The 144179-nt window shown below is 39.4% G+C and overlaps 1 protein-coding gene and 1 long non-coding RNA gene across 4 annotated transcripts; one reads left to right on the top strand and one right to left on the bottom strand.

Annotated features, from left to right (window-relative positions):
* Nucleotides 1-1300: 1300 nt before the first annotated feature.
* Nucleotides 1301-46999, bottom strand: LOC129133011 (uncharacterized). The gene is made up of 3 exons (XR_008535893.2): nt 46699-46999; nt 41508-41688; nt 1301-2264 (listed from the first exon to the last, which is right to left on the bottom strand). It is a non-coding gene; the product is annotated as an uncharacterized LOC129133011 (long non-coding RNA).
* PIK3C3 (phosphatidylinositol 3-kinase catalytic subunit type 3) lies at nt 46996-117064 on the top strand. Of its 3 annotated transcripts, XM_054652246.2 has the most exons (25): nt 46997-47165; nt 49206-49394; nt 49905-50048; nt 52300-52429; nt 56331-56417; nt 58403-58498; nt 64342-64413; nt 65504-65608; nt 66070-66162; nt 66338-66523; nt 67806-67960; nt 69206-69293; nt 70483-70550; nt 73636-73741; nt 74638-74754; nt 76285-76416; nt 77279-77407; nt 77733-77802; nt 78402-78466; nt 80653-80737; nt 86075-86149; nt 94007-94175; nt 99678-99768; nt 112381-112506; nt 116356-117064. In XM_054652246.2, exons 1-25 carry the CDS (start codon nt 47098-47100, stop codon nt 116368-116370), a joined length of 2661 nt encoding a protein of 886 aa, XP_054508221.2. In that variant the 5' UTR covers nt 46997-47097; the 3' UTR covers nt 116371-117064. The 3 variants fall into 3 exon arrangements, 1 of the variants encoding a protein (XP_054508221.2); XR_013179744.1 differs by lacking the exon at nt 99678-99768; XR_013179745.1 differs by lacking the exons at nt 99678-99768; nt 112381-112506; nt 116356-117064 and adding an exon at nt 86561-86732 and having other exon boundaries at nt 46996-47165; nt 94007-94132.
* The last annotated feature ends 27115 nt before the right edge of the window (nt 117065-144179 follow it).

Consider the following 144179-nt stretch of genomic DNA (forward strand, 5'->3'; position numbering starts at 1 on the left):
TTTTTTAAGTGAGAAACTGAGGTATAGAGAAATCAGCTGTGGGTACCAACTACCTGAAAGTGGCCTCTCCAGTTAATTTAAAGAGTTCCACAAAATTCATCTGGAAAATATGCTGCAAAACAGAATTCTACCTTGATTTGCAGAGTCCTAGATTGCTAACTCAAGAAAAAATAATCCAATTTTCTTAAATGCAAAAACAAAACTAAGAGTTAGGACATTTTTACTGCCAATGTAAATACTTGTATAAATATGATATCATCTAGATTATTAAATATAACTCTGTCTAGATATGTTGGATAAAATCATGACACTATGATTCAAAAATGCAGCAGAAGAAGATGGCAGATGTTTGTGCTATTCACCCTATTGGATGCTCTTTCTGAGAACATTTTCTGGGCCATTTACAAAATTTTTACCCAGTGGGTTTTGTGACACTGATCTGGAAACTCTTCACATGTGGGTGTTTTGTCATGGTAAGCTGTGTCTCATGATGGCTTGCTGTTTGAGAAGGTAAGACTTTGAAACAAATCACAAAAACAGACCTAAAACTGAAAATAAAAGCCCAAGAGCATAGTACTGTCTCCATTTAGTGGAGCTGGACTTTTTCAGGTGATATACCTAACCTGTGGATCAGAATTTGTCTGCAGAGGAGAAGGGATACAGGCAGTGCTGGACTGCATCAAGTCAGTGGTCAGTCTGATTCAGTATGTCACCTGGAAGGGACCAAGGAGGCATCAGAAGAAGGTTCAAGACATTTCTCTCATGAGAGAACTTTCCTGCTTTCCCACAGAAGGTTAAGGTCTTCTCAATCCTGGATGTATAAGGATTTATTTCCTTTCTCTTGCTCCTGTTGAAAGAAAACTGTTCTTTACTGTTTAGAGTATTCTGCAGACTATCTGGTGAGTAAGGAGCTTTCATCACATAGACACAAAAATAGAGAGAGTTTTATGGGGTGTGTTTCATTCCCGTTGGGTGCCCACCAGCCATGACTACTGCCCTTTGGGCCACACAATCAACCTCCTCACTCATGAAGATAAATGTCGTATCAGCCCTGCAGTAAGCCATCATCTATTCTTGAGAAACAAAGAGAGTATATAGCATGACCTTCCTTGAAATATTGGATCTATTTACACGGGTTTGCGTGGACCACATTACTTATGAGTCACCAAGGGGAAACTGAGCTCCTTGTAGATAAAGCGATCAGTGCAAACCACTGTAAATAAATCTGAAATTTCTATGAAGGTCGCACTGTGTCTGATTTATACTTCAGCACCCGATGAAATAATGTTGACCAGGTAAGTGGTTTTCAATTATTTTTTTTTATTCACATAAGAAAAGGAAAAAAAGAAAAAAACCCAAAACAATCCCTTTTTTGTAGACTAAGGGACTGCTCTATTTTAAAGTGCCTCTGGTTAGAGAGATGACACATGCCCAGGAAGTAAGTTATTGTCTGGCATAAGGCTAAATGTTCCTGGATCTGATTCTGCCACCCTAACTAACTGGGATGACTTGAATGGGCATACAGGGCAGAGAAACTCAGCAGTAGCCACAGATGATCCTTAGACAGATTGAAACTCCATTTTTTCCTGATTAATTTATACCTTTGTTTTCTTTGTTAACCCCAGTATAGGTCAAGCCTGAGTGAAACTTTTGTATCATTAAAGCAGGAGCTATCATAAGCACAGGCGTTTGGTCTTTCAAGGTAAGAAATTCTCCAGGGGCCATACTATTGGAGTGGAAGTCAGGAATGCTGCTTTTATCATTAATCTGCTTTGTGACCAGTTTCACGCTCCCTTCCAGCTTTCAACTGATCTGTCTGTTAAAGCAGGTGAGCCCTTGGTATTGGAGGAGTCTAATTAATGCAATTAGGAGCAATAATATGAGAACTCCATTTTAGGTTCAGGGATATTGATAGGTTTTCTATTTGCTGTCCATAATGTCACTGAAAGGTAAAAATGGTACTAGTAAGTGAACTTGATCTCCTTGTATGTCCTTCTGAGCTCCAAAATGCACATTTTAGTGTTCTAAGAAGGGTGAAATAAAAACTATTTTAGAGCACCTAAGCTTAGCACGGGAGGAAAAATATTTTGAGAAGTACAGCAAGGTTGAACTTGCTGGGACTGTTATTCATTCTCACAGAAATAAGTTTTACTTAACACAGTAGAAAGTCAAGATTCAGGAAGACTGAGGATTTTCAGAGACACTAAGCAGCCTTGGTGATCACAGCAGATGAACTTCAAATTTGGCAAGGACAATGATGCTCTCTGGAAAAAGAGAAAAGTTGGAGTTACTTCATGACTCTCCTACAATCTCAGGGAAACATGCCTTCATTAAAATTTCCTGGAAAATATACCCAGCACTCAAACTTCAGCTCAGTTTTTAAAGTTCTTAATAAAATGGTCTGAGTTAGAAGCTGATCTGAAGAACAGTCTTCCAGGGAGTTTGGCTACAATAAGGTTTTTATAAACCAGACTGAGATTTTAAAAATAAATTGGTTAATTTAAATCTGACTGGGACCAGCCTTTTGCCAGCCTCAGCAGTTCTGCCACACCTCAGGACCTTTTATCAAATCTATGCCTCAGCAAATTTAAATGCTAGTTTAACTGCTGTTGTTAGTTAAATGACAGTTAATTACATCCTTGTAGCTCAGATTAATTGCTTTAGCATATGAGTAGCTTACACATTGGACAGGATGTATCTGAAATGTCTCTGGGAAAGCTGAGTCAGAGCAGCAGCATTCTCTTCACTGTGAAACCACCTTTCTGCCCCACCAAGGGCAAACCTGAGCACCCGTCAGCCCTCCAGTGCCATCCTCAGGTACAGGAGGTGCCAGCTGGGCTGGTCACTGCCTTCTCAGGGAAAGGATTGAGAAGAGCCTCATGGCACACTGAACTAGCAAAAGCACTGGAACAAGTTCCCTGAAGAGGTGGTGGATGCCACATCCCTTGAAATGCTCAAGGTTAGGTTGGATGGGGCTCTGAGTGCCTGGTCTAGATGAAGATGTCTCTGATCATTGCAGAGGTGTTGGACTAGATGACCTCTAAAGGGCCCTTCCGACCCAAATTATGCTGTGATTCTATAGGATTGCAGACTAAAAAATTCTTAAAGTAGAATGCTCACATTGAACAGGTGGGGGTTTTTTTGCTGCTATAATTAACACCATTATGATTGTGTTAGTTCTTCTCACAAGTACCAGACAGGAAGAAACCCCAAGTTGTCCCAGTCTCTGTGTAAATTCCAATCCACATCCTAGAAAACTGCCACTTAAACTTTACAGTTAAATTACATCGAGTGATTGCTATTTAATTTGAGAGTAATGGCTTTAAAGTAATTGCACTGCAAAACCATCTATGCAAAATATTAATTCATATTCTTATTTATTTCATGTTTCAGTTGGTTTTGCTGCCTTCTCTTCATCCTGTTTATCAATAGTCTGGCGACCCTCAAAGACCATTTGAGGAGTGGTACAACCTTGGCAAGGGCTAAATCCTAGCAGAAGACTCTCTGAAACTCACTGTAAAGCTCTCCCATTCTGTTGCTCCACAGAACCTGCTTCACCATCTGCCTCGCGAATTAGATTTTTTTGTTGCTGTATTTCACAGATTTAAAAATATGGTTATTATGATCCATAAACCAGCTTTCACAGAGATTATTAATTAAGTCCCAAATATTGTACTGACGTGCTTTGTGAAATATATCTCCAACGTCAGAGCACTGCTGCTGTTATGACCCATCTGCATAATATTATCTCAGAGTGCTTAAAGGCCCCAAGTTTTGCGTTTGCTGCAGGGGAAGGGGGAGTTTTGTTTTGTTATCCCTTGTAGCAGTTCAAGAAGTAAAACCTGGAGCCTTAAAGTCAGGTGGGTGAGATAAATTGAAACGGATCTTATTGCTCCCAAACACTCTCCTGGAAACAATGGCATCTTGACATTTTATCAGTCACTCATGCGGTCATTCTCAGCGGTATCAGCCAGAGCTTGAAGGATAGAGCCGTAAAGAAAGGATTGTCAGCCATAAACATTCCTCAAAACCATGAAAGCCACAAATGAAAGCTTAAGTAATGGAGGACGGAATACCCTTGATATTTCAACAATTACCTGCAACAACAGGCTTTGTTCAGAGCCCAGGCCATTTTTTTAAAAGCCTTTAGTTGTCATGGCCAGAATAGGATAGGGAGGGGGAAACAAAAAAAAAAAAAAAAAAAAAAGAGAGAAAAAAAAAAAAGAAAAAAAGAAAAAGAAAGAACAAGAAGGAGAAAAAGAGAAGGATTAAAAGCTCTGCTGTGAAAAGATAAACTTGAGTGGCTGCAAATATAAGGAAGTTTATGGAAATTTTTCAGGTTTTAAAAAATCAAGACTTATTGCTAGATATTAGAATTATTAGGCTGGGAGCAAGATACTTATTTTTTTTGGTAGTTTTTTTTTTTTCTGAGAGATCATTAGAAAAACATTCATGCTGCTGAGCTGTTACCTCTCTGGTCATTTCTGATGTCAAATTACAGAAGAAAAAAAATTACACTTGCAAGCACATGGCAAATTGAAGGAGCTTCAGTAACAGGCAGAAGCGAGCAAGTGGAAAAACAAAAGTGAATTCAACTTCATTACACTTCAAGAAGAATACCATATTTATGTGCAGGATTAAAAAAAAAGGAATAAAATCCAGTTTTAAATAGTCTTTGTCCCAATATTTTAGCAATTTAGAGCTCATCGAAAGAAAGCAAAATGTAGTGCTTGGTATCTAAGTCAACCCAAACTCTGGAGGCAGTAAACATGAAAGGTTAAATGCTCTAGAAATTGCATTTGTAGAGTTTCTCAACTTAGGAGATTAATAGTTACTCAAAGCAATGGATAAATATTAGTAAAGGACCATTAGCAGGGAAAAACACATCAGTGAATCAGAGCTCCCCAGCTTATCAGATCAATTTTAAACAGGTTTATCTTGGACTTTTCCAGCACCTTAATGAGGAACAAATTGGTTTTTTACCACTTTTTGTTTCCTGAGATTTTGTTGATTTTTTTGTTGTTTGGTACTTCCAACCATTAATACAACTGGGTCAGTGGCATAAGAGTGTTAATTCCCTCTCCTTGCAGGTTCCTGAATGCCATAATTTAACGAAAGTTCCCTTTTATTACTCTGCTTATGGTCACCAAAAATTTAAGAACAAATATCTATTGTTTAATGTTTCCTACAGAGGAAGAAGAGATCAAGTAACAAATGTAAACAAACCCAGAAGCAGGAGACTAGCTATTTTTTCCTTTTATACATATACATATATATCCATAGACAACAATAGGAACAGCTAAGCCGAAACTTGTAAACTAGCATGACTAAGCCGGTGGCCAGAAAAAAAAAAAGAATCGTACCCTCTGTTTACAAACAAATATTGAACCAGGCACTTGAATAGGAAAGCTCTGTTTTACCTTTTTAAGATCTCTGTGAGGTTTTAAAAAACAAAAAAACAAAGAAAAAACAAGCCAGCCAAACAAAAACCACAAAAACAAATTTTTACAAAAAAGAGAGTGATGGAGAGTGATATTTAAAATACAGTCCTTGCTAAAGCAACAGAATGCACTCATTATACTTTATTAATGGCAGAGCAGAGAGCACAGCAAGCACTCTCTGTTTAACTGCTCACTTGCTCATGCAGAAACCTGAGTTCATTCAAAATGCTCCAGGACATGCCTGTGGCCCCTCACTGTCATTCTAAAAAAAAAAAAAAAATACAGGTCCCCATAAATCCCAGAACATTTCTGACATGGTGATGTGGATCTCTTAAACACCCAAGATTGTCTCAGATGATTCAAAACACCCAGGGGAAAGAAAGTGGAATTAACTTAGAGAGCTAAACCATCTAAGACACAGAGACATCTGCCTCTGGGCCAAGCATCTCGTTGACTATTGACTTCTGTGGGCTTCAAATGACATTTGGCACCTAAGTGCTTCTGCAGAGCTGACTACAGGATCTTTTTCCCTAGGGTACCTCTGTCTGGAGTTCATAACATTGCTCTGCAACCTGAGGGCTGGGTTTCGTTCCTGACCAGTTGAGTAAATCTTGATGATCCAATACCCACCTCTGCTTTCATTTGGCATTGTATGAGCTTGGGGTATTTAAATTGCTGCCTGCAAGGCTGAATTTCTCTGTGCCTCTGTAAACAGAGCCCAAACTCCTTTGGACACTGTCAAAGGCTGAGGTATCAGATTAGTGTCCACAGCCTTTGAATACAGTTTGTCATTTTAGAAGGGTGCTGGAAGCTGCTTATGCCCTGAGGTGTCTATGAGATGGAAAGTAGTTACCTTGTGGACCTGTAAAACTTCCCCTCACCTCCACTTGGGACATTTGTATGTCTCCTGGAGGAGGAACATCATGTAATCCACTTCTACCCATGGACTTCACAGACCAGGAACAGCTGCTCATTCTCCTCCTTGGCCATATAAACCTGTCAGGATCCTGCAAAAGTCTTAGTTTACATAAAGCATAACTTTTCACAAAAAAATCCTAAAAGGTTTCCACATCAGCAGTTTGTTTTATGCACAATTTTGATGTAGAAGGTCTAACAGGATAATTCAGAAATCTGTTTATACCAATTGCAGCTGGCAAACAGATGAAGGTGCCCTTATACATTTTTCTTATAATCAGCATTGTCTGAGTTCTGCAAAGAATGATGTTAGGAAGTTTAGAAGTTTTCTAAACTGGATTCCTTTTGGATTCATATATTCATCCCATTTTCATGACAAAAAACATTTTTTTCTGTGAATACTTCATGTTTTTATAGGGGAAAAAGCAGAGTTATCATGAGGTTAAATGTTGCAGTAGAGGTCTGAGCAAGTTGAAATACAAAGCAACACTTCTACTTCCTCCAATGAAATATGCATTTCATCTTCCATGAAGACTTGTTTCTTGCTAGTCTCTGTCAGCAGGAGCCATCAACATAACAGTGTTTTGCTGACCTGTGAAAGAGCTTCTAGTAACCACTACTCAAGAGCTCCATTAGGATGGAATCATTTAAGCTGATTCTGTAACAATGCGAAACTTTTGTAAAATGAGGTTAGGAGGTTGATGCATTTTATATAACCAAATGCAACCATTTTGGGCCTGAACTTGTGAGCTGCTGAATAGTCTCAGCTTCCATTAACGTCACAGACATGCTCAGCATTTTATGAGATCAATATCAATGAAATCTAAAATCTTAAGATAATGTTTTAGTTACAGTAATAGCAGTGAAAGTGCATAGGAATTTGAAGGCATTTCCAAAATAAAAGAAACAAAACCCATAGCATGTTTACTTGTTACTGATGACAGTTTTTAGTTAAATCTTTGTTTTGTATCTCCCTGCCTTACCTTTGTTCCTCTTTAATGTGGACTATCTCCTAGAATACATAGTAAAGCTAACATAATTCATGACTTAATATATTTTTGCCACTGTTCCTCAACCAATCACCAAGTACATGAATTTATTAATAATTACTTGGGCAGTTCTAGTTTTTAATGAGTACAACATAACACAGTCAGCCCATTAAACGTAAATGAAAGGGCCAATAACCAGTGTAGATGAATCAGATTAGAAGTCTAGCCTGAAAAGAATCAAGTCCAGTTCCCTGGGGTTTTTCTCAGGAAAGTTTATAATTTAGTCACACATATAAATGTACTAAACACTGTTCAAACCTTGTTGAGTTCAGTTGCCTCTAACTGGAGGCAAGTTCCACAGCCATATTCCTCTAATAGATACATATTTTATCACATTTTTCAGGCTAAATATATTAATTTCTAGTTTATCCCTATAAAAAAAGATTGTGGTGATACCATTAATGTTTATGGCATCTGAACCCATAAAGTTTTCAAGTTTTTTCTGGAAGATGCTTAGGATTGCTCATTCCTATTGACTGCAGTGGGCCTGAACAGAGTCCATCAGGAAGATCAGAGCTAGGATACTTCCAAAAATTTCATCAGTGCAAGTAGAAACAGCACTGCTGAGAAGCAGGTAAAATTATAGTTTGTGGGAAGTTATAAACCATTTCCCAAAAATATCCTTTCATCTTGAAACTTCTAGTACTTGAACACAGAGATCCCTCCTCTTTCTCAGGCTATTTATCATTTTTAGAGGCTATAAATTATACACACCGAGCACCAATTTTATACACCAACAACCATAACAATGCAGTTGCAAAACAGAACACTCTGAAGGGTATGTTCCCCTTTCAAAAAGGGTAAGGAAGAATAATAATGCAACGCCTAGGTCTGCAGTAATGCTTTCTGTTCAAGGATCTCAAACTGTTATAAGGGAGCCATTAACCTCATTAAACACCTGTGAGACAGGAATCTAGCCATTATCTTCACTGCTTTCCATGAAGAGGAAGAGTGGGGAGGGTATCCTAACATTTGTGCACCTTAAGGGCAAGTTTTGCAAATGCTTTCCACTTTTGCTATGACTGGTTCAACTCCGTCAGTTTTAAGCAAATTCAGGAGCAATATATTGATTGTTCTGAGCCAAGACAGATTACATGATATATAACATGCTGACAACAATGCTGGATAGATCAGGCTCCTAACACCAACTGACTGACTGTTGTTAGTATTGACATTAAGTTAATTCATTGGGAGGAAAAGTTGTACTACAGAAATCAAAAGTGCACATCACCACCTTCTCTCAAGCCAGGGATTAACTCATGGAGTTTGGGCTCTTCCATCACCTGGAAAGGAGCATGTATGTCTCTTAGGAGAGCTTGCCACAGATTGGAAGTGGGGAGTCACCTCCCTGCCAAGGGGGATGTCCTGAGTGAGGAGGGCTGAGTGGCAGAGCCAGGGCTGGCAGGATGCTGCACCTCTTTTCCTCCTGGATAGCTCTTAGCAATCACCATTTAGCTGAGTTCTGGATCACAGATCAGAGCTAACTTCCCTCTAGTCACTGGAGAGTGACTGTGAAAGATCAGGCTTTCAGTCTTGTCTATCTGGAGAAGCCTAGAGCTGAGCTTGGCAGCCTGAGCTGTTATTATATTCAGCAGCAATTCAGCAGCATATGGAGTACTATTCAACCCACCCAGAAATGGGTACTGCAGTCTGAATGTGGAGCTGAATCCCACCCTGTTTAACATTGCTGCTGTCAGGCATCCTATTTTTCAGATACTGAGATGCCAGAGCTGGCTGTCTTAGTCTTTCCCCTGTGTGTTTATAGCCTGTGTGACACTTTGACTCCTGCTTTTGTTTTATTAACAGTATTTTTTACAAAGTTTCCTGGAAAAACAGGCCCAGAGAGGCTCAACTGCTTACCTGGGGTCATCAGCACAGAAACAGAATCCATATAATCTGTATCCTTTGCCCCCAGATGACCAGGCATCAATCCCACACATGGAAGAGCAGTTTTCCACCAACAGTTAGCTTATTTTCCAGATACAGCCTTCTCTGAAATGTCTCCATGGCTGTCACCAGAGTCACATTGTCTCAATTTGAAAATCACTCAGCTCCATTCTGACACAGCCACTGGCACAGGGAGGTCCTGTTATATTGCTGTATTGCTTATCTTCCAACTTTGCTGCCTTTTCTCTTTTTAATATTACATCTAGATTCTTAGGAGATTACAGATGTAATTACAGATGTACATATTCACATAGAATTTCTTAGATACCTGAACAATTAAGAAATTTCAGACAGTACTCAGGAGGAAATTTCCAATTTTTGCTTCGCTTCTTAATCATTATGAAGGTCAGGCTTTGTTCACCCTTGTTATCAAGTATATTTAATGAAAAATGCCGAAATTGAAGCTTACACAAAATGTCCTTTACTTTACTTTTTTCACCAGCTTTTAGTTCACCAGCTTTTTTCACCAGCTTTTAGTGAGGACACTTAGGGAGTCTGAGGTTGACATCAGTTCCTCAAACTCCAGCACAGCCAGTGTGGTAAGAGCTGAACATGCCATGAGTCAGAGCATCCCTGAAGCGTGGAACAGCCAAGTGAGACATGAGATGAGTAAGGAAATGTCCACAGAGGCACCTGGCCAAAGTTAAAGGAGAGGTCAAGGGGAGAATGAAACATGGATCACAAAACTCTTGTCTTCTATGGAGTGCTCTTCCCACAAGGTGAAAAGGACTTGTTAATTTAGCCTTTCTATTCCAGTACCTGTCACCACATGAGACTGTCCTACCTGTTTTCCAGACTAATTAAATAGTTTTTTAATTCTTGAGGTTTCATCTGGACTCTCAGAAGTCAGATGTAATACAAAATGAGTCATGAGAAGAAAAACCCAATTGCTATACCCTTTCTGCAATGATGTTCACAGGAAACACGTCATCTGATTATTTTCTGGGGAAGGCTAAATCATAGTTTTGCACTGTGCTTTTAGAAAAAAATCCTTCTCTCCTTCCCACCCTCCAAGTGCATATACAACTCAGAAGTGCGTAGTCTTTGCTCTTTGTAAATATGCCTACCTGGAATATGAATTCAAGTTTGAGCATGTGCTTTGCTTGATCTGGAACTCACTTTGCCAAGAGGATGCAAACAAGAACATATAAGTGCTGACAGTTCTCCAATGCCATTTCCACAAATCCTCCTCCAGGGACAGATAAATAATGAAAAGACTGAATGGGAAACAACACTAAAGCATCTCAGCCTACAGAACCACAGGATATGCACCAGACACACATGGGTGAATGCTGAAATGCTGAGAACATTTAGTAACACAGATAGGACTTTGGGAATCCTCATGCTTGTCTAGGCTAACCGAAGCATAAATCTGGAGTAAATGGAGCAACAGTGATGTAAACTGTCATAACAGATTGAGAAACAGACACAAAGTTCCTACCATCTACCTATATGATAGGAAAAATCTTCATCATCTCTATATCAAGGCAAATTTCTTGAAATTCCTCTTTTGAATGCCTACTCTGCTGTTATAGCAGTGCTAAAATGCAAAATATTCATCTTACATTTTCCACAGCTGACTCCCATTCTGTTAATTCAGGCTTGACCCAAATGATCCCTCTCTTGTTTGTTTGTGTTTTTTATTACTTTGCTGATATTGGTAGGCAGTCTTTATGTCCAAGGCTGTCAGTGAACTGAGTTTGATCAGGCAAATCTTTACTCCCAAGACCGTGCTGCTGAACTAGAATGGTGGAGTGTATTCTCCATTAAGTGCATTAAGCAAAACAGCATAACAGCATGCAGCATTTTAGACTTGTAGCCTACAATTTCCCCTCCTGCCCATATCAGGGAGATCTATTAACCTGCAAGCACAGGATTTTTCCATTCAGTGATCACTTCCTTTCCTATTCATTGCTAACATGCTATTAACCATTTCAGCCACTGCTAAGTATTGAGCTGATGTTTGCAGAGGAGTATCTAAAATGATTTGAAGACTTTCTTCCTGATACCGTTAAATATTTCCTAAATTTCTTTATGGTGTAGAATGTTTTTTCCCTTATTTAGCAGGTAGATTTAGATCCCTCTAACTGTAAGGGGACCATATACAACTAGAAATCAATATATGAACTCTGGGACTTTTCAGATACATCAGGGTCTCCAAGTCTGAGAAATTAATGCTTGTTATTGAAAAGATTTACTTCAGCTTTCCCTAAGCAAAATCAGCCGAAGGACCTACAGTCTTGTGCTGCAGTCATTAGGCTGTGTCATCCTCCTGTCCCCACTTAAAAGGTGCTTGGTGTCTCTTCTCAGCCAGAGTTCAAGACAATGGCATCAGTGGCCCTGTTTTCTACTGTGGGCTTTAGACATAACACATCTCTTTTAGTAACCCAATACCATCTTTTTGATATCAAGCAATCCAAAAGTTTCTTTCTTATATGATACATGTTGTTCTATGAGAATTTTTCTGATTTTTATGAGAGACTGCCCACTTGGACCCATCTTTAACAACAAGAGGCAAGAAAGGGTGTTAAGCCCCTTAAAACCAGCTTAAAAGGGAAATGCTTTTCAAACAGCAGCTCTTTGGTTTTCAAATGATTCTTGTTCATTGTGCTTTGATTCTATTGACACTGAATGCTCTCTTGCTATACCTCAGTGTGATATAATGGAAGGAACACCATGTGGTAGTCTGCAGAAAAGTTGATTAAACTAGCAGACATAAAACTGCAAACAGCTTTTACGCGTCACTAATGGACTGGGACCGCTTGGCTTTCATGATAGCTCAGAAAACCTTACACACCTGAGGTGCTGTAAAAATGAGTAACAGTTAAAAACAGGAAGAAATGTAAAGGACAAGGTGCAAAGATAGATGGCTTTTGGCATGAGCTGTTCAACAGTGTCAGACCATGGTCTGTTTACAGGTACAAACAAAATAAGCTCTTCTTCTCACAGGAGAGCTGCCTTTATCCCAAATGTACCCTGGAAACTTGGTGATCAAAATTTTGACTATTAGCAGTCCCTTTCCATCTGTTAAAAAGAGGCAATGGCTTTGGTCAACAGGGACATTTAAATTGTAGGTCCAATATTTGGCTAACTAAGGATGAGACTTGGGACTTCTCTCAGACTTCACAGAACAATGGTCATAAAATATGTCCCCACATCATGTTTAGCTCTGGCCAGTGCTGCCTCTTTTTCACTTTCAGACCCTCAAAGCTTTTTGCCTTGTCACTCTCTTTGCCTGCCACATGTAATGGTGTTGTCTCTCCTTTTAGATCTCAGGACTCAGAAGGACAGAAGTTCCGCATAATCCTTTTCTCCTCTCCTCATTTGGTAGACACATGGGCTAATTCTCCAAGACAAACTTAACAAAGCAGTATCAGTGCAATGACAAATTTCTATAAATAATGCTGAATACTGCAAATGATATGCACTTGATAAATCACTTGATCATTAAACAAGAGAAGATGCCTTCTGTAAAATAAATAAACCATGAAAAGAGAAGGCAAACTTGCAATTTAATATTCATAAGGTCTGAACTGCTCAGGAAGATCTTGGCCAAATGTGAAGACACTCTGTGTGTCATGCACTTTTGACAGATGCTGTCCCCAAAGAAAAGCTGAAGCCAAGTCTGACACCTGACTCATACCAACAGGGAAGAGAGAGAAATCTTCAATGCTGGCTCAACTAGGCAGGAGACAGCAGGGTTTTTTATGGCAAAATCTTTTGACTGTCATAAATTTTCATGCTCTGTACCTCGATAACATGATGAAAGGCGATGGATTAGATCCATTTGTCATTATTAAGAATCTTGCTCATAGTTGGAGGAAAAAAGTTAACTTGCAGATAGTATAGCTCAATTAAGTGGAAACCACGCATCCTAAAGAAAACCAACCTTAATTGCAGAGCTTTGACCTAAAATGAATCAGGTTTGGTCTTAACTGGCTGAGCACCAAAATGTATATTCTATTATTTTTTATCTTGCCATAGTAATTAATGTAAGAAATGTTTCATGCCGAGTTAACTTTGCCTATAATGTCCTCAGATTAAAGAAATTGGAAATAGCATCTCTTTCAGAGTAGCTGCACAGTGTTCTCATCCCCTGAAGGAAACCCAAGCTCTGCTGATTAAGAAAACTTCAGCTTTTGATCATGAGTTATTGGATATCGACCATCATTCAGTCAGGGCTGCAGACTGACTGTCCTGAACTGAAAGGCTTGGAATCAGATCACATCCAGGGGGAACAGCTCTCCACGCAAAACTTCCTTCTCATCTAAATCAAGTCTACAAATAGCAACTCACGTTTGTCAGACATTCATCAAATGTGACATGCTTCATGGAGCCAGGCCACAAAAACACAGGAACCTGTCATAATAACCTCATGCAAGACAGTAGATGGTCCTGATGCTGGATGACATGCCAGGGAGCAGATATCGTGCTTCCTGACCAGGTGAAAGTAAAACTCAATCCTGTAGAAAGAGAAATTGTCATTCATTAATGGGCGGGTGGGGTGGGGAGGGGGGGAAGGAGGCTATCTGATCCAATTAAAGTGTACATTGATTACTGTCAGGTTGCAGAAATGCCAACACACAAGCATTGATCCTGCTTGAGGATGGTGCATGAAGCAGCAAGCCCCAAAACTGGGGGCTATTGGACTTTCCAAACCCACAAGAAGTAGCCATGAAACCCAGGCACAAAAGTTCCCCAGAGTTGGGTATCTCAGCCTATCTCTTAAAGCCACTACAGGTTTGGGCAACAATTATCACTGTTTTTGTTACTGTTCAGTACAGAATGCTGCAATTTACTGCTCATCCTGCAGCAAAAAGCTGCCTGCAAGTCTCCAGGCTGTGCAAGGACTAGCTCCACAAAAACACAGCAAAAAAGATATGATGAGAAAGACCAGTCAGTGTCTATCCAAGTCCAGATGACTTCAACAGGGCGGCAGGACTGCATCAAGAGGTAGCACAAAGGGAATGTTTTGAAAAACAGCTGAAATCAACAGTGAAAGAAAGTAAAGTAAAACAAAAATCTTAAAAAAAAAAAAAAAGAGGAGAAACTTTTTAACAAAACTGCATCCTTGTCAAAATGAGGGAGTGAGAGAAAGTAGGTTTAGACTGAAAGAAGTTCCTGTCTGTGAGGGTGGTGAAACTCTGGCTGCTCCATCCCTGGAAGCATCCAAGGCCAGGTTGGACAGGACTTGGAGCAACCTGGGATGGTGGAACCCCCATGGCAGGGAGCTGGAACAAGATGAGCTTTAACATTCACTCCAACCCAAGGCATTTTGTGAAAAACTCCATTCTATGAAAACTCTTTTAACTGCTAATGATTTTTTCGTTATGAAAATTTTCCCTTTTTTAAGAGGACATTTCCTCCCTTTACCATTCTTCCTTTATATCCCTTCCTTTCTATTTTCAACCTCCTACTATCACATTTTTCCATAATGAAAGCAGATATAAAATTAGGAAAATAAAATTAGAGATTAACACTTTCAACAAAATTTTTCACAACAAAAATCCCAAATAAGCAAATATTAATCTGTTTTGGAAAGACAAATTAAAATTAAAGCAAAACAAAACAAAACAAAACTTAAATAGATTTACTGGAAAAATCCTACTAGTAACAGATTTATGTATTTTCTTGTCCTAAAAGAAAAGAAAGATGGATGGGTTTGGTTCACCCAGTGAGTGGTTCAAGGGCCCATTGTGTCCAGTTGTGTCACATCCAGACACATCTACAACACTTACATGTGGAAATTTCTGTGCCATAGACAGTATATTATGATACCTACATTTATACTACTGAAAGTGTATCCTCTTAGGTTAAATTACATCAATTTTGCTTGTGTCAGTTCATTCGCCTTCAAAAAGGAAACTAATATGTCTTGTGAACACTTCAAAAATTCTATTTAATCCATTGATGAAATTATAGACAGAAAATATTAAAATACATGGACCTATCTATCTAATGTATTGATACATTTTCGATCAGTAGATGAAGTGATGCTATCACCAGAGAAATATTTCAATTGAGTGGCCAGAAGGAATGTAAAATTCAGCCTTCCCATGGAAGAAATCATGACTGCTCAATTTTGAATTATGTCCTTTAGCAAAATAGGTAATTGATGAAGTAGATAATAGCTTATAGCTGACTTTTTCGTGCAAAGCAATAGATGTCTGTAGGTTGCAGATAGAAATTCTTTCCCTTTTGATGGTCAAGTTCTAAATTAATATGACAGACATTTCATTGACAGCCTGTGATGGTCAGAGCTGGGTAACAGTACCCATCCAGTTTATGTACTGGATGTTGATGTCCGTGAGTTTGAACTAACAAAAACCTCCAAAAGTGCAAGGCACCTTGGAAAAATCTGCACATAGCACTTCAAACAGGCACATGTCTCTTCCTAACACAAGACATAAGAGATCTTTTATACCATGACAAAAAAGTGATAATAACGCCCCGTTGGATGGCTGAGAATTTGCAGCTGGAATGAGGTACTTCATGATTAATGCCCTGTGAGGATGATGCTGTAAACAAAACATTATTTTGTATTGCAAATAAATGGGTCTGCTAAGTGCTGTCTAAATTCCCTCAGGTACCAGTGGCCCACAGCTCTGAGAAAAATGCATTTGCAGAGCACTTAGTGTCAAGAAAGCCCATCTCTTGCTGCCAAAGGGTTAAGAGTCTCTCCAAATCAGAGGATAAACTCATTAAAATGGGACATTACTGGAGAAAGAAGAAGCCCTAAGACTCCTTCCCCATTTCTATGCCAGGTTAGCAGGAGGAACCAAAGGGCATAATACAGGTTTGAGTGCACATAAAACAATAGTAAGCTCCATAAGGAATGAGGATTCCAAAGTAAATAGAATAGTGAAAGTCAGCAGAGGCAAAAGTTAACTTAATATAAAATACTTGACTCTCAGGTAAGGCATTAAGAGGCTGTTTTGGCAGCCAGAACTAATAGCAGGCTTGCTGAAAGGGTATTGGCTTCAGAAAGAAGACAAATACAATCCTAATCCCTTTTGCCTGCCACACACTGGAGATGAGTGAAACCCAAGGGGGAAATTCTTATTACAGCAAATAGGTGCAAGTCCACAGGAAAAGTTAAGTCAACTTGACAATTTACAAATTTCCTTTCAAGCATGAAAGGTGGATGAAAACAGAAGGTTATTTTTAAAACCAAACAACAGTATTTTGTATCTGTTAATATCATTGCTGAAGAATAAGGGACATAGGAAAAAAGTCTATAATAAACCCAAGCTTCATTTCACTGGCACAAAGCCAGGACAAAATAACTTTTGTTAGACAAGCAGTATTAGAAAATCTAATACCAGGAAGAAATATTTTTCCTTCTTCCCGTCAGGGGCAGTGAGACCTGGCAGTTTATCCACAGCTTTCTGGGTGAAGATGCAAACCAAGGTAAAATCTGCTTATCCCTGACTTTGCTGGCTAAGGAATATACAGCACAATGTTCCTCAGTTAAAAAAAAAAAAAGAAAAAATTCCTTTACTGTGAGCTTCACGTTCCTTCTGATTTATTCCCCTGCAGACAAAAGAGGATTAGGGATAATCAAAGTTTGCCATCAGCATACCTGTACCATTTCACAAATGAAAGACCTTGAGCTTTGTGGAAAATACCCACACTATTAGGTGGGCATCTGCTTAACTCTTATGGACCTTTAACACATGTTTTGAAATGCTCACGCATGCCAGGACCTAGCAGTATTAAATCTTGCTTTTGTAGGTGGAAAAAATTGCAATCCATGCTCTGTTACAGTGAATTGACCGTACAGATCAAATTATATCCTACCCACTACATGGAGACAGATACACTGCAGAATCTTGTGCTCAATGCTCCCAACTCCCTTCTGACACCCAGCAAGCTGCACTTCCACTATTAATTTTGGGGATGGAAAATAAATACCTCCTTCTCCAAACGCATTGTGGTTTGGGTGTACAGCAACACAAGCATGAGAGAGCCAGTGAAGATTGCACCTGGGGCAAAAATAGCTAGTTTGGGGGTGAAATCCTAAATGTTAAAATCACATCTTTATTTGATGTTCCAAAACGTGGTGGCTTGGGTTTTTTTTCCCTCCTCTGTAGATCCAGATGTCTCTTCCTGTTGAGTGAGGAAATCAAAGAAGGCCACTCTTCTTTGTCCAAGTTGCTGTATGAGCTCTAAGCACATGTGGCTGCTATGAAAGCAGGATGGACAAGGAGAAAGGATCTGATGCTGAGGAGTAGACACAGATGCTGGGGGAACAGAAGCTGCATCTCAGATAGTGGAAGAAAGAATTTTACCCTTATAGACCATAAAGGAATCAAAGGGATGTGGTAGATGACATTAGAGAATTGGTTTGGAAATTTGCTCTGCTGCTTCTCACAGAGGTCACATGGGTGGAGAAACATGTCCAGTCCTAGGGGCAGTCTGTGAACTTAAGGCAGAAGCTGTGCAGAGATAACTCCCTGGAGGGAAGAACATAATTAAAACTCTGAAATGGAAAACATCACAGAAGTTCATAAACAGACAATGTTTAAATGTGTCTGTCAGCAGATACTCTGTATTATCATGAGCTACCTCAGATAGCAAAAAAAATTTCCAGCCAATAAATACAACAAAAATGCTCAATCGCAGCAAAATGCTACAGGAAATTTCCACACCAAGAGAGGAGTCTAGCAGTATTTTTTTATTATTTTGCTCTTACAACTTTTAATATAACATATATGTACCTTAGCTAGCATGACTGGGTCTAGTGTGATATAAAATAAGTTAATTACATAATTGCTACCATGCATTGCACTGTAATGCTATTTATATACAAAAAGTGTTTGCAGGATTGGGACCTAAGATGTTACCCCATGAAACTTGCCCCAAATCCCTAGTTAATTCTTTTTGTAATACTGCTCCTCTTTCACAGCACCTAATCAGAGGATTGTTTGGTGAGAGATCTATGTGATTATCTGTACGCATATATAAATATTCAGATAAATAAACATATAAGTATCTATAGATGTATATATAGAAATATTTTTACATGGAGGCATTTGAGCCAACATAAAAATATATCTTCTTTCCATCAGTGTCAACAAACAAGACGGGGACTTCTGAAGATTTCAGTTGGTTTGGGTTTCAAGATTCTTAAGATTCTTCAGATTCTCCCTCACTAATTTTATCTATTGAGTAATTTGTTGTAATTTAGGTCTTGGTCACCCTTGTATTTCTCTATAGTTGAAAGAGAGAAGGAGATGAAGATGTTCTTTGAGAAGGCGACTCTGCTCTTCTTTGGGTTGAATCACCCTCTGGAGATGCCTATTTCATCCCTGCCTAAGCAGCCAATATAGGATTGCTTCTTACTTAGCATGATGAGTTAAAAAATTGAAGATGGATTTGGTGCCTAGTTCCAAATTCCTTGATCAGCCAAATAAAACAATGTTTCCCCTTATTAGGGGCAGATCAGTAGAAAGGTGTTTGAAGGCAGTGAATTAATCCTGGTTGGTTCAGTGGTTGACCTCATCTTGGAACAGGCATCTGGAACTGGTGGCATCAATTCTAGAGGTGTCAGCCCAACATGACTGACCTCACATGGTTATGTTACAACTTTTTGACAGCTGAAGTCATATGAGGTCCTACTCTTGCTCTTCTTTTTATAAATATAAGCATGTTTCCTCTCATCAGGGTGAATCTCAGATCTCTTAAAATTCAAGCACAGCAAGGATGAAACATTGTGGTTGGGTTTTTTTTTTCAATCTCCCTCAAGACTGTACCTATCATTTAGGACAGAAAATTATTAAAGTCTGAGCTACATACCCAGGCTCCATCACAGATAATAGAAAGAGGCAACCAGGTTCAGAGAACAATTAATGCCCAGGGCCAGTCTTGATTTTGGTAAAGTGAAAGTCATTTTGGGGTGGGTATGAAATGTAGGAATGTCCTTCAACAGTGATAAATAGGAGAGGTGTTATGAGACAAGAAGAATGAAGGCAACAGTACAGCTGCTAAATGTCTGAGCTAGAGGTGTACATGCTGGAATTCAGTTCATCCAACTTCATCCACTTAAAAGATTGTCAGGTTCAAGTTAATCTAGGCTCTTTTCTAGTTGATGCAGAGAGCATGACCAGAGGGCCACCAGGTATCTCCACTATTGGCAGCCAAAACACTCATGGCATGTGCCAGCACTTGTCATCAGCTTCAGCAAAACCTCGATAACTAGTTGCTGGGTGGCTTGCTTTTAGTCAACTTAAATGAGGTGAGATGGATTCCGTACCAGGTATTTCCTGTGGAGGAAAATTCTCTTTATTTAAATGTTGACTTGAGAATGGGACACAGTCCTTCAAAAACTCTTCAGTGCTAATGACTCGGGAAGTGTAAAGCCTGGAAAAAGAATATCAGCTCACCTAGTATAACCACTTGGATATCATCAGCTATTTACTGCCACACAACCATAACTGCACTAAACCCAGTCAATTATTTTGCTTAAACTTAATCTGTACTTGGCTAAATTTACTTTTCAGTGTTGGACTGAAGACATCAAAAGCAAGAGAATTTTCCTCATCTCTGTAGTTTGTTTTGAGAGTTAATTCCCTTCTCCACTATAAATGTGCACCTTTTTTCCCCATTTGAATTTGCCTGGCTTCCAGCCACTGTCTCTTGTTAAGACTTTATCTTGATGATTCAAGATCCTTTTACAACCCAGCATATTTCCCTTAGGAGGCAACTTACACATGGTCACAGAGGAAATATATAACAGAGCAAGGAACCAAACCTTACACTCTGAAATCTCAGGATAATGCCGAGATCATCATCTCATCCACGCTGCTGACAGCACTTTGGAGAATGGGGATGGATAATGGTTATTAATGCAGCATGCAGAAAGGGTTTTTACAGGTGAGACTGTGAGAAAGAACAGTGTTACCCCTGTCTTGTCCAGTGATACACACTGCATGTGGCAGCTGGGACACCACAGAGGAGGCCTGGTTATACAGGACACAAAGGTCTCAGGAAGTCAGCAATGTATGGCTCTAGCCTCTCATGAGACAGACTGTTTCCCACATGTCTGCTTCAACCTGTTTCTAACCTAATAAAAAATGTCTGCCTTGACTGTACTCTGACTTTCATGAACCAGACAATGCTCTGTGCAACACTGCAAGTAGCAGGTGCCCCTGAGCCTGACATCCCTCATCCTCTTCCTCTAGCTTCCCCTCCTGGCAACCTGAGGTTATTGTGGCCAAGGAACATGAAAGGGCACACAAGTTTTATGGGAATTGGCAAAATTCATATATGAGAAAGCACCTTCTCCCTCCCTGGAGCTTCACCTTGACGTTGTGAACTGAAGCTCTGCTGTCTGTCTGCTGCAGCCCCATATAAAAAGAAAATTGTTTCTCATAAATTACTTCAGAAATGCACATTGCATGTTAATTGTAAAATAAACAGTTTAAATTCATTTCATTGAGCACAACATCAGAAAGAAAATGAGACAACTGCAGTAGATTATTTTTGTTGGATAGGTTTCAATCATCTTTACTGATGCCCTTCATTCTTCTGATTACCATCACTAAAAACCCCCATAGCAAATTTCATCTGAGTATCTAAAAATAGAGATATTTATAACTTAGCTGTTTTTGTGTCACAGTTCTCCTCCCCCTTTCCTCCTTGCATTTCTGATCAGACTTATTTCAGAAATATGTAAAACATCCAGGCAACAACTATGTACGGAGAGGAATCTGGAAACATCAGCACCTTCTTTTTTATCCGTACCAGAGCTGGCCAAAGGGGTAGGTTCAGCTTATTCCCATTTGCTCTGCCCAGTGTTGTCCCTGGAGACTTTTTTCTTTCAGCTGCTTATATGAACACTGCCTACTGATAGTTAGATCCAGCCAGGTTAGCAAAGAGTTCCTAATTAGACTGGTTAAACAAACCTAGTTTGCTTTCACACACACACACAAACATAAAAAAAAAAAAAAAGTGAAACAAACAACACAAATAGTCCATTCCTCAGGCCAGCAGGAGCAAAGAGAAAGATGGGGCAAGACAGAAAGCAACATCTTCGTCAGCGAGAGAGCCATAGCTCTACTTATTCACACTGAAGAGAAGGCACCTAATAAGCTGGATGCAAAACCAGCAAGTTCTACAAGTCTCAGAGATGGGTGTAAGCCACACCTCTGTGTTTGATCTTTTGTTTGACATCTCAAAAATTAAGCAATTCATATTGAAGTCAGAAGTCTACATGCTGAGCCTACATGATCACTCTGTAGGTTGCAAGTCATACCTTAAGGCACAAGATAACTTGAAACTTAGCCCAGGCTTGTTTAAAATTCATCTCAGGTTCATAGAACTACAAACCTCAGTTAACCCTGTGAACTTGGCTCAGTTTTAGGGTTTGAACAGTCTAGGTCTAAACACATTTAAAATAGTTTTTCTTTTTTTCAAAAGCAGCCTGGGCAACAACCGAAAGCCTTGGGAAAAGTTCCTGTGCATAGGAAAATAGCTAATGCATCAAGTTATGGTTTCTTAATGGCATTCAATTAACACATCACCGTTGTTAGTTGATTAAAAATTAACTGTGAATACACATTTAACATTTAGTACTTACAAATGTTCCTTGATTTATTAAAATTGTCAGGAGTTAAGGAGTCTTGGGATAAGCAGAGAATATTTTCTTTGCCTATTTTGGTAACTCTGTAATGAAGCAAGCAGCTTTTAATAGAGAATTCAGACTTGTTGAAAACTTTTCTGTAAAGCACCTTATAAATCATTCTTCAGATATTAAACACTCACTTTCCTCAATTCATGCTGTTTGTGAAAGTGTGTATTGACTAGCTGCTGTTGCACTGCAAGAAACCCCCTACTTTAGAATTGCAAAAGAAGGGACTGTTTTTGGGAAAAGTGCAGATGAGTTTCCTCTCATCTCGCATTTGCCAATGAGAAATCTCCATGCTCACTTTTTGGGTTGCAGGATGGGAAGAAATGCCACCACGGGCCTTTTGGCGCATGGCATCCCAGTGCCACTTCTACATTAACAAGGCAAGAGGTGACACTTCCAGTCAGGAATGGTGGCTAGAAGCAAGCAGATGGAAAGCCGTGCTCAGGACATGATGTGCATCCTCCACACAGAGCGTTTCCAGTGACTGCCAATCCCACCCCACCTCTGATGTGATTTACAGGACCACTTCTGGCAGACCCATCGATGCAGCCAGACTGTGTTCCCTGTCATCTCACACCGGTGTAGCTCCTCCTATGTGGGATCTCCCTAAATTTGGACATGTCAATACTGATAATGTATACTGGGCTGGCTCTGACTGCACGTGCAGTTGCTGCAATCACATGTTCAAACAGACATTTAAGCCTCTGAAGAAATATTTGTACTCTCAGATGTGGCTTATGTGTTTATTGAACCAGGTCCAGGCAATGACAGGCATGAGGACACTGCGGAAATAGAAACAGTCCAACCACGAAGCAGCTACAGTAGTGCAAAGAGCTCAACATTTCAGCTAAAAAAATTCAGGGAGAAGAGGGCTTTCCTCCTACCTGAGCACTGACATTTCAGGTCTGCTTGCTTTAGTCCAGGATCATGCCTCTCTGATAAAGTGACATATGGATGCAGATCACGAAAACAAGACCCCTACAATGTCAGCATTTGGTCACCCTGCTTGTGAGATGCTGACAAAAATATCTTAAACACAGAAGCTTACTTCAAACACTAATTTTCTGTCTTTGCTCTTCCACATTGATCTACTCCCAGTATAAAACAAATGAGAAAAAAAAAAAGAAAAGAAAGAAATGAAAAAAAAATGAAAAAAGCAAGCTTGGGAGCACTTTTTATCACGTTCCCCTCTGACTTGCTCCCGGGTAACACAGCAGTGTTTTTCCCTAGTTCTGAACCTAATGAAACTCTTGTCATGATGCAGGGATTAATCTGATTATTTATTATTTGCATTAGGATGATACCATCTGCCCTTCTTTCCCCTCTCTTCTCTTCCTCCCAGAATGATTAGGGATCTGTGGTGTTGAGCAAGATGGGCACTGTTAAGCCTGTTTCAAGGAAGGGAAGTGAGGTGGGAAGAATTTAGTGATTTAACTGGGGTTTGCTGAAGCACAGTCAAAAGCATCCTATCCATTTCTGTGAGCTGTTTAGCAGGCCCTAAGCACAAGCCTGCTCTGCACAGAACATCACTGTGAGACAGAGATTTAAACTGGCTCCAAAACAGTCAAATGTCTGCATTGCAGCATCACCACCTGAGGAGAGGCTAGTTCTGGCTGCTCAAGCAGACTGGTCATCCCAGCTTGGTGCTGGTAAACTGAGGTCCTGCAGCCTCCTCACTCAGAGCTGGCTCAATGTACAGCACTCCAGGCTGTATCAAACACAACACTAGCACAGGAAGCAGTAAAATGAGAAAATAATGTTTTCAATCATATGAAGTACTTTACCATCATCCTGTATCAAAGTGTATCTGCCATGCTGACAAAACAGGGTTCAGGATGAATGGTAAATAAAAACATTGTTTTCAGATTTTTCTGCTCTCAAGTATTCTGCTATATTTAGTCTCTTACCAGGTCTAATATTCTAGTTTATGAGAGACACCTGAGAGGGGACCTCATCAATGTCATTCAGTGAATGGAGGGAGGTGTCAGAGGATGGACCAGGCTTTGCTTAGTGGAGTTCAGCAACAGGACAAGGAACAATGGGCAGAAACTGACGCACAGGAAGTTCCACTTGAACATAAGGAAGATCTTTAAGCATACTTGAAAATCTGTGTCTTGTGTGCACTTAAAAATGAAGTGTCTGCGCATATCTGACACCCTTAACTGTTGAATTTACCTCTTGGGGTATTATTTATAGACAGCGATGCCCCAGTAAAAATCTAGCACTAATAACCCTTTTTGCCCAATGGGGATGCTTTGACATGGTAAGAAATCCATGAGCTGAGACTAGTTTCTACAGACACACCCTCCTCTACATAGTAGACTGGTCTTGTTTTGCCACTTGCTTACATGAACCACATGCTGCTGTTACCAGCATTTACTGCTTAAGTCTGAACCTGACATTCTTCAAGGAAATTAAGGGAAAGGGCTTACTCACCCCAATGCTCTTCATGTAACAAGTATGACAGAGCTTATATGCCTCAGAGACAAAGAAGGATCTACCCAGACAACAAGAAAATTCTGTCAGAAAGCAGGTATTTGTCAGCCTGTGAAATAAAAGGCTAATCTCCACACACACAGAGAAGCCCAGAGCATAATAATGGTAAAGGAGGGGCACCCAAATAACTTCAGGGAAGAAATAAGCCCCTGCCATGTCCATAAGAGAAATAAGCCCCTGCCATGTCCATGTCCATCACCCCACCTTGATGAATCACAGGAGCTGCTCTCTGGAGCACCTCAGGGACAGAGAAGGGTCAGTACCCAAGGGCACATTATGAGGTGCACCAAAAGAGGGTTTTGGAATAGGATGGAATCATTGAAAACTTGGGAGGAGTAAGAAAACTAAAAACACGGGAAATGGAGGATCGAAGTGGTTTGGGACAGCCAAATATGGGGAAACTGAAGGAAAAGGGAATAAACCAGTCAGCTGTGTGTAAATAGTTACATAGCATAACTACAGCTAGTGCTCTTGTCTGGGTCCTCTGGGGGGCAGGGGGGGTGTTGGTGATGGTTTGTGCAAGGTCTGTTCCACCCTGGGCTGCAGCCTCCTATGTCCAGGTGCCAGCAACATGAGGGAGATTGGGATTCACAGGTAGCTACTGGTCAGACTGAGTGTCTGAGCCCAGCTGCTGGTGGATCCACATTTTATCCATGTGGATATATATCCATATATATCACACAGACTTTCACCCTGACCAGTCACAGAGGGGACCTGATGGGGTTTGGGTGCTGACTGTGTGTGTGCAGAGGCTCTTTGAGGAGTGTGGATCTGGATGCATCTCTATATAAATACATATATGTTTGCATGCCTGTGTGCCTGCAGGGCATACACACTATGTCTTCGTACTCATGGGACCTCTGGTGTGGATCTGTAGCAGTCTCAGCTCTCCCAGGCTGCTCAGTTTGGTGTTTCCCTAGCAATATTTTCAAGCCACCAGAAATGTAGGTGTGCCCTATGCAACAAATTCAGCTATCTCAGTATTCAGAGTCATACTTTGGAGGCTTGGAGAGGCTACTATATCGTAATGCTCTGTTTGATAAGCTTTGCCAGCCAGATCTGAGGAAAGGAAGGAGAAAAGGAGGTACCTTTGGACAGTCCTGCCAGGCAGATGGACAGGGGAGCTTTTCTTTTCAGTTGAAAGATCCCAAGCACAATTGCAGGGAACAGTTTATGGTGCAAAAGGAAAGATAATAAGAATATAATGTGGAGGAAATTTTCAGATTAACAACTGTCTTCTCACTCTCTCCGCAGGCTGATATTGCTTGGTGCTTTCATTTTCTGTTACGCTTTACATCCAAGCAGACTGTGATCTCTCTTGATGAAGGCACTGAGACAAAGAGCAGTTGGGTGCCTAAATATCTCTGAATATCTCTATGGACATAGCTCTGAAGACCCTGAGCATTCAAAATTCAAAATGGGGTTAGATTCCTCCAGCTGCAGAACAATAACTTTTATAGCCCTTTTCCCCAGACAGTCTCAAAGCCTAGAGTTTGAGACTATAATGAGAAGTTTAGAGCAATTGAAGTCTCTTATTTCATATTCATCTGAATGAGGACAGCCTGGAACCTGGGATATCTCACTTTTTCGTTTAAATAGCTAGACCTTTTTTATCTATGAAAGGGGCCTTGAGTAAAGTAAGGCCTTGTGCTGAACTTGAAGACATCAGGGATGGCCCAAGTTATACCTATCAGATTTAGAGCCTTATCTTTGCCTAATTCCTGGATCTCACTGGGATCTAGGCAGGAGTTAGCCAACCCACTGCTCAAATTCAGGGGTGCCCAGGGTATGTTTCCAGGGTAAAAGCATAGAGACCAAGAGATTTATTATTCCCATGGATTAAACAGCTGAAAAGTGGTATGGTTTAGATGACAATTTGAGAGCATCTTTGGCACCAAATTCCTTGTTTAAGAGTATTCCTGAAATGAATTTATGAGCAATGGAGCAATGGGCCTTGCAGGCAATGTTTGCAATTGGAAAAGGTTTCATCTCACCTAGTTTTTCCCATTCCATCAGGAAGTACTGAACCTGGGGTCCTTCCAGTGACATAGGTAAGCAGAAAGGACTCCTTCTGCAAGCTAGGCAGCATGAATTACCTTCTCCATGGATCTGTCTCTCCCTTTCTCCTATAATAAGGAAATTGGATATTCATCTTAAAATAAGAACAGGAAAGAAAAGATGGACCTTTCCTGGCACCACACCCTTTCTTCCCAAAGCTCTGCCCTAACTGTCACTGAGTTTAAACCATAGAAAACTCTGGGAAATGACCACTCATTCCAAAATCTTATTCAATAATTGGAAGATGTTCACTAGCATGATGCAGCTTGTTAATTATGAAGCATTAAACATACCAGGCCAGATTTTGACATCTTGACAATGATGGCAATCTTGTATACAAATAGTCCTGCTGTAATAAATTGGACCATTTGTGTAATGGGATCTACCCAAGGCTACAAGTGACTCTGTGAATCCAAACCTGACACCTAATATTTATAACAGGGGGTTGGATGACTCAGGGCTTCGTAACAAAACGCAGAGTTTTTTCAGCCTCCGGCTACCTGCTTTAATCTCACCGCTGTCAACCGAGACAAAAAGTCAGCACCACATGACAGCTGTTCAGAGACATCCTAATGAGCGGGTGATGTTGGAGGTCCCGGCGGACATCACCCCGGGAAGCAGAGCTGCGCCCCGGGCCCGGCGCTGGCGGCCGCAGCGGAGGAGCGCCGGCCTCTGGGTCAGGGTCGGAGCATGTCGGGGGGCACACAGAAACCGGCGCCGCCGCCATCCTGCGGCATCTGCTCCAGGAGAAAGGCATGTCCCGGAGCTCCAGGCACGGCACCCCATCAGCACGCACGACCAAAAATAATCCCTCCCTGCCGCCCCCGACAGCTTTGGCTCACCAGTGAGGCCTAAACCATGTATTCTTCAGGGAGTGCAGCAAACCCGGAGACCATAATTAAAATATGTTAATCTACATTGGGCACTTACCCATGGATAAACACTTCCATTTGGCACAGTTTTCTGCAATCTTCTGAGATTTGTGACTGATCTCAGAACCCTACTCCTTTCCTTTTTGGCATTTTTGGTGTTACTTTTGAGCCAAAATTAAAGAAATATATAAAAATAAATAAAATTTGAAGTGAAGGAGAGAGAGGGGGGGAAATGACATTTTTTCCTCATAAGCTTTGTAATTCCAGCTCATTTTTACTGGGGGTGGGGGAATGCTGTCTCTAAGCTATGTGTTCATTACAGCCAGGGGGAAAAAATGAGGTTGGCTCCCAGTTTTGCTTATGTTGTTAAAAAGAGCCTCTGAAGCTGCAGTTCTGGAACAGGTCTCCTCTTTCTTTGAAAGCATGCTGTTTGATAGACTGTCATTTGTCCCCTCCTTTCAGAAGAGCCAGCTGGCAGCTAAGTGCTAAAGCCAGTGACTTGCATGTGTTTTTCTGACATTTAACAAATGGGAACAGCTTGCAAATCTGCATTAACTCACTCTGTCTCACAAATAATCATCGGCTACGCGGTGTAGACATTCGAACATTAGCGCAAACACAAAAGGGAGCAGGAGTCTGTGGGAAAAACAAATTGGCAAATAAAAGATGTTGCACTAAGGGACAGATAAAGCTTTTTGGTTCAGATGGAGGGTTCGGGTATCGTTCCTGAAGATGGGGGGTGGGTGGAGGTATGAGAAGAGCGTGGTGAAGGGAAGTAATCCTCTCCCTAGATCCACAGGGTAAGTTATCGGATTTGCACCTGGAATTATAGTGTCTTTCCCCACCATTCATAAGTGCTTATCACTGGAGCATTTTCATTCTGCAGCTTCCACCTGATACAGTCTGAGGAAAATACAGAAAGTGTACCCAACGCCAAGCTGTTTCCTCATCAGTGTTTCTGTGTGGGAGCTATGGATGCCCCCAGTTGTTTCTCTTTGTAAATTAACATAAGAGTCTGCTACTAGCATAAGAAATGCTATCAGATTGTTCATGTAACACAGGATAAACTCAAAACATGATCAGTTCCAAGGCTAAAATATAACAAGCAAAACATTTACTTTCTAGGCTTATGTCAGAGATTTGGACTTTTCACTTGAAAAAGAAATACATACGGGTAATTCCTTTAGCCTCTCTGAAAACTATAGCCACAGCTTTCAGGGAGTGAAAGACAAATCCAACTGTTACTTCATCTTAACTTCTCTTTATTTCTGCCTCCTGGAGGTTGAATAGGCTTCATGCCCAAGTGACAACGTGGGCATTTTCCTCTGGTGTAGGAATACCCTTTTTTCTTTGTTGGTAAACACTCTTACAGGCAATGGGGACAAATGAAGCTCACGTAAAATTATGGGAGAACCTCACATATAGACCACATACAATCATATAAGTTTGTGGTGATCATCTTCCTTTGAGATAACACTCCAGCCAGGACTCCAGCATTTGGACCAAAACGCTTCTCTTACTTAACCAAAGTCCTGTTCCTGGGAGTCATCACAGACTCGTGGCACCTGCAGGTACATCTCTCAAGGCTGTGAGTAGTGGGTTGCACTGCAGAACTGATCCCCTTCTTGGGTGAAAGAAAACCCCCACAGCAATGGCTCAGTTATGATTCCCAGAAAGCACCTGGTATTTTTGAGTACAATTATAAATTGTTTTCCCAGTGGAGTCAAAATAATTTACATTACTGGTAGCTGGGAAGGAAACATGCCTTGGCTGCTTCATCTAGCACACCAACATTACAGAAAATGTTGGTGTTCTTAAAAAGGGTGACTGCACCTGTATTTCTGATATAATTTAACCAACATGGTATAAACTATATACTGTACTACTTTGTCCCTGAATTCTCCTACCTCATACTGGTTGCAATTTACAATATAGTTTATATACAAATCTTTCACTAATCTCACTAATGCCAAGAAAAAGAAGCCCAGAATCAAATCTTGTGCCAGCTTTTCCACTAGGCAAAAGTCAGGCCTGTGAGCACAGCCCTTCTGGACCCTGCCTTGTCTATAGGTAAAGCCTTAGTGTGTCCAGGACATTGTAGACAACTGAACCCCTCTCCCACTGGGAGCAAAAGCAGCTCCATACTTTCCTGGGTGTGCAAAGCCTCTCCCAGAAAGAGCAGCAGAATTGAAGGTTCTGGATGGCTGTATCTCCCTCACCTGAACATCTGCAGGCAAGTTTTCTTGTGAGTTAAAGATTCAGGTTTCATTAAATCAGCAACCAGATCTAGTGTGTATTATCCTTGCTTATGGCAGGGAATTGAGACTAGATACTCTCTGAGGTCCTTTTCAACCCAAACCATTCAATGAGTCTAGGCAAATAAAGAGTCATTATTTGTGCTCAGCTGTGTTCCTCCGTTTCCCCCATCCCCCCAAATATATGATCTACTAGTAAGAAATCATCTGGTCATTCCAATCAGCTACAGGAAGTCAAGACTGTGACTGATAAATTATAAAAACCATCTCTAATTATTCTGTCATCTGTTTTCTCTCAAGTACTGGGCAATTTCAATGAAGCCTTAAATAGGGAAATCAAGTCATACTTCCTTGTCACAGATGCACTGTATTTTGTTTGCCTCTCTGAAATATAACTACTGTTATTTTTCCTGTAGCATCCATATTTCTTTTCACTACTTCCCTCTACATCCTTCTCTCTCTTGTTTCTTCTCTCTCTCACAACACTTGGCAAGTTTATTCCTGAAAAAATGTCCATCTGTAAAAAATAAGCAGAACAATAACACCTTGTAGGCATGATGTAAGTGTTGCTTGGGTTTTATTTTTGTACTGATACTTACATATTTAATTAAAGACAGTCCTGGCAGCTTTGTAATTGCTTAAGAGTATTCTAACAAAAGCTTAACTGCTGAAGTGAGCAGAATTGCATATTCCTTCATTTTTCTTGCTCTCCTTTAGTGCCTTCTGTGCAGTGCAGCAGTGAGTGTATGATTTACTATTGTCCTAGAACAATCTCTGCAAAACCTTACTTCTGATTCCCCTCCCAGCCTCTGCCTGTTCATACACATATCTACACATTTTTTCTCTGGAGTGGTCCCAAGGGAAGATCTGATTCACCTTGTACAACTACATGAAGTCAGTGAAGTTTCACCATCACAGATGAGGTTGGCCCCTTCAAGCAAAGCTCTGTAGTGGTTGCAAAATATATATGAAACAACCCAAAAGGTATTCTCTTCCAGATTATGAAGCAGCAGATCAGGCAGACAGATGGAGCAGAAGGCAGACAGGAACAGATAGTATTTTCTCTCAGAAAAAGAAACAGCAAATACTTCCATGGCTGAGCTCAGCGCGGTGTAGCTTTGGAACAAATATTTGAAAGGAATTTCAGGGGCTTGGAGGCAAGTTGCAACTACAAAAACAGATGTTGCCAACTGCAAGAAAGAGGAAAGTGCTCTTAGGTATTCTTGTGCCAGGTTCAGCTCCTTGACCCTTTTGATGCTATAGGGCACAACTAGCCAAGAGATACAACCACTGTGTGACTTCTAAAGATGCTGGGGTGTATTTATAAAAAACACCACGGAACAAAATAAAAACTAACCAGACATTTACCTCTGAGCAACCTTCATGCTAGAAAATAATAGGATGGACAAAATCAGGAACTGTAGAGTAAAGCTCACATCCAAAAGTTTTACACATGGTCTCATTACCAAAGTCAAACCTTTCGGTGCAAAGCTATTATGAAAGAGCAAATCTCAGTGACGAGACCAATTCTAGAGTTGCTCCAAAAACTTTGTTTTTGTGAAAAATGTTCCTGCTCACAGCAGCTGCCATGAAACTAATGAATGGATTTTGTCCTCCAGGAGAACTTGTACTGTGCTCAAGGAGTTTTAGATCAGGCCCAAAGCTGCTGGTTTTCTGTGATGAAGCTTGCCATGGAAAAGCAAAGAAATATGAAGCAGCAGAGACTGACCTTTCCTAAGGAAAATTTAGACCTAGGTAACAAAGTAATTTCCTACTAACTCTCTGGATCATTTAACACTTTATAACATTTTTAGATGCACATTTCCAACCTTAATGTCATTCACAGTTGTTTGTAAAAAGATATCACAGAAGTGTTTGGGTTTGCTTTGGTTGTTGTTGGGATGGGGTTTTTTTGTTTGTTTGGGATGGTTTTTGTTTTTGTTGTTGGATAATCAGAGACACCAAACAAATATTTGGAGGGTTTAGAGCTCAATGACACAGAATACCTTAGAAACAAATAATTTTAGTTACTTTTAGAAGAAACCTAGTGGCATTTTTTTTTTTTTTTTAGAGAATAAAAATCAGCCTAACCTTTTAATGTACATTGAGCAACAGTATCGATCCACAAACCTCCAGGGACAGCTTATAGGTAGAAGAGGTCAGGAAGAAATGCTCCCCTTTGCACAGCAGGGTGTTCATCGGGAGGAACCACCGAGAGACATTTGTTATTCACAATTTCCTGGAAAATCTCTCTGACCTCTCCTGTGCTACTCTTTGCTGTAAAAAATTTATGTGGGGAATGAAGCCAAACCAAAGCACCAGATTAAACTACGAATGGGAGAGGCTACCCAGAACAAATAGAACAACGTGTTGCTAAAAAGTCAGAGTGAAAGTCCAAAATCTGCAGACAAATGCACCCTTAAATTTCCAGGTAGCCCCTGCAATTCTTATAATTGGAAATTCCTCTACTAGTTACTTTTGGAAATAGACTGTTGTTTCTGGAAACTAGAATGGGGAAAAGAGAGCTGCTGCAATTGAGCTATCGCTTCTTTAGACCTGCTCCCTATCTCTTCCAGCCTTTCCTCCAGAAAACATAAAAATTGCAAAAAAAAAATCAAAAGTAACATGCAGACATTTATGGCTGTGCAGGCATGTGTTTGCATGTATGTGAAAGAGACAGATGGGAAGAGGATTCCTGACCCAGGAGTGTGATTAAATCCAAAGCAGGTTGATAAAGGATCTACTGTAGTAGGGTGTATTAAAAAAGAGAGTTATTGTATCTTCTGAACTGATCAAGGTGATAAAGTAACTGATCACAGAGAAGAACTGCTGGAACTGCACCCAATTCTACTCTATGAGTAAACAGAGTCCTGTGGCTCATTCAAGAGGCTATAAATTTAAGCTTAGTATTTCAGGTCTATATCTAAAGAGTGACAGAACCTCATATCTCCTGATTCATCCAGAAAGAATGCATCATCTTTTTGTACCAATCTAATCAGAAACACTTTTGCCACGTCCATTTTTCTTTTTTTAAGTCAAAAAAAGGCACAGAAGAGATTTAGTTTTGGGTTTTCTTTCCCCCCCCCCCGCCTTCCTCCTGGATATGGAAAAAATAAAACCAACCTCGACTTTGCTAAGCCTCTGACACAGATACTCTCACTACACATCTCAAAACAGAGCAACTCATTCCAATCCTGTGCTTTAAGTACCATCTAGTGGTTACAAAGATATTTGCATTTCTGTTGTTGGAGGGTCTTTGGATTCAGATTTCCACATCTTTTAAGGGATTAACTAGCCTTATCATTTTCTGAAATAAAATAAAAACCCCACTCTTCTATTTATTATTTCCCTTTTTGAAAGAAAATCTTTATGTCTTTTTACTTAGATCATCTCAATTCTACTGTAATATTTAGCAACTTTGGAGTAAAGAGGGCTCAAGAAAAATGTAAATGTGGGGTTTTTTCTTTTCCAGAGAGAAAATAAATGTCAACACATGATCCTGCATTATCTTTTATTTTTTTTAACGATTTTTCCATTAAGAGTTCAACACATATGTCTCTGAATATGCATTTGAGAACTGGCCTTCAATTTGAGCCATTTATTATTTTTGAAAGTACTGCTCCATCGATCTGCCTATCTTATATTAATATCTCTCTTTGTGTGCTCTCCTTTCCATATTGCCTGCCATCTGCTACATGATCACTGAGAGATAAGCCTGGTTCGCTTGTTTGATTAGTTATCTTGCTTTCTATGTCAGTGGACATTGGTTAAATGTACCCATTGTGTTGCTCTCCTGATATCAGCAAACTTACACCGTAAACAGGGAGAGGTGACCTCCTCTTTTTCACCAAATCTATGTGATTTTCTTCCAGCACAAGGCTCCAAATATCAGTAATCACATTCAGCTCCCTTTAAACAATGGTTTGGAAGAAATTAGATTTTGTCTCATTCCAAAATAGACATTTATGACAGATTAAATAAAAATGTTTAGGACACCTGTCTTCCTCCTGATTACAAAGGCTGCTTATCGATACAGGTCAGGTTCCTTGCTGTTGACCTCTAGTGATAATCAAGCTCCTCAAAACAGAGCCTTCAGGAGACTCCTCTGCCCAACTGGCAGTCCAGGGCAGGAGGGTGCCACAGCAGCTCAAAGGGCCTGAAATCAGGAAGGATGAGCTGAGTCCACACATGCTTCATCTCTGCTGATGTGCTGAGAGAGCCATCAGTCAGTGCAGCTCGTGGAGTGAGGGGATGATGCTGTTCCAGGCTCCAGCACTGCTCCAATAGCTTCCCAGGAGCCACAGGCAGTGCTGTAAGGACAGCCTAAACACCAACCTGGGCATAAACATCTATAGGTGTCTAAATTCAAGTGTTTTATTTACAGACAACATCCCACTCAATACTTCAGTCAGCTAAAATTTGGCAAGACAAACTCCACCACAGAAGGTTACTAATTTCACCTTGTAAGTCTAACTGGCAAGTGATGTGAGAAAAATAAAGACGATAAAACATTTATCATTCTCACACTGCCTCAGCACGGGTTATTACCCTCTCTGAGTTTGTCCCCACAAACATTCAATTTGGTGTTTGTCACAAGTGATGGAGCAGGATCCCATAAAGAAGGTCCTGCTGCTGATGGAAAATGTTTCTGTCCCTGGTTCTCAGTCCCAGCTGCTTATGCCCTCTCCCCCACAATGCATATTTCCAGCCATATTTGCATATAGCCATAGTCTAACTGGAGCTACCAAGAATATGTGCACAGGGAGAATTCTTATATGACAGTTTAAAAAGTCAGTTAAGTTCCTAACTGAGAAAAGCACCATTTAACTACTTTCCATTTGACAAAATTTAGAGATTCCCCCCTTCTCCTGATAGAATACTGCTCATGCTGCTTGTACCATACATCATAAATTGCTGCCTAATGTTGAGCTGTGAATTTTCATCCTAGAAGTTCTGGTGGAGACATTTTGACACGAGCACAAGATTTATTCCTGGGCAGCCAGTAGATCTGACATCTGTGATGACAGATATTCTTTTTTCAAATGAGTATAATGACACTGGAAAGAACAGGATCAAACTTAATGTCCCTGAAGTATTTTTCTGTGAGTTGCAGATGTACCTGCATGCAGATTTCTGAGGAATCCCCATCAGAAGCAGGGGCATCACGTAGGGTTATGGGAGCAAGACGAATGTGCACGTTTGTTTTATCAGACAAATGCATTTTGCCTGCAGGGGTGGGGAGGGCAGGAGGGTGGAATGTGGAGACCTGGACTGCAGCTAGTGGAGAAATCTTGCTTTTACAGGGGAAGATATGGCACATCTGTGGGCTACAGCACATTTCTGTTACGTTATCCAGAGCGAATAGTTTATTACGTATCATTACCTCTGAACAACAGATAATCAATTTGGATGTGTCCTTATTTACCTGGACAAACACTGAAAGGCTTTGCAATTTAATGGCCTAACTGTTTGTTAGAACAAATAGACCTATTCAATTCTGAGATCACAGTCAATCTGACGGTTTATAGCTGGTTGGTTTCTGCTTTCGAACTGTGAAACCCTGATTTGTTTTCAAGGTGTAAAATTAGCAGTAACATTTTCACATGCTAACGGATAAGTCCCTTATTGAAACATATGACTGCACTTGCTCGCTGCAGAGTGAAAATAACCTTGTTCAAACACCCAGCACAAAGCCCGTGGCCTGCCTGAATTTCATACAAGCCCTGAAGTGACACCAGGTGTGAACCAGCCCAGACATCAGCTGTCTGCTTGAGAGTAAATTTCAACTATTAATTTACAGGTTGGAGCAGGAGGTTTCCCACTCATTATCAAATTTTATTATTTGTATACGGTGTTGCCGAGTAGCAGTGGAGTGCTTGAAGCAAGCATGGGCATTTAAAACAGTGATTCTCTGAAATTATTAGCCTTGGTAAACACCCTGAATCTTCCATTGGTTTAGTAAGACACCTTGTAATCACACAGTAGTGTAAATAATTACAAGGTTAAAAAATAAAGGAATACCTGAACTCTAACATCTGCCTGGAGATCTTTGAAGCCAAAGGAGTGAGAACAGCATACAAGGAAAGGAAAAGCAGCAAGAAGCAAAAATGCATTTTACCATCTTAAAGCATCAGTTATTTTCTTCTGTTTAGTTGGGTAGGCCAAACTAAATTCTCCAAATCAGAGAGCCAATAAAAATTTTGATAATACCAAACCAGACTTCAGTGAGAGAGTTGAAGATGGAGAGAGAAATAGTCTGGCAACTTAAGCATCCTGTAAATCTGGCAAGTGTGGAATGAGTTGCTGTTTCCAGTACAAACACCAAGTTATCCAGCAATATCTCAGCATTAATCTACTTGAGAGACCTGCTGGAGATCAGACTTATAAAAGAGACATCTATTAGGATGCACTGAAAAATATACATGGAGTGTAACACATGTAAAATATACATGTGATAAAGGAGACACTGTAAATACAGTGATGCTCAAAGAGGATGCTTCAAAGTGACAAGTGGGTGCTCCCAGCACTCTCTGTCCAGAGGACAGCTGCACACAGATATACAGTTTATCTGCACCTATCTGCATTTTTCATTGTTTTTCTTTAACTGGAATATCATTTGTTCCCATTAGGAAAGGTAATAATACAGTATTAATATTACTCCCCTGCCTTCTTCTTGCCCCTTTTATTTTCAAGTCCAATCTCTTTTTGAAGTCTACATATAAAATAGGTTCTATATTCCCCTGTTAATTTTTATACTCCTTCTCTGTAGCCATTCCATCTTGGATTTGTCTTTTTGTAACTATTAGTGCCTATAAGTTCCTGTTGTATTTTTTTTTGTACTTTCCTTTCCTCTAGTTGCATCACTGAAATGACTCACAGACATCACACAACTTCTGTGAATAATAACTGATTATCTCTCTTTTTAAGTCAGATATGGCTAAGTTACAATTCCCCCTAAGCTCACAAATGATAGCACTGGTATCAACTGGCTCAAAAGGAATCCTACCAGCATCCTGAAGGAAAGTCCACATCTGACACATTTTTATTAAGTCCATTTACATTTTGGCTATCTCACTCTTGGCCATGCTGAGATGGATTATTTTTTATTTAATAAATATTCCCCTAAATCCCACTTAAGTCCTAGAAATTGCATATAACAATCTTCTGAATTTTGTGTTACTTAATCACCAACCTACAAAGTGCAGATGCCTTACTGGATATATCAGAAGCACCTAAAGGAGGTGAGGTTTGTGAAAAGTGAAACCACACACAACACACAGAACACAGCTGCCCCAGTAGCTCTAACTCTTGGGGGGTATCCATGGACACGGGGTGCTTCACTGCCATATTCAATTCTCAGTGATACCACTAACATCTCTCTTTAAGGACTAGATCACCTAATAGTAAAGCTAACACAACCATCACTTAGGTTTTCCCATCAAAGGGCTTCTAACATTTTTTTTGTTTCCAATTCTTCACATAAGTGGCATTTTTCCATATTTTACTGCATTTACAATTGAAGGTTCTCATAAAATGGAAGGAAAAAAAGACACTGTGAATCCTTTTCCTTATTACCATTAGGTCTAATATTATCATTGTCATTATCTTATACAAAAGTGAGTTCTTTAGCTTTTTACTAAGGCTTCTTGCCTCTGTATGTCTGTGAATGACATAGGACAGGCTTTTACTGCAGGTCCTGAATAAACTTAGAGAAACATTTTTGGACCAGGGTGCAAGGAGCATATATTCAGTGATTTCTAGGAATCCATCTTTAAATTAACCGTGCCTTTATAGTACTAAAATTCTGCTTTTTCATTACTGACATTGCTTAATTGCTTTACAATCAGAGGAAAAAATTAGAAATAAGAAGAAGAAAGAAAAAAGAAAAGCAGAAAATACCTGCCTGACTTAACCACATTAAGCAGCATGGTGCAAAATATAACTTAACAGTCCAGTGAACTGTCAGTGGCAGAAGTAATTGGAAATTGGTGGGATAGTTCTCTATGTGATGGGGATAGGAGTTTTTCATGCCTGTTTTTAATGGGCAAATAGCTCTCAGGGCAGCTTCATATTCTGTCATTAATTTGTAAAGATCCTTTATAACGTAGAAAAGTTAAGATAGCAAAAAAAAAAAAAAATCCAATTACATGTTTAATGACTTGGCATTTGTGGTAATGCTATCTAGCACTAATTCACCTGTTAGAAAACAGTCTATCTTTTAGTCCCTGGGGTTAATAGAGTGCAAAAGCCTAGTCTTATCTGAGGGTGGGAGAAAAGTGAGTAATTTTTTCCTACCAATAAGAAAGAAAGGCAATGACAAAATTGATTATGAATTTTCAACTTGCTTTTTTGAGCTTAGCACTTCTATTTTTTATTAATTACCTTTTAAAAGAAAATAACAGGTTTCTAATTGCTGGTGTCTCTCTGACTGCTCCCCAGGATTTTTCAGAGGCATGTGGGGCTTTTTTCCCTGTGTAGCCAACATGAGCACCTACTGGAGTGAGGCTTATACCCATATCATGTCACAGGCTGTGGAGACGATGCTGCAGAGCCTGCCCTTGAGATCAAGGCCTGTTTCACTTCCACATTGAAATGGGATCCATAATAAATATGGTTTGATCATTCAATAGATGGACGGAAGGATTTATCCTGGCCTCAGCTGCATGCTCATAACTACACTGAAATCAGCAGAGAATGCTTAAATGGGACTAAGAGCAGAATTTGTTCCACAGCAGCAGAGAAATACAGCTTATGCAAACATACATATTCATTTTCATGTCTCCCTTTATCAGTCACTGCTTTATTTGCATCTCACCCTGAATAAAAGGTTAGAGAAGGCATTTGTAATGAATGTTCCCATTTTAAAACATTTAAATAGTCTGCAGTATAAATTGAATATTCTAACTGACTGCTCTGGTGTGAATTTCTGAGTCCACTGAAAGGAAGAGAGGCAGCATTTTCTGTGTTTGTGCAACAACTTCTTTGCTTAATACCAGATTTGTCTGTGTCACAGCTAAACCGGGATTAGCCGCAGAAATGCTAAATTATGTTAGAATTCATACACTTCGTCTAGCCCATGTAAAACATGAAAATACTGTAATGTCAAACAAACAAACAAACCAACCAACAAAAACCCCAACTGTCATCAGTCCAGTGTCAGAAACTAGTTTAAAGATAATTTCTGTCTAATGCTGGAACATAAGCCCTGAAATGAAAACTTATCACCCCTGTTCCTAGCTCAGCTTGTGGTTCATCTGGCTGTAGATCGCTAATGAAGGCTGAATACTGAGCATCCAGTGAATTCTGTAACCTGGGGTTTTCTGAGCAGGGATCCCCACAACTTGCATCTGAACACTTCAGGGTCAATTATGGTTTTGTCCTTAATGTTGGTTGGAGAAGAAAACATTGAGCTTCATGTTCCCAGTTCCTGAACACCTTTCCTCTGCAGCACAGAAGATACAAAATCCAACACACCCTGAAAAATTTGCATGTCTGGTGCTTGGAGAATTAACACTTCCAGTGTGCCCTTTAGTGATGTGGAAGTTACAGAGAAAATACATAAACCTCAGCTAAAGGAGGGGATTCACCCTGTTTAATATTAGCTTATAAACACTGGGTTTAATACAAGTAGGTCATCTAGGCTCTCTTTACAACCTCTCTGAGAAAAAAAGGACTGCAAATAGTGGAGCATGCTGACCTCATGCAATTACTGAGGGTGAGCATGACTGTACTGCTCTTGAGTATTATTGTCTCCTTCCTTGACTCTAATCCAAGGGGAGACTAGCCCAGACTAGGGAAAGTCATGTATCCCAACACAACAATTTAATTTTAAAGAAATAATAATCTTTTGTTTATGGCCTGAATCCTTATTTGGATTTGGATGCTGTGAAAATGGGAGTCGTCTGCAACTGGATGGATGGATGGATGGATGGACGGACTTAATTTTTCTTTACTGTATGGTCAAAACCTATATTTGTGGGATTCTATGTTTGTTATTTTTTTTTAAGTTGTTATTATTGTTGCTTCTTATTTGGAACAACCTAAAAGAGATGTTCAGCTACTTTGGGGAAGCATGGGGTGCAGAGTCAAACTTGCTTTCCCTAAGTTAGTTGAAAGTGATGTGCTCTCATTCCCATGGCAAAGAACATTTCCTTTAGCAGCTGACAAGTTTTTCAAGGTGTTTCTGCACATCCTGTAGGGAAAGCAAATTGTCATCAAAATTGAAAATTCAGAATATGTTTTTTTTTTTTTTCCCCTGAAGGTCCTTAGGGCTCTTGAAATGCTAAGTAGAAAACTGAGCTCAATGCATATGGAGGAGATTTTCATATTTTAAAAGTCAGACAGAGTGTCAGCCGGCAGATGCAGCAACTCCAAGAATCTTCAAAAAGGCAGAAGCAGAAAAGTTTACTGCTTGTTCGATGGACACATTATTTCAGGCTGTGTTCTGCAGATTGAGAGGCAGATTGCCTAGGGTCAGAGGGTGACCCTGCCCTACAGCATGAGTATTATTCCTTCTTTTTTTTTTTTTAAGTGCAGATTTACATTTGGCTGCAACCTGCCTCCTTAATGATGGATCAGCCTTTTGTGCAGGTATAAGCTCTGATTGATGGGGCACGGGGATAGGAGAGGAGAATGGAGAAAACAAGTTTATAAATTTGACATAAGATTTGAATCGCAGCAGGAACTCTGCCAGTCTTCTTAGGCATAAAATTGGACTGGCTGGAGATATGTACTGCATGTGTGATGTTTCAGCACTTATTGCTTTCATTATATCTTTACTTACTCAGTTAACAGACTACTGAACTTGCAAAATCTAGCAGACTGGGGATTTTTTTTTTTTAATAAATTTTATGATGGGGGCAGGGGAGAAAGAACTGAAAACCCCAAAATTATGTAACTACATGACAGGACTTGATCTGAGGTAACTGAATATAATTTACTTGATTTCACTGAACTTAACTTACACTGATTTTCTCTAACTGATGACCTGACACAGTATTCTGGTTTGGGTTTAGCTTGCTTTTTTTTTTCCCCCTTCTGAATTGGCAGTGTTGACATTTCATGTTTCCCATTATTATTATTCCTTCCCCTTCCTTGTTTTGGGAATTAAATGGCTTATTGACTAAACAGCATTAGAAAACTAAAGTTAATGGGCCAAACTCTTCCCTAGTGCAACTTAATATATTGAGTTCAAGTTATATAGAGATGAATGAGTTCAGGGACTCCCTCCAAAGAGAGTTATTTCAGAGGCTTATTCTGAAAGTCCAGAGCTTTGTTGTCATTTCAATGGAAATTAAATGTTTAAAGAAGCCCAGTGCTTCACATTCCGCTGATATGATGAAACCTGAGGGTACTGACAACAAAAAGGCAAATCCATAACTTTTTTAATGGATTAGAACAAATCTTTCATTATAATCAAAAATTAATTTAATAATACTCTAGTTTATGTCTACCTATTCCCTGGAGAACTCAAATTGTAAGTGTAACTCACGTGCCCATCTTCTCCATCATTTCATCATTTCATCATTTGTGGTGAGATTTTAAAAGACATGGGGATGTGGAACATGGGGACATAGGTTAGGAGAAAGTTTGGCAGTGCTGGGGTCATGGCTGGACTTGATGATCTCAAAGATCTTTTTCAACCTGAATGATTCTATGATTTTTTAATTCCATCAATGGCAACTGAGGACAGGGCTGACTTACTGATATGACAAATGTCTGAGGAGCAAGGTAAGAATTGGGAGGATTGGGCTCCTAAAATTCCCTAAAATGCACTGATCTGGATTGGGCTGAGAGAAAACAGACCCCTATGGCTGCGTCAAAATTAAAATGTTGTTTCTTACCAGGAATTAGCACACCCATCTCATGGTCTTAGTGGAGCTTGTAAAGTGGAGCTTGCTGAGACAGACTGAATAGCTGGTGCTGCTGGTAACAGGAAAGGATGAGACTGAGTGGGTGAAGAGGTAATAGATGCTGGCCAGTCCTGGGTTCATTTGAGCACACAGAAGGATTTTGGACAGAAGGCTGGGGAAACAAGAGACTTTGTTCACTCACAGGGTCACTTAATGAGAACAGGCTGGGCATATACTAGACAGTACTACTCAGCCATGGAATAATAGAAACATATAAAATCAGGTGGAAAGTGAAACTTACTAGGTAAAACTCCATAAATCAATGGAAGGCAAGGTGTGCTCTCTTCTATAACTCCATTCTTATCCATTTTTAAAGAAAATACAATGCGCTAACCACCCCTCCACTGTGGTTCTGAAAACCTGATCACCGCTGTGGTATTTGAATAGCAGAAACTCTCTCTGCTGTACACCCAGCATGTAAAGTCTTTCTCAGGATATTCCTAGAGGGAAAAAGGCAGTTGCCAAGTCAGTTTTGTTCCAGTTCATTAGTGAGCGAAAGTGATTATCGTCTGACAGATGCACTAAGGGTTGGGTTATGTATAGCTCCTAGATGTCTGAGTCCAGTTTTTAGCAGACAGATGTCCACATTCAGGAAAGATAAAACAAGTCTGACAACATAGCTACTTCCAACAACTTTGCTGAAAATCTTTACAAGCAATGTGGGGCATGGCTGGATATCTGATCAGTCCTCTTCCGTATCGTGGTAGTCCCACCAGCAGAAAATAGATGGTGTGTGAGGAATCAGTGCTGTCCTCTGGAAGATGGGATATATTTCTTGGTGGGATGGAAAGGTTACGTATTTCTCTGTGGCTATCAGTCTAATGTGAACTGCAAGTGACACTTCTGCTTCAAAACAAGAAAAATAGCTCCATTCCCTCCAAAGAGAATTGTGTCAGCAGCAGACCTCTCTATTGCTCCCACTATTTTCTCAATGCTTCACCTCATCAGACTTCTGGGAGCTGACAACTATCAGACTGAAAAACAGAACAGGGGTAGGGGAGATTCTAATGCATGAGCAGAGCAATGAAGAGTGTCAATCCCATGCTTGCTATATTTTTTCCAACGACAAGAATGGCATAATATCAGCAAATAACTAAATCTAGTTACATCTAGCCAGTTACTTACAGTTTTCATGAGAAAAAAATAGACTCCTCTTGGTGTACTTTTTTCCAAAGAAATTTTAGAAACTTACATATGCTGAGTAAAATTGGTGTTTCAAGACCAAACACCCAGGTATATGTTAGAGCACTACAAGAATATGTTTCTGGAAAGCCAGGGGCTTTCCCACTGCATCCACCAGAAAGAAAGGAAGACTTGCAGTGCTGCCAGAGCAGGTCCAGACCAGGTCATCAGGCATCTCTGTGGGGACCTTAGTCTAAGACTGGGAACTGCCTCAGTGAAATCCATGGCTGGGTCAGGCAGGGCTGTGATAGAGCAGGAGACTGATTTCTATGGCATTGCTTGGGCACACAACTCCCTGAAATGAGGCTGTGGGCCATAAGCCTGAGGGACTGGCCACCAGTAACTCCTAACAGTCCCTCATGTCATTCTCAGCTTCACCCCAAGCTAGAAGGGACATGTCACTCTAGGACACGAAACAAAATCTTCAAGGTAAAAAGAGAGAAAGTTTAATTCTGACTCCAACATTAACAGATTTCCAAAAGTGACAGTGGATTGGAGGATGACAGTGACACCTCTCCAATGACACTGAACAAACCAACAGTCCCTCAAAGTTTTTGTCCTCCAGAAAAGAATGAAAAACAGTAAGCATTTAGAGGAAAGTGTGTGAGGAAGTTTGTTACAGAATGTAAACATCAGAAGGTTTAGAAGAACTTAAAAAACCAGGGCGACAGGACAGATGCTCCTTTTTCTGTTGGCACAATGAAGGTCAGAATTTGCTTCACAATGCACTTGGAGCATCATGAATTTTGACACTTGTTTGCTTCTAGAACGTGTTCCGGCTATCAACATCTATGTAGTTGCATACTAGGTCACTCCTGGGCTCTGTTGTGGCATATATTTATTAGTCCCCTTAAGGAAGAAACCTAAGCAGAGTTGCCAGGAGAGTTTGCTTATGGGTGTGCTGCAGATCAGCAACAGGTGAAAAGATGTGCTTCATTTGAAATGCAACACTTGGAATAATCCTGCCCTACTTCAAGAGGCCAAAACCAGAAACACACCACCACCACAAAGCACTTTTTCATGATGTGCCCTAGGTGTCACACCACAAAACCTTCCTACAGGCAGTAAAGCAATCCTTATATCACAGGATCATAGAACCACAGAATGGTTTGGATTGGAGGGGATCTTAAGGATCCTCTAGTTCCAGCCTCCTCCTCTGCCATGGACAGGGACACCTTCCACTGCACCATATTGCTTCAAGCTCCATCCAACCTGGCCGTGAACATTTCCAGAGATAGGGCAACCAAGACTTCTCTGGGAAACCTGAGCCAGCACAGTCTGATACTAAATCCAGCATTTAGAGCTGGAAAACACACACATAAATAATCATATCTTTTGGCCACAGGAGGGGTCACTGACGCTCAGAAGTCAGAAGAGATCACCCAGTTGGGATATGGATAGACCACTCTGCAGGGGCCAGATCAAGAGAGGGTAGCTGTGAGTCATATGAACTACTTGACTCAGGGCAACAGCCCATGGTGCTTGCTTTTATCATTTAGCACAGGTGTTGCCACAAATGGCAAGTGAAGGACACACAGAAGTGGCAGCAGAGAGTAACACAGCAAAATGTCCTTATCCAGCTCTGTATCTGCTCCACAGGGAAAGGCCCCATTCAGCTTTACTGGCTGCAGGTGTGTGGCAGTGCAGATGCCCATCACCTCCAGCCAGAGCTGTGTCAGAGCACAAGCAATGGCCCTGGATGTTCATCACTGCCTCTTGCAAGTGCTTCGGGACCCTTCAAGGTGAAAAATACTCTTCCTATCTGCCTCCGTGGCAGTATATGAGAACCTAGAAACGTTAGGTTATTAATATCAGAAAGTGGTATAAAGTGACATTTCTGATTGAAATAGCATCTTTCTTCAATTTTATTGTCAAAAATGTCTCTCCTAAACATTTTTCTGTTCTTTTGCCTCACCTAATTTAGTTATCTAGTTAGACATACTGGAATCTGAAAAAAAAAAAAAATTAATGCCTTTTTCAGAAGCCTTCTGTAATTTTTTTCCCTTAGCTTTTTCCTTTTTTTTTTTCTCTTTAAACAAATCTTCGATAATTATCTGAAAATGCCTATAGTGGTGCAATAGAGAGTGAGATTATTAAACTGATACCACTAATTTCATTAATTAAAAAAGAATCTTATTTTTCCTGACAAAAAAATCATACCAAAACAGGTACACGTATATGAATGTAATTATTGCTTGTGCACAGAGACATACATTGCTTAGCTTTAAAACAGTGAGATTTATTTGTCTTTTAATTTTTGCAAGTTTATGTTTTACTTTTTCTTCACACCCAAGGAGAAAAATATGTTTGTTTATTCCTGTTACGAAAAATAGAGATTTTACGTAAAAAAAAACAGGGATGAAACCAAAGTAACAAACAAACAGAAGTCATCAAAAATTATGAGGCAGGCAACAAATGAATGGCAGCTGCCAGGACTGCTGAAACTGTAAATATGAACAGAAAGTGAAGAATTAAGATAGCAAAGATGGATTTAAAAAATCACCTTTACTGAGCAGAGGAATTTGTTAATTTAATTATACTTAAATTATGTTTTGTACTCATGATACATGCCAGCGTGGTAGTGCTGGAAAGCAATGACTTCATTTTAGTAGTACAGGTTATGGTATGGGTTGTGGACTTCTCTAGTTTCCTATTTGTTTTAGAGAAAAAGGAAGGAAAGACTTTCTGGTCATAGTACCTGATGGGGGAAAAAAGTGTTGAGGTGGAAAAGTCCTTCACTTAAAAGAAGCATCCCTCCTCTGCTTTGGCCTCTTCACCTGTAAACCCTGTCCTGCTATGAAAATGGAAAACACTGTTTCCAGGTGACAGTATATATATATATATATATATATATATATATATATATATATATATATATATATGTATATATATATATATATATATGTATATATATATATATATATATATTTTTTTTTTTTTTTTTTTTAGTCTGAGCTTTGCTGTGAGAGAGCACCTGTTTGGATGCTTCCACAGGACCAAGAGTGTTTTAAGTACAGTGAGCTAGAGCAAAATAGCACATTTTACACTTTTGTTCAGCAGTCCTGAGAAGTTCAGCAGTTGTGGAGTATCATAAAATACAAAAATTTCTGTTTGTTAGTGCTGGCTGTTTTCCCTACATACAGAGAGTAAGTGTAGGATAATAATGACTATATGCATAGGATCTGTACATGTCACTTAAAGGTGCTCACAAGCTGTATTAATTCTCAAAACACTAATCATATTTTTAAATCACACATTAATTTATAACATTTTAGTTGTAGTTTCTGCAGCTTTTTAGGTAGTTTCTGGCTGTCTGTGCCAGATGTAGAACCCTTGTGTGGCCCCAGCCCTGGTAAAGACCCTTTCCTTGAGCTGAGATTAAACTTGTATGAAAACTACTTAATTAATCATAATGGAGGGCTTTGCTTGAAAAGTTATTAACTCTGAACTTCTATATATAAATAATGGCATAGTGGGATGGAGCTCTGAGGCAAGCCCTGGTCTAGAGGAAGGTGTCCCTGCCCATGGCAGGAGGTTGGAAATAAAGAAGCTTTAAGTTCCCCTCCAAGCCAAACTATTTTATGAGGGTCCAAAGGAGGCCACGAAGATGGAGAAAGGTCTGGAAGTGAAGCCTTAAGAGCTCACTTGGTTTGTTAGATCTGGAGGAGACTGAGGGGACACCTCACTGTGGTTTTCGAGATGCTCATGAGAGGAAGAGGAAGGGCCGGTACTGATCTCTTAATTCTTGCCACAGCAATAGGATCTGAAGGAACGGCGTGAGGCTGAGTCAGGGGAGGTTTAGGCTGGATTTCAGGAAAAAGTTTTTCTCCCAGAGGGTGGCTGGGCACTGGAACAGGCTGCCCAGGGATGTGGTCACAACACCAAGCCTGTTTGAGTTTAAGAAGCATTTGGGCAATGCTCTCAGACACAGGTCTCCTACCATGTAGTTGGAGCATTCTGTGCAGGGCCAGGAGCTAGACTCGACGATCCTTCTGGGTCCCTTCAAACTCAGGACACTCTGTGATGCTCTTGCGAGGCTCCATCCCTCTCCGCCCTCAGGCGGCACAGGACGCCATCCCGCGGGCAGCCGGGCCGGAGCCATCTCGCCGCTGGGCGCTGCCGCCGCCATGTCGCGCACCGCGCACCCAGGCGCTGCGGGCAGGGGGGGGAGCAGGGGCGGCCGCGGGCAGGCGGCCATTTTGGTCAAGGGCCGGCACCGCTCCTTCCTCCCTTACTCAAGATGGCGGCGGCGGCGCATGCTCGGAGCGCGGCCGGGGAGGCCGGCACTGCTGCCCGCGGGCGCTGAGGGGGCGGGGAGGGAGCAGCAGCGGCGGCGGCCATGGGCGAGACCGAGAGGCTTTATTATGTGTACAGCTGCGACCTGGACATCAACGTGCAGCTGAAGATGTGAGTGAGCGGCGTCAGGGCTCAAAGGGGAGCGGTCGCTGCCGCCCTGGGAGGGGGTAGCGGGCCGCTCGCCCCTCGGCGGGGTGCGCTGGTGCCGCAGCCCGGCGGTGCCCGGGGACAGGCGGTGCTGGCTCATCTCCGGTGCCGCGTCCTGGCCCGTGGGGAGGCGGCGGGCGAGGGGCTGGGCTGGAGCTGTGCTGCGAACGCGTGTCAGGTGTGCCGTGTCCTCAGGTGCTCCAAGGCAGCGATTGTCAGTGCTGGCTCCCAGAGCCTTTCACCTGTCAGAGAATCACAGATTGGTTTGCGTTACAAACACCTTTAAAGCCCATCCTGTTACACACCCTGACATGGACAGGGACACGTTCCATTATCCCAGGCTGGTCCCAGCCCCGTCCAGCCTGGCCTTTAACGCTCCGAGGGACGGGGCAGCCACAGCTTCTCTGAGCAGCCTGTGCCAGGGCATCACCTCCCTCACAGTAAAGAATTCTTTCCTAATTAATCTGAATCTACTCTGTCTGAAGCCATCTCCCGCTGCCCTGTCACTACATGTTTCTGTAAATAGTCTTGCCTATTCTTTCCTGTAAGTTCCCTCCAGGAATTGGAGGGCCACCGCTGTGTCACAGCTCACTCCTGAGTGTTACGGGAAGGAGATAAACTGATGACACTCTTGCTGCTTGTTTCCATGCTCCTCTGAAAACAAGGTGGTCTTACTGGGGTGTTTTACTGTAGCAAGATCCAGGTGCTGCAGCGTGTAAATCTGTTCCTACCTGAGCGTGTGGAAGCACTTTTGTTGAAGCTGGATTTACCCTACAGTGTTGTAATTTTTCGTTTGTTTTTTTAAGTTACTTTACTTCATCACAGCAATGAGAAGTTTGAAAAGTAGGAGGGATCTGGCTGACTCTTAAATGTTGTGCGCCCAGTGGTGGTGCATTATTAAAGTATCTTGCACTTTTCTGGCAAACTAACTTGGAGAAGCTTGTTAAGGGTTGTTTAATTTCTGAAAAAGTGATGGTAGTGGAAGGTGGCCCTGCTCATGACAAGGGTTGAAACTGGATGATTTTTAAGTTCCCTGCCAGCCCACACTGTTCTGTGCCATCAGGAGTCAGATTCATGTGATCTCTTTGATAGTTCATTCCACCAAACAAAATTAAAACTAGCAGTTTTTTTTTTTGTTTTAACACATAGAAGTGTATGTCATCCTTAGAATGTGCAGTGTCAGTTCTGTGCAAGTAACTTGTTAATTTACTCTGAAATGGTTTTGTGGAAACAAATAGATTTTTGTTTGGTGGAGGATTGATCTTACATGTGTTCCCATCACCTCAATTTTTTTTTTTGTTTGTTTGTTTTGTTTTAACTTGTGCATCCACAGACAGATATCTAATGTGCATGTCTGTTTTCATCGTGGTATAGCTGAAGCCTGAGAAATTCCAACAATTTCTCTTAATAGTAACATTGTGCAAAGTGCTGCAGGGTTTTGACTAAATTTTATTTGATCAGTCTGCTTAAGCGAATTTTATTTTGTTGTGGATTTGAGAGATGATTGACTTCCAAAACCAGTCATACATTTCATAGATCTTAAAAATTTACTTACAGTAGTTGTTCTGTGTTTTATTTTTCCAAATAGTATTTGGAGCATGTGTAATCTGATGTTTTCTTTGTCTATTTTAATAATAGCAGCCTATGTCTTCTCATTTATTGTTGCCCTACTTAAGCTCTGTCTGAGAATCCACAGGTTGTACTAGAAAAAGTTGCCTCCATTTAAAAGACAAACAAGTAATTCCTGCCTTCCCTGCTCTTCCCCTCACCCCCGCCTAAATCAGTACAGCAGTATGTTCATGTTTTCTGAGCTTTTCACGTCCTGAGTTCTTCTCTGGTGTTTGGATTTCACTAGAAGCGGTAGCGCAAAGTGAGAATAGCCTCAGTTCTGGGTAATCTAAGTATAAGCTATGGAAATACAATAGGATTTCTACTACAGATAGAATAAATTCTGGCTTACTTATGTTTTCTTCTTTTCCTCCTCCCCTGCCCTCTCCCCTATAGAGGAAGTCTGGAAGGGAAAAGAGAGCAGAAAAGCTACAAAGCTCTCTTAGAAGATCCGATGCTGAAGTTCTCGGGACTGTACCAAGAGACTTGCTCTGACTTGTATGTAACTTGTCAGGTGTTTGCCGAGGGGAAGCCGCTTGCTCTTCCAGTTAGAACTTCCTACAAGGCTTTTAGCACTAGATGGAAGTAAGTGGCTTGCCTTTTATTTCATGTTCTTCATAATTAGTGGGGCACCAAGTATTTGTTTCTGTCAGAAAGATTTGTTTTCCGTTGTCTTCTGTATAATGGCTTATGCTTCTTCAAGTGTCTGTATAGTTAGTGTTATCCAGCCAGCACAAAAACCACCTTTTTGTGTAAAGGGTAAGTGATAAAATGGCTACTTGTGATCTTGGGCATGGCCTGCTACTTCAGGTGACTTCTGGGGCCAGGAGTGATATATATTCATGCTGTTCACTGACAGCCTGATCCTTGCTACTCAGTTATCAAGCCAGAATATTTTTCTTTTGGTGTGTAGCCTTTAGTCATGGTGTTTGAATAGTTAAAGCCCACAGGAAAATAGTCCATTTGCCCTAAGAAATTTTTATTTAAACTAACAGAGAGTAATTTGAATTGTAAAGCTTTTATTTATTATTTAAACTTATAGAGAGTAACTTGAATTGTAAAGCTTTATGACTAATAAATGGTGTTTCTCTGCAGCTGGAATGAATGGCTGAAACTGCCTGTGAAGTATCCAGACTTGCCTCGAAATGCTCAGGTGGCTCTGACCATCTGGGATGTGTATGGACCTGGTAAAGCTGTTCCTGTGGGAGGAACAACGGTCTCGCTCTTTGGAAAATATGGGTATACTGCTTTTTCTTCTCATTTAAACCACATTTAAAGCTCACCTGTGAATAGTAATGTGGCACGGGTTATGAGAGATAAGTTTTTAAATATTTTCTAAACTAGGTTAACAGTTCTGTGTTTGAAAAATCAGATACATACATACATACAGGTGATTTTCTCCTGATTATTCCCGAGTGTAATTTCACACTTGCTGCAGTGCTGTATAAAAGAAGTGTTCTGTATAACACCTTTTTTCTTTTTCTTTTTTTGATGATCTACTAGCTTGGATTTTAAGATGGCAAGTGCTGAAATCACTTCATATCTACGCCCTTGTACTGCATGGATGCCAGTACTGATTACTTTAAAAAATAGTTTAATTGGCTTGCAATTAGGTTGTGAATGCACTGTTATTTATAGGGGGTAAAATGTCACTCAGTAAATCAGCACTTTTCAAAGTTAATGTGCTGTGATCCAATAGAGGGTGTGTTCAGTAAATTGGTGGATGGTAATACTAAAGTGGGAAGGATTACAGTAATAATCTGTGAGGTGAACAATACCTCGAAAGAATTTTACCTAAGTGCAAAGGAGACTGAGAAAACAGGTTGTGGTCTCAGGAAGATTAAGAGGCACAGGTACTTTTTTTGCAATTATTGTTATCACATACAGAATGGGGAGCAGCTGCCCAGGAAAAGAGAGGGAGTTGTAGTTTAGAGTGAATCTTAAGTTTTGTGTAGTTCAGCATCATGGTGCTCTTGTATAATTGTGTGAACAACATTGACTACATAAACGGTTTACAACTATGTGCATCAGAGACACTTCTGTACCCTTTTCTTTTCTTATCCTTTTCTTCTCCACTCAGATGGGGTATATTCTGTTCTTTCTAATCAACTTCAGTCAAATTTCTGACTACTGGGAGTCTGTATCATTGAATGTCTAGCAAGTAGGTGTGATGGAGGAAGTGTTATACCTAGTCAGGCTGAAAAGAAAGAATGTAGAAACATTTTTCTAGTGTGTATATACTGCTGGAAAATGGGAAGAAATAGCCTGTTTTGTCTAGGCAGTGGATAAGAAGTAAGACTTCACTTAGACTGAAGTGCAGGAAAAGTTTAGATTATCATTAGGAAAGCTGCTCTAATGATGCTTGAATGCAGAAAGTGACTGTAGAGAAAGGTTGTATCTCTCTCATTGAGGATGCTGCTTGAACAAAAAAGGATGAGATTGCCTTAAGGCAAAACATTGAACCTGATCAATTGGACTGTGCCCCAAAGACTGCTGGTAGCTGTTAAAGCATTAAAGCACAGTACCTGGAAAAAGATAAAAATAAATTTCAGTTATAAGTCTTACTTCCAGCATGTGGAACTCAGATGAAGTTGATGGAGAGAAACCAACAAAAAAATTTTGAATTTTGTAGTTTTTAAAAGAAAACCCTTGTAGTAATGCTCCATGAAATGGTGTGTAAATTCAAGGTCAGATGGTCTTTTCTAATTGTTATTTCTCACTTTTAATGTTCACTTTTTAAAATACTCCTGTCAATTGTATTTACCTGAAGTTTTTAGAGTAAAGCGATGAGCTCTTATTGGCAAAAGTAATGAATGAACTTGATTTCTTGGGGCATCTTTTATGAGTGGATCAGCACAAATGTGCAAGGTAAGCAGAGTTTTGCAGAGAAAAGATGTGGTCAGTTACCCTGTAAAGTTCTGTTCACTGCACACTTTCAATTATCAATTCAATTTCAAGCATTGGTGGAGAAAGCGGTGTGTGGAGAGTTTTGGCATTTTTTTCTTGGTATGTTTTTATTATTATTTGGCAGCTCAGAAGGCTGCTTTATGGCTGTTGACCTTTCAATGCAACTTCGGTAGCTTTTAAGTTCATTTTTTTCATACTGGCAGACCTGGGGTTACTGTTACAATTTGCAAGTCAAGAGGAATACTTTCTGCTTCATTACAAATAATAAAACTATGAAGGTCGAGCCTTCTCCTCAGTTCTTGTTTGTACCACCCCACTGGCTTTGGGAATTACCCATTTTTCTTCTACTTGCCCAATAAGTTATCTCTGACTTCACAATTTTCTTCTAACTCCATGTGCCAGTAAAATAAAGGTTGTAGAGAACACAAGGTGCGAGACACTTGTGCAGTAGAGTTCAATTATGCAATTTTGTAGTTTTGACAAAGGAAGCAACTTCATTTTCTTGCAGCTGCTGCTCAACTTTGATTCCTGACAGCTGTATTATTTTGAGTTTACTGATGTGATTCTGCATTTTTCCCTGCAGTATGTTTCGACAAGGAATGCATGACTTGAAAGTCTGGCCCAATGTAGAAGCTGATGGCTCCGAGCCCACCAAAACTCCTGGGAGAACCAGCAGTACAGTCTCTGAAGATCAAATGAGCCGCCTGGCAAAGGTAATGGAAGAGCAAGTAACCTTTAAATGTATGTGACAAGCATGCACTTCACTGGAGAGAAATGAAGACAGCTTCCAGTGCTGTTTTCTCACGTGATAGCTCTCTTGCTTTGGTTATTTAGGTGTTTCACAGGATTTATACAAAGGAGTAAAGCAGATCATATTTAATTGCTTCTGAAGTATTTTTTTAAAAAACCTTGTATTACACATAGCAGTTTGTTGGAACAACTTAAGATCTAAATTCTTTGTAAAGAATTAAAACATGAAAATGCCTTGAAGATGCCTGAAGACAAAATTCCATCAGGTTTAATAAGAGCCTCTCCTAACAGTGACTTGTGAGGACAGTTGAGTTTCTTTCAGAGACCATCTGTTATCTTTGAGGCTGTGTGGCATAGTGTTCCAAAGTGGTGTCATACCTGTACATTAGAAAGAACTTGAGTAGAACTGCAGAAATTAACCTAAGTTCCATTCATTTAAGCTCACGAATATGTACATTAGTATTTTTGCCTCCAAGCTTTTGTGGGCAGAGTATATTCTTGCCATCAAAACTACTGAAATTGGTCTGAGTGTGTTAGTTACTGGGCTGTTTTACTAGATGATCTCTGATTATTCAGGTGAGCTTACCCCAGGCTTTCCAAACTGCTCAGTCTGCCTATTCAGTGAGCTTTCTTCTTAATCTTTGTCTCCCAGATTTTATGCAGACCTTTGTGGGACTCCCAATGAAAGATAGAACCATTTTCTCATTAGAGATTTATGACAGTGATTAACTGTCTTTCAAGGGTGTCTGTTTTATTAGTGTAGTTTGCACTGAATTTATAATGGAAAGCTCATTAAAGCCAGTGGTGCCCCATTTCTTGATCATAGTAAAATAAATGCCCTCTGGCCTAAGGAGTCTTTGTAAAAAGACACTAAATATCAAGTCTTATTTCCAGTTCATCACATGGTTATATGATAGATACTGCGGGTTTCTGAGAAAGGCTTTGAGAGGGTAGGCCATGCCTTTCATGTTAGTTCTGTTTTGCAGACATTACCACTCACTCTCTCTAGCTCAAAAAGCACAAATAGAGTACTTCAGTCTTAAAATAGCTCGTTCTGTTTTAGCCTATTTTGGCATTTGGAAGATGATGGCCCAAGGCCTCTGAGGAATAGGAGGAAATTCTTTCACATCCTATCTCTCCATGTGAGAGTTGTAGTTAATGGCTAACAGAAAGCTAATAACATCACTACCCCCATTCTTTTCTTCTGAAAGATGTTTTGGGAGATGCTAATTTCTGAAGGAGGAGAGTTTTCACTGATATTTTGTTGTGGTCTTTTTTATAAAACCATTTTACCATCAGATGCTAGGGAATTTAGGGTTTCTGGGAAGTGTGTCTATGGGAGGTTTCATTTGCACAGCTGTTTACATAGCAGAGGAGATTCTTGTGATGTGTCACTCTGAAATAGCCATTGCTCAAACACAATCAGCTTCAGTTCTTCTGTGACTTATTGACCAGTTTCTGAATGCCTTCTCATGCTACTCTAGGTGAAGGTATATTTAAATATAGGTAAAAGGACTAGCACTTAGGTACATACATGGCAAGTTTGCATGGGCTTTGTTGTTCTTGGTTTGGGTTTTTTTTCTGTTTATTGAACAGACTTGTCCAGTGTTGTGCTATTGATTGGTATTGGTACCAGAGCCCAAACTAGAGTCTTCCAGATAAGAGGTAACTTTGGAGAAGAGCTTGGGAAGAATCTTTTCTCCATCTGAAAGATAACTCCTTTCTTTACATGCTTCTGAGTTTATGTCTGGACGTTTTTCTTATTGTTACATGGAATTTGTATAAAACCAGTGAGTAGGTGGTCAAAGAGTTTTACCTTGCCTTAAATAATTGATACTGTGGCAAGTCTCCCCTTTCATGTTGAGGTGCCATATGGTTGTGCTCTCACAAAACACATGAATGTTGCTAGTAAAACTGCTACTGATGGAAAAACCATGGCTTTGCATTCTGGAGGCATTGTGAATGCAGATTTTTTGTGTACTAAGGAATATTAATGGGAAGAGTATTTTAGCATTCTCAAACATGAGTGACATTAAGAGGTTTCTCCCATGAGTGGTGTGTTAATTTATTCTACTTAAACTTAAAGTATTCTTAAGTTCTTTTTGATCCATTCATTTCCATCATACCTTCTGCTGGCTAAATGAAATTAGGTAATAGTAATGTTGAGATACTATCTAAAGGGATGCATCTTACTTAGTAGCAAATGATGAATGCTTCTTTCCCTGAAGGGGACGCTAGCTTCTCTCTTATTTTAAACTGTAAATATTAATTCAAGACAACAGTTTTTCATGTGTATCTATATGCTTACAGATCTTCCAGGTCTTGTATGCAGACCTAATTAATTGCTGTATTACAACTTTTTTCCTCTATAAGGGAGGTTTAAAGGTTTAAATTATTAATAATTTTCTTCTGAAACACACAAAATAACTTTCATTTGTTTTATTCTCTAGTGCAGTGAACGAGAAAATGAACTAAGAATTTGTGACCAAGTTTTTTTCTCCAAGACTTTGATTACACAAACTTTAGCCCAACATACTTGTGCCTGTACTGTTAAGACATCAGTTTAGTGAGGATTTGAGAGCAAATAATGAGACAGTAAAATTGGTGCAAACTCTTCAATTCTCTATCTTCATAATGACTTTTATTTTTAGTGTACCTCTAGTGTTGAGCTATGGAAGGTCTAGTGCACATATCTGACAGATTGTGCAACCTGGACATCTCCCAGTGTATCCCAAGTCTTAAATCTTCTGTGTTGTTTTTTTTTGTACTAATTCCATCTCCAGTTCTGTGTGGAAGCAGCAGGCTGCTATTGTGTTCTCCTGCATCCAGTACCTTCATTCCTGCTGTCCTAGGTCTCTGTATTGCCTGTCCTTTAGCTGGGCAAGAAGTGACAGTGTCACTGTATGGCCTGTTCACATTCAGATGCTCATGGGTGGGCAGGCTGACCACAGAACAAAGTGAATGAAATAATGGTTGTAACCTTTCCTCTAATAAGAATAATTTTGAGGGGTCTCTTTGCTAGACATTTTCTAGACAGATACTAATTTCTTTGAGAGATGAAGGAACTTCATGTCCTCTAGTCCTTCTGCATCTCTTGCATTCTGCAATAATTACTGATTTTTTTTGAAGAATATGTCATTTCTTAGCAGCCAAAAAAGTGATCTTCATATTTGTGTGGTCCTCTGCTGGATAAAAAATTATCGTAAAAAATTTCATTAAAAATACTGTTAGTGTATCTGAAACTACAAATCGTATGTTCTTAATGAGTCCTTAAAACAACTTTCTTGCTATTGCTACAGTAGTTTGTAAGCATAGGAATAAGGCTTGAGCTACTAATCAGATGACTAAAGGAGAAAGCAAGCTGTCTGTGACTTGCTGTAAGATCTTCAGTTGACCCAGTTATCGTCTCAGTCTGGAAACAGCCTTTCCTGCTTAGGAAAGGCTGACACAGGCAGAAATATTCAGTATAGATAGTTTATGAAATACTTTATTTTTGTTTGGCTTGGTGAGCTTTAATATATGAAACATAGTAATACAAAAATGGGATGTCTTTTGTGACTTTAGTTAAGAAAAAGGTTCCTGTTTTTGCTATGTTAAAAATGCCAAGGTGATGTGCATGGATAATTGTTATGGTCTTTGCTGGGATTGGTATTTTAGATTGTAGACTTATTTTTATGGCATGGTTTGGCTGTTGACAAGGTGTGTACTATGTCACTATGTGTCTCCTATACAAGGTGAGTACAGTTTTTTCAATTCCTTTATTTTTTTTGTCTGATTTCATATTAGTATCTTGGTTAGAACTTTGGTGTTCTTTTTCTTGCTCTGAGCAGTTTAAATGTTATCATTGTGTTTTTTGTCATGCAGCTCACCAAGTCTCATCGGCAAGGTCACATGGTGAAAGTGGATTGGCTGGACAGACTCACCTTTAGAGAAATAGAAATGATCAATGAGGTAAGTCACTGTAGGGTCAGGTTTGGAATTTTGGGGAGTTTTATCATGCTAGTATGAACCTTCACTTCTTTAGGAGACTTAACTGCTTGGTTTTATTTCCTTCAACTGCCAGTGGAAATGGTGAAGGAAAAAGTAATTCTTCAGAAGCTTAAAGTTGATTTTACTTAAGCAATAATGAGAAGCACAGAATAGATTGGTTTGGAAGTGATCTTTAAAGGCCATCTAGTCCAACCCCTCTGCAATGAGCAGGAACATCTTCAACTGGATCAGGATACTCTGGGACCTGTTTAGGATGACCTTGAATGTTTTTGGGGATGAGGTTTCTACTGTCTCTCTGGACAACCTGTGCCAGGGCCTCAGCACTCTCACAGTTAAGTCCTCTCACTCCATGCCCTTGTCTGAAGTCCCTCTCCAGCTCTTCTGCAGGTCCCCTTTAGGCCCTGGAGCCTCTCCTTCTCCAGGCTGAAAACCCCAGATCTCCCAGCCTGTCTCAAAAGCAAAAGTACTCCAGCCCTTGGGGCATCTTAGTGGCCTCCTGGACTCCCTCCATCAGGGCCACATCTTTTTCACGTTGAGGTCCCAGAGGTGGGTGCAGCTCTGCAGGTGGGCTGTCACAGCACAGAGGGGCAGAGATCCCTCCCTTGAGCTGCTGCCCACCCTGCTGAGGAGCAGCTCAGCTCAGAGCTGGTTTTGGGGCAGCCAGTGCACGTGGCCAGCTTATGTCCAGCATTTCATCCACCATGTGCACAGCTGTCTTAGCTGTTTTCAGCTTCAAGTGAACTTGATCATGGAACATAGACTTTATTAATAATTTGGAACAGCTTGGAACAAACACTGTTAGGCATGATTAGCTTATCTCTAGTGTTTTAGGTTGTGATGGGGAGCTTTTTAGACATTTTACCTGTTCCTTGGCTTCAGAGTTGTTCAACTTTATTTTTTTAACTTTGGGTGTGGAGAAAAGACATTTGTAGTTTTGACCAAATATTTTTTAAAAATAAAATAATCTGGTAGTTTAATTCCTAAATGAGGTTTTAACCCTCATTGATCAAAATCAGCTCAAACTGTCTAATTTCTTATACTCATCTTGCATGACAGAACTCTGTTTTTTCCTGTGCCCTGAGATCTTTGTTGTCTTACTGATAACTGGAGGTTTGGAAGTCAGATTCTTTTTTCAACTAAAATCTGTGGTTTTATAAGCCTCTATAAATATTTTGATGTTTTTAGAAATTAGCCTATCATCTTTCTTATCTCATTTTTCCCTTTAGATTTTTCTTCTCCACTGACAGTAAAAATACAGTGAAATAAAATTTTTAGACCTGTGCTTTAAACAGAGAGCCACTTTATCTATGGTGGAAAGTCAAGCCATTATGAATGCATTAAATGAACTGAATTTACATTACTCATTGTTAAACTTCTTGCTTGTTTCTCACCCAGATTTTAAAGTTCTAGGCACTTTTTCTAGGTAGAGCATTTAAAAAATGCATATATGAGCAAATCTTCCTCTGAAGATGAATAAGCTGCAAATCTAATCCTGTAGTCCGAGTTTATTCAGTCTCTTTTATGGTGTTGGTTCAAAAAGATGATTTGTTTTTTCTATATCTTCTGTTTTTTACTTTGATGTGCATAATTATAGGTAATGATTTAGACAAAAACAAACACCAACTACCCACTGGTCATCTGATTATTCTGCGTTGCATTTTTTATACCTTTAGCCCACAGCTGGAAGCTGCTGATGAAAACAGGTTTTCATCTTTTTAAGTGTGAATATGTGTCACAAAGTAGGAATGTGAGGTAAGAATGTCAGGAAAGAGGTGATACGGTCTCAAGTAGTTCTATAAAATGATTAACTAAATAATTGCTGCAACAGCTGATAACCTAATTAATCAGTTACAGCACAAAGGAAGTAGGGTAATTGCTGTACTGAGAATGCTGAAGATTGATGCCCTGCAAAAAATGATACACATCTGTGGTGGCTCTTTCCTCAGAGGGAAAAACGAAGCTCCAATTTTATGTACCTGATGATTGAATTCCGTTGCGTCAAGTGCGATGATAAAGAATATGGAATAGTTTACTACGAAAAGGTATGTGCCCTGCAGGCTTTATGGTTGTCTTTAAAAAGCAGCATATGCACCTAAAATGAATGGGTTTTTCTGCTGACATGAAATATTCTGCTGCAGTAGAGCAGCAGACAGCTGTCAGTGGCAACTGTTTATGTACATACAAATCAGATAGTATAGATGCAACATGATTGCAGATGTCAGTCATTTGTGTAATAGAGTTCAAGATTACAGAATTTAACAAGTGTGAGTGATTAAAAACTTTCTGATTTATAGTTCTTTCAGTCACCCAGCAGTACTTTCCAAGTAGCTGTATGTAAAATTATGACTTAGATCTGGAGGATATGTACCTGTGTTGAGTGTTAACTTTATAGAAGATGAGTTATTAAAACTTTGCACAGGAGCTCTGCTGGTGAACATTTTCTGTAAAATGAACAAATACAGAAGTTTAGTCTTTCATACTGAAAATGCTGTGGAATAATTAAGTAAAAGACTTCTAGATTGGAATGTCTCGCATCTTTCCTTGCTGTTTATGAAACAGATCTATCTGCAAAGCAACACCTTCAGTATTTTTCTATTAAAATTTAATGGGATGGAGGATGGACAGTGAGCTTAATAGACACCAGTGTGGTATTGGAAGGTATTACCACTCTATGTACTGTGGAAAGACCTATGGACATAGAAAAAGCAGTGCATCTATAATCTGATTTCAAATAAAATTGTTTCTTAGATATTTCATTGTGTTTAGATTCTTAAGAAGTCAGAAAGTTACTGAATAATGCAGCTTTATTGGAAATAGATAGAAGGTAGGAAAAGAAACTGAAGCGCTCTTGAGACCAGAGGCACTAAGTTTAAGCAGCATTTATTCTGAGAATTTTAAAAAGCTTAATCATTACACAAAATGTTGACATAATGCAACATGGATTACGAGTATTTCTGTGTATATGGCTATTACTGGTTGGCATGGCCCGAAAGAGCTGTGATCTAACTTAAAACTTTTGAAGAAGGCAGTGAAACATACAGCAATAAATAGCAAAAAAGCAGGATTAAAAAAATTAAAGAGAAAACAGGTCAGAATCTGCTTCAACTGTTTGATGTATTGCAAGACTTGGAGTTTTTTGGCTTTCAGAGTGTTTTTTGAGGGCAGTGTTTGGTTGGAGTTTTTTGGTTGGTTTTGTGGGGAGGACAGTTGATTTTTTTCTTTTTGTGCCTTTGTTTTTCTTTTAATTTAGTTTCTTGGTGAATTTTGGTAATATGGATGAAAGTGGGTCTTATGCAGCTGTCTAGGTTAGCTGCTTAGCATTTCTTTTTTGGGGACTGGAGTTGACAGTGAGACCTCTCCACAAGTTTCAAATCTTTTTGCATTTAGAATAGCTGTTTTGCAGTACATCTGTACGCTTATCCTAGAACTAGCAATTATGGAGGACTGTGCTGTTGCAAAACTATCTTGTGTTACAAATCACAACAAAACCTACAATCTGTCAGATTTCCCCATGAACAAAATAATGTTATTTTCTTCTGTGGAAATAAAGGAAATACTTGTCTGGAGAGCAAGAATATATAACATAACAGAAAATGATCATAACAGAATATGATGAAAATATTGAAACTTTTAACTAACAGCTAACTCTTTCATAAGAACATGCTATACCTTTCACAGGTGCAAACATATGTGGCTCTGTGTCCTCTTAGCTCTTTTCTTTTTATAAATGAACATGGCATTCCTAAAAATGACTTCTCTCTGTTACCTCCAGCAACCTGCCATTATAGACGAATTATTCCCAATTTACACACATGACTTCTTTTTTTTCCATCATTGTGGTTTTATAGATGTGCACGATACAGGAAAGAAGATTCAGACTCCAAGCATGCATCTTTCTTTTAACAGATGTTTCTGAAGCATATTAAAAGTGCATGGAGCAGAATAACTATGAATTGGCTGCTCTTGCAGAAATAAAGTAATTGAATGTGTAATAGTACCATGTTAGAGCTGTAACTAACTGCAGTTTGAAGGATTTGTTGTTACAAAGTAGCTTTCCAACAACCTCTTGACCCTTTTCTGACAGCAGTGGGAAATGGTACATAAATTAGTGCCCGTTTTCTCAGTTTTGTCATGCTTCCAATTACAGTCTGCAGTCTGTGTATTGGCCATCGCCAGTCCAGTGCACCGAGCATAATGAAAGCAGGTTCTGTTGTCACCTGCTTGTGACCGATAGTCAAAGTGGAGATTACTTGTCACAGTTTTGTTGATATATTTGTTTTCAAGTGTTTAGGAAGAACTAGCCTGTTAAACAGCGACTGATAGGATTTGGGGTTCTTTGACTCGACATTCAATTACAATGATGTGAGGTGGCAGTGTCTCCTTCCATGTTCTGTGTTAACTTCATTTAAATACAGTGATCAAGACGTGAGGGATAGGGCCTGCTAGTAATGACAGCATCACTTTTGATTCTCCATTTACGCAGAAATTCTGAGTGACTTACCAAGTACAAATAACACCAGCATTTACCACTAATGTATTTTTGTGCAGGTTTCAAGTGAAACATGTCTTTGGGTAAATGATTGCACTGCTGCATCCAGTTCATTAAAAAAGATAAATAAATTCGATTATCAGAGACCTTTGATGGATTTAAAGGAAGAAGTACTGTCTACACCAGTGCTTCTCTGCTTTTTTTTTTTTTTTGGGGAGAGGTTGGTTCGCATTGGTGTTACTCTAAATGGTGTTTTGGTTAAAAAATAAGTTAAATAGAACCTCCTTATTTATTTGTGCTCTGAAACTGGTTTTCAGTAAGTACAGAGGAGTGTTGCTGGTTTGGAAAATTTCTGCAAATGTTGTGGACTGTCTTAAATGAACTCTAATATTTGTATAAAGTCACCCACACTGACCTTACTGTAGTAAAATATCTGCAGAGCTCTGTTACACAGCAGTTTAAAGCAACTTAGTACTGTTTAGTATTGATGTTGCTTTTGTTTCATGCTGGCAATGCAGCAGGTCACCTCAGGTTCTGCCTGTGCTGGGAAGTGTTGCAGCCAAGAGGAGCAGATTCACTGAGGGAAGAGGCTGCTGAAGTCCCAGTGTCTGCACCGTGTTCTTGTGCTCTGGTCTGTCTTTCATCACATCCCCAGTTAGAGGATGTCAGGGATTTCTGAGATTTCCATGACGTGGACTAAAGCTGTCTATATGGGCATGATCAGGAAAGACACTTCAAAAGTATGCACTTGGCCAAATTCAAGTGCTAATTTAGGCACTGGTTTGGTTTAGTAACTATGGTCAGGGTTGTGGTACTGCATGTGTTGCTCTCAAGGTATAATGGAGAATTACAGAAGGGTAGTTAAACAGCTGACATCCTCCACAGGACAGCTATTGTCATTCTGCCTTCTTGAGTATTCATTAAGCAGTCTGTTTCAAAATGTTTGCTCCTGGCACTGTTACTTGTCCCATGAATGCTTGGAAAAACTTGATTTCATGGCAAGTTTTGGTTGGGCTTAAAGCTTTCTTCTGTCATGCAGTGAAACACTGGGAATGGTTTTTCTGGTGGTTGAACTGAATAACTAGAACTTGTCAGCTTCACTCTACAGCATGATCTGACTACATTCAAAGAGTTTTAAATAAACAGTCATTATCATGATTCTTTTCAAAGATTCCAAAAGGGGTTGCCAGCAATGAGTGTACAAATCATTCTTTTAACATTAGTCTTGGGGGGAAAAACTCCATAACTTCATTTATAAACATTTTGACATGACACACTGGAAGGCTTTTTTGTTGTTGTTGTTTTGTAAGTAAGCAAAATTTAGACAATAGTGCTTTTGTCATTCTCATCCTGAGGAATTTTGAATTTTTAATGTCTGCCAGAGACTTCTAACTGTGGGGTACGTGCTCCGCTTGACCAGGCTGAAACCTTTCCTTTTTCAGTTAATGTATGTGATTTTATCATTTTTTCACTGAGGAAAAAATACAGCAATGGGTGTTCCTACTGCTTATCCCTAGAGAATCCTCATGGGACCTGGATACTCTGAAGAGTTTGAATGCTTGTTAGTAGCAGGATAGTAGCTTGTTGCTACTGAGTCCCCTCCAGTGTCAAGTTTTTCATACAGGGTTTTTGTGTGAAGGTTCTAAACAGAGTGGAGAGTTGTCACTGGGAGATAGGAATCTTGTGTTTCTATAAAGGCAAAGTAAGATTGCAGCCTTAGAGTTTAGAATTGGAAGATAAGAAATATCTTATAGGTATATAGAAGTCAGTCTGTCATCAGATGTGTTTATGAGAAGGATTCCACCAACCTGCAACAATTTCATTGTTTTTTATATAATTTGACTTTATGACATGATCTGAGCATTCTGCCTGGTGAGATGGCAGAGGCTTAGTTCAATGTGAATGCTGATCTGTCACTGCGACTCCAGCCCAGTTCAGTCTACTGTTAGTGATGCAGCATATTTTGTTATTATGGAAATACTTTGATGCTGCTATTTCTGTGCAGCGAGGTCAGAGCTAAGTTCATTATTTAGGCAATATGCTTTTAGAGCAGAGATACTGTAAGCAAATGTCATCTTTGCCTCTTCAGTGTTTGTGTGTGTGTTTTTGTTTTTTTTTCAAAGACTAATGAGAAAAGCAACCTGGGACCATCATCAGCCGCAGGCAGACTGTGCGTTTATTTCCCTTAACTAGGAAGGATATGTGTATTCTTACTGCTTTTGCTTTGACTTTTGTCAAAAGTGTTAATTCAGAAAGGCATAAGACACTAGTAAATGCAATTAAAAATGTCTTTCTAAGGAAGCATTTTAATAATAAGAGATATTTTACTGTAGCCAGCAACACAAAATTTATGTCGTAGGAAAAAAAATGTTTCTCCTGGGTGGTTAATGGCAATTTTAAACTCATATATCTTGTTACTGACAGATGATACTCCCCCTTGAAACAACCTCTCCTTTGAAAGTTACCTCTGAAAAGTATAAAAGTAAAGCTATCCCAAAGGGCATATATGATTGGAAAAGTAGGGAAAAAAAGAGGATGGCAGCAGAAAGAAACCTGAGCAGGTTACCTCAAAACTTAGTTACTGTGGGAAATGTTGGTATGTCAGAAAATTTTTTTCTGATCTCAAATGTACAGCAAAATAAACGAGAACAGACTCAGTAGAAATATGGCAGAGCACATGTTATGCTGAGTTTGTTTTGTTCTGAGTTTGACTGTTTTATTGTGTATTTTAAATGAAATGTCTTTTTATAGCATTTATTAATGTTAGTTACCCTCCAGAAACCCTTGTATTATGAAGTACAAAACCACATTGCTGTGTGTCTAGAAGACAGAGTTGCTACTTTTGTAATGCGGTGGCAGGCTTTTAATTTTTTTCTTTGTGTCTGGTTCAAACAGGAATCTTGTAGCTTCTCCCTTCCTTATTTAGACAGCATACATTAGACTCTAAGAGCATGGAATCTCTGAGAGATAAGGTTGCATACATCTTTCTGTTGAACTTTTAAAGTGTTGAACTTTAAGGAGATATTTTCTGCAATGTGGTGGTTTTTTCTAGAAAACTGTGTGGGTTTGGTGTAAATACAGAGCCTGGTTTTGTTTCTCTTCATGCTTCCAGAGGACAATGGTGGCAAATTTCTCCACTCACCTGTGTGGCATCACAGTAGTGAGCTGTCAAGCTGTGTCTCCTCTGGTGAACTTCATCTGTCTTGCCAAGTCGTTTGTCATCTGGGAAAAAGACAGAGAAGAAAAATAATCTGTTTATTATTTTATTTTTCCCCTTAAAACTATCAGCAGTTGAATCATTCTTCTACTGTGGTAGAGTTCACAATGCATTAATATGATACATTTTCTCCCTAAAACTTGAAATGTTTAATATGCCTTCAACTTTTCGTCATTCAGGATGGTGATGAGTCATCTCCAATTTTAACAAGTCCTGAAATTGTTAAGATTCCAGATCCCCAGATGTCTATGGTAAGCATGCTACATATGGTGCCATCTGTATTACAGAGTTACTGTTGAACTTTTCATAAATGTAGATGAAAGTGTGCCTTCTTAAATATTTTAAAATTCCAGTGGCAAGATATATTTAACCAGTTGAGAAATATCAGTGGGTTTGAATTTTGTATTTTTTTTCTATTTCTGCTGCTGCTAGATTAAAATGCAAGGATTGGTTTAATGCTTATGTTCACCTCCTTCTTTCCATGCATAATGTGCCTGCTTCTGAGGTGTAAGAAAGCAGAGAAGGGGGATTGTTGGCAAAGGAGATTAGAGGGTGGGAAGAGGGAGCTGAAGAAGAGGAATGTAGAATTTAGGGACTGGTGCAATAACTCTTGATCATTTCCTCTGTTAAAATATTTTCTCCCTACACTCTCTTGTATGTTGTCTTTCATGTAGACAGTGCCTAAGTACAGTTCTAGAAAAGATTTCCATTATTGTGGATGCCAATTCAGTGGGACTGGTATTGGCAGCTTTGGGAACCTTAATGTAAGTGGGCTTGTACTGGCAACACTGTTTGAGCACCATGTAATCTAACACTGCAATAGCAAGTCTGACAATGCTGGAAACTGCCTTGGCTGCTGAAAACTTGTTGGCACTGTGGCTCCTATTGTGGCTCCTACTGTTGCTAACATGGTATTAACAGTGGGACAAGTTTTTGAGATGTTTTTTCTTGCATACAAAGCTTTATGCTGCAAACATCATCCTAAAGAAAATGTTTATGAAGTGTTTAGCACGTTTGAGTGCTGTCAATCATGGATGTGTTGACTGAAACGCTTACATTTTGCAGCAATTCACCGAAAGGCAAGGTAGGGTTTGTTAATGCTAAGTCAGAAGCTGAAACAGACTCTCAAAACTCCCAACAATCCTCCAGGTATTATTAAAGGAGTTTTTTTGTAAAATAAACAAAAAAAAAAGCCAGAAGATGCTGTACTTTCAGATTTGAATTTTCATTTTCATGCATTTTTTCAAGAGACTGGTGAGTCCTCTCTAGATGGTTTTGCTTCAATAGAAATATTCTCTGAAATTTAGTATTTATAAATGTTGACTTACCCTCTGCGTTTAGGAGAACTTAGTAGAAAGCAAACATCACAAACTTGCTCGAAGTTTAAGAAGTGGACCTTCTGATCATGACCTGAAGCCTAATGCAACTACACGAGACCAGCTTAATGTAAGTCAGTCATATGATGGCTAAGTTCAATTTTATTAGGTAGATTGGTAATAATATATGGTGACAGTTTAAGGAAAGTACAGTTAATTTCAGTTTATAGAAAATAATGAATTAAATGTTTCAGAGTGCTTAGATAGAAGAGTCCAACTCAGAAAGGAACACAAGGTGCTTGTTCTTTTTTTTTTTAACCATTTAGGGGGGTTAAGAATGTGTGTTTTGTGCATGTCATGTAGGTGTGAGTGGTACACTTAAAGCAACTGTGTTTGCCTGCACTGTCAGTTCAATCAACCATGTAACTGAGAAACATTACCACGATACCATAGCTTTGTGTTGTTGGAAAGCTTTTTTTTTTCCCCCTAGCTATTTTTGTGTTGTCAGTGTTGTGCTTTCTCACAGTATACTTTGTTAACTTGTTGATTTTGCCTGTTTTTAAACTCACTTTCTGACTGTGTATCAAATAGATCATAGTGAGTTATCCACCAACAAAGCAACTAACGTATGAGGAACAGGATTTGGTGTGGAAATTCAGATATTACCTTACTCATCAGGAGAAGGTGAGTTGTTGAATGGTTTGGGCTGGAAGGGACCTTGTCCCTTATCAGTAAGCTTTTCCAGGTCTGTGCTTATGTAAATAAAATCTGAATCTAGTTCTTTGTGTGAGACATTAGTTTTTGAAATAATTTCCTTTGGCTAGCTTTCTGCTGATGAATTGTCCACGCTCCTGTTTAGGCCTTGACAAAGTTCCTGAAGTGTGTCAACTGGGATCTACCACAAGAGGCAAAGCAAGCACTGGAGCTGCTGGGCAAGTGGAAGCCCATGGATGTGGAAGACTCTCTGGAGCTTCTGTCATCTCACTTCACCAACCCAACGGTGCGGCGCTATGCTGTCGCCAGGCTTCAGCAGGCTGATGATGAGGTATTCACTGGTCTGTTGGTACATGGAAAAGTCAGCTGGTCCCAGGATTTTTGATCTCATTGAGTCCTTGAAATGTTTGCTACTTTTCACGACATTTTCATGAATATTGGTAAAGGAAAACAAAAGATGATTCACTGTGTTGCTATGTATTGTAAGGTTTTTGGGGAGCAGTCTTTACATAATTAGGTGTCACACATTTATATTGTCTTAGCATAAGCTGCCAATAGTAGCTGGTTTTGTTAAACAAGGTAAAACAGCTCTCACCAAAAACCAGTGATAAATTTGGAGTCTTAACCTGCAGAAGTGCTCTGAACTTAAATAGTAAATGGAAGGATTTTCAGCAGATCCATCTGGTGAATTCAGTATATCGTCATACTCTTTTGCTAAAGAAAATGAGTAGAAGATTATCTGTGGAAATGAGGCCTTTCTAATTGTATACTGATTAGAATGTGATGAGCTGTGATTATAAATAGAGCCCACTAAATAGACTCTAATATGTTAAATATCAATGATTTATATATTTTATTTTGACCATTAAAAAAAAAAGCAAACCCAGGTTTGAATGTATTACCATAACTCTTGATTCTTTGGAAATCAATGGAGTTTAAAATAGGGAGGATAAATAAATGATATTTTTTCAAGCCTACTTCAATAGCCTAGGTCATACTGCTGTGACATTAAAAATGTACCTTCTACAAAGTTTTGGAAGGTAAGTAAACAGAAGTTGAACAGTAAAGGCAACAAGCTGATTTTAGACAGCAAGTGGTTAAAAAACTGTTCTTTAGTATAAAACAGATTAGATATGTGTTTTTTCTCTTAGATCCCCAGCTACACAAAGGATAAAAAGAATAGTCCATAAGAGAAGAGAGAATTTCCATTCTTGATACCATAGTCCGATGTATGCTTGAATTTTCAGTTTTCTTCTTTTGAGACATAAATTGAAAGCTTTATTCTGTGGATGCTGGAAGCAATTAGGGCAGTTTAACTGAAGAGAATTTGAACATAGTAATTGCACCTGAATATTCACTAAATTAGTACTTATTGTCTATGAGTAACAAAGAATAGTAGAATGATAATGCAGTATCTTTTGGGAGTAAAACTGCATCGAGCACCAGTGTTGCTATGGTACATTGCTTGTTTAGGGAGACTTCCATTTCTGTGTTATTAGAGGTCACTAAATCCTGACTAAGTTTATCTGTAAATTACAATTTTGTAAACAGAAGGAGTTCTAGTTTTCTTTGACTGACACCCTTCTTTCACTTGGATTTTTTTCTTCCCTAAGGATTTGCTGATGTACCTGCTACAGTTAGTCCAGGCATTGAAATACGAAAACTTTGATGACATAAAGAATGGCCTGGAGCCTAGCAAGAGGGACAGTCAAGGTTCCATGTCAGAAACTATGACAACATCTGGATCTAATGCTTCAGAAATAGACAGGTAAGAAGCTTAGACTTCCAGCAGAAAAGTAGAAACATGTAATATTCTAAGACATCAAATTGTTTCTTCTTTTTAGGGGAGCTTTACATATTCATCATGTTATTTTATAATCTGAACATTAAAAAAAAAAACCAAGAAGAAAATAAAACCTAACAAATCCAGAGCATTCATGAAATGTGTTTCCTGATTATACATAGTTTACAGAGCAAACGGTGTTAAAGTTGTGGCCTTTGCTCTTACTACACAAAAGGAAGAAAACTTCTGTAGAGCAGGAAAACCACTGCTCTTACTTCCTTCTGTATTTGCAAAAGTTAAGGTGTCTTCACTGAAGTTATATGAGGTTCCACTCCCCGCTTTCATCACAGAATGTGGATCTAAAAATCCAGTCAGTTTGAAGTGAAAAGAAATTTCATTCTGCTTCTGCAAAAGACAGTGTAGGGGAAGACTTGTGGAAGCATACTTCTTATACTTGCAGGAATCCAAAAGAAAGACTGAGGTAGCTAATAAAGTATTAAGCAAAGTGCAAATGAACTTGGTAACCAAAGCCTTCTGTGAATATTTGGTACAGATTTTTAGGATTTTCAGTCTTAAGCTTCTAATGACTTGTAACACAAGGGTGTATTTTTTGTGTTACAGTTCTACAGCTTTTCATTGATCATTCTGCAACGCTGTAAAAGTGGGTGTTGTGGGAAGGGTGGTGTATTTTGAGGCTCAGATGATACTTAGATCTTAGAACAGCTATTTAATTACTTCTTTTCAGGTAAATTTACCATCTGAAGACTTTGCCTTGCAAATAAGCATTTGTCTGCTCTGTGTGGTTTCATTCCAAAGACTAGTGCTTGCAGGTGTTGTGTATCAGCAGTTTCATCTTAGAGCATTTGAGAAAGCTCCTGAAAATGCAGACTTGTTGAATTCCTATCTATGTCTGCTTATTTTGAATGGAAGATGTAATAAAATGCAAAGTTTGTTTAAGTGAATGTCCTTCACAGGCATAAACTGTAATAATTCTCCATGCACAGATTTTTGCTGTTTTCAGGAACTGCAGCTGTCAAATTTGCTGTTCATGCAGTTTGTTCTAAAACAGAGTTGGGATGCTACCTTCAAAGAAAGGTAGCAAAGGAGCTTCTCCAGTTTTCTGAATTTATTATGCTGTGGAAGTGAAATTTATTGTGATTTCCATGCATGCTCCCTGGCCCCTAAGCAACAGCCTTGAATCATACCAGTTACGTACTTTCCTTTGTGTAGTTCCCAGATTATGAGTCCTATTCCACCTGTTTCCTCTCCACCTCTTACTTCTAAGACAAAAGAGCTTGCAGAAAATGAAAACCTTGATGTAAGTCACATGATTTACTTTCTATTTATTGTACTTTTCTAGTGACCTGGTACTGTTTCTTCTTTTGTGTGTGAATATTTGAATCCTTTGGGTAAATCTCACTGAATATTTAAAGTGCCCAAAGAATATAGATTTAAAGTAAATGCTAAGAAAATAGCAGTGGCTTAACTGAATTTTTTTACAGGGTGTCTCTTTATGTCCATGATCACAGTATGCAAAGCTGGGGGACTGGAAATTGAAATTTAAGTATTCTTCTGTAAAGGAGAAAATTTTTATGTGATAGCAAACGCTATCACATACTGATTAGACACTGAAAACTGCATGTGTTAGGGTGTTCTAAAACAGTCTTTTAATAGAAAAAATTATCCAGATATTTCAGACTCTGCAGTCTGTTCTTTCGTATTCTTTGACATGTCATCTTTTTTGAACCTAAGTGAGACACTGTCTTGATTTACTCCTGCCAAGGACTATATTCAGTTTATGCCAGAAGTAGACAAGTAATAGGAAAGGGACTGGAAGAAGGGAAAGATAGAAGGTAAAGACACTTTGAAAGAATCTGATTTTAATCTGATATGCGGATTAATTGGTCTTTGAACTAATGATCCATTCCCTGTTGCAAATTGTCCTGTTTGAGTCTTAATACTGCATAGAAAATAAACCTCAAATTGAGCATATCAGTGAAGATACACAGATTTCTTGCTACCTGGACTACTAAACCTGAAGGAAGCAGCTAAATGTTGTGTATCCTATATAAATTTGTTTTCTTGACACGTAGAACATCTTCAAGATTGTTAGATGCTCTGGATACAAAACCGAGTGGGAAATCTCTTTGTGAGTTGATTGTTATGGCATTTACAGCAAGATGCAATTGCATAGAAGGAAAGAGTAACATATTATAAGTATAAATTACATTAAAGGTTTCTTTTTGGAGAACATGATGTGCTTTTTATATACTGGTAACGGGAGTAGCAGACCTTCTGCTTCTAGTAGTGCTATTGGATTTAAAGGAATATGTAAATTACTGTGATTTAAATATTAGGTAGGATTGGATTCAGATTTTAGAAGGAAATATATCTCTCACAACCCTTACATTTACTTGATGTTTTTCCTTAATGTTGTCTTTCTCTCTCAGATGCTTAGATTTCTTTGTAACTTAATTTTTTTTTTGCTCTTCTTAAATCCCTTCCAGCAAGACCTTTGCACTTTCTTGATATCACGGGCATGCAAAAATTCCACATTGGCAAACTACTTGTACTGGTATGTTAGAAAATGTTTATTTATACTGTATCAAGATGTAATTGAAATCACAGCTATAATGCCCAGAAGGATGCTCATCAAAAGATGACCTGTCTTGAGAGCTTCAGAATCTCAGTTTTTCTCAGGGTAAAGTAGTAGATTTAAAACAATATGCATTTAAACATAGTAATCTATAAATGGAGGCTAATGAAATGTAGAAATATGCATTACTGTTAGACTAAAGAAAGTGATGTCTAGAACATTATGTAAAATGTCACAAAAAGCAGCCTAACTGTTAAAAGTTGTGATTCAAGTTATTTATGGTGTTGGGGAGGAGATTAAGTTCACCTTCACTCTGCTTTGCTGTTTGTGTGGTTGTAATTTTTGTGCTTACAGTGTTTGACAGTGTTGGCTAGAATACTGAAGTTACGCACTTAGATAGTAATCAAAGGTGTATGTTAGGAAGTTTCATAAAGCAGATTTTTTTTTTTGTTGTAACCTAATTTTAGTTTTATTCCATTTATGGTTATGAGCACAAACAAAATGTCATTGCAGATATGTGCGATGTTAAGGGGGAAATTTAGTTGTAAATATTAGTTCATCTATACTCCAGAGAGGAAGGATTGCTTAGTTCAGGATCTTGTCTCAGCTCAGTGTATTAAGAGTAAAATTAGACGTCTAAAATAGTAATCTGCCAGCCTTCTGAACAAGTATTTGCATGTAGGAATTTTCTCACTTGAAACAAGCTGAAATGAATAGAGCTGTACTGTGTGAAGGTATGAGTCTATATGTGTATTAGTGTACAAACATCTGCATGTGCACAACACTCACAGCTATTTACTTGCATATATTCATGTATTTTAAAAGGAAGACCTTAGGTGCCTTTTATGTGTCTAAACCTAAGTCATATGATTCTCATTTGTAACCTTTGTACCTGCATCAAATAACTAAAAATAAAATAAATCAAATAACTAAAATCATAATGCATATGATCATATTTTAGTGTGCTAAGAGCATTAGCCACAGATAAGTTGTGAACTGGGAGCTGTGTGATATATGATGTAAATGTAATCAACAGTTTTTATAAAATTCTTGCAAGAAACCTATAAACTATGCTGAGAGATTCCATTTATAACTTCCTAAGTTTCATTGTGTAATTGTTTTTAGTAGGTTGAATTTTAAGATACTTAACTGAATGACTTATGTACATTTGCGAGCAATAGTTACTTCTGTTGCAGTGGCCAAAGACAATGTTCAGCTTCATTAAAAATTACTATTAAATATAAATTATTAAAATAATTGCAGTCTGAACTGGTGGGAGTAGAAACCAAGTGCTTCACCTAATCAAATATTCTTCATTAAGATGTTGGTAGTTTAACTTACTTCTATCAGCTTCATAGAAACTGTTCTCTTACATTTCAGCAACATCTCAGACACTCTGTCTACAGAAAGCTCAAACGTCCATAACTCTGGAATTTTTTGACTTACGACTTTAAAAAAAAAAATTCAACAAAATGAATAAGAAAAGTCCACCAAACCAAAAACCCTAGTCAATTTATTCTTTGTTTTCTTTCCAGACATCTCAATTTCTCAGTGACAAAATACAAATGTTGCAGCCACTGTATGAGCTGACGTAGCCATAAATCCTCATGGCTGCTGATCATTTGTATGTTTCAGCTATCCAGACACAGCATGCAACTAAAATAATCAATGGAAAAAGTACAATAACCCTTGAAAATGGAACCTTCTGCTCAGTCACTTGTCACTGTAAAGCTATCCTGTCCTTAAACAGTGGCCTCAGAAGTCAGTGCTACTGCTTTTTCTGTCTCCTCTTTGGATGTACAAGACACCTACCCAAGTATGAAGCATTACTCTTATTCCTTGCTTCAAAATAGCTTTGAGAAACTGTCCAGGGCTTTTTAACAAATGAAGATGAAAATTTCAATTCATTACTCGTGCTTTTCCTTCCAGTTTACATGCAGACTTTGGACTTACTTTTATACAGACATTTGTGAGAGAACAGTCTATAACATGCATTAGCAAGGCCCTAGGAAGAATCTTTAGTTACAGATTTTATCGGGGTTGTACACATGGAATAAGTTACATATGCCTTATTCTAGTAGATGGAATTTGTTGTGTACTTATAAATAAGACTACTCAAATCTGATCAGCTGCAAATGACAGACCTCTAATCTTGTCTCACAGTTATTCTGTCATGAAGAGATTATGCACAAGTACATAGGGAAGGTGTAATTCTTGCTGACATGAAATGTCCAAGAGACTGTCTTGAATTAGTCACTTTTGAATCCAAATGCAGTATTTGAAAATTTACTAAGATGCTAAAATTTACTGAGACGCTAATTTCTTTCTTTTTTTAATAGTATTTATCATGCTTTTACTTTGTTATATTTTTATTGAATGTTTTTGCTGGGTAGTACTAGGAGATACATTGACCAACAGAAAGAAGATACGTACATAGCTTTCAGTTAATAGCTACTTTTTACATGTCAGTGCTGCAAGTAGAACTTTAGACAAAAGCATTCCAAATGACTGCTTAACATGAAAATAAATTTTCAGTGTAGGTGTTCCAGATTGTACTATTAAGTTTTGTATCCAATTAATAATTTAGAAATGGAAACTCTGGCATGTAGACTCTGCAGAGCTGCTTTAGGACCAATACTTTTCCTTGTACCATTTCTAATGGTAAAACAGGGACCAGGTAGCGTGAGATTCTCCTTGTATTGTAGGTGCTCTTGAATAACAAGTCTGCAGCCACTAAATTATGTAGCAGGTCGTATTATAGTGGAAAACATGCTCGGTTGTACTTCTTGGCTGGAGTGTTCATATGATTTGGACTTCAGGTGTGTCCTCTTTGAGTCATGACACTTCACTGTAAGTGAAAAACCACAGACATTTTGATAGACTCTCCAGATCCAAATGGAACTGGGGACTATGCAATTTTAAGAGTTCAGCTGTTGGTTCAGCTAAAGATCTCAAAGATCATCTTCATTTTTAGTTCCAGGTCTGTAATACAGGGCTACTGTGTTTCACTCAAATTGTGTAGCTCCAAGAGGAAGGTATAACTCCATTTTTTTTTATGCTGCAGGTATGTAATAGTGGAGTGTGAAGACCAAGATACTCAGCAGAGGGACCCAAAGACTCATGAAATGTACTTAAACGTGATGAGGAGATTCAGTCAGGCTTTGCTGAAGGTAATGCCTCTGTGTCAGGAAGCCTGTAATGATTTGGGATAGTTCTTCCTTAAAAAGGTTCAGGCGCCTAAGAGGATGTGTTGGGTTTTTTTGTGTATGAGTGTCACATGCATTGAAATTTTATAAAAGCTTCCACTCCTGCTCGAATTTTGAATTTGTAAGCTGAAGAAACTGCCAAAAATTTATAGAGCAAATATTGAGAACTCTTTCTTCTCTTTTGTTGCTTGCTCCTGTTAGTAACATACTGGTTCTAAAATACTCTGCCTTACACTGGGTCTAAAACATTTTAAAATCCTTGTGTAATCAATGTTATTTATTTACTGTTTATTTAGTTATTTATTGTAAACTCTCATCCTTGAGGTGCAAGTGGAGAGGCTGATCTGGAACTCAGAAACAGGACTTGCTGTTCTGTGTGTCAGCAGCAGAGGGTGCTGGAGCAGCAGGGAAAAAAAACCTAAAACAGCCGAAAAAAATTCTGTCAATTGGAAGTTTTACTGTATAGCAGACCTGCAGTCTTTACGTATTTCCATGTATCTCACCTTTACATTATTTACAATTTTAGGGGGGTTACTTGAATCTGACTCTTGTGCTTCATAAGAATATTTTGCAGTTATCCATAGTAACTTACTTTGGCTGTGTGAATTGGTTTGTCATGCATGGCTGTTCACCACTGAAATTGTTGAAGCAAATTGAAGTGCGCTGCTAGGTCAGATAATTGATTGCCAGCTACAGTGACTGTGATTGTGTTTTACAGAAAATACCTTTTGAATTGACGGGAAATGGATCATTATTCACTTAACCTCTTAAAAGCCCAAAGGTCTAAGAACAAAGGAATGATTTCTAGATAAAATAATTACAGAATGAGGAATTAATTCTGTTACTTTTCATTCTCTTAGGGTGATAAGTCTGTCAGAGTTATGCGCTCGCTTTTGGCAGCCCAGCAGACATTTGTAGATCGGCTGGTTCATGTAATGAAGGCAGTACAGCGTGAAAGTGGGAATCGTAAGAAAAAGGTAACTAAAGGATTGGAAAGCCTGTCTGTGGCCTAAATTTGACAATGGGTAGGAATGTTAGCCTTTCATTAAAGTTCCTTAGCACTGAGATCTGTAACAGATGTCCATCCTTCTGTAATAATTTTCATTAACTGTGAACAAACTTCAGAAAGGTTCTGATAGTTCAAATTTCCAAAGTGTGTTCCAAGTTTGTAGATAGAAAACAGAAGAGGCCCTTATAAGCACTCACAGGGTGTTTTGGCCAAAGGAGTATATGAGAATAGTTAAATAGTTGATGATATAACTGAACATTTTGTGGGGATGTGGGAGAGTATCAGGTTATTGTCATGTGAGTGATATGCCAGGACGAGTAGTGAAAATCAGTTACTAGCAAGGTTTCATTTGTTCCAAGAGCAACAAAACTGTTCTCCTATAAGGTATGTGTTTATCAGAACTCTGCTTTCTGTTGGGTCTTGAGGAAAAGGCTTTCTATTATATGTTTCAAGAAGCTTTGTCCTTCTTAGCTAAAGTGTTTTAAGTGCACCTGACAGGTGAGTCTGGGAAAAAGTTGAAATGGCAGAGGGATTTCTGTTTGTGTATAACCTTTTCCTTTGACACACATCAGTATTTTTAAACATGAGTTTTTCAGTGTGATGGTTTCTTTAAATGTATGGGGTCTATTTATGCAGAAAAATAAAGCACTTATTAACAAAAAGTGAGACAGCTTGTTCTGTGTATCGATAACAAAGGCTAAAAGAAGAGGAGAATTTTTCAATTTCTAAGATTCTCTTTCCTGCTTGTGCATTAGTAGTGTTCAGTTGTATATTCTTTTAAGAGATCTCTGTAAAACTAAGAAATACGTGGCTTTTACTTTTAGATTTCAATTCAGCTAGCAGCAATTAAGAACTAGAACTATTCCTAACAGCTGTGGGCCTCCTTGATGTCTGTTTGTGTCTGTTATATTTAGCAAGGGAAAAGGCTAGAGACTTTATTGTATTTGACTTTTACTATGTAGGACACCAAGTGTAAAGTACTCAAAAATTGATGAGTTTTGTGTTTCTGATAACTACAGATGTAGGAATGTCAAGCAAGTCTGGAAATGAGATCAGTGCAAACTATTGGCCACTTGTTTCCTACTTGGTGGTAGGAAATTCCTTGGTGGAATTGAGGAATATAAAGTTTCTGAGCTGGATTTTAATCAATTTCTGAAACATAACTAACATTAAATTTTGATATGAAAAACAAAATCCTGTGCTGTATGCGGGCAGTTTAAAAATAAGTTTATTTAAGACTATTATATCTGGAACTTAGAAACTTGCTTGACTGTACTAACAGTAGATGGAATATCTCCTTTGTTATTCAAATTACTGCAAATAGAAAGTTTTTATTTTCCTAGATTATATGAATGAAACCTTGATTCTTTGTACAGGTAAAAAATTGAATAAATTGAATATTTGTTAGTAATGCATCCTTTGTTTATGGACTTTATATGTACCTAATATGTGTTTTATGTTGTGGGTTTTTTTCTTAAACAAATATTCATTCTTTTAGAATGAGCGGCTTCAGGCATTGTTAGCTGATAATGAAAAGATGAATTTAGCAGATATGGAACTTATTCCACTTCCTCTGGAACCTCAGGTGAAAATTAAAGGAATAATCCCTGAAAAAGCCACACTCTTCAAGGTAAGTGAGAGTTTCTGAATATCTGAAATACTAACAAGTCTTGTGAATCATAAGCTTAGAAACATCAGTTAAAAGATTTAAAGAGACAGATATAGTCAAGGCAAAGTGCAGTTGTAGCATGCTCTTCAAGTGGTTAAACAACTCCTTATTTTCTTTTGTTTTTCAATTTAAATTTGTAAATTTTAAAGCAGCTTAAAACTTAATAATTTTTTGGTATTAATTTAAAAATGTAACCTTACTGCTCAAGATTAAACTCTGTGCCTCGATTATTTTTGGTTTGCTGTGGAGGGAAGTGACTTGGTCAGTTGCAATAGATTTTAACATTCATGTAGATAATTGATCCCCTTTGACCCATTTTACATGGAAAAATTGCAAACAATTAAATGGGCTTTCTCAAACAATAATGTAAAAAGGCACTTTTGCTTTTGTTAAATAGATTAAGGAAGCAATTAATTGTTTAAGATGACTTGCCCCTAGGAGTTCTTTCTTGCTTATCCTATAATTGTGTCGCTTTTTGATCTGATCACTTTAAATTTGTTTTGATGTGACCTTTTGCATAGTGCTTCCTTGTTGACTGGAATTACATGCACACGGAAAAAGATTGAATACTTGTGTCCTTTCCTCTTCTGCTGCTGTGGGGTGCAGGGAGGGAGAATGTATCCTTGGTTAAAAAGGAAGGAAAGCATTAAGGTATTTTTCTTATTAAAATGCAGTTACACTTCTGGTAATTGGAAGTGGTACACTCTAAACTATTGAGGCAATGCAAATACAATGCAAAGATTTTATTTCTGAGCTCCATTGCAGCAATGTGTTAATATGAGCACTGTTATGAATCAGCTTAGTAGTGTATTTCCTTTTGCAGAGTGCCTTAATGCCTGCTCAGTTATTCTTCAAGACAGAAGATGGAGGCAAATATCCTGTAATTTTTAAGCATGGCGATGATTTACGTCAAGATCAACTTATTCTTCAGATTATTTCACTCATGGATAAGGTGAAAATTATCAATCTATATCCTTGTCTTTGTGTTTTCTTGATTTTCCTTGTCAAAAGCAAGACCGTTTAACACTGTTAATGCAGCTTATATTGCTGATAATTCCAGAGTTCTCAGATCCCTATGTGGCCTTTTTTTCTTTTCTGTAAGAAAAAGATGTGCAATTACCCTGTGTAGATTAAGAAAAAAAATTACAGAATTGCCAAACAGGCTCTCACTCATTATCAGTTTCAGTGGAGATCAATGTCCAGTACACATCCTTTTAGTAATAGAATCTGACTTTCTGTGCATTCATCTTTGCTTTTGTATATTGTTTTTTTTCCAGCTGTTAAGAAAAGAGAATCTGGATTTGAAGTTGACACCCTATAAAGTGTTGGCAACTAGTACAAAACATGGTATGAATACACTTATTTCCTAAAAATACAGTATGGAGAAGAATCTCCTCCCTGTGTTCTTAGTGTGTAAGAAAGTCTTGTTAGAGTTTAAGCCATGGAAGTAAACAATCTGAGTCACCACAGTGTTCCACAGGTGACTCAAATATCTTCAGAAAAGGAGCCTGGTCTGGGTTTAGGAGTAAATGACAATCAGCAGTTACCAATCTTTGCTGCTGACTTTCAGTGTGATCATGAATAAATAACCTAACACTTCTATTTTAGATCTTTTCATGAAATTGAGGAGAAAAACAAAAAATCAAACTTGGCTGCTTTTAGATACATTCTGGATAAATATTTAGAAAGTCATTAACATACTTCCTCTCATCTCAAAAACTTGTGAAAACACACCTTTTGCAAGTTAATTTGGTGTTAATGACAAGTTGTTTTAAAAGTATTGAAGGCAGGAGATTGGAAAATAGGATCAAAAAAGTGTTTTTTTTCCTATTAGAACCAGTTGAATGACTGTGTATTAGTTCTGTCCATTCATAAACATGTATTAGAGAGTAGTTTGAAAGTTCTGTGCATTGGAGATTTTCTCTTTTGGCTGTTTTCTGTCATAGGCTTCATGCAGTTTATTCCATCAGTACCAGTTGCAGAAGTTCTTGCTACTGAGGAAACTATACAGGTACGTGATGGGGGAGTTGTAGATTGCCTTCTGATCAAACAGTGTAAGCTGAAGGTGTAGATCTTATGCAAAATTCTTAGTTTTTCAGCTGATTTTTTGATCTGTTGGAAGACAAATTACTGCTGGAAACATTTGGGGTTTGTTTGAAAAGGTATACATAAATGACCACTTGAGTATCCCGTGTTCTAAAAGTAACACTATTTAAATAAATTCCAGTGGAGTTTAGTTACGATATTGAAATCCCAGCTTTGCTGTAATGACAAATGGCAGATAGTTGACACTTCTTGCTGCATGTTTGTCTTTCATTCATTTGACCTTGTCAAAATAAGCTTTGATTAGTTCTTTTCTTTTTTTCAATGAAACAACTAAATAATTCATTTGTACAATTTCTGAAGCCTATTTCCCCTCAATAGTGGATGTATAGGTACTGTAACTTGGTTTTGTTAGCAGATTTTCTTAATTCTCATGGATTTGAGTGGAGACACACCATTGAATAATGGCACACAAAACTCATACTGGTTTCAATCCCAGCACACAAGCTAGATAGCAGAGCTCAGCTGTTTGTGATAAATATAGCTGGATAAAAACATACCAAATTGCTATATGAGGTGAGCAGCTGATAGATTTTTTAATGAAAATAGAGCATATTTATTTGGATTTGATTTTTCATGGTGCTTTTTTCCTTTTGTGTAGACAATACTGAAGCTTGCAGTTTTTTGTAGTTCAGTAACTGTGAGCCAAAGCAAACTAGCTCTCAGCTCCTATAAACTACCTATGTTAAAAATATGAAGATCTGAATTTATTTATCATTTTTCATTATCATTTACTTAACAAATAAACTTACCAAATACTTATCACATACAAAAATACTTATCACTAATCAGTGACCAGCATCAAGTTACGTAAGTTGGAGTATTTTTAGCTTTCCATTCCATATATTCCATTTCATCTTCATAGTCAATAATTTTACAGACTATAAAGTGCTTTCTTGACAATCCTTTGTAATCTTAGAGGTGTACTATTCATGATTCATTCCATTACATGTTTTTATAAAATAATGCATTTAGAAATGCCTTACAACATCATGTGCCTGGAAATAGGTGTCCTATTGTGTCAGTTGCTATGCAGACATAAGGAGCAATTATTCCTGTGAAGAATTTTTAGTCTAAATAGACAGTGCACCAAAAGAGTGAGATTTCCTGTGCTGAAACATGATAAAATAGCTGGGCATCATAGACCAAGGAAATGAAAAGCAATTGAACACTTTCAGGTGTTCTGGAAGTTTAGTTTACTGTTTTTGGACATACTCATTTTGGATTTCACAGCAGTTCTAGTAAAGATGAGCACTCTGTATAACTACTAAATTAACTATTGAAAAGATTTAAAGCCAGCAAACCAGTGCTGCCTGGAGAAATGCAGATCTCCAGGAGAGAAAAGGTGTTTTGTTGTTTAGGTGTTACTTACCTTAAAATTTCAGTTCATGTTTTAGAAGTTCATTTACGTAAGTGTCTTAGTTTTTCATTATGATTTTAGTAACTTACTGTGCTGTCCAGGGGATTACTACACTCTTCTTACAGTGTTTCCTTAGATTGTGCTTACTGGAAGAAACTTTGCTTAGGCTTGGATATAACTGAGTTTTCTCTTACTCAAGAAGGGTAAAAGGATTGTTTGGCCCTGTCCAGATTTCACAGGAAATTCAGATTTTCCATTTCATGACTTAGGCTTATTTTCTTTTTTAGCACAATAGCAGCAGTTGGTTTTATTGAGAAATAGGGAGACATAAGGATGCTAAACTGTGTAAGAGCATGCTCCCCAGGTGTAGTTCTAGAGCAGAACTGTTAATCCTGTTTTAGTTTTTGTTGATATGACCTAAACAGTTTGCCTTGGAAGTATTGTCACTCATTGTTACTGATTAGTAACTTTTGAGTGCATTGTTAATCTTCTGAAACATTTAATAAAGGAAACTGCTTTTCAGTTTCTGTGCTGAGTATAAGAATATGATGATTGAGACAGGATATAAATAAAGTGATATTAAACTAGATCTTAGGAGGTGTTTTAGGGGTGGTTGTTAGTTTAACAAGTTGTAATAATGGCCATGTGTGGTCTTGATTTAATTTTTTTTTTCCCTGAAGACCCAGTTTCATATTATGTGGAATAACTAAATATCTTCATGGCATTCTCTCCAGAACTTCTTCAGAAAACATGCCCCTAGTGAGACTGGCCCTTATGGAATCAGCGCAGAGGTGATGGACACATATGTTAAGAGCTGTGGTGAGTTACAGTCTAACAGCTGGTAACTTCTTAGGTGAAGTCTGAAGGGTATGGTGGATGAGGTATTAAGTTATTTCAGTTTAGGTGGCAGCAAACAGGGCACTGTGCATGTACTTGCTGTCAGAAATGCAGTGAAAAGAATAATTTTAAACCTGACATGTCACACACAAGACCACTGTTAGCGGGTCTTGAAGGAGAGTATGAGTTAAATGCTCTTTGCTTTCCAGCAGCAATCTTATCTCTGCCCTCTCTGTATTGTGAGTTGGGGTCTTCATAGTGCAGGGACACGTAAAGCATTTATGTAATGATAAATCATCTGTATCAAAATTCTAATTGGTTTTGAAAACATTAGGCATTTTGGGGGCTGTGGTTACATTTGTATGAAAAGAAAAAATGGTTGTGTATTTCTTGTTTAGTAAACTGATGACCGTGTTAAAATACCATATTTGCTATCCATAAAATTAAAAAAACCTCCATTCTAACAAAAGAAAAAAAAAAGGGGCATTCAGATGTGACTCCACGGTATCTTCTCCTTTGCCCTTCTCTTTCTGGTGGTGCAGTCTTTAGAACTGCTTCAAACTGTCCTGGTTAGTGGGTGAAAGCAACAATTAAAACTGTTTGCTTTTTATCACTGCTGATCTTTTGAATCACAGAATGACACAGAATTTCTAGGTTGGAAGAGACCTTTAAGATCATCGAGTCCAACCCATGTTCTAACACCTCAACTAGATCATGGCACCAAGTGCCACATCCAGTCTTTTTTTAAACACATCAAGGGATGGTGACTCCACCACCTCCCTGGGTAGATGATTCCAGTATTTGACCACTCTTTCTGTGAAAAACTTCCTCCTTAATTCTAGCCTGTATCTCCCTTGGCGCAGCTTGAGACTGTGTCCTCTTGTTCTGTCTGTTGCTGCCCGGAGAAAGAGACTGACCCCCAGCTCACCACAGTCGCCCTTCAGGAAGTTGAAGGGAGTGATGAGGTCACCTCTGAGTCTCCTTTTCTCCAGGCTGAACAACCCCAGCTCCCTTGGTCGTTCTTCATACGGCTTGTGTTCCAAACCCCTCACCAGCCTCGTTGCTCTCCTTTGGACACGCTCAAGCATCTCAACGTCCCTCCTAAACTGAGGGGCCCAGAACTGGACACAGCACTCAAGGTGTGGCCTCACCAGAGCCGAGTACAGGGGCAGAAGGACCTCCCTGCTCCTGCTGGCCACACTATTCCTGATCCTGGCCAGGATGCCATTGGCCTTCTTGGCCACCTGGGCACTCTCCTGGCTCATGCTCAGCCGATTGTCAACCAGCACACCCAGGTCCCTTTCCTCCTGAGCACTGTCCAGCCACACCGTCCCCAGCCTATAAAGTTGCAGGGGGTTATTGTGGCCAAAGTGCAGGACTCGGCACTTGGACTTATTGAACTTCATCCCATTGGATTCTGCCCATCCATCCAACTGTTCCAAGTCCCTCTGCAAAGCCCTCTGTCCCTCTAACAGATCGACACACGCTCCCAGCTTAGTGTTATCTGCAAATTTGCTAATGAAAGACTCTAAACCCTCATCCATGTCATCAATAAAAATATTAAACAGGTCTGGCCCCAGCACAGACCCCTGAGGGACACCACTGGTGACCGGCTGCCAGCTGGATGCGGCACCATTCACCACCACTCTCTGGGCCCGGCCATCCAGCCACTTCCTAACCCAGCACAGAGTGCTCCTGTCCAAGCCACGGGCTGCCAGCTTGTCTAGGAGTGTGCTGTGGGAGACAGTGTCAAAGGCCTTGCTGAAATCCAAATAAACAACATCTACAGCCTTCCCTGCATCCACTAGGCGGGTTACCTGGTCATAAAAGGTGACCAGGTTGGTCAAACATGACCTACCCCTCCTAAACCCACGCTGACTGGGTCTGATACCCTGGCCATCCTGTAAATTCTGTGTGATGGCACTTAATATAAACTGTTCCATTATCTTGCCAGGTACTGAGGTCAGGCTGACTGGTCTATAATTACCAGGATCCTCCTTTGCACCCTTTTTGTGAATGGGTGTCACATTGGCCAGCTTCCAGTCATCCGGAACCTCACCAGTGACCCAGGACTGTTGGTAAATGATGGAGAGTGGCTTTGCAAGCTCATTTGCCAGCTCTCTCATTACCCTGGGGTGGATCCTCTCTGGTCCCATAGATTTATAAACATCCAAGCATTTCAGTAGTTCTTTGACTGCCTCTTCTCGGATAATGGGGGGACCTTTCTGCTCCCTGACACCATCAACCATTCCAGGCGGGCAGGTGTCTTGAGGGCAAGTCATGTTCCCACTAAAAACTGAGGTAAAGTAGGCATTAAGCACTTCTGCTTTCTCCTCATCTGCAGATGCTAAGTTCCCTCCCTTGTCCAATAAAGAACAAAGGCTGGTCTTACCCTTCCTTCTAGCATTAAGGTATTTGTAAAAACATTTTTTATTATCCTTTACAGAAGTCGCCATTCTAAGTTCAAAATGAGCTTTGGCCTCCCTAATTTTTTTTCTGCATGCTCCAGCAGCCTTCTTGAATACTTCCTTAGAGACCTGACCCTCCTTCCAATGCTGATACATCCTCTTTTTATTCCTAAGTACCTCCAAAACCTCCTTGCCCAGCCAGGCTGGACGTTTACCCTGTTGACCGATCTTTCGGCACACAGGGACAGTCTGTTCCTGTGCCCTCATGATCTCTGTTGTGAGGCATGCCCACCTTTCCTGAACTCCTTTGTTTTTAAGGGCTGTTTCCCAAGGGATGCTCTGAATAAGTCTCCTAAACAGGCCAAAGTGTGCCCTCCGGAAGTTCAGTGTAAGAGTCTTACTGGTGCTCCTCTGACTTCACCAAATATTGAGAACTCTATTATTTCATGATCACCCCACCCCAAGCGACCTCCAACCCCCCACATCTCCCACCAGCCCATCTCTATTTGCAAACAGCAGATCTAACATAGCCCTTCCCCTGGTGGGTTCACCCACCAGCTTCAACAGAAGGTTGTCCTCCATACATTCTAAGAATTTCCTGGACTGCCTCTTTACTGCTGTATTAAGTTCCCAGCAGATGTCTGGTAGGTTGAAGTCACCCACAAGAACAAGGGCTGATGATCTTGAAACATTACCTAGCTGCTTATAGAATGTCATCTACCTCTTCTTCCTGGTTGGGTGGACAATAACAGACTTCCAGTAGGGGGTCAGCCTTGTTGGCCTTCCCTTTAATTCTTACCCATAAACATTCAACTCCATCTTCCTTAGTTTCAATTTCTACGGCATCGAAAGTCTGCTTAATATAAAGGGCCACCCCTCCTCTTCCTCTTCCTTTCCTGTCTCTTCTGAGGAGTTTGTATCCATCCAGTGCAGTACTCCAGCTATGTGAGTCATCCCACCATGTTTCCGTGATGGCAGCTACATCATAGCTCTGCAGCTGCACCATGGCCTCCAGCTCTTCCTGTTTGTTGCCCAAGCTGTGTGCATTGGTATACATGCACCTCAGCTGGGCTACTGACTTCGCCCCTGACTTAGCCTTGCAACCCTTGGGCCTGCTTCCAGATAGCTCAGCTGCTTCCCCTTCCCCCTTCAAACCTAGTTTAAAGCCCTCTCAATGAGGTCTGCCAGTTCATGAGCTAAAAACCTTTTGCCCTTAACAGAGAGATGTACCCCATCTGGTTCTAGCAGAGCAGACGCTGTAAAAGTTTCCCCATGATCAAAGAACCCAAAATTTTGCGAATGACACCAACCTTTAATCCACTTGTTGATGATGCGGATTTTCCTGTTTCTTTCTTCATTTTCCTCTGCCACCAAAGGGACTGAGCAGAACACTACCTGTGCTCCTGCCCTATCAACTACCTGACCCAGTACCCTGAAGTCCTTTCTAATTGCCTTGACACTCCTCTTTTCAATCTCATCACTGCCAGCCTGGAGTATCAGCAGTGGGTAATAATCAGAGGGCTGAATCAGCCCAGGAAATCTCTCAGTGATATTTTGTACCCGGGCCCCAGGGAGGCAACAGACCTCCCTGTAGGATGGGTCTGGTCGACATATGGGGCCCTCTAGTTCCCTTCAGAAGGGAATCACCTACTACAATTACCCTTCTTTTCTTCTTGATGTTAGAGGTTGTGATCCATCTTACAGATGAATCATAATTGGGGGGTTCTCGGGGCAGACAATTTTCTCCTAAATCATCTAGTTGGGTCTCTAGATCCAGGACCTCATACCTATTCTGAACTGGTACCTGGCTGGATGATGGGGATGGGGAGGAGTTTTTGTTATTACCTCCCCAAATGGGGACCCATTTCCACTCCTCTTCATCTGGCAGGTGCCCTTCTATTGCCTGAGAGCAGGAGGCATATAAGTCCTCAGTCTCTCGGTCAGAGGCCACCCTTAAGGATGGAAGGGCTGAGCTCCACCAGTCTATTTCCCTTTCACTTTCCCTGATACTCCTTAACCTTTCAACTTCCTCCCTAAGCTCAGTCACCAGTGAAAGGAGGTCGTTCACTTGTTCACACCGCAGGCAGGTCCCCTCCACAACACTCCCTGAAGCCACCAATAAGCTCAAACACTCTGGGCACGGATGGGTCTGTACAGAAACATCTTTTTTGGAGGGCTCGACTTGGTCACTTACACTTGTACCAGCCACAGTTTTTGACTGTGTAGAAACGTTACTAACAGACACCTCAAACACAACTGGGCAGCAGAAAGACCTCAAAGAACACAGAGGACTCCTTACTAGCAAGAGAGCTGGCAACCCTGCCTGCTTGCCCTGCCTGCACGAACTGCCGCACGAACTGCCTTGTATACGCCCCAGAGACTCACCACACCCCTGTCTGCCTGCTCCTGTTCCTGCACTCCCCAGAGACCTCTTAGAATCAGCCACTCAGCAGCAACACAGGAAGCTCCACCCTTAGCTCCTCACTGACTCACTGACACGGATATCCAGGCTCATATCCATGCCTAATAGTTGTTTACAGTGGCCTTAAAATAGCTTCAGTTCAAAACATGTACATTCACTTAGTTCAAAATATTTCAGCTTCTTTTGAAGTACCTTCATCCCAGTATTGAGCTAATTTAGTCTTTAAGGATTAGGCATGTAACAGAATTGTAAGAAATTAAAATCCCAACAGTGTTGACTAAGTTCTAGAGTTTTAGTACTTCAAATGTTCTTCATAATGCTGACATTGATTAGTCTTCACCAGCACCACTCCTGCCCCAATTCTCTGTGGCATATTTATTGTTAGTGAACTAGAGCTAAAATAATGTAATATGCTGTTGTTAATTGTGTGGAACTTGTTTCTCTCCAGGAAAGGTACTCATACTGATGTTTACAATTTACTTTTTACAGCTGGTTATTGTGTGATTACTTACATCCTTGGAGTTGGAGATAGACATCTGGATAATCTGTTGCTAACAAAAACAGGTAATTCTTTTTAGCAGTGTAATTTTATAGCAACAGTTGTTTCATTTCTAATGTGTTGGTACTTTTTCTCTGCATTTTCCTTGTGAATATAACCCACTGAGTATTGCAGACTAGATTATATTTTAAAATGTAAGTTGTATTGTCTCATTTAAGGTAATATTTTCTCCAGTGTGTTATAAGAAGATGATTTCTTAACTAGAGGAAATGAAGGATTTGAAAATAAAACTACTTCAACTATTACAATCACTGCTGTGGGATAGAGGGAATTTCAGTTGTTTTCATTGAAAATGAGCTCATGTGTAGCTGCATGTGCTTCACAAAGTTTTGACAAATAACATTTCTTATAGGGGAACGTCTTTTTGAATTGTTGTTTGGCTTATTTTTACTTGCTTGCTTACTTTTGAACTACAGCTTCCCTAGGAGCTCTGATTGCTTGAATACCTTCATTACATAGTGGTGGAGAATTAAGAGTTGTGGTTAAGTGTTTATTATGAAGTGAAACGTTTATTGAATGAGAAACGTTTAAATAAAAATGTTATTTGGAAAAAGAGACCCATCCACGTGGAAGGCTTGTTAGTTACAGGTAAGGCTGAAGCATATACTGCTTTTAACCATGATAGTCTGAAAGAGTAGAAAATTTACAGTTGGTCTTGATTAAAAGTTCTTGCTCTAAGCTCATGGGGGAACAACTAAAGCAAATGTATTTTACCTTCTCTGTTTGAAAATATACAGTCATTTAAAGATCTGTCTTGAGAGGTCTCTCATTTATCTGTGGTGGTGGGTATAAATCTTTCCATAGCAGGCTCTGCTTGCATGCTGAGAGTAGTAATAGTTCAGTGTTTTGATTTGGGAGAAAGTGCATCTTACCTGTCTGTGTTAAGTACAGCACAGTGGCTTTACTGGAAGAATTTGGGGAGTACAGCAGAGGGCAGTGCACATCCATCGTACATTCCAAGTCTGAAAACCCACGGTCTGCCACAAACTGAGGGCTTTTGTGAGCTGTCAAGAGAAATCCTTATGTTCCACATATTCCAGATACAACAAAGACCTTCTACCAAGGCTTGTTTCTTGCTACTGAGGATCCCTTAGCCTTAAGTTAGAAGAAGCTAATTTCATTCTTCTCCTGAAGAATGCATGGTCCAAGTACCTCCTTCGAAATCATACTACCCTATATGCATCCTTTCTTGATGATATTCATGTAATGAATTGAAGTTTTCCAGTAAAGAATACTGGTTTCATATATTTCTTACATGTCATTACCCTTTTTTTGGCTCAACCTTTCAGTTTGGTGAATGTAGCCATATCTGTTAGACTCCTTCCAATGGAATTGGTGCATCTTCTTGTAACATAAGATGTTCATGCTTATAATATAGATACAGTATAATTTAAATATTAAGCACTAGATACAGAAGTTCATAAAAACGTACTGTTTTCTACACATTAGAAATGTGTCTTTTTGCATGAGATGTCAGTTACATAATGAAATCATTTCTGTTGTCTTTCATGACTCTTTTATGCCCATAGTTCTAGAAATGGAGTGGCTTTTTTGTAGTAGTAGTCTTGAAAAAGACATCTGGATTTTCACATTTTTTAGTACTGTATCATTATACTTCAAGGACAACTCTAGAAGTGTGTTTGGAAGAAGATGTGGAGAATGTTCAGTCAAACCATCCTTATCTGTCAGTACTGTTAAAAATTACAAAAAGACTTGCATCAGTTTCATAAATGTGTCTTGACTGGTAACTCAAAGGCCATTAAACACTCAGTATTCCATGGCAGGGATATTTATTTTCTCTGAAAACATTGAACTTCTTACTTCTCATGGAGACAAAATGCACTTTCAATTGGTCTATGTTTTAAAATCTTGTTTCTAAATCCGTAGCAGATATTACTGTGGTTTGTGGATAACGAGACACTTTTTCAGCTGTATGCCCAGGATTAGGCAACATCAGTGTGTCCTTTTAGGATTACAGACTGATTTATATATTGAAGTTGGCATCTGATTTAACAGCTAACGTTCCTTTTGTTGCCTTGGAAGGAAGATCTGGGTCATTGTGAAGCTGGATTGTGATATACAAGGTGTAGCATGTTCAGTTAACTTCCATGGAAAGTGCACTAGGCTATTACGTTGTAATTACGCCAAGCCTTCCCCTGAGAACATTTTGTTCTGCAGCTCTTACACTCACTGATTTGATTGTAGAGTCAGAATCTAGGTACTAATAAAATACCCAGATATGGATGTCTTCATATTTGCAAGGCAGTCAGTACATTCATAAGGAGAGTTAGAAAGTATTTCAGCTTTCATAGACAAGTGAAGTCTCCTGTCCCTTTAGAGGTATCTTAGTAATTTCAACTTGCTCTATAGTCATGCAGAGGTTTCACAAAGGTGCAGGCTATGTGTGGATATTGTAGGATATCCCAGACATTTAAATAGCTTTCTTGATAGCACTGCTTATGTGTGTTTCTGACCAACGTACTCTCACCCTAGGGATGACCAGCTTATCTTTCAGTAACCTCTGGTCACCTGCGTGAAAATGCAAGTTCCCAGTGTGAGTTCCTAAAGTACAGGGGCTTTGACCTGAGCTGTACACTTGTCATTGCTCTGTGGCAGGAGGGAAAATTGCTATGTAGATAAAATTATGTTATTAATATCTAAGAGCAGGTCAAAGACTCAGTGCTCAGAACTTGAAAACCACATTTGCTTTTGGCATCACGAGTAAATACATGAAAGCACTGGGCTGTCTTTTCATTTAATGTTAAGAGGTAGAGCTGTGGTCACCAAATGACACTACATTTATTCTTCAGTCTCGGTTAGAAAGGGTTGCCAGGAAAGACAGCAAGGACCTGAACTGATTCATATATAAAATGACACCATGTGTTTGTACTTCCTGTGGTTTTTAGTCAAAAAATCTATCCCAGAGCAGGTCTGAGATGGTTGAAATGGAAAACCTTCAAGATTCAAACATTCACTTTCTGTCAGTGCTTAGACAAGTACATTGTTAAGTGCATTTATTAATGTTGCAAAATACTGTAGTATGTAAAGTACAATTTTTAAAGATGTTTTTAAATGTTACTGATCTTGATAGAGGGACATCCTTATTTTTTTTTAAATAAAAACTAATGCATACTTTCGTGCTTTAGATTTCTCTCTGGAATTCCACTTTCTGTGGTGCTTATTATTAAAAAGAACATAACCTTTTAGCTTTTGATCTGTTAAAACACTTTTTCTTCTAGGTACCTTGAACAGCATTTGTCATCTAGTTATAAATATCAGACCTGGTTTTTTTTATAATATGCCTGAATAGAATGTATTTTGGGAATGGACAGCTTGCTGGGGAGGGAGGTGAGTTATAATGCTTAAGACAAGTTGGGCTCTTAACAGTTACATGGGTGACAGTGTTAAACTTTACCTCAATCTGTTGCTGCATACTGACTTTAAAACCTGTATCCTGAGTAAGTTCTTAAAAATTCACATTATTTTCATTGTTGTGTAGTCTTAGAAAAGTTGTAAGATGCTGCTTATGAAAGTAAATTAGGCATTCCGATTTTTTCATTATGCCACTGGTCTGTTAGCAGAAGAGAAATTTTTACAGTAACATTAGAATTTGCTGGGAAAGCCAGAAAAACACCCCATCCATCCAGTCATGTTCATCAAGGACTTTTCATAGTATTGCTTCAAATTTAAAATAGGAATTTAGTTAAAATAATAACTAAATTGTATATTTCTTTATATGGGCCAAGTTAAAATAATAGTGGTGCTTGACGGTTGCAAAGAAGTAATGAAATTTTTGTTTTGGTTTACAAATTGTGTTTTGGTTTAGTGTTTTTTTTTGTTCTTCCCCAGCAACACACACAGAGTAGTTTGAGATCATTTGCTTTTTTTACTGTTAAGAGACAATTGCCATCAGACTTACTTTATTTCAGTAATTGCATCTAATTTGCTCTGTCCTGTGCATTTTAAGGTTTTCAGAGTTCTGTCTGGTTTTCAGTGTTTTTTCCTAGCAAAATGAAACGATTTTCTGTGCTGCTCTATAGGCACTTTCTTCTGTATTAAAATCTAGATATTAGCAGTGAAAGTAAATGGACAGATCACCCTCTCCAGCTGCAGTCAGGTGTTACTGGCTATTGCAAGGACCAAGTATGAATTTTTATTCTCTACAGGTCCAGGCTTCACTTAATCAAAGATCACTGAAAGAAAGTCAGATGGACTTGGAAATCCCTGACACCCTGACTGGTAGTTGGGGTAACTTCCATGTTTCGTGCCATATCCTTGAAGTCTCCAGTGGCCTTTCCTCTCTATTCCACATGTTAGAAAACAAGGTGTTGAGTGGGAAAAGGTAGTCAAACTCATAGAATAAAATATTTTAAGAAAACAAAAGCTCAAAAGTACCCAGTAGTATCGACTCTTAGATTTTGAATTAAATAATTTTATATATGCATACTGCTTACTCCTGGAAGCTTCTCATCTTCTTCCAGTCAGTAAATGCCTTCCAGTGAGTAAAGTGTCTTCCTTTTTCTACAATAAAATAAACGGGAAGGGCAAGGTGATTTCTAGTGCACTAGTTTTAAATATGAGATCTGTTTCACATGTTGTCTTAAGTAACTCCTGGTTTTAGTTTAAATCATGACTGACACAAACAAAAAAACTCCTCACCTTTATGATTTAGCACTCATTTGGGAACAATAGTAAACCAAAGCAGAGGTCCAGTTTTGTCTGTAATTTATAAGCATATATAAAGTTTAGGAGCCCTTTAAATTAAGACATAATAAATTGGAAGAAGTTGTATCATGGTAAAACATGATGGTCTAAGAGATGGAAGGGTATGTGTTATGACATTCACCCTGTATATTGAAGGAAGGAAAACCATGTTTTACAAACAGTTAAATACTTTTGAAAAAGTAGTGTTGCACAAAGTTCACATGAAGGCTGGATTACTGGGAGGATAGGTGAATACTGTATATAAATACCATGATATGAGTATGAAGTGTTAGAGGGAAGTGACTGATACACGTTGTAGAGAGACCCTCCCTGGGGATACTCAGAAACTGTCTGGACATCGCCCTGGCTAAGGCACCTGGCTCTGGGTGTTTGCTCATCCAGGGGGTTTGACCAGGTGTCCTCCAGAGGTCCCTTTATTCTTGCAATTGGAGTAATGCTGAATGAAAACTGTCACATTCATTAATGTAATGAAAGTGGAATAATCAGTGTAACGCCCTGATACAATTGGCACTTGGGATGATCACATGAGAGACTTGCAACCTTTTTGTCTTGGTCTTGAAGATTTGAAATCATTGAGTTCATTAACTTCATAAGTTTATTATATATTAACATAAATAAGAATATAAATATTACCTATTTTCAGTATTAAATACATAGCAAATTTAATTTGTCCAAACCAGTCTTGTTCTTCACTTTTTCAGTTGTTAAGTCCTGGAGGGTAACATGAGTCAGGTTCCTCTGTAGAAATCTCTAAACCTTCAGTGCTCCCTCAGGCTGCTCCTGGTGTAGAAGCTTAGTGCCAGCACCAGGGAGAACCTTTTGTCCATGTTCTGTAGCATGGTGTGCTGGTTTAATTGATCTTGCAGGAGCTGAATTAAAATTAATCAAATCTGCATTTAGTAAACAGGTTTGAAAGGTCTTAAATATATTTATTTAAATGTCAGCTTGTACATACATTTTAAGTCAACCTAAAAAACAGCTGAATTTTGAAGTACATCTAGGAAAACTATGATGTTAATGCAGGATGGCCTCATCTCACTTTCAAAGTGTCTATCACTCAATTATTGAAATATTTTTGAATGTTTTAGATGTCTTTGTTACCAGTGTAAATTATTAATTATCATCTTTTATTCCTTATCTCCAGAGCAAACTGAAAAAAAAATATTTCTGCTACAAGGGTTACTGTTTTATTCAAAATGTTGTCTCTTGACTCTTCAAGGTGACAGGTTTAAATAAGTGAACAGAAAGCAAGTCCCCAAAGCTTTTCAGTTAAACATTTTTTCTAGCTTAATGATGAAAGGGTTCTGTATGTGGTTGGTTCAAAAATTTGGTGTACAAAAATGAGCTCTAAAAGAATCTCCTTTATCAGACCAGTAAGAATATAAAAAGAATCTCCTTTATCAGACCAGTAAGAATATATCGAAGGAATGTTTCTTTTTAGTAGCACAATTAGTTATGCGAAATGTAATGGTTGTGGCATTTATCAGTCAGCAAATACTTTGCCTCTTGTTGAGGATGCTTCTGATCTCTCTTTGAAATTGGACTGTCATGGAATTAGTTTCTTGGATTGAAGAAGAATGCTTATGACAGGTCTCAAAAAGCCTTTTCTATTGATACTACATTATTATTCAATGAAACAGTCAAAGACAGGTGATTAACTGAAAAATATGACTGCTCCATTTTTTTTTCCAAGAGCACTGAGAACCTAATCTTAGGAAATCTTAAAATGAACACACAAGCTGCAAGTTAAAATACCCAAAGGCAAATACAGCCCTGTCTGTAATGCTACTCAGTTCCATAATTCTGAAGCAAGACTCTATCTTCTGTGCTGTGTTTGTCTAGATAACAATCATGCTAATAATTTTCTACCTTCTTGTTTAAAAGATCTTCTATCTTGTATCTGCATGCATATCTGCAGTCTCACCATCTTTTTGTAATATAGCTGTGGTATGGCTCAAGTCATTGCTTAAATTAAGCATTCCAAACTGAAAATACATTTGCAGTACACATGAAGAGACATTTTTCTGCTTAACACGGACAGTATTTAACTGAGGCAAGATTATTCCTAAAAAATGGCTACCTAAGAATGATGAATTGTTTTATTTCTATTAACACTTTTTTTGGTATTTATAATATAATCATATATATATTGTATTTATAATATATTCTTTCTTCAGTTAATCTAAGTATTTTAGGGTTTTTGAAGTTGCTGGTAAACTGAAGTTTACCAAGGGAAGTTCAGTTGTTCATTCTGCCACCAATAACATCTCACGTGTAGTTCAGTGATACTGGATGGGAGCACTCTACATTCTCCCCAGTTAATGTGTGAACATTATGGTGAGCAGCATGGCAGGCTGTTGATAGGAAGGGCAGTTGCCTTGTGCATTTGAGGAGAGGAGGCATATACAAGTTTTTGTTAAAGCTGCAGAAATGTTCTAAATGCAGTCAGTTGAACTGAGAATGGAAACATAGTGATCAAGTGAGGCAATTCATTTTAGTACTGAGAAAGGGTATGACAAACTTTTTGGTGGATTTGAAATCCAGTTTCAAATTTGAAGTTGTAGTGATGTTTCTTCAGTGTATTTCAAAACCACTGATAAGTTTTGACTCTACTTGAGCAACTCAAAAGACTTTTGAAACAGCATTGAACTCATCTTTGGTGTTCAGTGACTTTGAAAAGTTGTTTATAGGATTATGAGTCTTACTTTCTCTTTGTTATATTAGTTGTATGTTAAATTTACCATATTTCATGCCACAGCAACCAAATGCAAAACACACATGGCACTGCTTTAAGTATTAATGTTTAAATTAGCTAACAAATTATAAAGATGTTAAGAATTAGTACTATCTATTATGTAAACTGTGCGTTTAAGATCTACTAACCAGTTTCAGTGTTGGTACAGTCTTTGTCAATGTACTCCACTTGTTTAAAAATCAAAAAGCTTGAATTTTAAATCAGCTTTTTTTCTTTAAAACCATAATTTCCAGTTAACAGCTGAAGATAAAAAATATACTGTTATAGACCTTATAGAAAACTTTCTGGGAGCTGCTTGCAATCTTCTTAATAATTACATTTTTCTAAGATTTGCAGCAAGAACTTTCATTATGCACAGTGTTTGTCTTTCCTTCTTCTACAGGTAAACTGTTTCACATTGACTTTGGTTATATTTTGGGCCGAGACCCCAAGCCCCTTCCTCCCCCGATGAAGCTGAACAAGGAGATGGTGGAAGGCATGGGAGGCACCCAGAGCGAGCAGTACCAGGAGTTCCGCAAACAGTGCTACACAGCCTTTCTCCACCTCCGCAGGTAACAGCACTGGGCTTGTGGCACAACCCGTGAGAGCCACCCTAAAGCAGGAGAGGACACCAGTAAATGAATTGCTGAAATGTTTCTGTTGAAAATTCAAAGCTTGTTTAAACGAGAACACAAGAATTTGTGTGAAACAAAGGAATGAAAGCATCGCAGTGTTGGTGTAATGTGGAGGGTGAATGTAATTGTTTAAGTTTAAAGCCCTCAATTTTGCTTGTTTAATAACTTAAATAGCTTCATTTCATAACTCAAGTGGGATATTAAATTATGTTTCTTTTTGGGTATGTTTTTGCCCTTAAGCTTCTTTTCCTCTGCTTATTGATGATCAAGGAACTGTCATTTTAATTTAAGTCATTACTCATTTGCTGCTTGATTCTCCTCCAGTTTAAATTAGTGATGATCAAATTCTTTGGCTTGAAGATGACACACACATATGCTTAGTTCAGTTCAGCTCCTGTGGGACAAAATTTAGCAACTTGTAGTGACAATCAAGCATGTCAGAAATTTCTTTAAATACCCAGAATTGTGGCAGCTAAAACCTCTTCAGACTCTGGTGTCTAGGAACCAACAGACCTTTCTTTTACACTCAGAATCAGCTTCATTCTTTTGCAGTGACTATATTACTTACCCATTAACTTTCTGAGCCAAGTAGCTCAATTTTGTTCTGTTTGAACAGAGGACAGGTAAGCACTCCTGGTCTGTCCAGGGATTTGATTTAGCACATCTTCAGTGAAGAGGAAAGATTTTCATTTTAATATCAAAGATTACCTAATGGAAACTTTCAAGTATGTGTAAGAAATTGTTAATATGGTAAGCTTATGTGAAAAGTACCTGGAATATGGAAAGCAGCCAGTGTTACAAAATAAAATGCTGCATGTAGTTCTTCAGTTGATAAAAGGAGGAAGATTAAGGAGTTGGTCTAGGAACTGAAGTTATTAATGCATTAAAAAGCCATTCAATAATTTGAAAAAATAGTGCATGTTGTCAGCAAGCAATATTTGTGGCTTCAGAGAACAGTCCAACTTCTGAACTTTGCTTAAAGCTGTTTAGTAATGCTGTATTTATTTGTCATATACTTGAGTTGTTTTTGTTTAAACCTAGCTGTTTCAGTGGAAAAGTCTGTTGTGTCAATGAAGGAGTATTCATTGAATTAATTTATGTAATGATTTGCTACAAGGATCATCATTAAATGTGCAGTATAATGGTAATTTGGGTATACAACTAAACTGTAAATCAAGATGGTTTTATTTTTAATGTCTGGAATTGTAGTTGTAATTATAGTATTGCCAATATTTGCTCACTTTATTGGAAATTATTTTTACATGGTTCTAGAAAATATGCCCTTAAGGTTTTCAGCAACAATACTGTATGATAATATTAAAATTACTGTAACTATTATTTTAAGCAGCTAGAACTATAAATAATTAAGATTACTTGTTAAAAAAGAATAATTGGTTGTGGAACACTTTAGTTCTAACAGTTCTGCATATTGACAGAAACCCACTCACTCACAGACAGATTTTCTGTCCAAGTAGTGTGTAATCATAACTTCTGATAGCTAAGACAAAATGCAAACTTGTCATTTCCATCAGATTGTGCTTTATTTTAGTTCTTTATTTCCCTGAGGAATAACCAGTTCTCTACATATTTCAAGTATCTTTGTGTATCAGGACTCCTGGTGGAATGGATGTTACATAGTGAAAAAAAAAATACAAGGAATTTTAAAGTTACAAGTGAAGGAATAGTTTTGTCCATTGTTTCTTGTTGTAAGCAGTTTGGCATATGATCCTTATTGTATGTTCTTTAGTTAGTTTGGGGATTTTCTTAGGGAGTAGGAATAAGGAGATGCTTTCTGCTTTCTTAGTGTGATCAGTCTTTGTCAGCAGTGCTGTAGTGAAGGAGCAGCTGCTGCACTGTGAATGTGTTGCAGGGCAAATTGTGGCTGTCAGCAGGACTTGGGCTGTAGCAGCCTCTTATGCTTTCGTTATACATGTTGAGCCTCTTTAAAGATGTTTAAATCCTGCTACATGTCAGCATTTCCTTTCCATCAAGAATTTCCTGCTTACACATTTTCAGCAGCTTCCATAGTTTCACCAAATGGTTCATGAGTCCCACCTCCCTGCTCATGGAGGGTCATCCCGGAGCACATGGCACAGGGGTATGGTCTGAATGTTCTGGAATATCTCCACTGGGAGAGACTCTGTACCCTCTCTGGGCAATTTGTGACAGTAAAGTATCAGTCAGAGCATTTCAGATTTTTTTTCCAGAGTGAAAATGGCTCTACATTGTTTGTTCCTTCCAAGTAAAGGTTTCCCCTGTGTTAATCCTGTGAGAAGGTGTTCAGTTTGAGTTACTGGGCATAGGAAAGGGCAGAGAAGTAGTAAGTAAGTTGGAGGAGGGACAGAAGCTGTAGTTTGGGGTGAGATTTATTTCTCTCTGTGGGTGGGGTTGTCTAGTTGGCTGGAGTAGTTTTTCCCCAGTCAGTTCTTTGTTTAGTGACTGAGGCTGCAGTCCAGATCTGAATGGAAACACTGTGCAATAAGAGGAAAGCTGTGATGGCCCTTGGGAAGTGCTGCTCCTTTGGAAAGATTGTAGTGCAGTGTCAGGATAGTGTTCTAAAAGCTGGTATTAGATGGTGAAGAAAGAAGAACAGAAGTGAACCTGGGTAGGATTACGTCCATATTCACTGAGTTTGGATTGCAAGGAAATACTTTAGGAAGAAAAAATGACATAATTTATTATAGCTAACTGTGACATGACAACGATTAGGGAGTATTCATACTCTTGAGAAGATAATTTTGTCATGGGGAGTCCCATGTTCCACTGAAAGAAAGGTAGTATCCTTAAGGCATTTTAAACTTAGGAATTTTGACTTATTGACTAAGGTCAGCAGGGCCTTAGTTTGGGACTGCAGGTAACTGTATACCTTCCTGTCCTTGTCTTTATAGTGGTTGTCTGTAGCTTCATAGTTGGTAGAGTATTGCAAAGCCAACACCCTAAATATTTGATTGGTTTAGGACATCTATATGCAAAGGGTCTGGTAAATATTGAAAAAATAAATAAAGGAATGCTTAGGATCAAGCAGATATTTGAGATATTAACTACTTGAAAACAAAAGTTACTGGTCTCAGAAAACATAGTAATGAGAATTTGACCTTTTGTCTGATGTGGGTTCGTTTCTTGATATATGAGACCTTTTCTATGTAGAAGTAGAATTTTCATGTTGAATTTCTTTAACAGTACTTCATGTTCAAAACAGAAGTTAATCAACCTTCAGTGCAGCTGAATCCTCATTAATTTTTTAAGTTTATTTGTACTGAGTTTGAAGAAAGCAAAGAGTAATGTGAGAAGAATTTAGTTTTCAGTTTAGGTACTTCCTTAAACCTCCTTAAAACCAGGAAAACCTGGCTCAGATTTTGTTCTGCCTGTGGATAGATGTCAGCCATTCCAGAGGCCTTTGTAATGTACATGTCAAAGATGAGTGATATACCTTGCTTGATAACAGTCAGGCTCCTAACTCAGGTGATTCAGCAAAATGTCTCTTCTTAGATGAGTTTGGGCTGTCAGTTCCCCAGCTGTAAACCTCATGGCATGTTTGCCAAAGATGTTCCCTGTAAGAAGGATTGCAATTGATTATTAAGTTATAGAAATGTTGGGGTGAGGGGCAGATCTGCAAATACTATAGTGAGCAATTCTTCCTTAATTTTTAGGGTTTCTTCCACTCCATACTCCCCCTGCAGATTACCTTTTCTTGATTCCCCCCCCCCAAATGAGTATCTTCAGGTGATCTTATTCCTCAAGAATCACGAGACTTTGTTGTATGGAACAGAACTGTCTCTTAACTGGCATCTAACAATGATCTCTAGACCTTTAAAATCTTTTTTTACAAGCCTCCATCACATAAATAGCTCCAATAACCTGTAGTGCTTATAAGCTCTTATCCTCTGTGCTGTTGAAGAGCAAAAGGGACTCTGAGACTTTGGATTCTGTGTCAGTTTGAAGGGAAAACTACTGACAGAAGGTACCAGTAATCTAGGAGGAGACTTCAGAGCATGTACCTGTAACATTTAAGTATGTGTTAAAGGAAATCTAGTTTCAGGCAAGTGGAAGAAAAATTGATTAAAATCAGTGGTGCCTGTTCCTAGCAGCAGAGCAACCTGACTGCCATATTTCTTAGCCAGACCTGAAACAAAATGGTAGAGTTAACTTTCCTTCTTTTCTTTTAATTTGCCATAAAAGTCATTTTCCTGACTCCAGCTCCCTGCTCTTGGGGAAGTGAAGTAAAACTTCTGAAAGAAATAAGGCACTGAGGATTTCTAGCCAAACAGTTGATTTTAGTGCTTTTCTTATGATGTTTTTAAACTTATATTGGAATGTGCTAGGTAGTGTTAGTTCCAGATAATAATAAAGTGTCAAGTGGTTTTGTTGGAACTTAAGTTTTTCTAGAGACATGTCTTTTTTGAGTAGTATTTACTTTGTAAAATACGGCTATGAAGCAGGCATTTTGTTTAGCTGAAATACTTTGCACTCCTTGCAATTGTCAGCTGATATATATTCAGCAGCTTCCTAATAAACAAGTTTTGCTGCTAAGAATTTGTTTTCTCTCAACTGTGAAGCTCCTGGTTCTCTTAGCAAAGCAATATTTCAAATGGTGAAGTCAGTAGCATGTTTTGTATCTTAAAGGGAACTAGATCTTTTTGCAGAGGAAGGGAAGTTCCAGTTTGTGCTGAGCAGCTTGAAAGTTATCCTCTAAAGAAGAAACTGACAGCTAATTTTCCGCAAGGGCAAAATGTTGTTCTTTAAAAAAATACTCATAAGTGTTTCCTAAACCATTTTAAAGCCGAAAACTGTTCTCTGATTTGTCTTTTAATGGTTATAGATGACATTTGTATTTGTACTTCCTAAGTGTACTGTGCTACCACTATTACTGGAGCTTAAATGAGGAACTGAAGACTTGGATCTGGTTAAATATTTAACTCATTATGTCAAAAGCCCTTGCAGTGATTGGAAAAATAATTTTTTGTACTTATGAAGACTTCATCTGTTTGAATAAATATCATGCTGCTGTATCACTTCATAATAAAAAATAACTTTTGCATCAATATTCTAGCATATGTTTATCCTAAAAGAGATAGAAAATTGCATTATGACTTAAAATACATGAAATCATAGTTTATATTTCATGTGTCTCTGAGTAAATGTTCTGATGATTTTAGAAAACTGTAACAAAATCAGAGCATTTTATTCAATTTTGTCAGTTTAAGAGATTTTGAAGGTTAAACTTTGATCGTATATGTCTGTCAGTATCTTGTGTTCTTTAACATACTTTAAATTAGTATTAAAAATGGGTCTCTGAAGCATTAACAGTTCTTTGTAAGATGATAATGAGTTCTTAAATTGTTTACAAAATGTCTTTTGTATGGTTTTACCTACATGTACAAATGTCTTTGTACATGTTTTACCTACAACATATTTTACCTAATGTGCTCTTCTGCTTAGGTATTCCAACTTGATCTTGAATTTATTTTCCCTCATGGTGGATGCCAACATTCCAGATATTGCTCTTGAACCTGACAAGACTGTAAAAAAGGTAATTGTAAAGCTTTCATTGTCTTTCAGTGACCCAGGACATCTCATTACAAAATTTTCAGTCACTTTTGATGAATGACTTATTTGTGTCTCACCTGAAAATACTTGCTCCTGTTCTATAAGCTTTGAGCAATTTCTTTCTTCACTGAAGTTAAAGATAGGAGAGTGTACTTGGAGAACGCTTAGCACATGTGCCTATGAATACAGAATGCCTTTTCATCATCCCTGTAATGCTGCACACTCTGCTCCAGCACTCTGTTCCAATGGGTACTTTAGCTAAAAAGAGTGTTTCCACCTTATCAAACTTAAAAGTGAAGCAGTCAACACTGACTGTATCATGAAAGATTGCCCCAGATAGTCTAGAAACCTTTAAGACATGGATGGTTTTATAAAAAAAGTCTTCTTCTAGTTGTAAAACCAGTATACTGAAGATCTAAAACCAGTAGGCTGGTATATCTTCATGAATGAGAAATTTTTGTTTCATGGGAAGGCAGATTTTTGTCCTATAATTCTAACTTTGTCCTTTATACCAGCTCAAGTCATTCTTCTCCATTTGGTGTTGGAGCAATAGTTGACATGAAAAATACAGGATACATCTCCATCTGGATTTCATTACACTTACATTTTAGACAAATGTTGGGGTTTTTATAATCTGATTTATAGTGAAGGGCTATCTGTTTTAATTCTCCAAAAGACTTTGTGGTGCCTGTGTGTCCAATGGAAATTAGTTCACTGTAATTTTTATTCAAGCTGTGGATTGTCTCTCAGGCTGTTCTTCACTGTTTTCAAGAAGTTATTTTAGCAGAGATTCAGAATCTTCAAATAAATATTTCATGTATTAATATCATTTCCTTAAAGAAAACTAAATTGTGACTTGCACAGATTTTTCCTTTTCTCTTCAAGGATCCAGGCTTTTCTATTTAGAGTTTCTTGGTTTCAAATCAATACAAAGAGTTCTTGCAGCTGTTCAGTTTCATATCCAGGAAGCTAAGCTAGTCACAAGTGCTGTGTTTTGTGGTAAAGATGACAATCTTCCCTCCACTCAACTGTTTTCCTGAGAAAGTGACAGCAAATTATTTCTTCTTACCAATACTTGAACCTCACCTCTGTCCCTAAACACCCTAAAGATTGAGTAGGTTACTTACATAGAACATGGGAGATAAAAGCCTAAAGTAGGCAACTGAAATGGTTCAATACCTTCAAAGTTCTGGAAGTAACTACACTTTTGTAGAGACATCTTCTTTGCAAGGAAGAGACCTTCCCAACAGTATGCAAGTCCTATCTTAAGAATCTCACCTTTATAAAGAAGATGCATTTGGCTCTGCCTACCCTTTGGAAACATGAGTGATACAGTAAGGAGGGGGAAGATCTTTTAGATTGCAAAGTCTACTAATAAATGCACCATAAATCTAGTAAAATTTGAAGTATGCATCAAAAGGTAGAATGGGACTAATTTGGGGTAAGTTTGTGCTTGACTGAAATGGTCATCAGGAGCTCAAACCAGTGGTTTCACTGAACTTCAGAAGTGCTGGTTCTTTAATGTTGGCACCAATAAGTTTGAGACTTAGGATGCATTTTAATCTTACTCATTACTGGTCTAGAGTTCCCTGTCCTTTGATCACAGAATCCCAGAATGGCTTGGGCTGGAAGGGATTTTAAAGATGATCTCATTCCTTCCCCCTTCCATGGGCCACTTCCACTAGGACACTGCTTGTGTGCAGGGTTGTTCATCCTTGCCTTGAATCAGTTCTTGTGACCTCTGATATTTTTTACTAAGAGTCTTCTTATACTTGCTGCTTATCAACATGCAATATCCTTGTTTCTTAATAACATCTTGGTGTTGCATTTTTGGTGGAAAACTCTCTCAAAAGTCTGTCCAAGGGTATATGCTTTCAGTAATTAATAATAATATGATGTTGGGTTCTGTGAAATACTTGTAAAGAATGGTTTTAATATAGCAATAGTTGAGTATTTCAGACTCTTCTAAAACTCTTTTACTCACTGTAAATTTCCAATATAATTTTATTGACTTAACAAATCAAGGTACAGAATTGAAAGCCAGAAAGTCTTTTCTACAGCTGAGAAGTATGTCACAGTTCACTTATGTACAATAATTAAAAATCAAGATTATGTAAAGCATAACAGTATTGCATACATCTGGAGATCATGCAAGACAGCAAAATCTAAAAGGAAACTCAGAATCACAGAGTATTCTGGGTTGGAAAGGACCCACAGGGATCATCAAGTCCAGCTGTTAAGTGAGTGGTCCATGTGGGATCAAACCCACAACTGCGGCATTACCAGCGCACACTCTGACCACCTGAGCTCTGAATTGGATCCATGTGGTTATTTCTAAATTCCATTACAAAGTAGAAATAACAGTGCTTTCATTGCATGAGAAGAACACGAGCTTAGTTGTTATGTGACAGATCACTGTTAGATTAAATGCAGCAATTAGTTATTAGGATCCTGAGCTCTGACAGTGGTGCAGCTCAGTGAACTGTGACTTTTACCCTCATGGGAGATTGCAAGCTGTCCATTCACAGAGCCTTTAAAATGTGAAAGCAGATAGAACTGAAGCAGTAAGGCAAAGGTTTCTGATAAGGAATGCAGATCACTTTGAAAAGTAAAGATTCTACTTCCCTGGGTTCTTTTAAGTTAGAGTGTGCTTGTTCCTTTAAAAAAACAAACAAACAAACAAACAAAACCCACACAGTAAGGTATTGTCAGGAAGATAGCCAAATTGTTCAGCTCTCTCTCAAGTTTTGTTATCTTATATAAACTTTTGGGTTTTTCTGACAGCTCAGCTGTTTCTGAATCCTGTTGACAGTTTGGTCTTTTTGGTTCAAAGTTATCCTTTAAAAACACTCCTTAAATTTGTACAAAAATAATACAGCATCTCAGGATCCCTAAAGAGTGGGTAAGCCGAGGAGCCTTCCATTAAGCACTTGTTTGTTATTATGATCTGCTGGGTGCTTATGACAATGTTCAAAGCTCCTGTGAAAGTAATTTTTTTCTCTAGTTCTCAATTTTTCATTTTTCTATTTTACTTTAAAAAGATAAACCAGAAAATATCTTTTAATGGGCTAGGATCAGAATCATCTTAACCTGTTGTATAACAGTGAATAGGTCATTGTCGTTTGGCAGGTTTCTTTAGATAATGTGCTAGAAAACTTGTTTGGAGTATTAAATACTCATTAGCCCATCTGAAATCAGTTATAAGCTTTGTTGGAACTAATAAAAAAAGGAACAATGTGCCTTGCTTCTCTTGGGGTGAGTGGCAAGTTGATTCAGTCATTTAACAAGGTAATACTGTACCTTGTTGTAGAAAAATTGAATAAATGCTTTCAGCATCTCCATTGATTTTTATTTTTTTCCTTAAAGCTTTAACAAAAAATCTATATATATTTCAACAGACTCAAATTAGGTAAAGATCCATTTTGGACTGACCTGCAAAATTAAATTACCTTTGATGTGTGAGACAAGTCAATAGCCATTTCAACCAGGGTATCATTTTCACAGAAGACAAAGTTGGAGATTTACAAATGTTTCTGTTTTTAAGAAGGTGTCCTGGTGAAGAGTAGAGGTGAAGTTCATAGCCAGCATTTTCCTCACTGGTGCTGTAGTGGCAGCACTTGGTGCTCACTTTCCTGTAGAGCCCTTCTTTTGTTTTAGGGGCCTGGAGCCAGTCAGGCTCTGGGCTTACAGGCAACAAGGTAGGTTACCTGTATTTCAATTAATCTGAATACTAGTTTGATGATTAAACTGCAAGGAGAGTAACTTCCCTTTTTGTAACACAAAGGAATGCTTACTGAAGTAATATATATATTGTATATCTTATAATGCCTATTGAAATATTACACTACAATTATTTTATCAAACAATTTGTTTGGCATAAAGATCTTTGATACTGGCACTTTTCAGTAGGTGTAGCTATACTGCTGCTATGAAGTAGACACGAATCATTCCAAAGGTTATTGCTACAGAAAGAGTTTTCTTTAATGGCCACCATTTTGCTTCCTCAAAGTGAAAGCCTTGCAGTGTTAGATGGTAGCTGAACTCCCAGTCTGATCTTTGTCTGTCACAAAGGGACATCCTGTCCCCCCAGTAGGCAGGATGGTGCTTCGCAGGAAGTGTCTGCCTGCTGGTTACAGAAGGGTGTAAAAACTGCATTCAGCAATAATTTTTGTGTTCCCCTTTTCTAAACTTTCAGCAGATAATCTATGTGGTCTTAGAGCCAGAATGAAGGTTTGATTTTAGTAATCATGCACATATTCTAAATAAAACTAAAATTTGCACCTGCCATATGGTAGTGATGGCTAGAATAAAATAAGTTGAAATAAAATGAAGAACACTACTTTTATTTTCCATGTCTTGATTTGTTGTATTGTCTCTTATCATTTCTTGTAGTGTATAGGTGTTTGATAATGGGAAGCTTATTGGTGAGAGTAGTTAAGAGAAGATGTTGGAAGGAGTTTCGTACTTTTAGTCATAGAAGGAAACCAAGTAAGATCATAAGGAAACTTCAGTGAAACATGTCCTCTTCTGTGAGGCCTTGGATGATTTGAGTTGTGATTGCTTTTTCTTTTAAGAATTTCATACTGATACGTTGAATGAGACTTTCTAGAAAAATCTGAGTGTGGAAAATACTCTCAAAGATTATAACTACTAACCTGAGGAACAAAGGCAGACTGTTTTAGGGGTTTTTTTCCCCAAATTATCCTTTACCATCTAATAATAGTGGGACATCCCAGGGAGCTCACTGACAGAATGCAATTGTTAAATCAAGCTTAAAATCTAACAGAAGATATATTGTCCAAGTGTTGTTTCTATCCAAAAGTTATGAAATGTCTTGGAGAAACACAGATTGAGTGAAGGCAAAATTGGAACAGCAGCTTATGTCATATACAACATTCTGTAAAATAAGCATAGACTGCACCTCATTTACACGGTGTATTGGCACAGGATGGTGTAAGCACATCTGGGTGCTCTGTTCCTGTCCTCCCTAAAGGAGCTTTAACAATCTTCTTACAGAAAAGAGAGCAAACTACTCATTTACTTAACAGAGAAAGATGGCAATGAGGGTAATTTTTTCCTACTGGCATGAAAAGAAACAGAAACTCCTTATGGCTGCACCTGAATATACAGATTTAGAGCACATCAGAATTTGGCAGTACGTTCTTACTTGCTTTGCATAGCATTTGTTTTCAGACATTAAATCAGTGCTGACCTTAATCATGCATTCTCACAGTTAAAATTGGACTGAAAATAAGTGAGTCAGCATTGACCTGAAAATAAACAAAGCTCTGTTTGAAGTTTCACAACTATTTTTGAAGATCATATGGAAAACTGGTTTATGAACCAGCTGTCTGCTTGCAGTGGGTATACACAGTATCACTCAGTGAGTTTACCAGGTATTTATAGAAAAATAGGTTAGGACTTCCCAGTTGGAAGAAAAGCCTGTTGTACTGACTCACTTCCCTCACTCACTCACACTGATCACTACTTTCCCCACAGGAAAACCTGGAAAACAGGGATTACCAACTGCACAAAATTTGTCTCCACCCTCAAACCTGGAGAAACCCTTTTCAGGTTCTTGGTGTTTAGTTTTATAGTAAAAACCTTGTCAGTTTTGACCAAAAAAAAGTAACTGCAAAGCTTAAAATTAGTTGTCTGTTTGATCCTTTCATCTTTTGTCGTCTTCATACTATTTATAATGAAAGCTGTCAGTATAGTGTGCTTCATCTCATGGTTCATGACACATCTCCTACTGCCAGTTTCTGATTTAGGCTTTTCTGAAAACCTGGCTCAAAAATATCACAAAAGGGAATTAAATTGAAAGGTAGCAGAGTATTCTCTTCAGTTTGTGTCTCCATTTCTTTGGCCTCTGAGATAATTGCCTTTAAATTTTCCACTCTTCACATATGCTTTTCCATTTCTCAGATTTCAGGAAAAAGACTGGGCTGAAATCATTATATTGACTTGTCAATGCATAACTAATAATACAATGAAGATATCGCTACACTCACTTTTTTCCCTGCCATTGCTCCTTGCTTTTCTATTTCCAGCACAGCTGCGGTGCTAATTGCTAATTGTTGGGCATTGTAAAATTAGCCAGTGCTATAAATTCTAAGTAGTAATGACTAAAATCTGGAGTCAATTATGTAGCCAGTTTTGCGTAAGGAAGAGGTGCACCATCACTCTTCAGATGTAGCTAATGGATTCAGCATTGTCACCTCCTAACAAAAAAAGCTTTTTATTTTTCTACTGGAAAGCCAGATGGTTTCTATCTGTCCTTCGTAGCAGATTTGACCTTTAAATGAGAAATCATCAGGGACCAATGATTCATTGGCAGACAAAGGACTCAGCAGGCATTAAAGGACAGTGTCTAATTGACTGAGCTCTGTTTCAGATGTCCATTGATTAAAGAAGGTGCTGCAAAGATGCTGTGTTATAGGCGAGGTTATTGTGAGCACAGAAAGCACAAATACCTGGCTCCCATAAGCAGGTACTTAACTGCTATTTGTGAAAGTAGCCCCATTCATTTTGGTACCACCTTTGGATAGATACAAAAAAGGATAAAATCATAAGAGAGGAAAGTTGTTTGTCTGTGGGCTGTAATACTGAGAGCACCCTACACTGATGCAGACTCACCGCCCTTGATAAGAAATGGATCAGCCTAATTTTTTTGGAAACTAGCAAAAAGAGAGAGCAGACATGTTTTTTCCTTTAGCATTAAATATGTCAAAGTAAATTATTTTTATTCTACAGGTATAAAAGTTGAAGCAGAGATGTGACTGGAGGTGCAGATAGTTTCTGAGCTACCTTGTTTCTAAACCTGAGCTAATTATTCCGTTTTTTTCCATCTGGCTTGTAGTGAAACTTACACTGCTTTCTTCCTCCCCTGTGCTCCCAAGTCAGCCAAAGGATAATTGAGAGTTAGTTCCCAAGTTAGTGAAATGGAAAGAACTTTCTAAGCTGGAGCTTGATAAGCCTTTTTAGGCAGTGGATATCAAAACCAGCAGTATTTGTTAGAAGGTGGTACTAGGAAATCTTCCTAGAGGTTTATTAATGCCAGTAGGAAATTTACAGGAGAAGTAAAGTCGCTTTTGCTTGATTAGAGTCTCTTTGTTTCAGCAGTATTTTCTTACTGCTCCAGGGAGGTTTATGCTTTGTAAAAGTGTCACATTGCCACTGAGCTTATTTTGCTTCGGCAGACGTTCCTCTCTCTGTCCATTTGGGTAATGACACTGCAGCTGCACACCCAGCTTTTTTGTTTCTAGGCTGTTGATTTTTCATGCATATTAATTAATTTCAAAATATTGAAAAAATACAGAAGTTGGAGTAAACACCAAAACATGAACCAAGTGTGAGAATACTCTTGTGCTCTTGTTGCTTTATATCAGTCTCTAGTTGATTGTAAGTTTTTGGCCAGTATGATGAAATTCTGAGCTGGAACAGTATTATCTTTGAGTACCATAGTGGCTGAAACCCCAATTCTCACAAAGTTCAGTTTAGAGATATTCACTAACATCGTTCTTATCTTCTATTTAAAAAAGAAATTAGAGAAGCCTACATGGGCTTATTTAGAAATCACATTTTGTTCAATTTGAAACCCATGGAAACAAAAACTGTTGACAGAATAGCCTCTCAAATTAAGTTTTTCATGCAAATAAAGCATCTGAACAGTTTGTGGTGTGCATTGTTTGGACTGTAAGCAACAGGAATACAGCAAAGTATTTACTGAAAAAGATGAAATGTGATAAGGATTAAGCCAAGCACTTAGTGCCAATTTCTGCCTCATGAATATTGGATGCTGACTACTGTAATAATTACAAGGCAAAACAGTTAAAATATTTTTTTAAATACATTTTTCCCTTTTTTTTTTCTCTCTTTTTTAATTGTTCTCTGTCTCATTTTAGTAGTGCTTACATCCAGTGTATATTATGAGGCATTGGAAAAGGACACTGACGTTTCTCTTTAGAGCAGCTGAAGTTGCAATGAGCAATCCCATGCTAGTGTGATAAAATTGTATAAAACATAAGCAGTGTTGCTTAATGTTGCTGGAAGAATAAATACTAAAGCACCCACTAGTCTTCAGAATGTCTGATTTATAATTTGTCTGAAAACTAAACAGGATTAACAAAGGGTTCTCATATGTGCATCTTATATGTCACCTTAAAATACATTACTTCCACCCGTAATTCTGAAAAACAGAGCTATTAATATCCATGAAATATGGATTTGGGAGCTGCCCTGAAGATTATAAAATTTTATAAAAGTTTCCACAGAATTTCCAGTTTGTCTTAACCTTGAGTGCTAAGTACCTAATCCATTTCTGGTAATGTTTTATAAGTGAGAGGATGCTTGCTAATGAAAAATCCCTGAGTTTAATATGGTAACTGTGGTCCATATTGTACAGTAAGTCTGATTTGAGGACACAACAAGTCCGTACAAATCTGCTCTTTGGTGGAAGGGAGAGGGCAGTCTTGTGCTTCGACAACAAAGGTGAAAGTGCAAGTGAAAGTCTTGGAACTCTGCAGGGAACTGCACTTACCCACAGCAGTACTACTCCCAGCTGTGTTTTCTTTTGATTTCTCAATCCTGAGCCCATCACATTTCCAAACACAAAATAGCCAAAGACAGAAGGTAAAACTTGGAGATTCATTCAAGTGAATGAAAACCCAGGCCTGCCCATTTTCTCAGATCTTTTACTACCGTTCTTAATAAGATGGTTAGTGTTTTCTTGAATATTTCATTTCTTCTTTTTGTCATCCTTTTTTTTTCTACTTTACACACAGCTCTGTGGGGCTTACTGTGAGTTTTCTAAGTTTTCTGTGAAATCAGCTTCATAGGACATCTTTGATGCCATTTTCTAAACAGTATTCATTTTAGTTCTCCTTGAAGACAATTCAAGGAAAAGAACAGAGTCTGAGTTTACAATCAGTTAACATCGACTGTTATTCTGATAGCTGTTGTGCTCTTCCCTTGTGTGTTAGATTTTTGGGATAATCATGATGTGAAGTAGTTTTTTGGGTTTTTTTTTGTTCCTGTAAAAGATTTTTTTCCCCCTTCTCTGACTTGTTATCTTGCTAAGTTCTCATCTTCGGTGTGATTCTGCTGTAAGTGATGATCCCCTTCTTTTTTCATTATCAACAGTTAAGCCACAAGTAAATTACACTTAAATGCTTGTGCCCACACCCCCACTCCCCCCCCCCCCCATATTTTCTTCTGAACTGTTCTTGGTATTCTTTTCCTCTTTTAATTTTTGTCATTTGAAAAACAGGAGCAGTATCAGGGTAACTGACAAAATTTCCTTACAAACTTCAATCCTCTTGTTGTAGATTTTAATACTAAACTATCCTCTGTTCAGGGGGATAGGAAGTGGACAACTTTAATTTAGTTTCAAGTTGAAAGTCAGTATCTTGATAGACTATTCTTATTTATTCAGCCTCTTCATCCTTGGAACATTCAAGTTCTCCTCTTGAGATTTAATATTTCAAAAGAGTATTTGTATATCAAATGGAGTTTAACGTTTCATTTTCTGGAATCAAAGCAAAAGTTCAATTAGATTCATCAAGCTTCTTTTTTCTCTGTTGTATAAATCCTGAACTATAACAATGCACTTGATTTAAGTATCAAAGTGGGAGCTCTAAGGACATCTTTGATGCCTTCATGATGGTCATCATTTTTAAGTGTGTAGAATGAGATAATTGTATATCTCATCAGAATTTCACCCCCCAAATTCACCTCTGTTTTTAACACCATGCAAAAATCTCTTCCTGTTGACCTCATCTGTGAGAACTTGTCAGCTTTTAGAACTCATCCCACAAAGGAACTCGAGAGATTTCAGATAAGAATTACTGTTGCTTTCCTACAGAAGCTATAGGTCAGTGTGTATTAATCTTGTTGCTGCTGTTGCAGCTCAAGAGGTAAATTGTAATTTTGTCTTGTTTCTTCTCATCTTGGTTTCAGCAATCAGTTTTAATGCAGGGCTCAAAAACTTTCAAGCAAAGACTCAATACTGGGCATCATTTGATCCGTCTGCTAATTGCGAACTGATTGAGAGATGTAACCATGGGTCAGTTTCTTTGCACATATATCAGTGTGCCCAGTGTGTTTTGTGGAGGTGGGTTTAATTAGTCATTCATTCTAGAGAATGAAACTGCATCTTAATATAACTAACTGCAAAGATTCTGAGGTCTTCTGTGAGCAAATTAGAAGATTGCCAAAGTATTTGATTACCAAACTTTTAATGTTTAAAGAATGTTACGGTGGTTTTTTTTCTTTTTTTTTTTGAAAGTGGAGCTAGTGATTTTGATGAATTCTCATTAACATTACCTTTTTTGTGAGCACTAAACTAGATCTGAAAGATATCTCTGCTGTAATTTGGGGATGCATTTAAGCTTTTGCATAATTGCGAGCGTGTGAGTAGTCCATTAAATTCCGTTGGATTCTACTGTGTGCGTCAGTCACTGCCTAAAACTTCTGATGTGGGAGTTAATAAACTTCCTTCTCCTCTTGTTTGTTATGAAGATGAAAGTTCTTCATAACAAGAACTTCTTAGAATAATCTGCTGAATCTCTCACTGGTAACATGCTTAATTCAAAGTTTGAACTTTTTTGGCTTAATCCATTCTTTCATATTGATCAAACATTTTTTTTTGAGAGGAAGTTGAGGAAAAACTACTTTATACTTACTTCAAACATATCAGCAACAGAGTTATAATGGTTATTTTGAATGAAGAAACTTTATGTTTATAGAACTCTTTTCGAACCTAAAGGATTCTACAATTCTATAATTTTTCCATACTGTGCCGGCTAGCTTAGGCTTTCTATTACAGTGCTGAAGGGCACTATTTTGGAATATATTGCCTTTGAAAAGAACACAGAATTATATGCTAAACTGAAATCAGTTAACACTCAACTGAAATCTTGGAGCATTTTTGCTGTCATAAAGAGGGTGTTGAGTATGTGGTGTTCTTGGTGCATAGAAAGCATACAAATTAGGACATGAAGGTAGTATCACCTCACAAATTCAGCCTTATTGTGAAAATTGTTAAAATAATTTGGCTCACATTTTTGTCACCAGCTAAAAAATAGTGAATTCAGGGAAAATGTTTAGGAAAGACTTAACTCTGTCTTACAGTCACAGCCATGAGAAGGTTAAGAAACACATAATTTGATATTTGCCTCCATGAGAGATTTTTGATTGACAGCTCTTTAATATAAAAAGTTTTAATGAGCTCAACTGTTTGAGATGGAAATTGGACAAATTCAGATAGCAAATAAGTCACAGTTGTTAAACAGGACAATTAATCATTGAAACAACTTGCCTAGGATATGAAACATTCTGACTTGGCATAAAGATAGGGTAAAAGAGATTGTTTGATATACCATTTTACCTAGTTCATTATGCAGGAGGCTGAAATACTTGAATATGATGGTCAAGCACAAGAGCTTGAATTGTTTGAGATTTATCTTTATGAGAATAAAGCATATGACTACATGGCAGCAATAAATCTTCCACAACTAATGTGAATTTGCTGGGCAATTTAAATTCCGTTACCAGCACTACTTTGCAAGGTAACTAGTACTTTAAATGATGGCCATAGTGTTGCTTTGGCAGTGCTAGGATCTAGGCTCATCAGAAGGTATTTCAAGGAGGAAGAGGATAAAACCAGGCTCAGTGGAGTTAGGGCTGGGCTCCAGTATATTAGGGGAATTTGGATCAGTTCTGAACTATTTTCTTAGAATTAGTTGGGAGTCACTGAAAGGCATCTACTGCCTCTTCACAGATGTTCTTGGCATTGCCAAGACAGAAATTGGAAAGTATAGGTATTGCTGTATTCTTAATTGTGCATTCAGAGCATTCAGATTTTAACTCATGTACAAGTCATAAGTACTAAACAGAATGTGTTACTGGTACAATGTTATTGTCAAAAGAAAAAACCATGTAAGGGGGTAGCAGGGTCTCCAACCAAGTGTTCTTGGCCTGTGGATACAGTTAAAGAAATTCTCACTTAGATACAAAGGTCAGTTTTGGCAGAGTTGATCTGCTGACACTTTCCTCCCATTCTGTATTCTTAACTGCCTATTCTTTACTTAAATCTACTTAGAGTTTTTTTTAAGACAAACGTTACCTAAAAGTAGGTTTAGAGTAACAAAGTGTTACGTCCTTTCTAAAATTATTAGGATCATCCAGACTCTTCCAAATTTGTATTTAACAGATGAAGTTCCTTGTTTTTTCTCAAGCAGCATTTCATTCTCTAGTGAATATTGAATGTTACCTCTTTTTCTCATAGCATTTCAGTCCTGCTTAAACTTGTATTTCTAAGTGCATCACTTGACTTTTTGACCTTGAGCTTTGAAATTACTGGTTTGAATTAGGGGATTGTTTCTAGCTTATTTAAATACTATTTTTTATTAGAGGACTTTAAATAGCTGTTTTAAATAACACTGCACATTTCCAAGAATCTGCTGTAGCTTAGAAGTAAGAGAGAGATTCTCCACTAAACAGCCAAAATCCCTGTGTCTGCTTCTGTATACATTGATAGAATAATGCATGTTTTTAACCACTGAACTAATTTTAGCCATTTCTGCTCCCTTTCCAGGTGCAGGACAAGTTTCGTTTGGACCTGTCTGATGAAGAAGCTGTCCATTACATGCAGAGTCTAATTGATGAGAGTGTCCATGCCCTCTTTGCAGCTGTCGTGGAGCAGATACACAAGTTTGCACAGGTGAGGTATTTTCTTCTCAGCTGCTGGACCCTGTGGTAGCTGAGGCGAGAGGTTGTGAGTGGTAGGTTCATCACTGTGTGATGTTTTAGTTCATTTTAGTACAAGATGAAACTGTTTTAGTTGTAAGGACTGGAGGACAAGCTTGTAGAGGTCCTAGGACTGAAGAACAGGCTTGTAGAGGTCCTAGGACTGGAGAACAAGCTTGTAGAGGTCCTATAAAATATTTTGAAGCACCTTAGCAATCATGCAATGTCTGGTGTCTGGGATAAGGCAACTTCTGATGCCCATCCAGGCTGGGCATGAGCAGCCCCAGAGCAGCCCTGCCCAGAAGGGCTTGGGGGTGCTGTGGGTGAGAGGCTGCACATGGCCCAGCCATGGCACTCACAGCCCAGAGAGCCAAACGTGTCCTGGGCTGCATCCAGAGCCCCGTGGGCAGCAGGGCAGGGAGGGGATTCTGCCCCTCTGCTCTGCTCCGCTGAGACCCACCTGGAGCACTGCATCCAGCCCTGGGCTCCCAGCACAGGAGGGACAGGGACCTGCTGGAGAAGGTCCAGAGCACTTCAAAAGTTACCAGAGGGCTGGAGCACCTCTGTTAGGGAGACAGTCTGAGAGAGCTGGGATTGTTCAGACTGGAACAGAGGAGGGTCCAGGAAGACCTTACAGCAGCCTTCTTCCTGATGGTTTGGGTTGACAATAGATTATTGCCTCTGTTATTTTTGTTATTACAATATTCCTTCTATGAAGAATGAAGTGTTTAACCCAACATCTTTTACTTTGTGCTGTGTTACTGCAATACACACTAGGAGAATAAAATACTTGATTCCCATGTTAAATAAAACTGTGTTTACAAAAGCATTTCTGCTTTGAATTTCCAATTCTTTTTTTTTTCCCTTAAAACCATCTGACATTTAGTTTGTTTATTGTGGATTTAAGATATTACACTATTTTCCTTAAGTATTAGACCACGACAAGAAATGGAATTAGGAGAAAAAATTAAACTGCTCTGAAAAGCCAGTCATTATCCTGATTTTTAATTGATTTTTTTCTTCAAAAGGCTAGTCAAATTCTGATATGAACTGTGGAGAACTATTCTTATGGTTATCCATTTTGCTAAAAAGCATCTGTTCTTCAAACTTAGTTTTTATTTTGAAGAATTGCACTGTAGTGCAGGATGAGAAGAAATAATGTAATTTCCATTTATGTATATATTTAATTAAGGTGATGTTTTATGAGATGTGAAAGAAGGAAGTGTAATTATATGGAAATGATGCAAAATTTGTTGTCATTCATTATGGATTACTTTGAACTTTAGGTGGAGAATGAGAATTTCATAAGGCAAAGTGAAAAATGCCTGGCATCTGCCTTGGGGTTCAAATAAAATAAAAAAAAGCTATTAGAAATATTCAAGTTTGAAGGTTTAAGTTTGTCCAGTATGTGTGTAGACCTTTCTTTTCATAACATACTGACAGTCACTTTTTTTTAAGACATGCCTTTTTACTTCATTGGCCTTAGGTGACTGCCACACTCTCCCAGATAATTGTTACTGCATTTGTGAAAGTGTATTACAGGTTTGATTCGGGTGACCTTTTCTTTTTCCATTCAGGCTTGTTTTTGCTTGATCTTTCTTCAGTTCTTAGCCCTGCTTTTAAAATCACAGGACAGATTTGTTCAGAATATTTAAAAGTACCCAAGAATGTTATTCCAGGTTTCTGTGGGATGGGGCTCTGAGCAACCTGGTCTAGTGGAGGGTCTCCCTGCCTATGGAAGAGGGTCTGGGATTAGTGGATCTTTAAGGCCCCTTCCAACCAAACCATTCTGTGACTCTGCCTCCCAGGAATGGTGTTCCATGCAAAAAACTGATCAACATTCCAGCAGGCACTGATTGCTTCTTCCATTCATATTTTTGGGTGTTAATGTACAAGCCCACTGGTGTATTTTACTTTGGACACCAAATAAGCAGATGTGACAGCCACTAATGTAGGTCTGATATAGTTATCTTATTTTGTGGTTTTTACCTCTCCAGCTGGCCCATGCTGAATTTCATCACAGAGGTATTTTCCTGAGGCTCTGTGCAATCTTTGTGCACTGCTGCAGAGTGTGCAAACTGTGTGCTTTTAGGTTCCCTTTCTGCTTCGGGCATCTGGTGCCTAGAATGAAAAACAAGTGTCTTGATTTGCAAGTGCTACAGGCATCTCATGACTCCGTGTTTTGGAGTTCCAGTTACTGCCTTTATTCACACTCTAAAAAATTTAGGCTTGCAGGCTTTCTCCTGCAAAGATACTGGATTGCAAGTGTGAGGAGAATGCAAAAAGAATAGACAAAGATTAATCAGCAGTTGACAAGTCTTAAGAATCTATGGTTTATTAATGTATTTTTTTTAATACTTCAAAAAAAACCTGATGAAAAGTAAGTGTAATTAATGTCTATTCTCTATATTATGGGTGAAATGGGAGGCTTCTTAGCGATATTTATTACTTCATCAGTCAAAATCATTACCTTTCCTTTTTGTCTGAGGCAGTCTTAAGAATTTGCTGCTGTAGTCTTGATGGAGTCTGCAAATCGTTAAACAAATGAACAATTAATGGGTCGTGAATTTGCCGTAAAGGGATCATCTTACTGAATGGCCAATTGAAGCTTTCGTTCCTTCATCTGTAATTCTGCATGGAATTGCCAGTGGCCTTGTTCTTCATAGTATTATAAGTTGTCTGGAAAAATACCCCAATGCCACACAGGTGTTATGACACAAGTGTAAACAGCCTAATGCCACACAGTATTTCATTTCAAATGCTGTTCAACACATTTTTTGTTTATCAGTAGATATTTATTCTTTTACTGCCTTCAGAATAGGCCTGTGAGGAATCTGCACAGTCTACTGCAGCACTTAAGAGCTTTTTAACAAGTCTGGTTATTATAGTAACCATGGTGTTTCAGTGTTCTATATGTCACTCTGCATTAAGTAAAGCTCTTGGATAAAGTAGTCTGGATGTTTTGGAAGCAGCTCAGTATTATTCTTTTATAACAATATTCTAAATTGCATTCAGTTTACAGGTGTGTTATGAAGCCTTTAGTTTAATTTCTAATGTGTCTCTAATCTGTTATTTTATCAGATATTTTACAGACCTCTTCATGCACTGCCTGTCTCCTTAATGGTTATAAAAAAAAGTTGTCTCAAAAGTAAATAAATTCAGCATTTAGAATAAGCTAATGGTGTTGTACAATAGTTCTCAAGAGGATGAAAAGGTGCATACTAATTTTAGTTTACACTAATGAAGACTGGATAGCCATTTCTCCCTGGAGCGTCATTTTCATTTTAGCAACATTATTTATTTCTGCAGAGGAAGGAAACAATCTACAGTTGAAGTGTCTAGTTTCACCTTTTATTTCCCTTGCAAATTTACAAATCAAGTCAGTTGTATTCAGGGCTGAAATGGTAAGCAGTGATTAGAAAAGTGAAAGCTTGTGGGATACAGGGTGTCTCACCTGAACTGTAGTGGTACAACTTCTACAACTGTAGAAGTTCCATGGATTTAGAGTATCTTCAGGCAGTGCTTCTGCATCAGAGAATGCAGGCACCTCAGCACAGGGCTTCTGTTTTTCTTTCTACTGGATGTAAAGATTAGATAGGGAATGTCTACCAGCAGGACTGTGTATATTGGATAAAATAATTTGTCAAGGGGTATATAAAGTTGGCTTCTGCTTTTTCCCTTAAAAGGTTGTGAAAATCATCTACCCTTACATATTTCACCATGTTTTTAAACACAGAGTTCAATTTGTGCATAGCATTTGTTCTTAGAGAGTAAAGCAGATTGAGTAATCTCTGTGCTGTTGTGTTTTTTTCTTTTCTTTCAGTATTGGAGAAAATAAGCATTTTGCCTGCTCATGGTGGAAACAAGCAAATGCTCAAAACAGGGAATTTCTCAAGCCCTTGTGGACTTTAACAAACAGTTTTGGAAGCAAAAGCTGCAGATTTAATAGTGTGAAGAACTGAGAACTCAGAAGGTAGAGAAGCTTTTTTGAATCTCTGTTCATTAAAGGTTTAAAACCAACCATTTTTTAAAGGAATATCATTGTTTGTACCATCCTTGGGAGCCTCAAAGGTTGAAGTAAGCAACTTCCTCTCAAGCCAAAGATAACTGGAAGAGTTGGATTTAATGATGAATTATTGTATGTGTTAATATATATTCTTATTTAAAAGCTAAAGCAGGGAAGCTACAGTTTCTCAGTGCAGGAAAACCCCTCAAAAAACTATGGTAATCCTCTCTCATCCCTTCCCACCCACTCTGTTCCTTGAATAAGTTTTAAATGTAATTCATATGATCCTTTATTTCCTGCCTTAGGCAATGTTATCATTTAGAATGGACAGTCATTTTGCCTGCTTACAAAGCGTTTTTAAGTACTGATAAGTTACCCCAGCTGTAGGCAGCCAATTGAATGATTGCTAACAGGCTTAGCAATGGGAATGCACAGTGAGCAGTTCAGTATTTCACGCTTTAACTCTAAATGTTTTCTGTACAGTGATTATATATTCTTCACTCTAATAAAAACATTTGTTGTTGCAGTCTTGAGGTGTTCTATTTTTTCTTTTTAATCTCACTTGCTGAGACATGGCACACTAGAGGATTATGTTTGTAACTACTGTCTTTTTGCAAGGATTTTCACTTCTCAGTTTACTTGATGCTGGAATAACACCACTCATGAAATTACTTTTGTGCCACATGTTGAGTTCATAATGAATCTGGTTTGTATGATCAATAATGTAATTAGCTCTTCATAAATGCGTGGCTCTCTTCAAAAGGTGCTCTAATAGTCCTGTATTTTTTTAAATAACATTTTAAGTCAGGAAGAAATCCTTCCCAATTACAAAGATAAGAGGGACCTATTTGAATGTGAATCTGACTGGTATTTGTGAATCAGTTTTGCTTTGTGCTGTTGTCCCTTTTTTCTCCTGTATGTATGACTTAAGAACTGCATTACCCTAGTTGCTTGGTGCTCATGTTGTTTAGGAACACACAGTGCCACAGAGGAGCCATCATATTTTTAGCCCCTCTTAACTTTAGCTCACTCATCTTTGGAGAAGTAGTAGTGATCATTTTCTTGTGGTTTGTTTTTTTTTTCTGTCAGACTTATATGTTCCTCATCTGCCTCTGTTTCTCATGAACTTGTTCTATGTACAGTGCTTTGTGGCACTTTCCAGGTATAATTCTGAGAGCCTGGACTTCTCAGATGTTTAGAGAGAATTCTGTAAAAAAAATTGGCCCTTTTTGTTCTTTTAATACATTTCTAATGTGCATCCTGCGTGCTCAGACAACTTCTGATCTTTATGAAGCAGCCACACTTCATTTGACGTGAATTCTTGTCTCTGACCCCAGCCCTTTCAACTGTACATATTGTAGGATTTTTCATCTCTTTCTTTTGAAGAAAACTTCCTGCTCTTCCTGCTCAAGTCTAATTATGAAGGATATGGGCATGACCCAGTGTGTAGCAGTTGACCAGACAGGTCAAGGTTGTCTCCTTATTAAAACCCAAAAGACATCATCAACTCGATCCTATAGCACATTTTTACTTTGCAGAGATGTTTATAAACTGTTAAATATTGACCTTTATAAATGCATGGTTGTTCACTATGTCTTGTGTTTTAGAATTAGCCTGTTCATATGCTGGACTATGCAACAGCCTATTAAAACTGTACTCTTAAGTTATAAATATTAGCATGTGAACCCAAGTGGAATGTGATTACAGTAGAAAAGGCTTAGGAAGAGCTAGACTTCACTGTACTTCCCTGTCCACTTTTTAAATGGAGAATATCAGGCACAGAAGCAGAAAAGCTTGCCTGAATCAGTGGAAAATAGTCCAACCAGTGTGTTCATCTGTGTTTCTGCATGTGGAGTGACTCTGCATATATTTTCAGTGTATTTTCCAAAGAATTTTGTAAAACGGTGAGCACTGACAAACCAACTGGATATGTCTCCCATCCAGCTAGTGGCTTTTTTAAGCTGATATGCCTATTCTGTTCCTAGCTCTTTCAAATCCTTATAGAATGAAGAACAGGACAACACTGAGGCTGCTACAACAAACTAGATGCAAGTAGATTTGTACTTTAAACCTTGTCTTCTAAATACCAAGTATTGTTGAAAATCGAAAAATATCAATAGGTTTTTTTAATATAGTCTTATATAAAGTTCTGACTCTGTTTTGTAAAATCTGATGGCTCTTAGCACCTCATGTGGCATAATTTATTTAAAATAAAACAGACAGTTGAAAAGAAGAAAACCAAACAAGCTGGGTTGCTGAGGGGATATAAGTTAATCTGTTTTAAATAAAATATTTTTTGGTTTTTGGTATGTTACCAAAATATTTGATTTACTGGAGTTAATATGTATAATAAGTTATCTATCATGGCTTGATATCACTGTATAATACCATGAGTCTATTATGTGTCTGTTGTCTCTAATAAATTCTGAATCCCTTGAATAACTACATAAAATTCTGTCTTGAGGAGTACAATTCTTAAAGGTGAAATCCTTTGTATATTTCAGAAAGATAGAAGCCTAGTCAGGTGAAGGTACCAATGTGAATGTCAGACACTGCACTTTTATTTTTGTGAGTGCATAAATGGGGTAGGCACACACACAGCACACAGCTCTGCATGGAGTGAGGCAGTGAGCTCCATCCTGTGTTCTGAGGCATGGAAACCAGGCTGTACCAGGTGTGCCACAGAGTAACTTGTCAAAAGTCACCCTCTTAAGTCCCTCCAGGAAGCATTACAGAGCAAAAGAAATAAAACAGTCATTAATTTTGCCATGGACTTATTTTGACCAGCAGTTGTATTTTATATAACTTGAGATAAAAAGTACAATAAAATTACCCTTGTGGGTTCTTTATTTGCCTTTCAGCATTCATCTTGGTCTCATACTGATCTTTTTTCTCACAGAATCTGTAGGGGTTCTTTGGGATTGAGGGTGGGAGAAGCAAATAAAATAACTTCATTTTTCCTTCCCTACTGTAGACTGTCCTGAGTTGTTTTCATCTGCCAGTGCATCAGGAGCAGAAAGTGCCACAGTAGGCTTTTCTTTTGAGGGTAAAGAAGCAATAATTTCCAAAGTAGGATTTCTGGGGAAGGCGGGGTAGAGGATTGAGAAAGATGTGAATGTGCTCTGTGCTTTTAATACAAAAGACCTCTACTTTTGGCAAGAAACTTCCCTGTTCTTACAGACAGTTTTCTGGTATTGTTGTTCTTGTGCAATTTAAAATAAAAAGTGCTTTTGCAAGGCTTTATAGGAATAATGACTTTGGAAAAGGGAAGAAAGAACAGCGAATGGGAATTATAACACCCCCTTGCAGAGTGGGGATAGCAGAAAGAGAGGCAGTCTAAATGGCCTGCCTTTTGTAGTCAGGAGAGGTTTTACTCACAAGACCTGGTATCATCAGCAGATGGTAAAATACTGTGGTTATTATGAAGTATCTGAAGCGCCTACATTTTAGGAGTCTTAAGGGAGTCATTGAAAACAGATTGCAGGTGGATTGTGTTAAAATAGATTTTTGTAACCTCTTCAGCTGATGTGATGATTCTTTGTAATAGTGAGGCTACTCAAAGTGTGATATTGGTGCCCTCCTGCCCTTCTGTCATTTAGATTGGACCCTTCAAGGGTGAAAGAAATTTCATTTTGGAGGATAAAATGCCCAATCCCAGTTGCTTCCTGAGTATTAACAGTGAAGTGGTTCACCTGCCTGGGTTCAAACCTGAAACAGGGAGAACACTGCTTGGGGAAGAATCCATAGCTCATCTACACACAGGCATTAATCACTTCAGCTGTGTGTGGGACAGTCCTTTCCAAAGGGAATTAAGCTATACCCTGGGGAGGTACCTAAATTCCAGATAAAACACCTCTGCAATTAGTAGCTGTGCAAAACTTAACCATTTGCAATTCCTTCCCTTGATAGAAGAGTGTCCTCTTCAGTGGTGAGGGCTCAGAAGGTGGCAATTTACAAGGGTCAGTGTTCATAACCTGCAGTGTAGAAAAAGTGATGTGAAGGTGTGGCTGAGCCACTGTGGGTAGCTCTGGAATCCTTTCTTCCATGGTCAGGCAATTCACTTTGGTCCAGCTTGTTTGTCCTCACAGTGACAGTCAGATAATTCCACTTTCTTTCTCTTGCTCTGTGTTTAGACATTGATTGGATTATGTGACAGGTAAATCATAAAGATACACATCCCAAAGTGACAAACAAACTGCTTTGTCTCACTTCATCTATTAAGTGGGAAGGTAATTTGCCATTTTTTGGTGGGTCTTCTTTCACTGGACATCAGAATATAAAGGTAATTATAACCAAAGGGTTTTCTGTCTCATATCTAATTTAACATCTCTCACTGATTACAGACTTAAAAACTCACATTATTTAAAAAAAATAGTTTTGGGTTTTGGTTTTGTTTAAAGTTTAGTTTCTTGTGCAGACATGTATGAACAGTGTTCTAGCTGAGAAGATAGGAAGTAATTAGGTGGAATCTCTGCTTTTAACAAAGCATCTGCAAACTTCTCTTTGGACTTCAGGTGGAGTAACCTAAGTTCCATATCTGCATGCATATATAGAGAGATGGCTGTACATCTTGCCTACTGATGGTGTAGCATCTTGTCCTGTGTCCTCAGGGCGGGGACAGAGCTTTTTTTTTTTTTCCAGTAAATACTGAATTGTTTTTTGTGGTTTTTTTCCTCTTATCTGATGATGTCAGTTGTACTCAGTGCATTCAGCTGTCCTGACATTTTTCTAATGCTGTATTTTCATTAATTGACATACAAGTGAGAGATTTCTGATGAAAGCACAGCTGGTCTAGTAGCAGTGTCTATTCCCTGAAGTGGGCAGCTTCCATTTCAGCTTAAACTTGGAATTTTTCTCTCTTTGTCTGTCCCTGCTGGGAGCCATTCTTATGTAGATAATGTCCCCGATCCTGCTGTGACAGACTCAGATGCTGAGATTTCTGACCCCAGGGCAGTGAAGGGGAGACAGTGGTGCCCTGATGGTTGTCTAAGTCATTCACCAACCTCAGGGATGAGGACATCGCTGGCATGACAAGAAGCTCTTTAAAGGAATTATTCAGGTGAGGTCTCTGGTCAGGTTCTCTTTTTCCAAGGGAAAGCACAGCTGCAAACCTTGGGACAGTGAATGAGGTTGTCTTAAAAGCAAACTACATGGCAGAGACCTGCAAGACCTGTTCTTGTTGAAATCCTGAATATGGGAAAAAAATGTGTTTATATAGTTTAGAGATGTTTTGCATAGTTAATCCACAAAGTTTACAAAAACCTGTAGGTGGTACATTTTCAAGGATATTGGGCCATACTGCATTTATCTTTTTCAAGGTGCAATGTGCCAGTAACAAGGTGCTGTGTGGCATCTTACTCCAAACGAGGAGATGACAGGTCTCAGCTCCTCTGCTTCTAACTTGACAAATGCTACTTTTGAAACGAGAACTGAGAGGCTCTGTGCCACAATCATGGCATGTTATCCATTGGCCTTGAAGATTTTTTTGCTTCTTGAACTTGCATCTCCCTCCCAGCTCTGTAAACTCAGTGGTGCAGAACCCATTCTTAACTTGTCATGCACAAAAAGTACCACAGCTTGGGGCTTTAATTTGAGGTGGATTTGGGAAGTGCCATTATAACTTGCCAAATAGCTGTGTGTTTTGATTGCACTTTGTGTTCAGACTTGGTTCACTGGCTTTTGTTTCTTCCATACCTTAAAGCTCAAAGGTGGCTGAAGAAATGTATCTGCTGGAGCCCCTGGTCCTGTCAAACAGTGTTCTGGCAGTTCCCTCCACCCTTCTGTCTTGGAAAGCTCTAGTAAAAATATGGAAAATTAATGTTTCTGTGCTTTCATTAATTAATTAATCCTACAGTACTGTACATACACAGGTAAAATTGAACTGAAATACAGCAGTTTTTCAGCTTAAGCAAGCAATAGCCACAAGACACACTGTGTCAGGCCTTTTGATCAGTGTCCATGTTTCCTGCATCTCTGTTGTCCAGTTTAGTGTGTACCTGATCCTGATTTAGTATTTTGTAACAGATAAATTATTTCATTCAGTGAAGAGATACAGCCAGAAGAACAGCTAATAGCTGTATGATTTTTTTTTCTCATTTATCACCACATGGGATGCAAATGGAGCTGTACAAGAACAACTGAGAAAATTACGTGTCCCAAGGATTATTTTCTTGTTTACAGTTTCAGACGTATAAATGAGCAAGAACAACTCATTTAAAACTTGGAAATCAGCATAAATCAGGATGCTACAGCTCAATCTTACATCTCTATTATGTGTGTATACAAAAGGCTTGCTTAGCATATGCTTTTCCACTATTTCATTATTTGGTTGTCCATGTGTATGTCCCTGGTCATGTACCTACTAATGTTCCTCAATAGTTTTAGTGCTGAGCCTTCTGCTCAGTCATAAAGGTTGTTGATTTTGTTGCTCATACTGAGTTCTATTGTAGCCATTGCCATTTTTCAGTCCTGGGTTGGGTCTGGGGCAAAAGCAAGCACAGCTGTGGGTTACCAGCTGTCCTGAGTTTTGTGACTGCAGTGTCAGTCTTGAATTTAGGCTCTCTCTGAAGATGCAGTCACTGAATGCTTGAATTCAGTTGCACAAAATACTGTAATGCAGGAGCATTAAGGAGGAATCTGGGGCCAGTGCAGTTGCTACCATACTGACACAGATTTGGGGCAATTACCCCTATTTTAATTGTACTAGATTAAAGCTGCCAGATGCATGAATGTTGTGATCCTGTATGTTTCAGTAGCTACAGGATCCTGTTCAATTCTTCACTACCTTTGGATAGCTGCTCAAGAGTCTCTTCTTCCCATTTGCCTTGCCAGACTAGCAGGTAAGGATCACCATCCTTAGCTTTTTATTTGGATCATGGATTATGATTTCTAAAGGAAATTTGTTCAAGATAGGTCCTGCATTTAAGCACTATCCTTCCTGGACTCTAGGTATTGCACTATGGGAGCATGGATATATTCATGTTTTCCATGTTGTTTTTATCACCCCACCATGGCAGTCTTGGCTACCTCAAGCCATTTGAAATGGCCCTGTGTGCTTCATTTTAGCCAAACTGGATCAACTGCTTTAGTACGGGCTGATTCTGAAATTACTAAATCCCACTGACTGACAATGCTGAATAGATTTCCATGGACCATGCTGGGAACTTGATGCAGGTATTTGTATGAAGCCAAAATACGTGTGACTGTTCTGCTTTCCTGCCAGTACTGGCATGTTCCTTGCCCGAACCAAACAGAGGGTGTTCCTAACTGGACATCTCAGCCATGGGAGGTTTTGAGAATTTTAAGAGTCAGGTCCTCCTAGTTGTCAGCAGAGAGGCTCAAGGCATTGGGCCATTTCCATCTCTAAAGGAGGTCACAGCCATGGGCACGCAGACTCTGAGCAGTGGAATTCACTGTGAGTGTGGATTAGGTGTACATCCAGGCTTTAACTTGTTTGACTCTATAGTCACACACTGTTGTATTGTGTTTTTATTGTTCCGTTTCTGTAATGGTTTGATCTATGTACCCCCATTCTCCCCAGATGGTTTGCCCCGAGTTGTTTCCCTTGTCCCCCATGTCAATCTTCTAATTCTGCTGACTCATTCCCCAATCTCCTCCCGGCACCCCTGTCAATCACTCGGCCTCCCATCCCCTCTTTCTAGAACCTTCCAGCAGGGGCACCAAGTGATTGGTCAGAGGTTGGGGCCCTCCCTCACAGTTTTCCCCAATTTGTTGCCCCTCCCTGTCTATCTCCCCAGTTTCCACACCCCCAGTTCTTCCCTTTGGTTGTTCCATGAATCCCTCCCTTCTTTCCACCCCCCCTTTATAACCTGTTCCAAGAGCTCAGTCTGGGCTCTTCGCAGCTGGTTTCTCTGAGGCACGGAGCTCCCCTTGAGCTCCCAATAAACTTTGGACTTAACCCCTACGAAGAGTCAGCTCCTAACTCCTCCACCATTGTCAGCCAGGGCCTCCTCTGCATTAGGGCTCACAACCCCAGCTGCCCTCCTGTACCCCCTGGGCACGGGAGAGTGTTGTTATGAACAAGTTCATAAGTTAATACAATTAGAGATGTTAATGTTAATCTGAAATTGTAGTAAGTTCATTGTGTTAACTAAATAGTTGTTCAATGTTAAACCTTTAAGTTGTCCCCACTGTTAATCCCCTTACCTTACCGATACCCTTGTTGCATCTGTCGGGTACTGCCTCCGCTGCTCTCCAAAATGGCGCCAGGAAACATCCCCGGGAAATACGCAAATTAAGAGACCTTCAAGAAAATCCAACCAAAGACCCTAAAGACTATGAGCTAGCCAAAGATTTAAGGAACTAAGCAACAGGTCCTATTAGCGTAAAGTTCTCCTACTCCACCAGCAAGGTTTTAGATGACCTGACTAGACTAGAACTGACTAGAACTGGGTCAGAATGGGGACCCTAGACGATGAGCCAAAAAAGGTGAATTCCTAGGCACACCAGGAAGCCCCAGTTCTAAGCAAAACTGTCTGCCTCCTCCTCCTCTGCGTCCCCAAAGGCAGCAGTGGCGGTGTGCACAACCCCTCGGGCCCCCACCCAGAGCTGATCACTCAGTAAAGGCATCCAAAAGGAGCTGGTGTCAGCTCACAGTGTCAGCCGCAGTCTGCCATGTCGGGGCTGGTCGGGCAGTGACCGGACGGTCACAAAGAGGACACGGCGACAACACACACACTTTCCAAGAGGACTCAGAGGTACAGGAATATTCAGGGAAAGGGTTAATCCTGTCACATTTTCATCCAGTTTGTTCCCTTTGTTTCCGTAAGCCTGAAAGATCTTTGTTTCCTTGGGCCCATCTTCACCAGAAATTGAGACCTTCACATACCACAAAGTATAAGGAGTACAAGCCCCATCACTGAGCACTGTGATATTTTTCCCATACTCAAATGCCTGTGGATGGGGCTTGGAGCAACCTGGGCTAGTGAAAAATGTCCCTGCCCATGGCAGGGGGTTGAAAAGAGATGGTCTTTAAGGTTCCTTCCAAGCCAAACCATTCTGTGATTCTCTGAGAGCTATAACGAGCAGTCTTCCCCCAGAACCACAGGAGATAGTCGTGTCCCAAGAAGACAGAACTGCTTTTCCCTAAACTTATTAATGGATGATGTTGCAGCAGAGAGCACCATGTTCTAGAAACACCAACTTCTCAGAAGCTGGAGCAGAGTCAAGTGTACTTCACACAACTGGGCACATCAACCATGCCTAAAATCACAGAGGAGATAATTACATGGCCCCAGAAAATCAAGTAGCTGTTCCCTTATGCCCAGCTTGTGCTCTGAATCTTCCCATAGCATCCAGTTGCCACGATAGTTAGGCTTCAGATGTGCTTTCTCTGATCTCTCTTATTTACCTGTTTTCAGGTGTTTTGTGAAGCTTAAAATAGCAAATGTGTTCAGTTCCCGGTAGTGGAAAGATGCCAGATGAGGCCGAAATTATTAACTTTTCTATGGTAGAGATTTGCATGAATTATGTCAAATTAAACATGAATTTCTACTCATACTGCAGTTTTCAAATGTCTCTGGAGAATTTTATTGGTTATTCCCTTCATATTTTCTTTAATTCTATAAAATCCAGCATGACTGAGGATGAGAAGGAGGATTTTTTTTTCTTATTAATATTTATTTGAATCATTGAGGAAATGAGGTTTACTTGAATTTGAAATAATTATGGTGAATTCCTGCTGGCACACAAAAGGACAGACTTTATCTCAGTGAAGACTGTCCCAATGAAGACTTCATCTGCTCCATGGCTATCGCACCAGCTGTTTTCCATTTCACATATATGAAGAGTTTTGCCAGTCTCCTTTAAATCCTATATATCTAGCATCAGGTATCAAGTATCCAAGTGGTTCTTATTTCATCTGTTGCATCTGTGTTGTCTTCTCTTGACCTTTTAAATCTGCAAGCTCTTCTAAGCAAGGATCATATCATTACATTTGCATAGTGATTATTGCCAAAGGTCTGGAATCAATGAGGGTTCCTATAATATAAATAGTTATGGAAGAAATTAGCAATCCAAGCCCAAATGACAGGGCATTTGTAAATAACATAGCCATATCTTGATAATTAAATTAACTGTAAAATCAGAAGGAACACTGGATAGCTGCACAAACGCCTGTGAAGAAAATGTGTACTTGCACATTTTCATTTTGATCATCCTGAAAATACCAGAAAACAGAAACTAAAAACTTAAAGAAATTAAAATAATTAAAAACAAACAAATTTGTTTTCTAATTCACAGTGAGAAGAGTTGTCAACTATTGGTTTTAAACTAAACTGTGTAAGCACACAGAGAAATCTTTTTAGCTAGATTTCTACACTGCGCCAAATAACTTCTGATGGAGAACAAAACAGGTAATAAATATATTCAGAGACCTTAGCATAAGGTCTGCACAATATAGAGCTGGAAAGAGACATCCAAAAGTTAAGCCTGAAAAATGTTATTGTTAAGAGGGCAGTAATGCCTTCCTGTGACTGACTCCTCACCATAAAGGCACGTGCTGGATTGCAAAAACAGTTATCCAAGGTTTATTTGTAACAAAATGATGGAATGATAGAATAATTTGGGTTTAAATGGATGTTTACAGAGCATCCAGTTCCACACCCCCTGCCATGGGCAGGGACACTTTCCGCCAGATCAGGTTGCTCCAAGCCCCATCCAAGCTGGCCTGGGACACTCCCAGGGATGGAGCAGCCGCAGCTGCTCTGGCTGACCTGTGCCAGGGCCTCACCACCCTCATTGTAAAAAATTTCTTCCTAATATCTAGTCTAAATTTACCTTCTTTCAGCTTAAAAGCACTATCCCTTTTCCTATTGCTAGAGGTCTAATAAAAGTCTGTGCCCATCTTTTTTATAAGCACTCTGTAAGTTTTGAAAATCTGATCAGTGGAGTACCACCATCACCATAAGGAAAAACTGCTTTATGCAGGTCCAGCTGTTGAAATGCTTATTCAGATAAAGGATTTCAGAGTTCTAATACCCATAATATTTTAAAGAAAAATCTTTTCATGCTCAGTAGCAGTCACAGAGCAGTTGAACATCAGGATTTGTCAGAATTAGAGAACATACAGAGAACATCCTCATGCTGCTGCACGTGTGCATGTGCATCCACACACTGAATTCAAGGAAAGAAAAATGGGTGTCCCATTCCAAAACAGATTCCAAAATGGAATAGGAAGATGAGTAAAAAGCATAAGCAAGGGAAGAAAATGCCTCCTAACACAGGACCAACAGCTGGACCAGGAAGCTTCAGTCTAGGAAGGAGACGAATGAAGAAGGATGTGAAAGAATTCTTTAAAATCTGCAGTGCCAGATTTTGTACCCAGTACAACAAAGATAAAAACTTGCTGAGGAAGGGACTTAACTGTAAGGAGAGCCTGAGAGAGCTGGGGCTGCTCAGCCTAGAGAAGAGAAGGCACAGGGCTATCTTATCCACCTGTATGAACAGCCAGTGGGAAGGAATGAAGAGGAGGGTCAGACCTCCTCCATGGTGACCAGGGGCACGACAAGAGGTGTGGAGGTGGTCAGATATGGGGACAGGCTGCCCAGAGAAGCACTGAAATCTCCATCAGTGGATGTGCACAGAACCCAGCTGGACATATGCTCCAAGTGGCTCTGCTTCAGCAAAAGAGTTGGACAGGTGGTCTCAACAGGGTCTCTCTACCCTAAGCTATTCTGAAAATCCTGAGTTGTAAGTGAAAAAAAAGCAGTAAAGAAGAAATTACTGTACTTTTCTTAGTGAACAGATGGTATCAAAAGGAAATTAACAAGACAAAGGCTGGAAACAAATAAAAGAGCTTTTTACACAGTGCATAATTGAACTATGGAGCTCTTTATCATAGTGTTTGTGCTAAATAGCAATGCTAAATAGCAATTAGATAAATGCATGGAAGAAACATTCATCAAGGTCAGTTAAATAGAGTATTACCCAGAATTCCTTAATCTACAAGTCACTGGAAACTGAGAGAACAGACAGAAAAATATATTTATATTTATATTTATATTTATATTTATATTTATATTTATATTTATATTTATATTTATTATTCTTAACAATGGGGTCTCACTCTTCTTTTGACTTTTGTTACTTGTCACAGTTGAGGACACGACATGACAGCTGACCTTGCATAGCTGGTCCTGTGTTTAGAAATACAATGCATGTGCATTTTGTAATCCATTTCACTGCAAATGCTCTGAGGAAAAAAAAAAAAATTAAAAAAAAAAAATGAACTAGAGTTTGTCTCAGAAGAAGAAAATGTGCCTTAGAAGAGAAAGAAATTATTTGGATGGATAACAGGTTTGTTCAGCAAGAAAGTTCCATTATAATTTCTGCTTTTGATGACTGCCAAGGCTATTTAAAATTTTGATATTTCATATGTAATACAGGAAATTCCATAATGAAAACTATTCAAGCATAAGTGAATATTTAATACGCTTTTCAGAGGCTTGGTCTACTTCTAAAGTATAGAAGTTTAAATAAAATCACTTAAATGACTTAGGGAATTAAGAAGTCTATGATTTTTGCAAAACACAAGAGTCTATTAGGAGACTGAAGCTTTTCCTGTTTAAAAAAGCAAATCTTACAGTTTTAAGAAAATCCGAAGCATATGCTGAAGAAATGTTTTATCATAATTAATTTTTAGGCAAAATAGGGAAGAATTTGATTTGCATGAGCCAGAAGACGGGCTATCTCTGTAATGGACTACAATTGAGGAGACTGAATCTTAGGGTTTATCTTTAGCTTTGGTTATGTCAAAAAAACAAGTTAATAAGCAGCTACACCACTGGCTTGCAGCGCAGGGAAGAAAAAGTTTGGGTAAGAGTTTTCATATTTCCTTTCTGGCTGAAGACCTGTATGCTCAAACAGAGAAGAATAAGTGGATGTGACAGGATTTTGTGCAAAGATTCTGAACAAGGTTGAAAATGTTGAGAAATTGGACAGTGTGGAGATTAATTGAAGTCTGGGCAAGCAAGTTTTCTCTTGAAGATGAGAGCAGCTGAAGCTGCCTTTGAACAGATGTCGGTGGGACACTGTGATTAAATACATCTTGTTTTTAAAGCTCTGCTGGTCCCTGTGGAGCAGTGATTATGAACCAGATCAATTATGCTTCAGTATTCGTATTAAGGCTGAATTTTTTTCCTGCTGTTTCCTTCACTCCGAGTTTTTGGAATGAGATGGTAGAAAAGGAGGAACTCAGGTTACTAACTCAGAAAGGCTGAGAGTTTTGTTTGGGTAGGAAGAATCCCATGGAATATCCTATCTCTTTCTTCCTCTAAATTAGTTTCAAATATTCCAGCTTTAGGTTTTGGGGGTTTGGTTTTGTTTTCTTTCTTTACTTTTTTTTCCCCCCTGTATCTGCCCTGGGTCAGTACTGACTTCTGTGGCCAGCATCTGAGCCTGATCCATGCTGTGTTGTGAAGCTGTTGTGAGCTTCATCTGAAGAGCTGAACACAGCTGTAACTGTTCCAAGTCCCTTTGTCTGTACTTTGATTGCTTTGATAATGTTCTTCAGTTATATGTGATGATAATTAAAGAACATTTAAAGCATTGTACACAAAAGAAACATGTAACTGTGCTGGAAGTGGGATAAAAATTGTCTTTATTTAAATGCTGAGATAGTAGGAAAAGAAAAAGGAGGAAGCCATGTGCTTAAAACAGCTTTTAAGCAGAATTTGATGGTCTGCGGTGCTGACTTCATCCACTGAGCCAGAGCACTTTGACAAATCTTTCAGTCACTCTTTGACCCTAAAGTTTGTGCCTCGGGTTGAACATGGTATTATGCCTGTTTTGCTGGGTTTAAACACCACCAGCACTTAAATCAGGGCTCTGGGAGCAGGCGAGCCTCTCAGTTTGTGGCAGCCTCAATCTGATGGGTTTGATCTGAAGAAATATGAAACAAAGTCAAGAATCAGACATCACACAGACTTTAACCAGCCACGTTACAACAGCTGTCAGCTACTGATGAAAGTTTTCCAGAAGAAGGAGAGCCAAAGCCTGTGAGCTTCCTGGGCTCCAGGCTGACATCATTTCCCTGAGTACTGCTTCTTCCCACGGGCTGTGATTTCCCTGAGAAATCTCTGTACTGAGTGAAAGTTCCACCACACTCCAGGGACTAGAGCAAGGACATGGCCAGAACTTCTCTGCGCATAATCCCCCAAGCTGTTGGACTCCTCATTCATTAGAGCTCATAAAAGCAGCTAGTTTTGATGACTGATTGACAATAATTACCTCTAGGATATAATCCCTCCTGTCTCTGACTATTTAAGTACTCTTCTGAAAAGTTAAGTGAGAAAAAGAGGAAAAAATCCCTCTTGGAAACTGCTTCCACATCCACTATACTTAACCCATTGGCTGTTAATTATTCACTGTGTGTGAGCTCACATTGTACCTTGCAGAAAAGGCACCATTAAAGATGTTATAGACAGCATTTATGAACACAAAGAGCTTTGTAAAACCACTTTTAGTCCATAGCACTCAAGACAAGCCTACACTACAGTGAGTCAACTGCCTCTCAGATGATTTGGACAGACTTTTATAAAACTCAGCACACAGTGATTTTGTTCTCTTTAATCAGTTTTCCACAGAGGGACCCACTGTGAATGCAAACCCTGGCACTGCTGACAAACAGAACTGAGGGTATTGAGATTTTTCTGCCTTTCCCAAAAGAAGTCAAAACTACAGATATACATTTTACATGCATATTTTGTTAAGTTTTGTTTTCAGCACAGTGTCTTCAACTGGTGGAGCTGTTTGATTAGTTGAAATTAACTACAGTGTATGGAAATTCTATCTGCCACAGGAAAAGACCCAGAGTGACACAGCAGGATGTGACAGGCTGCTCTGGAAGAAACAGTTTTCCCCTGAAGGCAGTAGAGCTCATTTTGGGATTCCACTTTAATCATGTGCTGTGGTCTCTCAGTATGTAAAAAAAGACCCCAATCAAAAGGGAATTACTGCCTGCAGATCACAGGGTCCAAGAGACATGAAAAACGATGTGCTGCTTCCGTGGGGAATGATTTACTGGCTCAGCACAGGCCCCTTAGAAAAAGGGCTTCTGTAATTTTGTTTCTTCCTAAAGAATGAGGAGAGGACACCTGTGCTGTGGCTCAGAATACCTATTTCAGATCCTTCTCATAGTGGGTTTCCATGGGAGATTGTCTCCAGTATCAAACCCACTTCAGGACATCCTTTTCTTTCTATTGTCCCACAGCTCATTCTTGCCTCTGTGTAGCACTGTGAGATTGTGTGCAATGACATCATACAAATTAACATGAAATACAGGGGAAAATACAGGGTTCTCCTGAATGAAGAAATCGGATGAAAGAAGTTTAATTGAGAGAAGTGATGGATGTAGTTAAAGTACTTCCAGTTCAAAGGAAGATACGCCTTGTTAACACTTAAATGAAGACAAATCAATTCCTGTGCACTGCTTAGAGCCCCCAAAAACTGTGCTGTGAGTGAAAAAAGTTCCCTGCATGTTGAGGAATGCACATGCCTGCTGGGCAGTACTATGGAAGGAAACAGAGACCACAGAGCTCCATCCTTCCCAGCCCTTGGGGAATATCTCTATATTTTGGAAAGGCAGCTGAGCTTCCAGAATAAGTCCAGTTCTTTCTCCATGATCTCACTGCCTTCTAAGGGTTTCCTGTGAAGGGTTGAAATGCTTTGGAAAAATTTCATTGTGGTCTGAGGGTAGTTTAGAAGTTTGGTGCCCATTCATCCTGATGTCTAGTCTTTTAATAGTCAAATAATCTAGTGGGATAAATGAATGGCAGAGAAACATTTAATGAGATGCATTAAAATTCTTGGAAACATAGAGTTTAATAGCCATTAAAAGTCATTAAACTTTTTTGTTTGCCTCAGGCAGACCAGCAAAGTTATTGGAGACTGCTGTGAAGTTTGAATTAGGTGAACTGAAGCTGTCTTCTAAGAGACATGCACATATGAGGGTAAATAACCAAAATCAGAATCCGTGACAAGAGGAGAAAAAGACAGTGTTGGCTTTGCTTCCTTTTAGGTACAGATCAAATCCAAGGGGGCAAATTACTGCATTGGAACAACTGGTTCTTTGAACATTGGAAGTTTGAAGAATGAAAGAGGCTCGTCTGCTACAGGGTGGTCACTCAGCTGAATTTTCAAATGGTGACAGTATTTCTTGTTTTAGCTTTGGATTTTTGTCTCCTGAAGCTAGGAGGATTACAAAAATTTCTGGTACACCTTCTTTTTCTAATGATTCTTGCTGCAGACCTCAGCTGTTCTAATCAGCAAAGAAATTAATACAGTCTCCTTTCTTGATTAAAGATTAAATTCCATGAAACATACATTCATAAAATCTTTTTGTGACCTCCCCAGTCCAGCAGATACAGCTGAGACCAGCCAGCAGCTTCAGCAGTTATACTATGAGGAAGCTCAGATGGATGAAAAGTGGTAACATATACCTTCCAGCACTGAAAATGTTCTCCTTAGCTTTGATGTCCGTCAAATAAAATTATGCTAGCCAATTTCTCCTCTATCAATCCCCAGAATATAGGATATTAAGAGCTTGAATTTTATATGAAAAAAAAAATTCTGAATCCAACTTGGTGTTTTATTGAAAAATGCTGTTTTATCACCTTAGATCCAGGGGCAAAACTATCACCTTTGATAGAAAGCATTAGCTCTCACTTCTCATCGCCTCTACTGAATAAACTATTTTAGACACTTTATTGCTACTATTATATTTAAAACAATCCACATTGTCTGTACATCTATCTTCTGAGTTTGCCCTTCCCATAGTCCTTCAGTCTCCTGTTGAAGACCATGGGGCAAACTTGGGCAGCACTTTCATGGGTACAAATGGAAAATATCCGTGATAAAGTCTATCCCTGCAAGATAATCCTTGTCCACATTTTATTGCAAGCAGCTTGAGCAGTCTGAACCTGATTATCCTAGGGTGATGTTATGATGCTAGTATCCCCATTCATGTGTTCTGTTTAAGCTGGATATTATGTTCTGTGCCTTCAAGACTGGCTCTGAAGAGTGAAAGTTTTGTTTTGGTTTTGCTATCAGCTGCTCCCCCACGGCTGGTGGGACACACAGACAGGGCAGTACATGGTGCTGCTTTTGCTTTTCGCTTGGCTTTTCGCTTTGCTCTTGCTCTTGCTTCTGCTTTGCTCTTGCTTTTTGCTTTGCTCTTGCTTTTTGCTTCTGATCATTAGCTACTTTAGCTAAGCAGTCCAAATTTTTCCCTGGACTGTTTTTTCTTTCCCTTTTTTTGGGAACCTGCTCTGGGCTGGGGCCTGGCAAACACTGAGAGTTTGCACCCTGTGGCCTAGCGGGGCCTACTCTGGGCAGCAGCTGCCCCAGCGCCAGAGGGACTGATAACAGTGCAAGCACCCCCAAAAGAGACTTTCTGAATTTTTCATCTTTGTCAGAGCGGTGAAAGAGTGGTGTCATCTGTTATTGTTCATTTTGTGTGCTGGGGGATGCTGTGCCTGTTAAATAAACAGGTTCTTTCCACTTCTCTCCGAGGAATCCTTCCTGACCCAGCTGGGCGGGAGGGGCTGTGTGAGTTTGCTTTCTGGAGGGGCCCTCGTTGGAGGTTTTCTCCCAAATCTGCCCTAAACCAAGACACTGATAAAGGTTTTACAGTCCTGCTCTGCAACCTGAAGAGCTCCTCAGCTTTACAGACAGCTCAAGCAGGGCAAAGAGCTGCACTTGGCTGGTATTACACAAAGTTCAATCAAGGCACTGCAGTTATAACAGCCTTGTGGTTCGGGCTTCAAGCTTTCCAATAAATTACTCTTTCTACAGCCCTGATGGTCTGTGATTTCACCTCCCTTGCAGAGAAACCGTTTTTCCCAAGTTTCAACATGTGCAAGAGAAGCTTGAGTGGCTGTAGGTAAGACAAGGAAGCAGAGGATGATCCCTCCAGCTAAGGCAGTGATATGGTTAAGGCACAGTAATCTTCCTCTCCTGGAAGTGATGGAAAAGCTCCATAATGGAGCAGACGTTCCCTGAGCTGCACAGATGCCACATTAGTGCTACACCCAGGTGTGCAGGGGGAGCTAATTGAGGCCAGATCTGGGAGCGTGGCAGGAATCGCCAGCTTGGCACATGGGACCCAGCTGGGCTTCAGGAACAAATTGGATCAGGGACCCAAGGCAAGATGAGGCTGTGACAGGGGAGGCAGCAGGCCTGGGAGGGGGGAAAGACAAAAGAATAATTAATTCAAGGAGTTTGGTACAGCAAGGAGTGGGGGTAGTGCTGAAAATAAATGCACAGCGCGTGGCTCAGTGCAGGGCTTTGAGGGCACTCAGCAGGATTTGATGGAAACCCCCTGATGATCTGTAGGGAGGGCAGCTCCATGCCCAGGCTCCCTGATGCTCCTGCTGCTGCTGCTGCTGCTGATGATGATGGTGCTGGTTCAGCAGGTGCTCAGCTGCAGCATTTGCTTCCTTCCATGAGAGCCCAGCGTGCAGTCTGGGAGGGGAGGAACTGACTGGGGAGTTCCACAGTCCCCATTGTTGAAGTTAAAAAAGACCTCTAAAATCATCAAGTCCAGCCACTGACCCAGCACTGAGCTGAAACCTTCCTTGAGCACAAGGATATGGGTCTCCCACCTTTCCAATAGAGGCAGCTGTCTAAAGCACTCTTTTCATGCCAATTTTGAGGCATTTTAACATTTCCTGCATTTTAGAGGCAGTCTGAAGGCTGCTGTGAGCTGCTGCAGGAGAACAGACCTGTCCTCCATCCAGGAGGATGTGGAGAGCTGGGCACAACAAGGGCTGGGCCCTTCCAAACTACAGCTTCAAATGACCTACAACCCCCCCAGGAAAGTATCTCTTTCTAATCAAATAATTTTAGCCATCCAAAAGCTTTGCTGGATGAGGCTCCTGTTGCTGTAGAATGCTACAACATCTGCCTGGAGACTTTTTTTGGTCTGTGGAGTTACCAGCTATAATCTTTGAGCTGTTTTTAGACTGAGCAAATGCTCTGTGCATATTAAGCTGTTTTACTGCTTCTGTTTTCTGATGTAACTTAACAATGATGCAAAAACAGTGTCAGTTCTGAGTTTCCCATGGAATTTGGATTGTTTTGCCACCATCTGTCTGCATTACTGACTTTCAAAACTGTAGGAGATAAAGACTGATAGTTTATCAAGCCACCTTTCTGATGTTCAGCTTTCTGGCAGACTGATGAAAACGTGTGTTGAATCCTAGTCTTGTCTTAAAAGCAGAGAGTCAGCCCTAAAAAGTAAAGCTGAAACAGGGAAGGTTTAAATTGTGTATTAGGGAAAAAAATCTCCAAAAAGGTGGTCAGGCATTGGAACAGGCTGCCCTGGGGCACTGGTAGAATCACTGTCTTGGGAAATGCTCAAAAATTGTTTAGATGTGGCACCTGGGGAGGTCTTTTCACAGTGAACCTGGCAGTGGTGGGTTAATGGTTGGATTTGATGGTCTTAGAGGCCTTTCCAGCCTTAATGATTCTGTTTTTCTTAGTAATAACTATTCTGTAATGCCCTAGAAAAAGCTAATGAAGTGGTTCAGACCTCAGTGCACTGGGGTTTGTATGGCTCTTTAAATTCTTTAAAGGAGAAAGTTCAAAACAAAACATACCCAAAAAGGCAGGGAGAGGAGGTTTTCAAGAAACAAAAAGCTTCTTGGAAAAAAAAAAAGTTCTGTAGAGGATATGATGACACTGTCTTTTTAAATTGGACCTCTTACATGATTTCTAACACCTAAATATCAAGAAATACATTCAGCTTCTCACTCATCATAGGTACCTATGGTACTGGCTTGATTGCAGACATGTGAAGTGCTCTGGGCTCTATATTTTTAGTTTGCAGAAGACCCTGTAAAGGTGATTTTTGTGCTATTTTAAACACGAGTGGACTTCAGAGGGTAGGATTTCTAGCCTGCCTTCTACTTTGTTGTTTGGAGAGGCACAAAAGTGCTTCCAGTAATAAACTGAGTATTTATCTAATTCACAGTAATTTTCATAGCACTTTGTCTTGGGTTTTTAAGTGACTCTTCAGATTTCCACATCACCTGTATAATTTCTTTTTATCCTCGTTCAGATTCTGCAAAGTCAAAATGAGACTAGAGACTCCAGTTTTAAAGGACCATTTATGTACATTAACTCAGGGAAATAAAACCCCACCACACAACACTTTGGCACTAAGCAAGGTCCTAACTGCCATGCAATCTCATTGAGCTGAATCTGTCCTAGAATTTGTTCTCCCCAGGCAGAATGGGCACAGCAAACCATTTTGTCTCAACGGTTCCCCTGGGAGTAGTTAGATCCTACATTTTTTTTTTTTTCTGCAGCACACAAAGTTCCCTGCCATCCCTTCAGCCCTGTTGATACAGCTGCAGTTTAAACCAGGTCTGTGAAATTATTTGGGTTAAAGCAAACAGCAAAACCTTATTTACTGCATCATTTTTATGTTTTTGCCTTGTTCTACATCACTGTGGACTCTGCTGTGCTGGTACAGCACATGGGAGGGGAAGGTGAAGGGGAAAGGGGGAAAAGGAAGGGGAAAGGGAAGGGGAAAGGGAAGGGGAAGTTTTCTTTAGAGAAGGAAACTGAAGGAGTGTTTTTACCTCCATCCTTTTCTGCTGTGCTCTTTTCTTTCTTGATAGGCAAGGGTTTGAGCTCAGCACATCAGTAATAGCCAGTTCCCCTTCAAAGGGAAAAAAAGGTGGATAGTGACCCCCAAGCTGGGAAGGAAGCAGAGGAATGCTGTGTAGTGCATGCATTTTCCTGGCTCATATGATAAATTCCTTTTCAATACCCCCAGCATTTTTTAATTTGAACTGCTGCCTGCTATTTGTTTTACTTTAATCTGTGTAATTTCTCTGTGTTTATTATCTTCCTTCCCACTGTCCCTCAAGTTCTGCATTTCTATCCAGCCTCCCACGATATTAGCAAGCCTTTTCATGAAGGGAGGACTGTGTATGTGGCGAGAGAAAACTTCAATAAATTACCCATGCAATTTGTAACTGTCAGAGTACAAAATACAAAGTACTTAAAAAAAATAAATAAAACAAATGTTTGCATTTATATTCCATACTGGGAACTTTTATTTTCCACCAAAACTAAACCCTTTATCTGAACTGTCAATGTTATAGATGGTGCCTTTATATATTTAAAGATTTGCATAGTTTTTATCAAATTGATGCACTTAACTGATTTAACATTCCGGTCGCTTATTTAGAAAGGGGGAAAAGATAATATTTTAAAAGAATATGAAAAATGGATTGCCTTTATTCAGGTCAGTTCATTAATCTGTCTTGCATTTGTTCACTTCAGACACAGCAGCTCTTTTTGGTGTTTATTCAGGATATAGTGTCTGAGAGATGCATTGTGGGATTGATCATCCATCTTGGTTTTCAAACTCTATTTATAAATTGTCACTTCTCTCATGTTCTTTTGTTACCAGAAGTCCACACATGGTGCTGATGGCCCTGACCAACACTGAAGATTAATTCAGGAATCACTTGTTAAAGCAAGGAGATTTGAGTTGGGTTGATTTAGTTTGATTTGCCTTTTTGGAAGCCATATGTTAAAGTTCAGGACTGCATTTTCAGATCCTGAGATCAGCTTTAACCTTACTGTGTGTTTTGTGACCATTCTACATAGATGGTGCAAATCTACCACGGTTCCCCAAAACTGCGAGTTCCTCACAGCCTAATTCAGTCTGTCAGAGCTGCCTTTCCCTGTCCCAGCGTAGGTAAGGCTCGTGCCTACAGAGTTCAGGCAGCAAGCCAACAAAATCCTGATCCATCACTTTTATAGTACTGGATTTCTTATGGCTGAACTCACTGAACTGATTTACTCAGCGAGCTCAGGAACACCAGGGGTGGTACCAGTGGGACAGGGTATTTCTCTGTGGCAGTCCCAGTCCAATTTATCCTGCCATGGAGCACAACCTTTGAACTACCTCAGACTGTTGATACAGCAGATTTTTACACTGAAAGTGCCCACTTTGGTCCCTGGTGTCTGGAGTTTGATAGTTTGTTTAACAGTCTTAAACAGGAAAATTATATTAAGGAGTATTCAGTCCAATGCACTAAAGCATAATAAAATTGGGTAGCAGGAAGGTTAGGTCAAATAAATTCAAATGGAAAAGAATGAATTTAGTCAGGGTGTTTAAGCACTTTATAAGCTTGGCAAAGAAGGCAGTAAATTCGCAATGGAACGTTTACACCAGGACTGGATGCCTTACTTAATGATAAGCTATGGTTCAGCCACCACAAAGTTATTGGGCTTGATAGCGTTCAGTTAGGGAGAAAGAAAGAATAATTCCCTCCGCCACAGCAGGTGAAATCCTATGGCCTGTGTTAAACAGAAGGTCATGCTTGCAGAGGGCTATGATCAATTCTCCTTCAAGATCTATGAATCTCTGCTGGTAGGTGTTCTAGGTTCCCATTTGCTCTGTGTTGTACGGAATATGTGAAAGGAAGTCCCAGACCTCTGTATGTGAAATTGGTTGCCGCTGTATTAATCTCTCAAAAGCTCTCTGGCCTTTGAAAACATACATCTCAATACCAACAGGGACAGACTGCAGTGTCATCTAGGCACTCCCAGGCTGCTGAAGCCCTAGAATTTGTGTTACAATACTGAAAGTTTAAATCCTGTTTCTGAGAAGGAAGTCACAATTGGACACAGGCTCTTTCAAATTTAGAGTTTTGTGCCCCATCATCCACATGAGTTTTGGACCCTCAGTATTAGGCAGCCTGAATTCACATCTGGAAGAATCCAATGACTGAAGAAATGCAGCAGAGAACCCACAGTAGGTGAGATGTGTCTGAAAGCAATGGGCATGTATGTCCATGGAAAGAAATCCAACTCTGAGGCTAATCTTTTTTCTTTTTTCTTTTTTTTTTTTTTTTTTAACTTCACGAAGTGTGTTTCTTCTCTTCTACCTGATACTCTGTGTTATGCCACTCAGGAATGGGAGTTCAAACTCCACCTGGCTGAGCTGGTGGAATTTATCCAGAGCACTAGGCATCATAGAATCACTCAATATCCTGAGCTGGAAGAGACCCACAAGGACCATCAAGTCCAACTCCTGGCCCTGCACAGGGCAGCCCAAGGATCCCACCATGGAATCATTCCATGCCTGAGCACATGGTCTTGAGCTCCATCAGCCTCGGTGCTGTGACCATTCCCTGGGGAGCCTGTTCCAGTGTGAGAGGCACCAATCTGATTTTCACTTATGCCTCAGCATATGTTATATTCTTGTATAACATTCACATGTTATACAAGCATATAACATATGCTTGCTATATTCACATGTACAGCTCCTCTTATAATATACATTCTATATATATTATAAGAGGAGCTGTACATGTGCTTGCAGCCCCAGGAAGAGTTCTCCTGGCAATCACTCAGGGCAGACGAAGCCTCCATGGTCGGATTGGGAGTGAACGCCGCCATTTGCCGGCGGAGCAAAATGCCCAAATGCCCGCCAAAAATGCCCGCGGGGGCGGGCTCTGGGAGGAGCCTCGGCGCATAAAACCAGCTGAGGGGGGCACAGGAGGCGACATTTTGTTGGAGTGTGTCGGCGTGAGCGGTCGCTCGCCTGCAGGATCCGCTCGGCGCTTCTTCCAGACCCCCCGCGACCCCCGGGTCCTGCTTCCTTGCTCCATCATTCTCGAAAACCATCCCGTCATCGCCACGATCGCTCCGTTGCGTCTCCGACGGGGCGGGCGGCGCTGCAGCCATCTACTGCAGCCGGCCACTGCAACCATTCACTGCAGTCATCCATTGCAGCCAGCCACTGCAACCATTCACTGCAGTCATCCATTGCAGCCAGCCACTGCAGCCATTCACTGCAGTCACCCATTGCAGCCAGCCGTGCTTGCCGGGCCCCGCCGCCGCCGGCCCGCAGGCAGCCGAGCCCGCTCGCACCCACCCAGCCTCGGTAGCGAGCAGCCTGCCGCTGCCGCCTGCTGCCGGTCCCCGACCCAGGGAGCTACGGCTGCTCCAGGACTGCGCCCGTGGCCGCGGCAGCCTGTCCCCTGCCGATGGAAGGGACACGCAGCCTGTCCCCTGCCGATGGAGGGGACACGCAGCCTTTTCCCTGCCGATGGAAGGGACACGCAGCCTGCCGCTGTTACACCCGCCGTGGTTCGCAGCACACGCGTTGTGCCCGCTAAGTCGATGAAGAACCTTTTCCTGATACCCAATTTAAACCACCCCCGATACAGCTTCAGGCCGTTCCCTGGGGTCCTGTTTCTGTCCCCACAGAGCAGGGATCAGTGCCTGCCCCCCCTTTTCCTTACAGAAATTTGAAACTCTGCTGAAACCCGCCCGCAAACTTCTCCAACTGAACAAACCCAGCGTCCTCAGCCACTCCTCCCATGGCTTCCCTTCACGGACCTTCACCACCCTCGTGTCCCGCCTTTGCACTGTCTAATGGTTTAATATTCTCATATTCTAACACCCAAAAATGCCCCCAGGTTTTGAGGTGACACTGCTCCAGTACAGAGCAGAACAGGAAAATCCCCTCCTTGCCTTCCTGGCAATGCTATACCCACTACCTCCTCCCTCACCAAAGAATATCCGAGATGAAAGAAAGTCAAAAATTGCCACAACATTGCCTGCCACAAACCTAACCAATCAACCAAATCAGAAAACACGTGCACAAAAAACCCCCACAAAGCCAACACACCCATGATCTCCATTACAAAATTATCATTCCCCTTATTTTCAGTCGTCAGAGAAGTCTTTGATCTTCCTGAAGTTCCATATGACTGCATTCCTCTTTCTGTCTTTTTGACATTTTCCTGTGAGTATTAATGACACTGGAGGATCCTCAGGAAGTGAGATAAGTGTCATGAGCAGCTCCCATGCCCTTTGTGTATAAATCCTTGACATACGGATTTAGCTAAGTCATGTAATGATCTTTGGGTAATTTTTTTAAAGATTAAAACTGCTCTCTTTCAAGTGCTAAGAATTCATAATTCCCACCTGAGAGAAAACTTAGAGGCTCCAAATTGCAACACATGGATCTTCTTTTTTAAATGTTATGATTATTAAACTTGATCTCACCATTTTTGGGGTGGGAAAGGGCAGACCAGTACTGTTATCCAGCCTCTCTTAAATGACTCTGCCTCCTGCTATTAACTGCTGCTTCAGAGAAAAGTGAGTTTTACTACTTGTCAAGATTATGTGGAGCCAATACAATGGCAATTACAATGTGTTAGGGCAGCTCTGAGCACAGGGCTACAGTTCTAATGTGGGCAAAATCCCCCACTGCTTTCTCTGCCACAGGAGCAAGCATCTCATCCATTTTCCTTGCGTCCTTTTTTCGATGTTCTCACTGAAATTAATCGGTTGACAGCAGCAAAGGCTTGCAACTGGCCTCCTGTGACTTAGCTATCCATCATGGATTTCATTTAATATAATAGTACCAAATGTTCTTGCATTCAGATATGTTTTGATGTTTGTTTAGGAACTTCATAAGCTGTTACCTCCCTCCTGGCACCTGATGAAGCCATGCAGAGTTTAGGAACTGTGGGTTGGAATTGCTTGTCACAGCTGTGGTGGCCATCCAAAATGCTTGTTACCTTTGGAATTAAACTAAGCTTGTCCATCCCTTTAGCCCAGTTTGCTGCCTTTTTATCTCCTGGTAGAGACAAAAGGGAATCTCTTTGACAGTTTTGCACAGAGACTGTGAGACACAGTGGGGCTGTAGCAATTCTGTCATGTGATGGATATTTGGGTCTGGGAATGGTTCTCTCCTCTGTGTGTTGATGGTTTTACATCCCTGGAGAAAAATTCCTTGGTCTGGAGTGTAACTGCTCATGAAAAGGCAGGGCTGCTTTTCAAGTAGGAAACCAGCTGTGTGCTACCTGTAGCCTGCTCTGCAGCCGCAGGAGCTGGACAATGGGATGGATACAAGTGAGGAAGGGGCAAGGGGAGGAGAAAACCTGGGACAAACCATTACTCCTGGGGCTTATAGGGTGAGAAGAATGGGATGAACCATGTGATCACTGCAAATTACCAAACACCCAGGGCAAAAAAAACATCTAGATAAACTATTTAGTGCAATATAACAAGTATCCATGGAAACAAGTATGTCATCCTTGAAGGGATGACTATACTGTTCGATGATGCAGCTCATGGAGCCCACAAAGCGGGCATTGCTGCGCCACAGCCCTTCCTGCACTGCTGCATTGCACTCCATGGTGTGGAGCCGCTTCTGCCGCCAGCCACTGCCTCCAGCTGCCCCACTCTGCACACAAATAAGACTCTTCGTTCTGTATGTGTGAATTTCATGTAAAGCTATTCACCAATGTTCAATTGCTCAAACACATGCAAGTCATCAGATTTAGGAAAAAAAAAAAGAAAAAAATCCCTGCTGTTGCTTTGGTGTTTCTGTATTCCTTTGACTTCATCTGTTGTCGGGTGGAGTTCCTACGCTTGAGACATAAGACAGATTCATACATGTTGCCTCAGACAAGCAGCCGCCTCGTTCATTGTCTCCGGCACCTTTTTTAGCCCATTCAAATCTTCTGGGTTGAGACAGATCATTGGTCTATCCATATGCCCCCAGACTCTGAACCAATAAGATTCCTGCATCCTAGGAGAGCTCCCACTGGCTGTAAGCTTCTGTCAGTCAGCCAGTGGCTGGTTCATGGAGCTGAGCTGGGCTGCTTCTTATAACTTGATTAATGCTAATGCCACAGTGCGGGTTTTCGGGGTCCAAGCTGCTGCCGGGAGCCCCAATTCTGGGTGGGTGCGGGCAGACCTTCTCCTTGATGCATCCCACCGTGGAGCGTCTCTGCTGCTAACGTGCGCATGCACAGTCCCGGACGACTAAAGATGGCGTGGCCAGGTAGAAGGAGGACTCAGAGGCTCCAGTGCTGTTCCAACAGGCTTTAATGTCGGGAAGTCCTAGGATGCAGGGAGGGAAGGAAAGCGGGCTACAGCCTCAGCTGAAGGGTACCAGAGTCGGGGTGCCGAGCCCCGATCCTGGGCAGGACCAGGGTTTTTAAGGGGGAAAGGGTAGGCGGGATTGTGGTACACTTCAACCACTAAGGAGAGGGTAAAGAGGAGGGCTCAAGGTGGGGTGATTGGAGGTACACCAATAGGGAAATGAGGGGAGGGTGTTGTTAGGGTGAGATCCAATGAAAAAGTGGGAAGCAGGGAGCTTTCTGGAAGAAAGGGAGGGAGTGTGTTACAGATGATTGATTGAATCGTCCCATGGTGTCCCAACCCCATCCTCTGTGTCCCCTCCTCCCACATCTCCCCCTTTTCTGTTAATTAAAAAGGCCTCTCCAACCATCTTCAAAACAGCTTTCTTGAGGCACAATATAGCAGTTACAACAATTCCTATGATGATGATGACTCATAGCAGGCCTCTTAAAACAGAGGAGGCCCAGTCAGGAATTCCCCATTGATTGAACAGCTTGTCCAGCCAGTCGGCTGCCTTTTTCGCAGTCCTGTTGCCTCCGCTTGAGGCGTGATGGCCTGGATCGGGAACGGCACGGCGGCAACCCCCTTTGCCACTCGCTCCAAGTACTCGCATACACCAACGTGGTGGACAGTAAATGGCATTTTATTAATGGTTCCACAGCGTTATATATAACGGGGGTTAACAGTCAACAAAATGGAGGACTAAGTAACGG

The sequence above is a fragment of the Agelaius phoeniceus genome, chromosome Z (genome assembly GCF_051311805.1).
Source record: "Agelaius phoeniceus isolate bAgePho1 chromosome Z, bAgePho1.hap1, whole genome shotgun sequence".
NCBI lineage: Eukaryota > Metazoa > Chordata > Aves > Passeriformes > Icteridae > Agelaius > Agelaius phoeniceus.

Coding starts and splice junctions, on each gene's coding strand:
- PIK3C3 (XM_054652246.2), top strand. CDS start 47,098: ATGGGCGAGACCGAGAGGCTTTATTATGTGTACAGCTGCGACCTGGAC. Junction 52,430..56,330: donor AAATGAGCCGCCTGGCAAAG/GTAATGGAAGAG, acceptor TTTGTCATGCAG/CTCACCAAGTCTCATCGGCA. Junction 86,150..94,006: donor TCTGTTGCTAACAAAAACAG/GTAATTCTTTTT, acceptor CTTCTTCTACAG/GTAAACTGTTTCACATTGAC.